Genomic DNA, 108,996 nt, shown 5'->3' with positions numbered 1-108,996 from the left:
AAAATATAAAACAGATGATCCTACCTATAAACAACAAAGAGGAGTTCCCACTGTGGCTCAGCAGAAATGAATCTGACTAGGAACCATGAGGTTGCGGTTTTTATCCCTGGCCTTGCGCGGTGGGTCGGGGATCTGGCATTTTGGTGAGCTGTGGTGTAGGTCCTAGACGTGGCTCAGATCCTGCATTGCTGTGGCTCTGGCATAGGCTGGCAGCTATAGCTCCAATTCGACCCCTAGCCTGGGAACCTCCAGATCCATGGGTTTGGCCCTTAAAAAAAATCAAAAAATAAAGTAAAATAAAATAAAAAATAAAAACAACAAACAAAGCAACAAACAAAAAAAGCTAGAAAGAGAGCATGGCCAAGAAGAGCAGATTTGAGGTTCCAGGGTGGGGGGAAAGGGGAGGGAGTGAGAGGGATGGGCATTTTGGGGGTTTATGAGGATGCAAACTGTTTCATCTGGAGTGGATGGGCAATGGGATCCGACTGTACAGCGTAGGGAAATGTTTGTGATTGGGTCACTTTGTTGTACAACAGAACTTGATGATACATTGTAAATCAACTATACTTTAACAATAATAATAACAATGAAAATTTAAAAAATAATAAAGATAAATAAACACACAAAATAATTTTTTTAAAGGTGCACATAATAGCAAAGAGCTGAGAATAACCAAGACTTTCTTGAAGAAAGTAAAAAACATAGATGAAGGTACAGAACTACAGGAGTTGAGGACTATTTTTTTATGTGGAAGTCCCTGGGCCGGGGATCCAACCTGCACCAGGGTAGCAACCCAGAGACCTTAGTCACCAGGCCACCAGAGAACCGTGAGCTGAGTACTACCGCTGGAAAACGGTTTAGCATAAGATTAAATGTATTTACTTGATTCCATTCCTTTTTTTTTATTTACTCAATACATAGCTTGGAAAAATTTCTCAAAGGTGTATCAGGTAGCACATAAGGAGTGTTCATAGCAGCAGTATCTGAAGTAGCAGAAGGCAAACTGGGTGCGTTCTCCAATGTTAATTTCCTGGTTTTACCAATGTACTATGGCTATGTAAAATATTATCACTGTGAATCTAAAAGTATTTCACATTTTTAAACTGGACACATTATACTGATTTTAAAATTGGAGTGTACAATGGAATACGAAATCACAGCGGAAAGAACTGCACTATACGCATCAACAGATGAATCTCAGGAACATGATGTTAAGAAAAATGCAAGTCATTGAAGAACACACATCATTCCATACCATATATAAAGTTCAAAAGATGATGGAGTTCCCTTGTGGCACAGCGGGTTAAGGATCCGGCATTGGCACTGCAGCGGCTGGGGTCGCCATTGTGGCTCAGGTTCAATCCCTAGCCTGGGAACTTCCATATGCTGCAGGTGCAGCCAAATAAACAAACAAAATAGATGCAAACGAAGCAAAGTATTGTTTTATTGTTTTATCTAAATGTGATAAAACTCAAAGAAAAGCCAGCTAGGGTTCTAGATTTCTGTGTTGGGGAGAGAGGAAGGGAAGCGGGTGCAGAGAAGGGAAATAACTGAGGCCTGAAAATATTGCAATGCTTGCTCCAGCTGGGTGGAGGATAAATGGGCAGTCCTAATGGTAAGTGCTGTTTATAATTTACATGTACATTCCTCAATAGGAAGCTTTACACAACTAAAAAAAAAAGGAACACCAAGATGTCACGTGGAAGAAACTTGTTTCAGTGGGGTTGCCACACTGAGGACCACATATTTTTTTCTTCTTTCTTTCTTTCTTTTTTGGCCACCTGGAGAAAGCCTATCTTCAGGGCAGGTTCAGGACAAGACCTCAAATGAGGAGAGAGAGACAATGATAAAAAGTGAGGAAGGAGAGGGAGCAGATAGCATGATGAGCACATTCTGTGAGCAATGTCTGCTCCGGCTACCTGAGCCAGCCCATGTCCTGTTGATTAAAGTAGTTGGAGTCGGGATTCTGTCACTTGAACTGGAAGAATCTTAACAGAGTTCCACAAGGCATCCTGGCCCACAGTCGACTGGAGCTGGTAAGCACATAGGCTGGCACAGAAGCTTAGAGATGCCCAGAGGGGCCCCAGTCCCATCCTTCCCTCCCCTACTAACATGCCTTCTGGACCCGGCGGTCAGGGAAGGCACAGCACCTGCCCAGGCTTACCTAAAAGATGGGACTTTTCCTGTTGTGCTTTGCCTTGCTGCAGATGATTTCCTCAGGACAAATGAGAGGGTGTGGGAAGACAGCACCAGATGTTGGGAGAAGGTGAGGGCTGGGGGAATTGGGTGCCTGATTGGGTGCCTCCCCTGCCCCTCCCATGGGGCGACCACTCGCAGAGGCAAGAAGGGCTGTGGCTTGGGAGTCTCCTCCTTCTAGAGCTTCCTTCAGCCCCATGCTGGGTGCCATCTCCTGAGAGAGCAAAACCCCAGAGCAGAAGTGGGGTGGGAATTTGGAAGGTGACTCTGAGTCTGATGTTAGCATCACAGGGGAGATAACCCAGAGTGACGCCCTCCAACCTCTGCGGCTTCAAATCGAAGGCCACTATGAGGAGAGGAACAGTTGTGCTTTTTTCCCCAGTGGGGAAAAGATGGATTTTTAAAATTTTTTTATTAAAATTTTTTTTATAGAATGAAAGATTTTTAAAAATTCTATAGTGCTTTACAAGTTTCAAAAGTTTCATAAGATGATTTCATATAATTCCATAATAACCCTTTTTATCCTCCTACCTCTATATTGCCCCACCCCCTCCCATTTCCTCATTGGTAGCCTCTAGTTTGTTCTCTACATCTGTGAATTGCTTCTTTTTTGTTTTATTCACGTTTGCTGTATTTTTTAGATTTCACATATAAGTGATATTACACAGCATTTGTCTTTGTCTGACTTCTTTCACTTAGCATAATGCCCTCCAAGTCCATCTATATTGTTGCAAATGGAAAAATTTCATTCTTTTTTTAAGGCTGAATAGTATTGCATTGTGTATATAAACACCATGTCTTTTTTTATCCATTCATTTGTTGATGGACACTTAGGTTGCCTCCATGTCTTGGCAATTGTAAATAATGTCCCTATGAATATTAGGATGCACTGTCTTTTTTGAACTTTTTTGGGGGGAGAGAGGGGTATATACCCAGGAGTGGAATTGTTAGGTTATGTGGCAGTTCTATTTTTAGTTTTTTGAGGAAACTCCATACCATTTTCCACAGTGGCTCCACCAGTATACATTCTCAGCAATAGTGTATGAGGGTTCACTTTTCTCCACATCCTCGGCAACATTCATTATTTCTATTCTTTTTGGTGACAGCCATTCTGACAGGTATAAGATAATATCTCATTGTGATTTTGATTTGCATTTTCCTGATGATTAGTGAAGTTGAGCATCTTTTCATGTGCCTGTTTGCCATCTGCATTTCTTCTTAAAAATGTCTGTTCAATTCTTCAGCCCATTTTTAAATTGGGTTGTTCGTTTTTTGATGTTGACTTGTATGTATATGAGCTGTTTATACATGTTGAATATTAACCTCTTATTGGTTATATCATTTGCAAATATCTTCTCCCATTCAGTAGGTTGTCTTTTCATTTTATCAGTGGTTTCCTTTGTTACGCAAAAGCTTTTAATTTAATTAGGTCCCATTTGTTTTTTTTTTTTCTTTTGTTTGCTTTAGGAGATGGATTCATAAAAATATTGCTGTGATTTATGTCAAAAAGTGATCTGCCTATGTTTTTCTCTTGGAGTTTCATAGTATTCAATCTTACACTTAGGTCTTTAATCTATTTTGAGTTTTTTTGGATATGGTGTTTGAGAAGGTTCTAATTCATTCTTTTACAGCTAGCTGTCCAGCTTTCCCAGCACCACTTATTGACGAGAAGAAGACAAGGATATCCACTCTTGCCATTTCAACATATTTTGGAAGTTCAGCCACAGCAATCAGACACAAAGAAGTAAAACTGTTATGTTTGCAGATGATATGATAACATTCATAGAAAATCCTAAAGACACCACCAGAAAAGTACTAGAGCTCATCAATGAATTTGGTAAAGTTGCAGGATATGAAATTAATATATGGAAATCTGTTGCATTTCTATACACTACCATGAACTATCAGAAAAAGAAATTAAGGAAACAATTCTATTTACCATCACATCAAAAAGAATAAAATGCCTAGAAATAAACCTACCTAATGAGGTTAAAGGCTTGTACTCAGAATACTACAAGACACAGATGCTAGAAACTGAAGACAACAAATGGAAAGATATACCTTATTCTTGGATTGGAAGAATTAATATTGTTAAAATGACCATACTATCCAAAGCAATCTACAAGTTCAATGCAATCTCTATCAAAATACCAATGGCACTTTTCACAGAACTATAATAAATTATTTCAAAATTTGTATGGAAACACAAAAAACCCTAAATAGCCAAAACAGTCTTGAGAAAGAAGAACAGAGCTGTAGAAATCATACTCCTTGACTTCAGACTATATCTCAAAGTTAGAGTAATCAGAGCAGTATGGTCCTGCCACAGAAACAAACACATAGATCAATGGAACAGAATAGAGAGCCTAGAAATAAACCCATACACTTATGATCAATTAATCTATGACAAAGTAGGCAAAATTACACAATGGAGAAAAGACAATATCTTCTTAAGTGAAACAGTTGTTCTGATTTGGATTCTTGACATTCATTCAAACATTCAACATGCTAGGTCCTTGGGATTCAGTAGTCGAGCCACAACTGCTACTATCATGGAACTCAATATTGTTAATTAAGTTCTTAATAACCATGAAACTCATGGTTTTTAATAAACAGTGAAAGAGAGACTCTGGGTAAACAAACCAGGGATCCAGACAGGGAGACATCCCAGGCAAGCCATGTAAGTCAAAAAAAGGGCAACAAATATCCCCTGGAAATCTCTAGAGATGAAGACTGCTTCTCAATTTTCTCTATGTGTAAAACACACACACACGCACCTTGTTCCCAAATATTTGGATTATAATTCCAAATAAATGTTCATTGAACAGACCTAAAAGAATAGACCACGTGGTGGCAGGGCAGTAAGAGGCAGCTTTGTAAAATCTCAACTAACCAGAATACTAGGACGGGGCTGGGGGTGCTTCTAACTCCTGGCATCCACTCCTAGTTGTCACCCACTCATCAGAAACAAATGATCTGGACAGGTCTTCCTCCTGTCCTCCTGGAAATCATTGTCCTGATACACTTCGTTGCCAGAGCAAGGAGTGGCATTGACAGCCCGGTGACTCCAAGGTCCAAGGGAACCAGGGCATCGTCCTGGAGATGGCCGTCCTGACATTCAGAGCCTCGCTGCTCTTTCTCTACTACGTGGCAGCAGGTTTAGGAAAAAATGATCTTTAGGAGCGGTAGGTTTGAGGTAGGTGCGCTCTTTACTGGCGTCTACTCTTTCGCGGGCCACGTCTGCCCGAACACCCGTGACCCCACAGAGGCCCCCAAGAGGAGGGATCTGGCCCTAGGGAGGGGAGGGAGGGCCGGAGATGCACAAGATGACAGTAAAGCCCGTCTGCGCCCACATGGCCCACCACACCCTGGCTCACCCCCTACTCCCTTTCTTTCGCCCTCTCGATGGCTGCGCTGAGTGCATCGGTGTCGCAGGAGGTGGAAGAAGGGACTAGCATCTAGGTTTAAAAGACCAGAAACAAATGTCCCTTGACAATTTCACGTCATTTTCTGGATTCAAAGGAGCGGTAGAGTAGGGAAGACAAACGTAGTGGGGCAACCAGAGAGGGCCCATTTCGGGGGCCTCACGGACTCACTGCGAGGCGGTTCTCTCACGCCCGGGTGACGGTTCCGGGTAGGTGGGTGGGCGGAGGCCCCCCAGCCCCGCAGCGCCGCGAGCCCCGCATGACATCAGAGGCTGGGGAGCGCGCAGAGCGCAGGCGCGGACAGAGGAGAGAGGCGGGAGGGGGAGCCGACTGGTGCGGCTCGGGAGAGCGCTCCTCCGCCCCGCGCGCCTTCCCTGCGCCCCGGCTCCGCCTGCGCCTCGCTGTCCGCGCAGCGCCTCGGGCGTCCAGAGCGCGCCCCTCGCACCGCATCAAGCGCCGCCCGCGGCAGCCCAGCCCCAGCCTTCTTCCTCCTCCTCCTTTTTCTCCTCCTCCTCCTCCTCCGCCGCCGGACACGCAGCCGCAGGCCGGGGCCGGGACGCAGCTGGGGAGACAGGGACGCGCGCAGCCAGCCCTTCCCCCTCCGGCTCCCGCACCGCCGGCCGCCTCCCCTCGCCCTCCTCCTCTCCCCTCCCTGCTCCTTCGCTTCTCCTCCTCTTCCTCTCCTAGCCCAGACTGCCAGCACCATGTCCGCAGGGGGAGATTTTGGGAACCCACTGAGAAAATTCAAGTTGGTGTTCCTAGGGGAGCAGAGCGGTAAGTGCCCTGCTTATTCTCTTGGCTTGGCGCCCAGTCGACCCCCGCCGCCAAATCATCCACCCTACTGGGACCCCGGCCCCGGCTGGGAAAGGGCCCTCCATGCCGGGGTGGAGGCAAGGGATGGGGATGGGGAAGTCCTGGCCGGCTCGGGTGGGGCCGGGCAGAGGAGGGAACTAGGGTAAGGACCGAGGAGGCGCTGGGCCAGAGATGGGGGCGAGGATGGGATCTGAGGTGGGGGCTTGGGGTGCGGGTGCAGGTGCGGCGCGGCGGGGAGGCGGGAGGGCGGCGGCTCGCTCGGCGGCGCCGGCCGAGGCGTGAAGGCTCCGGGCTCGCTGGCTCGCTCGCACTGCGGCACCGGCTGCGGGCGACGGCGCAGGTGGCGGGGCGCCGGCGAGGGGCGCGGGGAGGACGGGCGCCCCTCTTTGGAGAACGAGACTGGGCTGGCGTCTGCCCTCTCCCCACCCCGCGGCACCAGAGGGGTTCCCTGAGGCCTTTGCCCTGCAACGGTAATTACGGGCACGTCCAGGCCCGGGGGCAGACCGCTGCAGGGGAAAGACGGATACTGTCTCTTCTGGAAAGAGCGGATGCAGGTGGTGGGGGAACAGGGCGCCTACCTCCCCTGGCTTACGTCCGACTGGGCACAGAAGGTTCTAGACCCGCTGCCCTTCGCCAGTGTGTGTTAGACCCTTTGGGGCTCAGGGATTTGGGCGATGACAGCAAGGGTCCCCAGTGCGAGGCAGATTTGCCGGATGGTAAGGGGGGCGCCTCTCACCTAGAGCTGTGAAGCCCAGTGCCGGGCAAAGAAAGGACCAGACGACACGCCCTGCCTGGCTTCCCAGCACCCCTCCCCAGAGCGTTGGCGGCGGCTCCTTCCCACCCCCACCTCCCAGCTCACCGCCCTTCTTGGGGGAGGGGAGGTCACCGTGGCAGCGGGCCAGGGGCTGGGGGAGGGGGAGACAAACAGCTTCCGTGCTGCCCAGTAGCCTCCCAGGGGAGAGCATCTCTGAAACCCAGGTTAGTCCCAAGGTGGGAAGATCTGATTGAGGAGCCTGGAGCCTCTGACACTTGTAGAAGGAGTGGTTCTTAGAGCATCCCTGCAAAGGCCTTTCACCTGGAGCTGCAGGGAAACAAACTGGGCCCTGACCAGCTCTGCTCTGGGAGAAGCTGTCCTGGGGGCAGAACCCCCAGCTCTACCAGTCGCGTTCACCTGGTTTGATGCCTGTCAGCACAATGGGCCAAGACACACACAACCTTGGGAGGACCTGGTGGGCTCTGGGAACAGCGCTACTGTGATGGGTGAACATGAGGGTTGTTGAGGTCACATGGCAGTCTCCTGCCTGGTGCTGCTCATTACTCGGAATGGAGGGATGATCAGAGAAGGGTGTATGAAAGTGGTCAAGCTCTGACATGGATTTGGGGGCCAGGCTGGGCATTTCAGAACAATCTCAACTCAACCAGCCAGCTCTGTGTCCTGGACTCTGTGTTTCTGATCTTTACAGTAGATTCCAGTTTTTAACTTTTCTTTGTGTCTAAAGGGATTTGCGGGGAAGGGTGGTCTTCGCATCCAATTTAGTTTTACTGGGCCTGGAGCCCTGGGAGTTGAATTCTTAGCTGTGTTCCCATGAGCGAATTTCCAGGTCTCTCTGAATCTTAGATATGTCTCTGTAAGATGGTTGCCTGAGGGTAGTTCTCTTACCCGTTCATGTTTCCCTAATGCCTCTGGACTGTGGGAGATTCTCAACAAACACTCGTTTATTCCAAGAACATGCTTCAGTTGATGAGAACAATGTCTCTGGTGTGTTTGAAGGAAGAATCCCTGATGGGCTGAGACCCCTTCTGAGCACTACAAACCCCCTTTGCACCTAAAAATCACAGAAATGAGAGCTGAAGGCTTCAGAGCATGAGCCACACCTCCCAGCATGTTTATATGGGATGTTTGACCCCAGGAATGGGCTGTGGACCCAGGATCCTATGGTGAGTTGTGAAAACTTCAGGGACTGAAACCCCTGTCTCCTGTTCCCAGTCACTAAAATGTCATTGGGAAATAAGGTGACCTTGAATTGAGGAAGCCAAGCTTTGGGGAGCTTTCTGAAGAGGGGTGAGGGTTGTCGTTATTGGGCCAGGCTTGTGGCTGGGCTGGGTGACCTGGTGGGGATGCCAGGCTTGTTGGTTGAGAGCATGGTTTCTGGGCCCTTGAACATGGTCATTAGGGAAAAGGCACTGCTATCAGTGAGACTGGCTATTAGCCACTCTGGTTCCTTCTGGCAGGGAACCCTAGGGTCCTGAAAAGTCTCCTCCCACTTTGTTGTGTCATTAGTGGGTTGGGTCCCTGAGTTAGGTAGGGGACCTGTGCATCCCTGAGTCTGGTGGAACCGGGGCATTGCCATGCCTTCCATCTTGCCTGCTTGCGCTTTTACATGGGTTGGTCCTTTGTCTCACATCCTCTGCAGCCTCTGTGGTAGAGGGAGCTGCTGAAGTCTGGCCCTCCCCCCCACCCTGGCTCTCCCTCCCTGTGTGACCTCAGAGGTCTCTTCCCTTCTGTACATGGGCAGCTTGGGTCTGCTGAGCACAACAGAGACTTCTAGAACAACATGGGCTGAGTCCCCTGGAAAGGGGCCAGGGGAAAAGGGCTGGAGGACTATGGCCTTCTCTCGTTCACCCACTGTGCCTGGCAGTGGGTGGGGACAGCTGGACCCAGAGAGGAGTGCCTGGCCTGGAGCCCAGTGATGAAGAGGTGCCTTCGGAGATATTGGAGACCAGGTTTGGGTGGGAAGCCTCAAGGAGCCACTCAGGAGAGAACACATCTATCCAGGAGAGAGTGCCTCTTCCCAGCTGCAGAAGGAATGCTGGGCCCTGGAGCGTGGCATACAGGCTGGCTGACAGTGTCAGCCTGGCAGGGCGAGGGTGTGTGGGAGAGAGCTGGGGCCTCAGGATGAAGGGTTTCCTTGCAGAAGGGAGGCTCTACAATCCTCTCTAGGCCTGCTGGCTGTCCCCTGTGCTGATGGCAGTGGTAGAGGACAGAGGGAGAGGGTGATGCACACCAGTCCTGACTTGGGCACTTGGTGGCATCCAGAGAAGGCAGGCATGAGCAGGTATGAGCTGATGAGTGTCTGAGGAGGGATGCAGCCTGCGGGACACACTCTCCTCCTGAGTTCTGATGGCATCTGTGGGGCTCTGGCTTCGCTCTGGGCTGTGTGTGTGTGTGTGTGTGTTTGTGTGTGGTGGGGAGGAAAGAGTGAGCTGTATCTGCCGTGCTCTGGCCTCTGCCCCGTTCCCTTCCCGAGACTCCTCCAGCCGAAGCAGGCAGATTTTTGGACGCAAGTTCAATTGACTTCCCCAGGCTGAGGCCAACAGGCCAGCTTCTCCTTCTGACTGGCCACCTCCCTGTCCCCCCCCCCCGCCCCCACACCCCGGCAGCTGTGCTGCTGGAAGTGCCTTCATGTTGAGCACAGCATCAGCGGCATCCCTGGACTTGTGCAGCACAGTGACCCTGCAGGCAGCGTTGGTCGTTTAGTCATTTGTTTAACCATCCCACTCTCTTTCTCCCATCCCCCTCCCTCCCTTTCTCCTCCCAGCATCCATTTATTCATTCAATCAGATCTCTGAGTGTATCCCTGCCTCATGGAACTTATGGTCCACTGGGGAGCACAGACATCTGCGGCTATAATTACAGTAAAGGTCTGTAAGAGCTGAGACAGGGAGGAGCAGCTGCTGTAAGTGCATAGAAGGGCATCCTACCACCTTGGGGGCAGGTGTCAGAGGTGCCCTCTAAAGTCTTCAGAGGAGGAGACGCTTCCATAGGCAGCACGCTGGTACGGCCTCTTTAGTCCGAGTGCAGGAGGCAGGTCTTGCAAGGGGCCTACCCTCTCCAGGGAGCTTTGTGGTTCTTCTCCCCGCTTTGTAGAAAAAGCATATGGGGTGGGGAGCAGGAGGAAGACGGTGACCTGCAGGCATCTGGTTTGCTGCTGACAAGGAAGGGGCTGGCCCTCCGCTTTCACTGCCTTGCTTTCCTGACCCTCCCCACCCATAGCGGGGCCCAGCCTGAGCCCTGCCTTCCCACCATGCACACTGCCACGGCCACACAGGGAGCCCACCGCTGGCTTGGTGGTTACGCCTGAGGCCCAGGCCAGAAGTTTGCTCCTCTCACCGCCTCCCAGGCCTGCTGGCCCCGCTGTGCCCGGCCCACCTGAGCACTCCCCATGGGCTGAGCTGTTTTCTCCCGAGCATTTTTAAAAATAATCACGGGGGAGTTCCCGTTGCTGCTCAGTGGGTTAAGAACCTGACCAGTGTACAAAAGGATGCAGGTTCGATCCCTGGCCTCGCTCAGTGGGTTAAGGATCTGGCACTGCTATGAGCTGTGGTGTAGGTCCCAGATGTGGCTGGGATCCCGCATTGCTGTGGCTGTGGCATAGGTGGTGGCTATAGCTCTGATGCGACCCCTAGCCTGGGAACCTCCATATGCCGTGGGTGTGGCCCTAAAAAGACAAAAATAAAATAATAAAATAAATCACGGGCCACCCCAAGACCTCTGTTGTCTAGGTTACTCAGGATTTTTAAACACTTTTAAACTTTTTTTAGGTACAAAAATCCTAACTGAATTTTAAGCTTCCTAAGGGCAGATTTCAGCACCTTAAGGTGACTAGATCTTAGTCATCTTCCCCACCCCCTGCCTGCAGGAGGTTCATGCTCACTAAACATCTCGAAAATGGCAAATGACGAGAGATCTTTGCTGTGTGGGATTTGCTGATGGCCCATCAGTAAATGGAAAGCGAAGGGCGTCAAAGCGGCTTTGAAACAGGATTCTTTATCCTGACACCGGCCACTTTCTCAAGCTAGAGGATTTTTATCTGCCACACTTAAAAGTCTTTCACAGAGGGATTGGATCATTTAGCGTTGGTCATGCCCAACTCACCGTTCCTCTCACGGAAGCTGAATTTCTCAGGGCACCCTGATCCCCCCCACCACCTGTGAGAAAAGCAGCAAGGCCACCAGTGCTGTGGCAGAAGGGACGGCTCCAGGCCCCACAGAGTGCCCGTGGCGATCTGGAGGAAATCACAAGCCGCTCTGTGCCTCAGTCTCTCTCTTCCCAGTTTTTCTCCCTGCCTCCGTGGCTAGAATGAGAGGGAACCTTGGATCTGGGGTGCAGACCCAGAACCTTTGCTTTATCTGTTTAAAGAGCGATGTGTGAGGTGAGATAGACAGTCAGACACCAGGATGAGAATTAACTTGTACTTGGCATCAGAGGAAAGTGGCACCCTCAGGGCTGATGATAGATGCTCGGGAACTAGCAGAAGAGAAGAAAGTCTGAGGGCGTGTTCCGGCAGTGCAGATGTAATAGCAATTACCATTGGTTGCGTGGTCTGATTATCATGATTGTTTGCAGCCTCCAAATTATAATGAATGCCATTAAAATATAACAAAATAACCTCATTGTCCTTTTGATACTTATTACATCCCTAAAATCAGCCCATGAATATTTATCCTTGTAGGTGTTGCCTTGACATTGCAGACTCGCCCAGGGCAGGCCCGAGGGGGTACCATCTGTGTCCCATCCAGGCTGCAGAGCGTCCCTGTCCTCCCCAGCCCATGTCTTCCACTGTTGCGGAATGAATGAGCCATTGAATGTGCAAGGGCTGTCAGGTCTCAGTGTAAATAATTTAGAGAACTGGATGGACAGAGCCATTGGGGAAGGTGAGGAAAGGGTGGGTAGGATGGCAAAATTCATTAACATCGGGGGGTGGCATATCGGAAAAGCTGTGCTAGGCCTTTCCACCGCTGTCTGTGTGTGTGTCTGTCTGTCGTCCTTTTCTGTTTCTCCCCAGGGAAGATGGGGGAGGTTGCCAGGGAGAAGTGCCCGACACGCCCTGAGATGGGCATCTTTTGTTAGAGCCCAAAAGACAGGCTGCTGGGAAAGGGGGCCCCAGGCAGCGCTGGGCACTTAAGCCCTGAGGGGACTATGATGGTGAGGAAGCCAGTCTTGGCTTCCAGGAGCAGGGCAGGAAAGGACGGAGATGCCCAAGGACTCCTGAGAGGTCCTTTCCTGAACTTGAACTTTCCAATTCCCTTTATTGTTTTGGCAACTTTGGCCCTGAACGAAGTGGGCTCTTTTTTAAAAAGTAAAATTTCACTGCCATGGATATGTTATCGTTTTAGTAAAGTGATTTATTTTTAGTAGAAAAGCACATTTATCCCAGTCTCTTGGTAACAAGGCCAGTGGGAGTGTGGGTGACTCAACCACGTGTCTTGTGCCAGGTACCACCAGTTCCCAGGGGGTGACATAACCCGGGGGACAGACCTGGGTTCAGGAGAAAGTAGATGATTCCTCACCCCTGACAGAAAAGAGCCTTTAAAGGTTACTTCCAGAAGATGCATTAGAAGAATGGCAGCCTGGAGCCCCTGCAGGTGCTGTGGGCGGTGGACAGGCAAGGGAGGAAGACATCATTTGGGTGCCTTCTTGCCTGGAGACCACAGCTTTCTTCCGGGGCTGGGGCAGTTGGCAGGGGGGCTTGTTGCCTTAGTGGGATTTCCCTAGAGAAAGAGATTTCTAGCATTGGGGTAACTGGCTCACCCAGTTGCCCTCTGTGGCTGGAGATGAGGTGAGAGCAGGTCACAGACACTGGCTGGCTCGGCCATGAGCTGGGACTTTAGCCCTCCTCCTAGGGCCTTGGGGAGGAGGGTCGATGGGGAAGGGTCCAGACTGTGCCCAGGCTGCCTGACAAGAGGGACCCCTCCTGGGTTCCTGTGTCCTTCCCCCAGTTAACCTGGGTGGCATTTAAGAAAACCCACCATGCCTGAGGCTCCACGCAGGCATGGTCATCTTCCCAGCACCCTGTGGTAGGCATGGGGTTCACCTTGTTTTGCAGACCAGGAGGCAGAGACTCAGTGGGAGAGGTGCTCAGGCCCAAGGACTCCCTGCCCATGTAGCAAGATTCGAATCCAAGCCCAGGTCACCAAGAGAAACAGTGAACTCTTGGGCCTCATGCCTCAAGACAGGCTCAGGCCCAGCAGTGGGGAACAGGGGAGAGAAGAACACTAAGGCTTTATGGACATGAGGTCCGCTGTAGATGCTTCCTAGAGAGTTAGGTACCAAAGCCTTTGCTGAAGAGGAGCCCGTGAGCACCGCGTGGGGTGGGCGGGAAGAGGCCTTTGAGTTCCCTGGGCTGGCAAGGGGCATGGGGCCCTGAGAGGGAGGAGGGCATTCAGTGGGCTCCAGGAAGGAAGCAGGGTCTCCGCGTGGAGCTGAAGGGGCTGAGAGTGCATAGCTCCTCTGTTCTCACACAGAATGAGCTGCTTGTCTGAGACGGTTTGAAGGGAGCTGATAGAAGCCGGGGCAGCGAGAGCCCCTCTAGTGAGCAGCGCCCCCTGCCGCGGAGAAAGGCTGCTCCTCAGGTTCCAGCTGAGAACTAACTACTAAGCAGGGAAGAACCTGTCACACTGAGCACCTGGTTCCCACCTGCTCTGGGGTAACCCATCCTCATCCTCCCTCCAGGCCTGGAGATATCGGGGCCCTGGAGACCCCGATTCTGTCTGGAGTCTGCCCCTCCACCCCCCACCCACCACAGCTGGCTGTGTGGCTGGAAAAGCCCCAGCCCATCTTTGGCTTTTTGGCAGTGTCCCTGGAGGCTGTCGCATTCAGTGATCACTTGGGCCAGCGAAGCTCTAGCTGGTTGTATAATTCAGTGCCAGCTTAGGGTGTGATACAGAGCCAGTCACACACCCAGCCTGGACATGGCACTGGTGAGAGTTGCTGCAGGGATGAAGGCGTGGGATCAGGGCCTCTGCCCCCTGTTTCCCCCTGAACTGCCCTGAACACCGGCGATCTCCAGTCTGCCCCCTCTTCTCCCCACCAGCATTCCAGGCCCACCTGCCTGGGTCCAGCCCTCCCTTCTGTGCCCCCAGAGTGCTCTGGCTCATCCCTTCTGATGATGTTGTTTGGCTCAGGTTGCCAGGCAACAGGGATGGGGCTGTACTGCCCTTCTTGCCTGCAGGGGCAGGCATTTATTCCATACAGAGAGGACCCATGATGAGGACGGCAGAAGGGGAGACAGCTCCCAGGAACTCCTACGCCAGGACACTTCCTTCTGCAGCCAGGTGGGTGGGCGGTAAGCAGGAAGGGCTGGGAAAGGGCCAGAGCCAAGAGGGATATGCAGTGTCCCCAGCAGACTCAGCAGGCCTGTTGACCCAGTCCCCGCTCCTACTCCAACTCCATCACCTGCACTGTCCTCCTGAGCCCCAGCCTTCCACCCCAGGCCGGCCCTCACTTTCTGTGTGTTGAGATGTAACAGGACCCCCTGTGCCTATTTTCCTCCTCCAGACAATAGGGTATTCATGACCTAGTTGGACTTTCATGAAGATTGAATACATCAATACATGGCATATGTTAAATGCGCCAGTGAGAGGTAATATTGTTAATGAAATACTGACTGTGATCCCCACCCCTTTGTAGAGGTAGGAACGGAAGAGAAGCGGTGGAACAAGGTTTGGAGAATCACTGATGGAATGGACTCTTTTTGTGTAGTGAGCTGCAGGGCACGTGTCCTTGTGATCTGACAGGCAAAGCTGCTTGTCCCACTTTATAGATGAAGGAAGTGAGGTTCTGAGAGGCAAGGGCATTTGCACAGAGGGCAGAAGCCACTCCTGCTGAGCTGGGAAGGAGCCCTGGGTCTTTGACCCCCTGGCTGGCGTTTTCCCCACTGCCCAGCCTGGCAGAGGGGGGCAGACTCACCCTGACCCCCAGGACCCCACAGCTGCTCACAGGCAGAGCACCTCAACTTCACTGAGCAGTGAAGCACTTCCCCAAGGACATGGCTTGGGGATTGCAAGAGGCTCTACAATGTCTTGACTAGAGCAGTGCTTGGCCCAAGGTGAGTGGGTAGTGAGGCTCAGGCAGTGTTGATGAGAATATTAAATACACAAGCAAGACTGTGGGCGTGGTCTGCTGGGGAGTCAGGGAGGGCTTCCTGGAGGAGGTCATGCACAGTGAGCAGGAATTCACCAACAGGCAAGGAGAGAGGCATCATGAGCAGAGGGCCCAGCTGTGCCAAGGCTGAGGGCTCTTATGGGTGTGGGCCACGTGGCTGGGCTCTGGCGTGGGGTGGGCAGAACATGGTGGAAGAAGGAATTGCACCTGGGGAAGCAGGGTCAGGCCCCACACAGGAGTCTAGGACCTCCTGACATTGGGGGGATGTTAACCAAGGAGAGACATGCCCATGGGTTAGAAGACGAGGATGCAACCCGATAGCAGGCAGGATATCCGGGTAGCCTGAACCAGGCCGGCTGGGAAAGTTGAGAGGATGGAATTTAGAGGAGGGCTTTGGAAGAGGTGTCAGCTTGAGTTTCTTTCTGGCCCTGAATTAAAATATATATTTTAATTTTATGACCACACACTCAGCACATGGAAGTTCCCAGGCCCAGGACTGAATCTAAGCCGCAGCTGCGACTTGAGCCACAGCTGTGGCAATGTTGGATCCTTAACCCGCTGCACCACAGCAGGAACTCCTATCTTTTCTTGATTTTTTCTGTCAGGTGAGGACTGAGGAATGGTTGTAGAAGAGGGGCTTTTGTCCCTAGATGTACCCACCTGGCTGCCTTAAGCCTGTCCATCCTCTGGCCTCCACAATGCCCTGGGGGCTCCTGGACTGCTGGCAGCCCTTCTAGGCTCTTCCCCTCTGCCCCCTGCTCAGGGCAGGATGTACCATCTGGGGAGAAGCTGGCCATTGGGTGTGTGAGCCCCAACGCTCTTGTGCAGCCTCCTATCACTCCCTCCCTTGTTGGCCTCCTCTTCCCACAGACATCTGACTCACCTCCTTCGCTTTCTTCCACGGATTCTCTCACTCTTCTCTGCCGGTTTCTGGCTCCCCAACAGGCTCAGGGGTCCTTGAGGACTTGAGGGAGGGCTGTGTGGGGAAGAGCCTCCCTCCCCACCTTGGGAACAGAAACCTGATCTTAAGCTGGTTACACAAAATGCAAAGGGTGAGAGCCAGGGGGTCGGAAGGGAGGCAGGGGGCTGCCATTCTGAACCCAAACCCCACCCAGAAGCGAGCTCCTGGTCCAGTGGTCTGTTTTCAGGGCCTGAAACCCCACCCCTCCCAAAGCCCTGCCCCTGCTGTGCTCCGCCCAGGCAATGCCTGTGGAGCTTAGTGAGCCCCACCTGGGTCTTCCTTTGCTAGTGTGGCTGGTGGGGAGAGTATCCTAATTATGCCTCGTCAGTGGTCCCAACACGTTTTAGTGGCTCCTGTGAGCAAGGCCACATTAACTCTCTGCAAGGTCATAGGGGTAAGGAGACTTGTGCCCTCAGCTGGTGCTCAGCAGAGGTGTCCCCCCTGCCCCAAGTTGCTGAGTTGCTGACGGCCCCCAGAAGCTAGCCACAAGGGGCTCAGCCCAGCTTTGACCTGTTCAAACCACCGCCAGGCCCCCCTATCCCCCCATTGCTCCCACCCTGGGACAGAGCCAGGACCAAGAGACGGACCCCTGATTCAGGACCACAGAGCTGCAAGTGTGGCCTCCACACAGGGGACAGGTCCCTGTGGAGGTGAGAGAGGTAGAGAAAATGCCCTCTTCTGACCCTATTGATGAGTGGGAGTAAACATTGCACAGACTGAAGAGAATGAAGTGAAGCATTCAGAACAGATGTATCTTGTGTAATTCCCCATCCAAGGAAGAAAGGGGCCCGGGGAGGAGAATGGAGGGAGTCAGGAGGCTGGGGAAGAGAGGGGAGGCACCCCTACCAGACACAGACAGATGCAGCTGCACCATGGTCACAGGGCTGCTGGCCACGTGTAGCTGGCCTGGAGAAAGCGCAGGTGGAGCCGGGCTCTAGGCAGTGGTGCTGTCCATCCTGGGGTCCTGACCAAATAGAATCAAAGGCTGGAGAGGCCTGTGGAAACATTGGTTCATATTGGGGCACAGGAGTGATGGGACTAATTGGGGTGGGGGCTGGTGCTGTGAGGAGGCCGACAGCCCCCAGCAAGGCAGAGAAAGAGTTGGAGAGAAGGGCTCTCGCCTGCCCTGGGGAATGAGGGGGGAAGTTCATCAGCCCCACTGCCCAGTGCTGCCAGTGCCAGGCTACCAGATCTGAGTGAGCCTTGTTTCTCCCTCCCCAAAGCTGGTTCGCTCTGCCCCATGGGGACCCTGCAGTTCCCAGATGAGGCTGCTGCAAGTAGGGTCAAGCCTTGGGGCCAGGACATCTTTGCTTCTCTCTGTGAAGAGAGCACCTCTGAGAAGGGTTTCTTTTTAGGGAGAAAAAAGCCACTCCCAAATTAGCCATTTATTTTGGGATATTAACAGATCTTACTTGTAGCACCAGGATCCGGAAATTCTTCCCTGATTCTAATTCATCACTCCCCCACATCCAGCCAAAGTGCTGCAGGCTGCTGCCCACATTAGAATGAGAAATGCAGACCTGAAAGGTGCCCAGCTAGCCCACCCCCTCATTCTCTCCCACCTACATCAGAAGAGGCAGAACCCCAGATGTTAGGCCAGAAGAACTCAGTTCCCCTTCTGCCTCCATTATGCAGCTAAAGGGCCGTCTAAGCCAGAGTTCTGGTCTGGACAGCAGCATCCTCTCAACCATACACCTCGGCTCTGGGGAGGGCTGGAAGTGCTGTGGGAAATGCATGGTGAGGTGGTCACAGTCCCTGCCCACCCACAGGCCAGATGGTAACTTCAGTCCTAAGCACAGAGTCCTAAGCATGGAGGTCCTGTTGCAGGTAACCAGCCACTTCACCAACTCAGGAGAGGAGGCAGAGGCTGAGTGAAGGTTAGAGGGGACATCTTTTAGGAATGTGACCTGGTTTGACAGATATGACCTAAGGTGACCCTGAATGAGTCACCCCCTTGCCTGGTCCCCTCCCATGGAATGCCGATGGAATGCTGACCCATGCTTCTAGCCAATATAATAGTGCAAAGATGATGCGCTGTCACTCCCATGATTGTTTCGTTAAAGGTCTCCTCTTGCTGGCCTTGGAATAGTGAGCTGCCATGTGGTAAGAGGGCAGTGAGGGGGCCATGTGGCCAGGAACTGTGGGGTGGCTTCTAGGGACAAAGCAGGCCCTGGCTAGCAGCCTCCAAAAAAAATGGGGATTCAGTCCTCCAGCCACAAGGAACTGAGTTTTGTTAAACCACCACAGCCGGGAGTTTGGAAGGGGCTGATGCAGGGGGCAGGGGCGGGGGGGGGGGGCTCCAGAAGGAAATGTAGCCCAGCCAATACCACAATTGTAGCCTTGTGAGACTCTGAGCAGAGGTCCAGGAAAGCTGTGCCCAGACTCCTGTCCCAGGAGAATGTGATACAATAAATGAATGTTGTTTTGACCCACTAGCTTTGTGGTATTTGTTACACAGCAACAGATAACTAGTACAGATGGGGGTGAAGATTTTCCAGGGAGGACACACCTTAGAGAGGCCCTCCTTTTGCAGAAAAAGAGTTGGAGCTTCCAAGAAGAACTGTGACCTGCCCCTGGTTAAGCAGCTGGCTGGGGCCGCCCAAAGCATGCACGAGGGAGGCCCTCTGGGAGTCAGGCCCTGATTTTTTTCTCTGCTACTCCTCTCCTTTTGTGCACCTCATGCAAACCCTTCTGACTCTGATTTTTCCTCTGTTGCATGCAGGACTGGATCAGATGATCTCTAGGTGCCATCTTGCCATGACTTGGTATTCTGAGGCCAGTCTGATCTGTGATCTTCTGGGAGCCTGGCTTCCTGGCCTTAGTGCAGTTTAATCTCTGCTGCTCTTCCCATGTTGTGTTTCCACTGGGGCTTCAGGAAGCAGGATGGGCTCAGAGAAACCTCTTAAGTGTAGTTCTTGGCTATGCACCAGGAGAGTTACTATCTGGCTCTGACTCTGGTGCTCTGTGATCCTGGACAAGTGTCTGCTCTTCTCTGCCTTCACATCTTCTGAGCTCAGTGAGAGGCTTGAACAAGAGTAGTTCTAGAGTCCTCAATGGCTCACATCCTCTGTGGTGCTGCTTTGGAGAAGGGCTCCTCAAGGACCCGGAGTTTGTGGGATGGGAAGAGGTGAGCCTGGCTATAGCTCCTTGTTCTGGTACCTAGGCACCCAAGTCTAGGGACAGACGTGGATATGGACCCAGTTCATTATGCCCCCAGCCTGACCACCCCAGTGCCTGGCCAGCAGCATCTCTGGTCCACAAGGTCTGGAGACATAGGGTCCTCCTTGCCTGCTGGGTGGTCCTGTGCCCACTGTCAGAGCCAGGGGCCCAGTGATCTAGAGTGCATTTTCTACCCTGAGACCGTGGTCCTCATCTCTAAACTTCACCTGGAAGGCTGTCCCTACTCCCTGGTGAATCCTGAGCAGGTGCTCTTGAGTCTGTGGACAGGAGGGGTCTTCATTCTGTTACTGAATGGGGAGGTCTCCACGTACATGCTTCCCTCAGCAGCTGGCTCTGGATGTGCAGGGGCTTTGGGATTGCACCCATGTCCTCCTTGGCAAAATAGCAAGATGAGCAAAGTGGGCATGCTGTGTGAGGTGTGTGCGGGGTCAGGAAGGGGAGCTGGGCCCGTACAGGTACCTGGAGCTGCTTACTGTCCACACTCACGGCTGGCCAGCCCAGGTTTCCTCTGAAGGGCGCCCTGCTCCAGCCTGTGACCTAGAGGTTACCTTCCACCTGCCCAGGTGAGCTCAGTCTCATGGTCAGGCCACAGCTGGCCCCCCCTGGGTGGCAGCTGTGGGTCCATTGTCACAAGGCCCCTCTGACTGGACCTCAGCTGACCATCTGGGAAACATAAGCCGTGCCTCTCAGTGCACTGTCCACCCATTGTCACTGTCCCACTTCTCTCCCTGTGAGTGAGGCTTTTAACGTTGACACCATCAGCAGTTTGCCTTGGGGAGAAAAGTATAAATGCAAGTATGTATTACTTGGCCAACTTCCATGCTGTGGCTGGGCCAAGAGTTCCTCTCAGTGAAATAAACGATCAAATTGCATTAACACCAGCCTTGTCCAAAGATCAGCTGGTGGGGGGCATTTAGCATGTGCTTCTTACTTCTCTCAAACATACACATCCTATCTATGAATGAGTTCTTCACAGCACCATGAAACTACCCAGACATGTGATGTGATTGGCCAATGTAGGATCTGGCTGGAGTTGGACTTAGCCTCAAGCCAATTGGAATGGAGCACATTCTGCTCCTCTGCCACCCCCAGGGAATGGAGGACAGAGGGTAACTGTGCCCTGCAAGGGTGGGAAGTGGCTAGCATGCAAAGCTAGTGGGACCTGGAGGGGAGACCCTTCTGACAAGAGTATTCAAGAGAGAGAGTCTGGACCATGGGCAGGCTGACCTTGGAAGGGAGGAACTCTGCAGCCCACATGAGCTGTGTGATCAGATCTCAGGTGGTTTTCAGGAAATTCCAAAGGCATCATCCTTGATGAGGTTCTCAGTTTCACAGCTGAGACAACAGGAGAACTAGAGGGCTTCACGGGATTCTGGTACCTGCTGAGGTGTGTGTGTGTGTGCGCGCGCGTGCATCTCAGTGAGCATGCACATGTAGTGGTTTTGCCACCATGCTAGTCAGTCCAGGCTTGCTCCATCTCCTGACCTGTGGTTAGAAGGGCTCACAGCAGTTCCCCAGTGCCCAGATAAGTTTGTGAAGACTGTTGATACCAAATATAAGTTATATTCTAGCTCCTTAGGAAAATTTCATGTTTAATCAGAACAAGCCATTTCTTGACTGTGTTCAGAATCCAAGAGACGTGGATGTAATACACATGTGTATGTGTGTGCATAATTTTAAAAATCATCATATTTCTTTTTTTCCTTTAGCTTTTAATTTTGACGTTATGTTAGGCTTAAGAAAGTTGCAAGCATAGTACAAAGACTTCCCTTATGTCTTTCACCCAGAATATTAACTTTGTACTGCTCTTGTGGGATTCATAGCACTTCTTTGAGGTAGGCAGTTCTGCCCCCATGTACAAATGAGGACAGTGAGCCTCAGAGAGGATAATAAATAAGCAGAGATCACACAGTGAATAAGTGACTAAGCCTGGATTAACATCCAGGTCTGTCAGACTGTATGGGGTGTGTACTGACTGTGTGTAATTGAGTGTGTAGGTATCCTGCTCCTTCTGTCCAGACAACTTCCTCTCTTGTGTTGTAAGAAATTATCTTGGCACCTAGTTCTTTATTTCACCTCCATTTTTGAAAGAGTTTTGCTGGGTATAGAATTCTGCGATGACAGCATTTTTCTTTTAGTATTTCAGAGATGTCACTTCATTTTCTTCTGGTTTGCATAGTTGCTGACGAGGTGACAAAGATTTTTTTGTCTATGTTTTCTTAGGTCTGTAATTCAATATATTGTGTTATTTTTGTTTAAACAGTCAGTTATCTTTTAAAGAGATTTAAATGATATGAGAGAAATCTTCCAGTTTATCCATGTAGTGACCATCCCCTTTGTTCACCATTCCTTTAGGAAGATGCACATTTCCATATGATGTCATTTCACTTTTCCTAGAGAACTACCTATAACATTCTTTGATGTGAGGATCTTCTGGTGATGAATCCTGTCAGCTTTTTAATATTTGAAAAAGCTTTTATTTCATCTTTGTTATTGAAAGACCTTAGATAGTATATATCTGAGAGTTATAGGACTCTAGGTTGCTAGTTTGTCTTTCAATACTTCAATAATTTTGCTCCATTGTATTCTTGCTTGCATTGTTTTTGAAGAGAAAGTGCTGTCTTCTTTATCTTTGTTTCTCTGTGTATGTGTCTTTTTTCCCTGACTACTTTTATGATTTTTTTCTCTTTATCACGAATTCTCCCATTTAATTATGATGTGCCTCAGTGTGGTGTCCTTTATGTTTCCTTTACTTAGACTTTGTTGAACTTTTTGATCTGTGAATTTATATTTTCCCTCAAATTTGAAATATTTTCAGTAATTATTTCTACAAAATATTTGTGACCCCATCCCCCACAATCCTTCAAGGATTCCAAATACACCTGTGTTAGTCCACTTGATAGCATCCCACAGCTCACTGATACTCTAATCACTTATTTCTAGTCTTTTTTCCTCTGTGCTTTATTTTAGATATTACTATGTCTTCAAGTTCATTAGTATTTTTTTTCTGCAATTAATCTGGAATTAATCTGTTGCTAATCCCAAGTAATATATATATATTTTTATCTCCCACATGGTAGTTTTTCTCTCTAAAAGGGTGATTTGTATCTTTCTTAATATCTTCCACATCGCTCTTTTTCATTATAGTTGATTTTTTAATTAAAGTATAATTGAGTCACATCTCTTTTTTTAACTTTTTGAACATTTAAAGTGCAGTCATAATAACTTTTTTAATGTCTTTGGTAATTGTAACATCTGTGGTAGTTTGGGGTTGGTTTCAATTGATTTTTTTTCTCCTCATTCGGGATCGTTTATTTTCATACCTAGTAATTAATTATTTATTTATGGTCATGCCCACGGCCCTTGGAAGTTCCCAAGATAGGAATCAAACCCACGCTGCAGCAGTGACCTGGGCCACTGCAGTGACAATGCTGAATCTTTAACCCACTGCAGCATGAGGGAACTAATGCCTGGTAAATTTTTATTGGATGCCAGACATTGTGAATTTTGCCTTGTTATGTATTGGATAGTTTTTGTATGCCTGTTAATCTTCTTAGGATTTGTTAGCTGAGACTGGCATGGTGCTCGATCTAGAGCTAATTATTTCTCACTATGGAGGCATAGCCCTTCTTAGCTCTCTCGCCAGTGTCCGTAAATGAGGAAGCTTTTCATTCTGGCTTGTAGGAGCAGGCACTATCCCCAGGCCTGTGTAGATACCAGGCACCGTTTCCTTTTTAATCCATTTGGGTAGTTCTTTCCCAAGTCTTGAGCTGTTTCTTTACACACATTTGCTGATCACTCCTCAGCTGAAGACGTAAGGAAGCCTCTTTGCAGACCTCTAGCTTTCTCTCTCTGTGCCTCCCTCCTCTTTTGTGCTCTGTCTTGTGAACTCTAGCTGCCTTGCTTTCTCTGGACTCCCAACTCTATCTCCTCAACTTGGGGAATATTCCAGGTTCCACATGCTCCCCACTCCCTGTGCTGTAGCCCTGAGATTTTTCTCAAGGCAACAATTTGGGGGCAGCTGGGGGCTCATCGCATTTGTTTCATATCTCTTAGTGTTTCCTGTCCTTCATTGCTTGATATACTGTCTTGAAAATCATTGCTTTTATATTTTGTCTGTCTTTTGGTTCTTTCAAATGAGAAGATAAATCTGATCCCTGTTACTCCATGTTGGCCAGAAGCTAATGTCTTGGGGCCTTGGTTTTTCATTTAATTGCTTATTTGTAGAGGACACACATATGGGCTCATGACTGCAAACATTAGCTTGGGAAATGGGTGTTATCTGGTCTTCTGGTCTGGTTAGCATCCTTGATTTTCATCCATGATATTCATCCAATAAATTGTATAACATATAGTACATTTACCGTTTAACTGGCTGCATGATTTCTGTACTTCAAACTCTTTGCAAGAACTTCCTGCTGTCCAACTCTTATAAAAAGTTCATTATTAGCAACTCTTTTGCTTTTATGACCACTGTGAATCTTTTTTCCTTTGACTACCGGGGAGGTCAGGTCATTTCTTTGCCTGACTATAATGACTGGGTAAGATGTTATGAGGTGGATATTATGAGATGAAACAAACTTTTTGCTCCAGCCTTCTTTTTAGCTTATTTATCCTTTGTCAGAATTCTTAGTTGCAAATAAGAGAAATTTACTCTTGCTATCCAGCTGATTCGAGCAAATAATGTATCAGAGCAATGACTTGGGAGTTCAGAGTCTCTGGGAGGGGCAGAGAACCAGGCTTGGAACAGCAGCCTGAGTCACAGCAGAACTGATTCAGGGGGAGACACAGTCCCTGTGCTGGGTACTGGCGGAGGCTGGCGTTGAAACCCACATCATGGCTGCCCCTTTGTGCAGAATCCAGGGGCCATCCCACACCTTACTAGAGTCATGTCAGTCATTTCTGGTGAGTCTCACGTGTGCATCTGATGGGAGAAGCTAGGTCGGATGCCTACAGCAGAGCTGCCAGAGAGGCTTCTGCACTGGGAGGATGACTTTGGACCTGCCCAGACACAGTAGGAACAGGGTGACTATCGCTATTGTTATTGATACGTAGCTGATATCCTGATATTATTTTAAACAGTTATATTTTCAAAAGTCACCAGTGATCCTTTTGGGGGGAAATAAAGGAGAAGGCTAACCCGCACTGTCATTTGTGAGCGAGGGAGCACTCTTTGTCCACAGCAGTCATGCCGGCACCCCCATATTGTGCACCCTCCCAGTGTCCATGCCCCCCTGCCCCTCCCACCAGAGCAGACAGTGAAGGAGCACAGCCCCTTCTTGGGCTCTCAGGGCTCCAGGCCGGGTAGGGATGGGAGCAGGGATGGAATGAAATGTTTGAAGGTTGGTGAGGCCCAGGGGTCAGAGAGACTCTGTCCACAGCCTTGGTCCTTTCATCCAGCTGCCTTTCAGGCTTGGTAAGCATTGTCACTAGCCTCAAAGTGGAAGCAGGCTTTAAAGACCTCTAGCCTAGGGAGTGCCCTGGTGGCAAATTGGGTTAAGGATCCGGTGTTGTCACCGCAGGTTTGATCCCTGGGCCAGAAACTTGTGCATGCTGTGGGCGAAGCCTGACAAAACCAAATCAAAACAAAACAAAGACCTCTAGCCTGACCTCACTGGAATGGCTTCCTGGCATCGTGATTTATTTTCGGGTGGTGGGGAGTGGATGACACCCCACAGCCCCCGACCCAAGGCAGGCTTTCCTGGCATCACTGGGCTTAGACAGAGGAAATGAGGGCAGGTGGAGGACAATGGGGAAGTGAGAGGGTCAGGAATGGGCCAGGCTCCCAACTGGAGCAGGAGAAAGGGCCTGGGCCAGACCAGCCCCCACCACTTGCCCGAGACCCCTCCTCCCGGTCCTTCCTCCCCTCCTCCCTCCCCTGGTCTATCTTCCTTAAGTCCCCCGGTGAGGCCCAGGTGGCTGAGCATCCTCTGGCAGAGGGAATTAACACACTTAATTAAAGTGTCCAATGAAGAGCTTTGCATATTTCTTAATTACCGTCTGAGTCTTTGGGGGGATGGTTTGAAATGGGATTTTCACGTGTTTCCTCATTTAGCCTACAGTGAGCCAGCTGGCCCCTCGGGGCTCAGGTAGGAGCTGGCAGAGCCCTAGTCTGGAGCTGCTTTTCTAAGCATGGGATGGCAGGGCGGGGTGTGGCAGCGGGAGCCTGCCCCTCCCTCCCCCCCCGACCCCAGCCCTCATGCTTGTCCACCTTGCAGGACGGACAGGGCTGGGGTTTCTGGTTTGGGAAAACAGAACAAAAGGCAACAAGGATCAGACAGCTGTAGCTGCTGTCTTTAGCTGTTCCTCTTGTCACCCCAGGGGCTGGTTGTTTTGTACTCCATGATTGGGCCAGTAATGGGGGCTTTGTGGGTGAGGGGTGTGGGGTGCAGGGGAATGGTGGTGTCCTCTCCCCAGGCCTCTGTGGAGCAGGGACCCTGGACCCCGGAACCCAATGGCCTGGCCTCCTTCACAGCATCAGGATGAGGACAAGGCCCCTTGGCAGGGCCCTTCCCATTGCTGCCCAGCATTTCCTTTCTGTGTCCTGGAAGCTGAGCTGATGGCATATCTGAGTCAGCTGGGCCCATCCTAGGACTGGGTTGCTGGCCTGAGCCTTGAGGAAGTGTATTTGCCTTTTCAGCCCTAAAGGCCACCTTGTGGCAGCTGCAGATGGTCTCTGACCTGGGCTGGATGTTGGGATCTATGGGCCAAGGATGCAGAGCCCCTTTTCCTGGCATGGGGACCACACTCATAAACACACAGGTGACCCAGAGGTGGGCAGCCGCCAGGGCCTGGAGATGGCAGTGAATTCCACAATATCTTCCCTGCCTCCCAGTCTGGACCCAGCTCTGTGACCCACAGGAGGACCAGGCAGTACCCCACCAACCACCCAGGAGCACCCCCAAGCTGGTGTGGGCAGTAAGCTTGAGTGTGTGGCCAAGAACAGATTGTGGGACAAGGGTCAGGTTCAGTTCAGTGAGGGGAGACCCCGTGGGTGGGGCACACACGGCCAGGTCTTGGCAGACCCTTTCCCAAGTCTCCAGCTAATCTCTTATCCTCTGCCTCATGTTTTACCCCATTTCTGGCCCTCATGGAGGTCTTTCCACCTCCACAGGCTGGTGAAGTGAGTGGTCCCCATGGGTGAGGTCCTGGTGGGTGCTGGCAGCTGACTGTGAAGGGCTAGCATTCAGTGCCCCCTGCATGGGTGGAATTTTCAGGGCAGGTGGTACTGAGCTCATCACATAGCCCGCAAGTTTGCAAGACTCCTCTGCCTGTAGCTTAATACGTAGATAAGAAATGACTTCCACAGTGAGGTCAATAATGGAAAATAAGCTTAGACCCTCAGCTCATGAGATGGAATGATTATTATTGTTATTATTTTTGTCTTTTGACTTTTTAGGGCCACACCCGTGGCATATGGAGGTTCCCAGGCTAGGGGTCTAATCGGAGCTATAGCTGCCAGCCTACACCACAGTCACAGCAATGCCAGATCTGAGCTGTGTCTGTGACCTACACCACAGCTCACGGCAACGCCGGATCGTTAACCCACTGAGCAAGGGCAGGGACCGAACCCGCAACCTCATGGTTCCTAGTCGGATTCGTTAACCACTGTGCCACGACAGGAACTCCCCTGGTCTGACAGTTTTAAAGAAAGCTTTTAAGGGTGACTCGAATCCGGGGTGATGACTTGGTCCTTGCTTCTTGTCCAGCTTGCTTGGACTCAAGGAGTGGCTCCATTACATGCTAGTGCTGAAGCCAGGTGTCAGGGAGGCATCCTAGGCTCTCTTCTGAATCCAGCCCATCACTGGGTCCTGTCACCCCTCTCTGTTTTTCATTTTTCTACAACTCCATGGCCTCTGCTTTAACTGAGGTCCACCATCACTCTCTGCTCTCCTGCCCCTATCTGGGCCCTATAAGTCCTTCCCCCCTTAGAAGTGTATGTCTTCTTCCTAAAGCACAGATCTGTAGCTCTGATTACCTAATGCTGTGTATCAAAGCACCCCAAACTCAGTGGCTCAAGACAATGAGAACATTTACTTTGCTTAGGAATCTATAGTTTGAGCAGGTCCTGGAAAGGAAAGGGTGTCTCTCTTCCACCTCGACAGCTCCAAAGCTGGAGCTCGAGTCATCTGAAATCTCGGCCATCCCCAGGGCTGCTGGCTGGGGCCTCTGTTTCTTGCTACCTGGGTAGCCTTCTACCTGTAGAGGAGGGCTTCTGTTCTGAGAAACGAGAAAAACCGGCCTAGAAGAATGGGAGGAAATTCTTTGCTTTTGCATCTAATCAGTAATGAGGCTGTCATACAGTCCATGGCAGCTGGGTTGAAGGGAAGCTTCTGGAGTGTCAGGGAGTCAGAACACTCCAGACAGAAGCCATGCTGCCTTTGCCAGCCTCGCCTCTGGAGGTGCACACAGTGGCATTTCTGCCACAGTCACAGGCTGGCCCAGATGTACCCCCCCCCACAGTGTCAGTGGCGTGTTGTAAGAAGAGCACGTGGATGGGCCAGGTTTTGTGAGCCATCATGGACATTGTGAATGACCGCACCTGTTCCCACCGCCTCTCTGCTTAAGACCCTTCTGAAGCTCCTGGGAGGGAATCCATGCTCCTTGATGTGGCCGCATGGCCTGGCCATCTAGCCCCTCCCCCACCGGGCTTGCCTTTGTCCCTTCCTTCCCACCACAGTTGGCCTCAGAGATGGATTTTGGTTTAAATCAACCCTCCGGCCACCCAGAGCTTCTTTGCACAGTGTTTGTCCCTTACCCCTCTCCTGATACACCTGGTCTGGTCCCATTTCCTGAGACAATTTCAGATGTGGATGAAGAGGCCTCTAAGTGTGTCCCCTGGGGCTCCTGGTGGCTGCGTTGCTGCCCCCTCATCCCCCATAACCTGGCTTGTTTGCTTCCTATCTCTTCCTACAAGCTTTTTATCTCCCTGCCTCTATGCGGTGGCTCCCTCTTCCCTCAGCCTGAAATCCCTGTTTCTCCTCCACCCCTCCCCCACCTCAGCAGCTGCCCTGCCTCCTCCTCCTTGCAGCCTTCCTGACTGCCCAGCCACCCTGCCCCTGCCCTTCGTGATCTGCTTTGCTGCTGGTCAGACCTTTCCCTGATAAACCAGCGCGATATCCTGCACAAGGCAGAGACTTTAGCGTCATTTTTGGGTTTATACGTCAGCCCCAGGGCTTCCCGGCTCTGTGACCTTGGGGCTAAGACCTACGCCACTGGATCGTGATGAGGATTAATGAGACAACCTAGGAATTTCTTGTCCGGCACTGAATAGAAGCCCAGTAACATTTTAGCATTTCCACCACTCCTTTCTAGAGGCCCCTAATAAGCGCTCAGGAATGAATTTTCTCACCCTCATTTGCTTGAAAGAGGAAAAAAACACATCTCTCTGCTTAATCATGTGGGACTAAACTACCAGAAGATTACAAGAATATTGCTGAGCCATGAGCAGAGAGAAAAAAAGCTCAGTAATGATTTGCCTGCTTGTTTTTAATAAAATCCTTCCAGGAGAGCTGAGTCTTTGCCCTGGGAAAGCGCTTCGGTTTGCTGCAGTGGTGTTAGAACAGAAGTGGGGCAGTGTGACCTTGAGGACAGAACCAGGCGAGGGAGGACAGCCCTCCCACAGGCTGCAGGGGCCCCTGGAAGGCCAGGGCCTCAGTGGGGAGGGTCTCCTGCCATGCAGTCCTGTCTGAGCTGCTTGAACACGCAGCGCTCTGGGGCCCCCCCTTGGCCCAGCCCAGGGGTCATGCCTCATGTGCTGGCTGTGAGATAGGGAGTGGCCAGGTCGATGGGCCATGCAGGCTCTCCATTTCCAGGTTCCAGCACCTTCCACCCAGGGCAGTGGTGGGGTGAGAAAGTGGCCTCTGCCCTTCGGTGGGAGAGGAACATGGCACAGGGTGGCCCTTTACCCACCCAGTTCTTTTTTGTGATGCCACAGCTGCAGCGGGCAAGGGGCTCCTTTATAAAGCTCTTCCTCAGAGCTCTAAAGACAAAGCATGGAGGCATCTTTCTGGCCGTTGGTGCCTGAGCTCTGCTTTGAGGGCAGCTTGGTCCTCTGTAGGCTGATAAGCCCTGCCCTGGAGCCCCAGGGCCATGAGTTGGGGTGCAGGCGCCACGGTCAGTCCTGCTCACGTCAGGGCTGGGACAGGACACACCGGCCGCAGTGCTGATGTGCACTAACCTGCCATGGGGAAGGATGAGCAGCTGGAGGGCCCTAAGCAAGGAGACCAAGCTGATAGGTTGACACAGGGTCTAAGCCATGCTGTCCTGGCAGCTGTGGAAAGAGTACAGATGGTCTTGGGGAAGCGCCGAGGCAGAGAAGAGGAGGGCTTCAGCTCTGAGAAATGAGAAAAACTGGCCTAGAAGAATGGGAAGAAATCCTTTCCTTTTGCATCTGCTCAATAATGAGGCTGTCATGCAGTCCAGGCCTCAGTTGGCGTGCTGGGCCCGCAGTGTTCAAACTGCCCCTCCTTGCTTTCTGAGCCATCCTTGGGCCCTACAGCCTCCTTAATTCCAAGTTTCTGACCTTCCAGGTTGGGTTCAAGCACTGCCTGAATGAAAGGCCCCCGCCTCCAACCCATCCCAAGAAAAAGCCTCCTTGGCCTGGCAAAGCTATTCCCAGAGCTCCATGACAGCCAGAGTGGTGGCAATAATGACCTGGCAGAATCCTGAAACCCAGTATGACCCAAAGATATGGAGGAATGTCAGGGACAGGAGCTCGGTCCCTGGTCTGGCCACCTCATCCTGGCCCAGCTCAGCTCTTTTCCCCCTTGTATAAAATGCAGATATCGTGATACCTGCTTCGGAGTTGAGAACTTGCCAGGGTGGTCTTAAGGGCTTGGTACAGTGTTGCAACAAGCACAGAGTTCCTGCGACCTTCAGGCAGGGAGGTGTCCCGTCCCTTTTGTTTACTGCAACGGTGTAGATCTGTGCCTGGCACAGCGCTAGGGGTGTGCCTGACACGTGCTCTGTAAATACAGGTTTCAAGTGTTGCCTCTTACGGTGACTGTGGGAAGGCTCAGAAAATATTGGCACCGGCCAGTTCCCCACACCTGAAAGTTCCTCTTGCAGAGTTGCAAGACGTGACTTGTTGCCTTGGGATTTTCTTCTTCCGCCTAGTGGTCACCCTGCTGGCCAGTGCAAAGCTGCTGGCTGTGGCTTGTGCCTTGAGAAGGGGAACTTGGCAGAGAAGCCTTGCAGAGATTTCTTTTCTTCCCTCCCTCCCTTCCTTTCTTCTTTCTCTTTTTCTTTTTTCTGTTTTGGGGTTCTGGGTTTTTTTAATTAATATATAGTTTGATTTTCAGTGTGCCATTTTCTACTGTGCAGGATAGTGACCCAGTCTCATATATATATATATATATTCTTTTTCTCACACTGTCTGCCATCATGTTCTATCCCAAGACACTGCATATAGTTCCCTGTGCTATATAGCAGACCGCATTGCTTATCCATTCTAAATATGATAGTTTGCATCTACCAATCCCAAACTCCCCATCCATCCCACTCCCTCTCCTCTCCTCCTTGGCAACTACAACCTCCTTGTTCTCCATGTCTGTGAGTCTGTTTCTGTTTTGAAAATGGGTTCATTTGTGCCATAATTTAAATTCCACATAGAAGTGATATCATATGGTATTTGTCTTTCTCTTTCTGACTTCACTTAGTATGAGAATCTCTAGTTGCATCCATGTTGCTGCAAATGGCATTATTTTGTTCATTTTTTGTCTGAGTAGTTTTCCATTGAATGTGTGTGCCACATCTTCTTAATCCATTCATTTGTCAATGGACATTTAGGTTGTGTCCTTGTCTTGGCTACTGTGAACAGTGCTGCAATGAACATAGGGGTGCATATCTTTTTTGAATTATAGTTTTGTCCAGATATATCCCTAGGGGTGGGTTTGCTGGATCATGTGATAGTTCTACATTTCGTTTTCTGAGGTATCTCTGTACTGTTTTCCATAGTGGTTGTACCAGTTTATATTCCCACCAATGCTGCAGGAGGGTTCCCTTTTCTCCACACCCTCTCCAGCATTTGTTATTCGTAGGCTTGTTAATGATGGCCATTCTGATGGGGTGAGGTGGTACATCATTGTAGTTTTGATTCTTTCAGGAATTTTTAATCTCTCAGCTCCTCCATGAGCCCCCTGTTCCTTTAGTGGCTTTGGGTACTTCTGCTCCCTCTCCTCCCTGCCTGCTGCCCCAGGGAAGAGCCTGTTGCAGAAGTCTTTCTACCTTCTCCCCAACCCTTTCCCCAAGGTATAGGATGCTGTATGTCACCACAGAGGGAGCTCCCTGTGGGCCCTGCAGAGCCTTGCTTCCCGAGGAGGCAGGAACTTTCCATGTCTCTTGGAAAAGGAGGATGCCATGCACTCCCTGATTTCATCATCTGCCTACTAGCTCCAGGTTGCTCCACTTTTCACTCTGTGGTCCCCTAAGCAGTTCCCAGCCAGTCCTTTTTGTGGCCTCAGAGCCTCAGAGCAGATCCTCCAGGTGTAGAAGCCCCCGCTTCTCACCTTCATGTGAATTTAAGGGGAGATTTAAAGCAATTGGAAAGCACTTTAAGATTTAATTTCTTACTAGCCTTGTGCTTCTGTAGCCCCAGGGAGATTAGTAAAATGGCTGGTGGAAACCAAAAAAAAAAGATTTAATTTCTATCAGAAGCATAAAGGGCAGTTTCCAGGTAAATTTATAGGAGATCTTGGGAGTGTTACTGCTTATCCCAGAGAGATTCAGAAGAGCAGTGGTGCTGTTCTGACACCAGCAAGTGTACTGAAATTCAGTCCTGGTGCCACCTACCCTGAGCTGGTGTCAGATTGCTCAGGTTTAAGGGCACAGTCCCCAGTGAGACTGCCGCCCACTTCAGGCATCAGCTGTGAGTGGGGTCCCCAGGGATACCTGCATTTCTGGGGGTTCTGTTGGCTAAAAAAATATCTGCACAACTTAAAAGTTGAGAATTAAGTTTCTTTTCTTTTTTTCCTTTTTTTTTTTTTGCTTTTTAGGGCTGCACCTGTGGCATATGGAGGTTCCCAGGCTAGGGGTCCAATCCGAGCTACAGCCACCGGCCTACACCACAGCCACAGCAACATGGGACCTGAGCCACAGATCACTGAAGGGCTGAGAGCAACTCAGGCAGCCCTTCAGCAATGCCAGATCTGAGCTGCATCTGGGACCTACACCACAGCTCACGGAAATGCCAGATCCTTAACCCACTGAGCAAGGTCAGGGATCGAACCCAAAACCTCATGGTTCCTAGTCAGATTCATTTCTGCTGTGCCTTGATGAGAACTCCCTAGAGTTAAGTTTCATTTGGGGCAAAATGAGGACTTATACCAAAGAGGTGCAGCATCTCATGTAACCCTGGGAAAACTGCTCCAAGGAAGCAAGGAGGGATATATAGGAATTTTGACACAAAGGGCAGTTAGTAGGAACAAAAGATGACTGTTAATAAAAGAAAATCAGATACCTTAAGTTAAGGAATTTAGTTCTTTTCTATGGGAAGGTGGGAAGGTCTGGACTCACCCAAATCATTCCTTTGATATGCATCTCTGCTGTCTGGGGCCAGTATCCTGTGTTTTCACAGCCTGAGTTGCCTCAGGGCTCACCTTCGGGAGTGGCTGCCTTCTGATGGAGGCTAGATGGCAGGTATTCTTTCTTTCTTGAGTTTCCGCAGGGCTCACCCGCTCACCCTTGCCAGTGGCTGCAGTCACTGATGACTCTGACATCCTTTGTTAACTGATAAGGCAGGTTATAGTTTATTTCTCAGTTCCCCAGAACCTCCTCAGTTTATTCAGGTTCCATAGTTCACCAGAATAACTCACAGAACTCAGGCAAGCACCCTGCTTACAATTACAGCTTTACTATGAAAGGTACAGATCAGGAGCAGCCCAAGGAAGAGACATGAAGGGCGAGGCCTGGGAGGGCCTGGAGCCGAGCTGCCTTCTCCCTGTGGAGTCAGGGTACCTCGCCCTCCTGGTACATGGATGTGACCGCCAGCCAGCAAGCTCCATAACCTTTGGTCTGGTTGGGGTTTCATGGCTTAGGCACTATTGCCTGAACACCAGCAACTGATTGAACTCGATGTCCACCCTCCCTTCCTTCCGGGCAGCGGTGCTGGCTCAGAGCCCCTGCCTCTCATCACAGGGTTGGTCTTGGGGGCACAGCTCCACCCTGAGGAGGCCAACCAGGAGCCCCCTCATTCGCATAAGCTCTGGAGTGATCAAGGCGCTTAGGAATAACAAAGGCACTACTTTCATGCTCACCCAGGAACCAAGGAGGAGTCAAATTATTATACAACAGTGATGATGGTTTTTTTTTTTTTTTCAATCTGGTATTCTGAAAATTGCCTCAGCTATCACAGCTACCTGCTACCTCTTTCCACTTTTAAGCATTTCCTATGTGCCTGGCACTTTTATCATCTTATTTAACTCTTACTACTGCCCTTTAAAATCTTTGATGTTGTTATACCTGTTTTAAAATGCCGAGGCCCAGGGAGTTCCCGTCGTGGCTCAGTGGTTAATGAATCCAACTAGGAACCATGAGGTTGTGGGTTCGATCCCTGGCCTTGCTCAATGGGTTAGGGATCTTGCGTTGCCGTGAGCTGTAGTGTAGGTTGCAGACGCGGCTCAGATCCCACGTTGCTGTGGCTCTGGTGTATGCCGGCAGCTCCAGCTCTGATTAGATCCCTAGCCTGGGAACCTTCATATGCCGCGAGAAGCAGCCCTAGAAAAGGCAAAAAGACAAAAAAAAAAGTAAAAAGAAAAAAATGCTGAGGTCCAGAGGAGGGGAGACCACCTCAAAATGACACAGCTTAACAGTACCCCCTCTGAGATTAAAATCCAGTTCACCAATTCTGGGTTAAAAATGGAGCATCTAGGAGTTCCCGTAGTGGTGCAGTGATTAACAAATCCGACTAGGAACCATGAGGTTGCAGGTTCAATCCCTGGCCTTGCTCAGTGGGTTAAGGATCCGGCGTTACTGTGAGCTGTGGTGTAGGTCGCAGACGCGGCTCGGATCCCGCATTGCTGTGGCTCTGGTGTAGGCTGGTGGCTATAGTTCGAATTGGACCCCTAGTCTGGGACCCTCCATATGCCGCGGGAGCAGCCTTAGAAAAGGCAAAAAGACAAAAAAAAAAAAAAAAAAAGAAAGAAAAAAAATGGAGCATCTAAATTTGCCCCAAACACGCTGTGTCAGATGTTCCTTCTAGCTAGAAGACGATTGCCCTCTCCTTAAAAAGGCTGGGGCATTACTGAGGCTTCCAGACTGGAAAAGGACCTTTCCCAGAAGAGCCCTGTTGGCAGCGCCCAGGCAGTGACCAGCTACCCTACCATGTCCAGCCTCCAGTTCCTTTCGTCTGAGAATTGGGCAGAGACAGAACGGAGAACTCTCAGGCTCTGGTGTTTTGCTTTCTCTGCCGGGGTTATGTGTCTCCAGCAGCCTGGAGCAGAAGGGATTCTAAGCCAAGCCCAGCTGGCCTAGTACCCCTCTGAGCCTCCCAGGGCTGTGGCAGAGACATGGTGGGACAGTGTAGCACACTCCCTGCTGGGCTTGTGCTAACAAATGTTCCTTTATCCCCCTTCCTCCCCTCCCAGATGCTCTGAGATGCTGTAGTAGGCATTTCTGCCACTGTCAGGCCCCAAGGGACTTGCACAGGGTTAGGTCAGAAGCCAAACTCTGCAGTTTGGGAAATTAGCAGCATTTATGGGATTCCCAAGAGACTTCCTGGCTCTCTTAGACATCCCAGTGGTTTTCAGATGGGGGTATTCCTGCCCCTTAGAGGACATTTGCACATGTGTACGGGAGTCCAGGCTTGTCACAATGACTGGGGATCCTGCTGGCATGTACCCAGCGAGGTCCAGGAATGCTAAACATCCCATGAGGAGCTGGACAGTGAGGCACAGGTTATGAAGAATAGTCCCGCCTGTGAGAGACATGAGGAATGAACCATTTACTTCCCCTGCCCCCTGGTTCCTTGGAAAGCCACCTCCCTCACCAGTCCTCAGGCCAGACATAAAGGAGCATGCCTCCATCCCGACCTGTGACCAATGGCAAGGGAGTATTTCCAGGCAAATGTGGGCCATGTGACAGGAGCATCTTGTAATGTACACACTTGTTCTGATTGTTCATCTGTGGCTCTTGCAGCACTTGGGCTCCTGTGGGTCAAAGAAGACCTGGATGGGGGTGGTAAGAGGTCATGGGGCAGGGGGAGGCCTCCTCCTTGGTGCCTGGTGGGAGCTCCTGTGCAGCCCCCACCCACTTGTGTAGACTCGGCCACCCTGACTCAGGGTCCCTCTCTGGAGGTTCCGCCTCCCGCTTCTGTTACTATAGCTCATCTTTTTCTCTGAGCTTGTTTTGTTTCATTATCTGTTTTGTCATATGAGATACGTTAAAGGAGCCCAGCTCGGTTTACAGCTGAACTGCTCTCTTCTTCTTTCACAGTCGGGAAGACGTCTCTGATCACACGGTTCATGTATGACAGCTTCGACAACACGTACCAGGTGAGCTCCAGGGTCCCTGCCCCCTAACCAAGCCCCATGGTGTCTGTAGCCTTGCCAGCTGCCAGGAGACCATGCCAGCCACCCTCCTGGGCTTGCTGGTGCTGAGATGAGGGTGGGACTTTCCCGGGGCCCAGGGCATCTGTCTTGCCTCAGAGGAGCTTCCCCTCTGTGCACTGGTCCCAACTCAGTAAGGACCTTGGGCCCTTCTGAAGATCCAGACCTTGGCAAGGAAATGTTTCCAGTAGAGAAAGGCCACCTTCAGTCTGTTCTCTTGTCCTTTGTGGGCAGGTCTAAACCATTATGGTGTTTGCTTACTTGGGGATAATGATATGGAGAAGGATGGGTAAGACGCAAAACGAAGGACATGAAAGAGCAGAAGAGCATGGCTGTTTACTGGCCCTTCATGTGTGCATACACACACACACACACAAATACAGTATATACACATACACACACACACAAATACACACACATACACACTACACACAATACACACATATGCACACAATATACGTGTGAGCATACGCATGCATGCACACATACACAGATACCCATAAACACACATCCACACACACACACACACACACACACAAATAGACACAGTATACATGCATACACACAATACATACACATACGTACAACATTCACTTACATATACACACTTATGCACATACACACAGTACACATATGCACACAGTGCACGCATGTGTCAACACAATGCATACACACACACACACACACACACACGGTTGCTGGGCATTTCCTTCCCTGGAGGGGCTGGTGTGACAGGCCTGCACTGCTCAATGTGGGCAGGAGGCTGAATGGGGTGGCCTGTGTGGCTTCTGGCTCTTGAGGGGGGTCTGGAGTCAAACGGAGGTGGGGTCAGTAACATTTCACTTTCCTGGCACCACTGTTGTGGGGAGGCTTGTGCAAATAAAGTGAATTTCCCCTGCAACTACAGCTGTTAACGCAGCTATAGAGTTGTTAATATTAAGTTTTGTTAACACCAAACTTTAATCATTTCAACTATTTTTTAAGAAAAAATATATTGTTTTCTTCCTTAAGGCAGAGACAAAGAATAATGCATATTTCTGAGCCAGTGGGTTCTGTAAGATACTAGTGCAAGGAGATGTTAATATGTATTATGTGAGAAAAAAATAGATTGAGAGAACATGGTGAGCAAAAACAAATCGACTTTTCTCCTGCAGGACTTCTCAGGGCCTTTACTATATCAATGTATGGTTTTGATTTTCTGAAAAAGAGGTGTGGCATGCAGGATCTCCTAGATGTATTTGGTCATGGAATCCTTTTGTCATCGAGTCCACAAAGGACAACTATTTATAGAACACACTGGGGACAGCTGTGCCAAGAGGTCCTCCACCTTCCTGAACTTGTGGAGCATGCAGAGCACGACTCACTGCACACTGCAGTTCTGTGTCCACCCTTCAGTCTGTCTGTCTCCCTCTGGACCAGTTAGCATCTTTGTCCCAAATACAGCCCCCTTCTCTGCCTCCTTCTAAATCCCTGTTTTTCCTCTGCTGTTGTCTGAAATGCCAGATAGCTTGGTGGACTTGGTAAGGACTGACTGAAGGGTAAGAACATGGGACCGCCAGTGATGTGCAGAGACCTGGGCGTCGGCTTTGGGATGCTTCTCTCAGCCGACTTTGTCTTGGTTGAGTTTCTCCAGGCCAGGGCTTTGTACCATGGTGGGTTTGCCAGACGCCTCTCTTCCCCAAAAGGCGAATCCTACTGCTTTGCTTTGCATTTGGGTCACGGCTCTAACAGATTGCGGTTTTCAAGTCTGACTTGGTGTTCGCTTGTGTGTGTGTTTGTGTGTGTGTGTGTGTGTGTGTGTGTGAGATACTGTTTTGATTATTTGATTTTTTTTCGTATTAAGTTATTTATAATACTTCCTGTTGATATCCCATTGATAATAGTGTCACTCTTGGCTGGTTGGTGCTCTTGACAGGTGGCCTTAGGGCCTTTGCAGTGATCCTCAGTGATGTGGATCAATGCCTCAATTCCTCCCCATATTGTTTGAGTTCCTCAAAAATCTCAGCCCACCTCCATCTCCAGTGTCACCTCCCAGGCTTTGGCTCATGGTGTCTCCTCTGCTGAAATGTCCTTCCTGCTGTTCTGCTCTGCTGCAAAATGTTCCTCTGACTCATCAAGGCTAAGAGCACATGATCGTGTGTGGCTGGGGCCCTCCCTCTGTTCTGCACCCCTCCACACCCCCTCTCCCCCGTGTTGTCCTCTGGGCTCCTTTGGCCTTCCAGCTCATAGGAACTCCTCCTGCCCTGGCTCCTGGATGGACTCTGGGCTTGGCTGAGGCCAGAACCCCTCGGATTTGTGGGCCCAGCTCAGGACCTGCCCACAGCTGGTGTCAGGGCCTGATGGCACCAGAGTGGCTTCGAGAAACACTATCTGCCTTGGTTTTCAGACCCCATCAGACTAAGTGGCCACAGTAGCCCAATGTCAGTGTCATGGCAGGAAGTGGGGAAAGCCCAGAAGGAAGCAAGTACCCTCCCCACTGCAGGCTTTTTCTGACTTTTTTTTTGGCTACAGGTAGAGTTTCTTTCTCAGTACCTTCTAAAATGGTAATTGGACTGGGAGGCTGGGGCTCCAATTCTGTGCACACACAGGCTCATCTTAATGAATTCTCTGGAGATGGAGAGGGGGAGTATTTTTTTTTCTTGACATGGTGGCAGAGATATTTGGAAAGTAGACAAGATCCCCGAGTGCTCTGGGGGATATTCCCAGCTGTCCCCTTGCACAGTGACCACTCCCCCACCCCGCCCCCTGCTCGCAGTGCCTGCTTATCAGCCAGTATAGCCCAACAAGGCTGCCCCACCTGTTTGAAACCTTGCAGTAGAGCCAGAATGAGAGGTTACTAAGCCTGCAGGTGGTGGCTGGGGGTAAGGGGAGGATTTGGGAACAGCAGTCTTCTGGAAGTTTCTCACCAGGTTCCCCCCCCCCATCTTGGCTGCACGTTAGCATTACCTATTTGGGGGGTGGCTCAGGCGTTAGCATGTTTTAAATCTCAGAGATGATTGAGATGAACTCAGCCAACGCTGGAGCCTCCAGCCAGTCCCTGGACCGCTCACCACAGCACAAATTAGGAAAGCAGCCTAGTGGGTCCCTTCCTGCTGGGGCTCACCCAGCTGCACCTGCCAATGCCCTGGGCTCTCCATGGGACATATGGCACCTCCGGAAAGGGGACAGCATGACTATGTCCACTGTGTCCCACAGGCTGAGGGGCTGCCTGAGTTGCTCTCAGCCCTTCAGTGATCTGGCAGCTGCCCTGAGGTGTTCCTCACTCACCCATGAGTCGTTATTAGCTTCCTGGGGCTGCTGTAGCTAATTGCCACAAACCAAGTAGATTAAGACAACAGAAATTTATTCTCTCACAATTCCAGAAGCCAGGAGTCTGGAGTCAGCAGAGTCCTGTGCCCTCTGAAGGCCCAGGAGAGAATCCTTCCTGCCACTTCCAGCTTTTGGCGGTCCCCGCCAATCTTGCCTCCCTCTGTGCATGTCCTTCTCTCTGCGCCTGTGTGCCCCCTCCTCTTCTGATAAAGACACCAGTCACTGGATTTAGGGGCCCCCCTCAATACTGGATGATTTTCTATCTTGAGACCCTTAACTAATTACATCTGCAAACACCTTCTTTCCAAACCAGGTCACATCCTGAGGTTCCAGCTCAAACAATTTGGGGTCAGAGGAGGACACTTTTCCACCCACTGCAGTGTCCCAGCACCTCCCAGTGTGATCCCATTGGGTCTGAGCCTCAGTATGGTCTGCCCCACATGCCCCTAGCATGGACCCTCCAAGCTCTAGACCCTTCAGGCCTATCACATGCTGCTGGGCCAGCATCCCATCTGGGGAAGATGTTTCCCCAGGAGCCTATCTGGGCAGCAGTCCTTTTTGTTCTTACAGAGTTTTTCAAAATGATCAGTAAATAGATCCTGGGGTCTGGTCATTGACTCTACGGAGCTGCCCATCTTACTGCTCAGCCCACCACCCCCGCCCCCAAACCAGCACCTGTCACCCCATTGATTCAAACCTGCAGTAGGATTAGCCTTTCACGGGCACCGAGCTTCAACTGGGCCACACACCACTGCATCCCAGGTGCTCAGGGAGGGGGCCTTTGTGATGGATCATGGTGTGTGAGGGCTGTGCTCAGTCTATGTGTGGTTGAATGCCTTGAAGTCTCTTTTTCTGCTCATGTTTGTCCAGCCAGACTTAGACAGGAGGTCTGGAGGTTGCCAGGCTTGGGGCCCCACACCTAAAGTGCCCCCTTCTCACCTTTGCTCATGGGCCTGAAGTGGGGTGCAGTGAGGGAAAATGACCTGGGGACGGGTCAAGCCAGAATGTCTTCCTTTAACACCCACCCTCACACTCATGAATACTGCTCTCTGGTCGCCTCCCTTGCTAGGGCCAGGGAACAGGAAAGGAGTGGGACTTCAGGGGTAGGATGATGATGGTCCTGAGCATCCTTCTGTCAGTGGGTCACTGTAAGGAGAGGACTGAGCCTGCACAGATCCCACAGCATCAGGGAGACACCAGGAAAGAGGCTTCCATCTGGTGGGTGGGGTGGTGCCCAGGGTACAGCCAGTTAGATGAGAGTGGACGGGTCAATGCACAGGGTCCAATGAAGATGACTTTTATTTATTTTATTATTACTATTTTTTGTCTTTTTTTGCCTTTTCTAGGGCCGCTCCCATGGCATATGGAGGTTCCCAGGCTAGGGGTCTAATCAGAGCTAGCCACCAGCCCACACCACAGCCATAGCAATGCGGGATCCGAGCCGCATCTGCAAACTACACCACAGGTCACGGCAATGCCAGATCCTTAACCCACTGAGCAAGGCCAGGGATCAAACCAGCAACCTCATGGTTCCTAGTCAGATTTGTTAACCACTGAGCCACGACGGAAACTCCTGAGCCACGACAGGAACTCCAACAAAAATGGCTTTTGTGGCCACAGTATGGAGCATTGTTCAGCAAGAGGCAGGAGACTCAGAGGAGCCAAACTGCTTTCTGCAAGAGCACTAGGCAAGGCAGCTGGGCCCTTGGCCCTGGGGCACAAGGCATGATATCCATCCCGATGCACATCGTGTTCTGCTGGCACTCAACCCAGCTCAATGTCCCCATGGTGGGGTGGCCAAGCTGAGCTCTGCAACTGGTAGAAGTGAGGGGATGGGCCTCACATGGCTGCCGCCGGGGAGCATGGGCTGCCTCTGGAGAGCTAACATGGAGCCCACAAGGTAACCCACATGGCTGTTGTCACCCAGGTACCTCCTTGCTCCTCCTTCCACCCTCCCATCCTCCCTTAACAAGTGAAGCTCCTGAAGAGTGTTGTGGTCCCTTGAGGGCATGGAGCTTCAGACACGGCAGGAATCAGTGGCTGTTCTAGTGTGTGTAGAAGACTTTCTGGAGGAGAGGGTGGGAACTGAGTAGGAAAGGACAGGGAAGATTTGAGGCAACTGCATTAGAGGGAGGCCCAACTGCCCGCTGATGGAAAAGCCATTGTGGAAGCCCCAGGTGCAGTGACCCAGTGCTGCGCATGTGTGGGGGCAGGGCAGGGGGCGGGCTCTGCCTGTATGAGTGGAGGGTAGCAGTAGCGCCGTGGAGAGACTGGTGGCCCGGCTATATTTTGACTTTCATGGGCCTTGGGCACTTTTGCCTTCATGGGTACTTTGCCCTTTCCTTCATTAAAAAACATTATATATATACAACGATATATAATCTGTATAAATTCTATTTTATAACTGTATTGTTTTAAAGATGACTACAGTGCAGGCTGGATTCATTATTATACATTATCATTATATTCATTTTTTCTTCTGATTTTAAAAGAAATTAAAATTTAAAAACTTAAAAAACATTTTCCTAGACTCCTAAATGTACTGCGGGCACCAGGCTCTGTGCCTGCTGTTCCAGTGGTTATGCGGGCCCAGTTGATGGGGCTGTGGAGGCCCTAGAAGCTTAGAGGGGCTCAGACTCATGTCACAGGAAATGGAGAGCTACTGGGGGGTTCTTAAGGTGGACACCGACGGGATCAAAGACCCCAGAGTTTGCAGGAGACAGGTCTGGAGGCCTGGACTGGGACAGGGACAGCAGTTGCAGGGAGGGCCTGCAGACTTGGATGCAGCCACTTGTGTGGAAGGGCAGGGCTGGGGAGGGAGGAATGTCACCGAGCAGTCCCGCATGGTTGTGTGGGACGTGAGTGAGGGGCCTGGGCCAAGCCTGGGCCTGGGCCTGGGCTCACAGGACAGTGGGAGGGGCGAGTGGATAGAGGAGGTCTGTGAGGTGCAGAAGAGGGAGAGAGGCCTGAGTGGACCCTGGGTTTCCAGATGCCCCAGGAGCGTATCGGTGGCATCAGTATAAAGAAACTGGAAAGTCGAGTGAGAAGCAATGGTGGAACAGCCAAGTGACAGTGTTTTGAAAATGGCTGTCATGTGGGGTGAGCCTGGGAGAGGCTGGCAGAATCTGGCTTCCTGAAGCCCTGTAAGTTTTCCGGGTCAGTCTAGAGAGTAGGTAGAGAGTCAGGAGGAGGGGCCTTTCTCTGTAGAATTCAAGATGCCCTGCATCCCTGTTCTCAGGTGGCTATGGGGTAAGAGCACTGAACCCTAATCCCTAGACCACAGGGTTAGTCTTGATGTAGGTCCCCAATCCTTGTCCCTTTGGAGAAAATCTTCGGCAAAGAGACTGAGAAGTTAGGCAAATGAAGTCTTTATTAAGAGAGAGGAGTTCCCATTGTGGCTCAGTGGTTAACGAACCCGACTAGGATCCATGAGGACTTGGGTTTGATCCCTGGCCTCGCTTAGTGGGTTAAGGATCTGGCATTGCTGTGAGCTGTAGTATAGGTTGCAGATGTGGCTCGGATCCCGAATTGCTGTGACTGTGGTGTAGGCTGGCACCTATAGCTTCAATTCGACCCCTAGCCTGAGAACCTCCATATGTCGCAGGTACGGCCCTAAAGAGACCTAAATAAATAAATAAATAATAAATAAAATAAAAAAAAACAGAGAGGAGAGAGAAGACAGGTGCAAAGAAAACACGGTGGCTCTGGGGTGGGGATAGAGAGAGAGAGAGGCAGAGATAGACAGAGAAAGAGAGTGGCACATGCTTTGGAGGTGGTTTATGTCACTTGTTCGGGGGCAGTCCTTTCTGCCTTCCTCTGGCCAATCATCTTGCTCCGTCTGGTGTTGAGTCCACATTCAGCTGACTCAAGACCCTCCCCTATGTGCATGTACATCTTTTAGCCAAGGAAGGGTTCTAGCGCAAGGCTCTCTGGGAAGTTGACAGGATGTACCGTGGTCTGGTGTCCCTCCCTCCTCTGATCCCTGAGGACTCTTCCTGCGCATGTGTAGTTTGGGAGGTCTCCTTGACCTCAAGAATGAGAAATAGGTGGTTTCTTTATCTTTTATCCAAGCAGCACCTCCTTGCTCCCTGCTGTCATCTTTATCTTGAAATTATCCGTCCACAGGGGACAGATTCTGGTTGCTCAGCCTAAGACCCATCTATCTCCTGCCTCATCCCCAGGTGGTGTTTAGGTAACCACCCAACGCCTGGGGAGACGGGCAGGATCTTCTGCCCCTGTCCAGGTGATCAGAGTGACATTACACACCAAAAAGAAAGAGTTGGCGCACTCTCTTATCTATCAGCTCTTTTTTTCTCCTTGAAAACAGTGTTGCCTGCAGAAGCCCGAGTTCAAATACCTAGTCGGTCACTGACCTGAGAGACTCTGGGCCAGCATCCCAGTTTCTTAGTAGTGCATTTTTTTTTTTTTTATTAAGCTGGAAATTATTGGGATGGGATTTAACCCCTACATTACCTAGATCAATGGCCTTAAACTTTAGCAGTAGGAATGTGGTTCATTTGCATTTAAACATAGCCCATGGAGGTCTTAATGTCTTGATGATGGAAAATTATAGGCCAAAAACACTTGATACAAATGTGTGTACACTTAATAGAGAGCAAAACAAAATAACAGCAACCCCACAACAAACCAAGTTGCTAATGATGAAGTGAAGCTAACAATTGTGAATATTAACAACTGTTGATGAGGTGTTTTTGTGGGAAATTGTGGGCCTCTCAACACGCGCCTGTCTGCAGAGGTCTGGCATTCTGCCAGATAATGCCAGTGCCCCATACTTCTGGCCAAACCTTAGATTCCATCCTTGGTTAACACTGGCAACATGAGGATTTTATCCCATCAGTATGCTAGAGTCCCACCTTCTGCAAAACATTTGGTTCCGAGATAAAAATGTGAGGTGACAGTCTTCTATAGTGAAATGCCCCTGAATGCCAGGCAGCTTGGCAAGATGACCTTGCCCTCAGAGACCCACTGGAGCACCAGTCATCCGGGTGCTCCTTTTGGACATTGACCTGAGACTGGTCTGAGGGCAGACTTGCTCTAACATCTTTTCTTTCTCTTCCTCCTCTCCCTGTCCTTTTCGCCCTCTCTTTTGTCAAGCATATACAAGTTAGGAATGCATTCAGCCTCTAGTAGAGCAAGCTGACTAACCGCATCTTAAACAAGGAAAGGTTTTGGTTTTGCAGATGCAAGAAGTCATGGTGGGACTCGAGGTGGCCCCGTTATGCGGTGATGCCATCAGGCAGGGCTCAGGGCCCTGCTGTCATTCTGTTCTGTCTTCTTGTTCTATGGGTTCTTATCTTCATGCAGCATGGCTGTTGCTGCTCCAGGCATCACTTCTGCAGAAAAAGATAGCAAGAGCTTCCCCAGAATCCCCTTCTCCTCCAGAAGACTGCAGCCTGTGTCTATTGGCCAGAACTGAGTCACATGATCGCTGATCTCTGCTATCCTCTAGAGAGTCTGGGAAAGCAGAATTTCACTTTTACAGTTTCTGGGCTGGCAAAAGAATGGGAGGTTGCCAATCAGTATTGGGTGTGTCTGATAGCGCCTTCTAGTGTTCATAAGTGAGATGGACCCATCATGCAACTGCTCCAGGTTTAGTAAGCCTTCCTGATTCATTTCTTAGGTTACTCGTAGGATAGCTCTTAGATGCCCTCAAAAGTCCACCCCCCAGAACATCTTTCTCCCTAAGAGCCAAGGAGAGGAACTGTTCATGGATCCATTTGTGACCCTGTGGGAGACCCCTCAGGGAGCTGCAGGCCATACATCCCATAGGTGGGCATCTGTGTGACTTTTGAAAGGATTAACTAATTTTGATGAAACAACCCACTTTTTAAGGTTGGAAGGTACATGTTGTTTGGTTGATGTTTCAGAGAACAGTCAGGAAATAAAAGAGCAATCAATGAATATTTGTATTGGGTGGTGACTAGCACAGGCCACTCCTCATTGGGAGGAAAGTCTCACAGGTCCGTGTAGACTTTGAGGCTGAGGTGTCTGAAAGAATTCAGGTACCTGCGCTGTGGCTTCCAGAGCCAGCGGCCCCTCCCCCACAGCACTTGGTTGAGCTGCTGTTGAGGACAGACCTGCTCTGCATGTTTTCCAGAGGCTGCTGTCTCTTTCCCCCAGCCACCCGACAGCACCCACTGGCTGGTCTGAATCCCTAAGTTTTGCCAGCCTCATTTGCATGCTAATTTGCATGACTTTACCCCGATACTCTCATCTGTTGGTTGGTGGTACAGAGCTTCATTGTCAAGGGCTTGTCATGCCCAGCTGCTTTCTGCCACTTACGGATGCTTCCCCAGCCACAGGCCAAGGCTAAAAGAAGACATGCATACACTCCTTTTCATGATTTCCTGAGAAGAGAATCTTGAGTCAATATATGCAAATTACCATGCAAATTTCCACCGCAGACTTTATTACTGTGCCTTGTCAGAATGTGGATGCCAAATTACATTTCATAATAAATGCACATAGCAGAGATGATTTCAACAAGTGCCTGAGGAAACATCTCTTTCCTGAGGGATCTGCTGGGCCAATGGCGCCTCCCAAAATGCTGAGGGAGGCCTGTCATGTGCCATCATTCTGCACTGTGTGTCTGAGCCCCTATTAACACTGCTGAACACCACCGTCAGAAGAAGATAAATGTGGGTGCAGCCGTGAAATCTGTCCTTGTTAAGGTTCCTCTTGTTTTGTATAAAATGAAGTACCTGCCATTTGTCATAAGCACTTGGCAATATGGCAATGTTAAGGGAATAAACAAGCATTGCCAGCTTTGAGGTGACCTAATCAGAGCAGGAAGCAGCCCAGCCTCCTCAGAGTGCCATCGGGCAGTATAGGAGGCTCACCCAGCACAGCCCAGGAGGGGAAGGGAGGATTGTGGTGGCTGTGGCTGGCGGGAGAGTCCCCAGAGTTAAGCCTGCTGCTCCTGTTGTCTTGATATCCTCTTTACATCCCTGTGGAATAATTTCCAGTGAGAATAACTTACTGCAGACCTCATAAGAGGAAATAGAGTACAGAGGATGAAGACTGTGGCCAAAACTCCATAGTTCCCTGGGAGTCCACCTCCAGTGGTGGAGCAGCCATTCCTGAAGGCTGGGAGCACATTTATTGGGATGTTTGAATAGGGGTTACAAGTACAAAAGTTCCCAGGACCAAGAAGCTTGGGAAACATTGAGTTACATGAAATTGTTCATGATTCTTCAGTGCAGGACTTCTCAGAGCCTTTACTGTGGTGGTGGACTTTATGGCCCCCCACTATGGGCTTGAATAGGCCGCCTTTCCCAGAAACATTTGATCACAGTTTACTTTCATCCTGTAGCAGGGCTTCCTCATGGGGCTGTGTTCCACGTAACCAGCCTGAGAAACACTGCTTGAGGCTCTCTCTGTGGGGTAGGTGGGTTTCTACAGCTTCTCTTGGAAATCCCTCAATCAGTTGGTCAGTGCTCATTTTGTTTATATAGAATACTCTCATGCAATCTAACTCATTTGATCTAGGAATGCTTGAAGGAAGCTGTGATTATCCCCCTTTTATGTATGTATGTATGTATTGGCCATGGTGTGCAGCAGCTTGAGGTGGAATCTCAGTTCCCAGACCAGAGATTGAACTCAGGCAGCAGCAGTGAAAGCCCTCAGTCCTAATCATCGACCACCAGGGAACTCCCCTGATGATTATCCTTATTTTAGAGATGAGAAGATACGGGCCAGAGAGGCTGTCATTTTCTCAGGACACTCCCAACAGAGTGCTCTTCCAGCTGCTTTCTGCCACTTACGGATGCTTCCCCAGCCACAGGCCAAGGCTAAAAGAAGACACACATACACTCCTTTTCATGATTTCCTGAGAAGAGAATCTTGAGTCAATATATGCAAATTACCATGCAAATTTCCACCACAGACTTTCAGCATTCAGGCTCTGCCAAGGCCCTGGGCACATGACTTCCAGCCAGGTCTATTTGGGTGGGCAGTCTACTTGCTGCACATCACATCCTCTGGGCTGGCCATAGTCTGTCCTTGGAGGCATTGACAGGGAGCCTTGATTTGCTGGCAGAAATATGTCCCCCCCCCGCCCCCCATGGAGGCTCCTGGTCACTTCAGCGTCTCAGCCTCCTGGCATCCCCAGGGCTGTGGGCGCATCATGGATCTGGGCTTTACCTTCATAGCAGAAATGACTCCCTCCCCACCCCATACCCATACCCATACCCACACCCACACAAACATCTTACACCCAGTCCTACCCACATATGCAAACTTCCACATGCAAATATATAGGTAGTTGCATGCACGAGTGTGTCTCTGCACTTATCATGTGTCTCCTGACATCCACTCACACCCACATTCCTCCCATCAATACACTCACACACTGTGTGACCTGTGCTGACCTTGGAAATGGAGATCAGCACGATTTCTTGGGCCTTTTGTAGGTGAGTGTGGCCTATCTGGGTAGCTCGTTGTTCTTTTTGTCTGGTGTCCCCATATTATCCTTTTGGATAATTTTTTTTTTTTGCTTTTGGTTTTTAGGGCCTCACCTGCGGCACATGGAAGTTCCCAGTTCCTAGGCTAGGGGTCCAATTGGAGCTGCAGCTACTGGCCTACACCACAGCCACAACAACACAGGATCCGAGCCGCATCTGTGACCTACACCACAGCTCACCACAATGCCGGATCCTTAACCCATGGAGCAAGGTCAGAGATCGAACCTGCATCCTCATGGATGCTAGTCAGATTCGTTAACTGCTGAGCCACAACGGGCACTCCCTTTTGGATAAATTCTATTGCTCTGTTTTCAAGTTCATTGTCTGTTTCATCTGTCATCTGCTGCCTGTGGTTAAGCACAGCATTCATTTAAAAATTTCACATATTGTATCATTATGAGCATGTATTTCGTTGTATATTTGAGCATAATTATATGAGCTACTTTAAAAGCTTGACTACTTTCTCTTTTTTTGTAAGTTTTTTTCTTTAAAAAAATTTTTTTATTACTTAATGAATTTATTACATATATAGTTGTACAATGATCATCACAATCCAATTTTATAGGCTTTCCATCTCACAAGCCCACCACATCCCCCCACCCCCAAACTGTCTCCTTTGGAAACCATAAGTTTTTCAAAGTCTGTTGGATCAGTATCTGCTCTGCAAAGAAGTTCTATCTGTCCTTTTTTCAGATTTGACATGTCAGTGAAAGCATTTGATGTTGGTATCTCATTGTATGGCTGACTTCACTTAGCATGATAATTTCTAGGTTCATCCATGTTGCTAAAAATGCCCGTGTTTCAGTCCTTTTAATGGCTGAGTAATATTCCATTGTGTATAAGTACCACATCTTCTTGATCCACTCCTCTGTCGATGGACATTTAGGTTGTTTCCATGTCTTGGCTATTGCCAATAGTGCTGCAATGAACATCGAAGTACATGTGTCTTTGTGAGTCATGGTTTTCTCTGGATAGATGCCCAGGAGTGGGATTGCTGGGTCAGATGTTTAGTTTTCTGAGGCATCTCCATACTGTTTTCCACAGTGGTTGCACCAATTTACAATACTACCAACAGTGTAATAGGGTTCCTTTTTCTCCACATCCTCTCCAGCATTTATTGTTTGTAGACTTAAGATTTTTATTTTTTTCTATTAGAGTTTATTTATTTATTTATTCATTTATTTATTTATTTTGCCTTTTCTAGGGCTGCACCCATGGCATATGAAGGTTCCCAGGCTAGGGGTCTAATTGGAGCTGTAGCCGCCAGCCTACGCCAGAGCCACAGCAACGCCAGATCCAAGCCGCGTCTTTGACCTATACCACAGCTCACGGCAATGCCAAATCCTTAACCCACTGAGCAAAGCCAGGGATCAAACCCACAACCTCATGGTTCCTAGTAGGATTCATTAACCACTGAGCCACAACGGGAACTCCGAGAGATGATTTATAATGTGCTGTCAATTTCTGCTGTACAGCAAAGTGACCTAGTCACACATATATATGTACATTCTTTTTCTCACATTCTCCTCCATCATGTTCCATCACAAGTGACTAACTAGATATAATTCCTGTGCTGTACAGCAGAATCTCATTGCTTATCCACTCCAAATGCAATAGTTTGCATCTAGTAACCCCAAACTTCCAGTCCATCCCACTCTCTCTCCTTCCCCCTTGGCAACCACAAGTCTGTTCTGCTTGGCTACTTTCAACATCTAGGCCACCTCAGGGTTGGTCTCCATTTACTCCCTTTTTTCTCATATATGACCTTTTACTTCATATGTCTAGTCATTTTGAGTTATATCCTGCACATTGTGATTAAGACTGTGGATTCTGTTTGTTCCTTTGGAAGAATAGTCACTGGACCCTAGTTCTCTTCCCTGTTCTAGACAGCAACTTCAAGTTTTGTTCAGATTTGTTTGTATGTTCTCAACCTTAGGTAGGCTGCTTGTGGTCTGTTTGGGCCAGAGATTGGGGCAGCATTTACATGTAGAATTTGAGGTGCCCTGTCTGGCTTTCTCATCTTCAGGATGTTCCATACTTTCTGACTGCTAAATAGCCTTACCTAAGCTGCCCTCTCATTTTTCAACCACTAAGACTGTGGGTTTCTTGCTGAATTTTAGCCACCTCTCAGCTCCAGTCAGGGCTGCTCTCGGGTGCGTAAACAGTCATAAAACAGGAGCCTCACCCAGGGCTATTCTCTTCTTCTTCTGCTTCTGCTTCTTCTGTGTGTTCGTCTTCGTCATCTTCTTCTTCTCCCTCGCCTTCTTTTTTCTGTTTCTTGACAGCCCTGTGGCACATGGGGTTCCCAGGCCAAGAATCAGATCCAAGCTGCAGTTACAACCTACCTACGCCATAGCTGTGGCAACGCAAGATCCTTAACCCACTGTGCCAGGGCAGGGATCAAACCTGTGTCCTGGCACTCCAGCGATGCCGCTGATCCTGCTGCTCCATAGTGGGAGCTCCTATTCTCTTCTTTTAAGTATTGACTCCCCTTCAGATTCTGCCCTCTCATGGCCACGTGCCAGTGTCTTCAGATAATTGTTTGTTACATTTTCCTCAGAATTTATAGTTGTAACCCGCAAGTGGGTTGGTCTGATAGGAGCTCTGCCATCACTGAAATCAGAACCTGGGATTTACTCCCCATGCTTCTCCACCACATCCCCATCTTCCTGCTGGAAACTTAGTGTTCACTCAAGGACTGGCCTAGTTGCCCTGCCTTTCCTTAAGAAATCAATCAGAAGCAAGCTCCTCCTCCTCCTAAAGCCCCTCAAACTACACTCATCCTGTCCGTCTGTCAGGGACAATAGTTCTGTGTGCTAATCTTAGCTCCTCCATATGGTTGGAAGTTCAAGGCTGAATCCTGAACTCTGAATAGGTATTAGCCATGTGGAAGAGCATATTCCAGGGGAGGGAAGAGCTCTGTGTAAGGCAGGGGCCAGGGCTTGTCTGGGTCTGTGCCTAACACATCATAGGCACTCAAGAGTAAAGACAAGAATGGGTATTTATTACTTACATCATTTGCCAGAAAGGAGCTGCCCAGGGAAGGCTGTGGCCACCTTCTCCCTGCATTTCTGGCCTGTCTGGGAGAGATGGGCTCCAGCTGGTGGTGGGGTAGAGCCAACTGCTTGTGATCTGTGCCTGGAAAAGTAAATAATCCCAGGGAGCTAGAAAATTTCTGGTAACCAAGGCCATCTTAAAAGTTCTTCTTTCTCTTGTGCCCTTAGAGAGCTGCTGTTGTTAAAATGCAAATGAACTTCCTTTGATGTGCACTCTGCCAAGCTATCATGGCTAATGACCATAGATTCTGACAATAGGGATCCAGACAGGATGTGATCCTCCCTGCACTCAGTGACAGCTTGAGGGCACAGTGACAGCTTCTGAAACGAAGGGCTTTCAGGAAGCAGAGGGAGTACAGCTCAACAGTCAGGGAGACCTGGGTTCCAGTTCTGCTCTGCCACTCCCACCTGTATGACCTCAGCTCTGAGTGAGCCTTGGTTCCTTCATCCCTGATCAGCCCCTTCTGCCCCTTGGGCATCTCCCTGTCCCTCGTCCAGGCAAGGAATCTGCCCCTCTTCCTGGGTACCACAACCTCCTCAGACTGATTACTGCATGAGCTCAGTGTCCAGGCAGTTGTTTGCAAACTTGACTGTATATATGAGTTACATGAGGGCTTGTCTGGGTGATTCCCAGATTGATACCCCAGAACTTGTGGTTCTCTCTGTCTGGGCTGAGCTCAGGAAGCTGCAGGTTTAACAGTTCCCTCTATGACTCTGAAGCAAGTGGTCCATGGGTTACATATTAAGAATTATCCAACTACTGGCCAGTGGGAGAGACTGACAAGAATAAGGATCTTTCCAGTTTAGTAGAGAAACCATTAAATGAGGGGCCCCTAGGCCAACCTGAGAACTCAGAAAATGACTTGCAGAGAAGCTAGATCTTCATCCCTGAATAGGTTTTAACCTTGTGGAAGAGTACTAGAAAAGCAGGGAACAGCACTAGAAAAGACACAGAGGACTTCCCATTGTGGCTCAGTGGTAATGAACCCAACTAGCATCCATGAGGACACAGGTTCGATCCCTGGCCTCGCTCAGTGGGTTGATCCAGCATTGCGGTGAGCTGTGGTGGAGGTTGAAGGTGCAGCTCGGATCTGGTGTTGCGGTGGCTGTGGCGTAGGCTGGCAGCTGCAGCTCTAGTTCGACCCCTTGCTTGGGAACCTCCATATGCTGCAGGTGCAGCCCTAAAACAAACCAAAATAAACCAAAACAAAGAAATCCCAAAAAACAAAAACAGAAAAGGCACAGAAGCACAGTGACTTGTGTACATGGAATTCTCACCACAGTATTATTACTAAAGTGTAAAGGCAAGCTGGGCAAGAGAGGAGTGAAGTCAGGGGAAGCGGGGGCAGGCCCCTTGCAAGGCTGAAGTGTTTGGACTGTTTCTTAGGGGAGATATGGTCAGACTAATGTTTAGAAAGAGAACGCTAATGCTGTATGAAAGATTAATTATAAAGGGGAGAACCTGAGGGCAGAGAGACCAGTCAGGAAACTGTTAAGGTTATTCAGGTCAAAGAAGTTGGAGGACTGAGCTGGGGAAGTGCTGGCAGGATAGAGAGAAGCCGACAGATGGCAGAGTTTTATCAACTCAGTGATTCCTTTGCTGTGAGGGAGTGGATGAGAGAGCAGAGGAAGAGGGGGACCTCCAGAGGGCTTCCAGAGGCTTGGGCACCCAGGGATGTGGGGAAAATTGAAGTAAGCCTGGGGGGAGACAGTGGGCCCAGTGTGGGACATGCTATGTCTGGTGTGTCCAGTGTGTCCGTGTCCAGAAGACATGTCTAGTAAGCAGTTGAATACCTGGATCTGGATCCAGTTAAGATCTGTAAGATCTAGTAAGATCTGGATCTGGGTCTAGTAAGAGGACAAGGTCAAGATGGACATGTCTAGTAAGTGGTTGGTAACCTGGATCTGGGGCTTAGGACAGAGGCGACACCTGAGATGTAGGCTTGCCAGCAGTACATCCTTTTTGAAGCTGTGGCAGTAAATGAGGTAGCCTGACACAAAGCAGTAGGAAATGCCAACATTTTCGAGACAGAGAAGGGAAAAGAGGATCCCATAGGAGACAAGTAAGGAACAACAGCTAGGGAGGCAGGGAGAGCCAGGAATAAGTGGTATAACAAAAAGCAAAGGAAAGAAGAGTGTCAAGGAAAAGGATTACTCCACTGGGTCAAGTACATCCAGTTGAATCTGACCACTTGGAGATGAATGGCCATGGCGACCACAGCCAGAGCAGCCTCAGTGGGCAGAGGGCCAGGAGCCAGACTACCTTCACTGAGCAATGGGTGGGAGGAGAGGCAGTGGGGACAGTGGTTTGGGGCCCTTTTCCAAGAAGCATACTGAGTGAAGAGAGGTGAGAGATTGACAGAGAGCTGGAGAGCCACTTGGTAATAGGGAAGAGTTTTTTTTTTAAGGGAGCAAGGATTTTGAGAATGTTTTTTGGATGAAAAGAAAGAGTGAGCAGAGAATGAAGGGTTGAAGACAGAAAAAAGATCCTTGATGGCTGATGGCCAGAGCCAAGAGAACCTCAAGGAGAAGCTTGCTTTGACAGGGGAAAGCTCAGATGCTCAGAGCCCAGAGGGATGTGGAATTGTGGCTGGACATATGTAGACAACTTTGCAAATATCTTTGAATCCTGGCTCTGCCATTTCCAGCTATTGATGCTAGGCAAGTAATTTATCATCTCTTATACAGTTGATCCTTCAACACCATGGACTTGAACTGTACCACTTAGATTTGGATTGTTTTCAGTAGGAAATACTCCAGTGATACACCATTTGAAGTTGGTTGAATGGAGGAACCAAAGTGCATACAGAGGACTGACTATAAGTTATGCACAGATTTTCCACTGGGCAGAGGATCAGCGCTCCTAACCTTCATGTTGTTCAGGCATCAACTTTCCTCAGTTTTCTTAGCAGAAACACATGAAAACTAAAGAATGTAACTCACGGCATAACTTATCAGGGTTAAATTAATGCATATAAAGCACGTAGCATAATGTCTGGCAGCTGATAAGTACTCAGATGTTTAGTCATTGATACTGTGGTTATCACCTTTGTTATATTAGAGGGTAAAAGCAAGGGATTGAAGTGGTTTATACCTAATGTAAAGTAAGATTTGAGGCCATCTTCAGAGAGAGAGTTGCATTGAGGATGGAATGGGGGCAAAATAGAGGGGAGAGAGTTCCTTTCGTGGCTCAGAGGTAACAAACCCAACTAGTATCCATGAGGACATGGGTTCAATCCCTGCTCAGTGGATCAGGGATCTGGTGTTGCTCAGTGGATCAGGGATCTGGTGTTTCTGTGAGCTGTGGTGTAGGTTGCAGATGCCCAGCTTGGATCCTGCATTGCAGTGGCTGCAGTGTAGGCTGGCAGCTGTGGCTCCAAATCGACCCCTAGCCTGGGAACTTACATGTGCTGCAGGCGCAGCCCTAAAAAGACAGAAAAAAAAAAATAGAGAGGAGGATGTTATGAATTGTTGCTGATATGGATGGAGGCATGTGATCAAGGACAAGTCACATTTCTTTTCTTTTTTTTTTTACCCATAGACTTACAATTTCTGGTGCTCCTAAATTCCTTCTTTAAAGATCCAAACTTCCATCTGTAAAATTTCCCTTCAACCTAAAGCTTTTCTTGTAATGAGGGCTCACTGATGACAAATTTATCACAGCTTTTCCTTAACTGAAAGTGTTTTTAGTTTGCCTTCAGTGTTGAAGGAAACTTTCACTGGCTATAGAAATCTAGGCTGACATGACAGGTGATGGCAGTCATTGTTTCTTTTAGAACTTGAAAGATGTTGTTCCATTGTCTTCTGTCCTCAATTGTTTCTGAAGGGAAATTGACCATCATTCTTGTCATTGTTTCCTCGTATAAATTGTGTCTTGCTGTTTTTCTAGCTGCTGTTAAGGTTTTATCTTTATCTTTAGTTTTTGGCAGTTTGACTATGACTTGCATAGTAGGTATGGTTTTCTCTGTATCCTGTTTTAGGTTCACTTAACTGTGGGTTGATGTTTTTAATCAAATTGGGAAAAATATGTGGCTGTTTTTGTTTAATTTTTTGTTGATTCTGTTTTTAGTCTCTTTCTAAAACCCCACCTACACATATATCTGGTCACTTTCTGTTGTCCTAGAAGTTCTTGAGGGTCTGTGTATTTTTATTGCACCCTTTTTAAATCTGTGCTTCAGTCTGAGCATTTGTTTAGGTCTGTCTTTCAGTTTCTGCCCTTTCCTCTGAAGTGTCCTCGTTGTTCAAATCCAATGCATTCTTATTTCAGATGTTGTGTTTTTTCATGTGAAGATTTCTGGGTTTTGTTTTAGTCTCCATATACCTCTTGAAATGCACCCATCATACTCATCTTTTTCGTTATGTTTTTAATATACTTATAACAAAGTCCTTGTCTGCTAATCCAGCATCTGAATCATCTGGAGAATCTGTTTCTTTTGAGTTTTTTCCTTGATTATGGCTGGAATATCCTACATATTCATGTCTAATATTTTTTATTGTGTGGCAGACATTGTGAATAATAAGTTGTAGATATTCTTGGGTTCTGTTAGCCTTCCTCTGAAGAGATTTGAGTTATTTCAACAGGAAATTAAATTATGGGCAGCTTATCTTTTTTGTGTGTGGGGGTGACGGTTTACCTTCCATGCTTAAACTTTAAGATAGGTCTCTTTTGATTTCTCCCCTAGAACTCTTATGTAACCCTTAGTCCTGAGCTGATGTCCTTTCTTCTAGAGCTGGTCCTTCTAGGGTTCAGTGAAAAGCCTGAGGTGTTTACCAAGTTCATCTAACTTGGTAGGACTAGAAGGTTACTTCAGGGGAGAAATTGGTTAAATGTAAGATCTCACCTAGATCTCTTCCCTTTCTTTAGAGATTGTAAACTCACTGTTTTCTGCCCACTTTTGGTTCCTCTTCAGTGCTTACAATTGTTATTTCTTGTATTTGTCCAGAGTTTATAATAGTTATCCATAGGAGGGCTGGTTTGATACTGGCCTCTTAGCCATTATTGGAAGCAGAACTTAGATGTTTTCTGAGCAGAGATGGTGGCTCAGCCATATCCAAGGACAATGCCTGTGCTTTGACACCAGTCTCTACAGCTGTGGGAAGGTCTGTAGTGGTTCAGGAGCCTGGTTGGGTGGGGAGTGTGACTAGAACAGGACAGTGAAGGAACCAGGTGCTTCTCTGATAGAGAAGAAGTGTGAACGTGGGACTAAAGGTGTGAGAGAACTGGAGAGATAAGAAGTTGGCCTTAATTTCCTCATTACCACGGATTCAGTCAGGCTGTTGTGAAGGATAATGAGGTATATGTGTGTCCAGGAAATGGTGTTTATGATTATGGAAGCCACTGGGTCGAGCTTTACCAGGGCTTGATCCAAATGGCACAGTCCTTGGTCATGTCACCTGTGACTTCTCTGACCTCCTTGGAAGCACAGGTGAAGGGAAATGGGGTTATCATTGTTACGTTATCAATGAGAACATCAGTGCCCACGCTGCCTACCTTTGAGGAATCGTTTCTCTGTGATTCTTTGCTCTATTCATTAGGATGGAGTTAGGCTGTGTTAAAAGAAGCCCCAAATAAGAGTGGCTTAAGCGAAATAGAAGTTCAGTTCTCTGTCACGCAGCAGGCTGGGCGTAAGCAGTCTCAGGTCACTGAGGAGGCTCTACAGGGCCGGAACTCAGGTTTCCTCTGTCACTTAGCTTTTGCCCCTTTGCCTGAGACCTTTCAGTTTTGACCTTTCTGGGCTTTTCTCTAACAGGCAACCATTGGGATTGACTTCTTGTCAAAAACCATGTACTTGGAGGATCGTACGGTGAGTGCCTGACTGGAGACCCGGGAGGACTGGGAGGGCTCCTTGGGACCTATTGCCTGGGCCCGTCCTGGGTGCCACTGAGAGCCCTGCCTGTCCAGAGCTGCAGTGCTGGCATCACAGAGCCGGGACCTCCCCCAACCCCCACCCCCACCATGAGAACCTCACTGCCCCTGAGCCTCCTGCCCTCCCTGCAACAGGTGCGACTGCAGCTCTGGGACACAGCTGGCCAGGAGAGGTTCCGCAGCCTGATCCCCAGCTACATCCGGGACTCCACGGTGGCCGTGGTGGTGTACGACATCACAAGTGAGTGTGGGGCTGGGTGCCAGGACGGGGGCAGCTCACGAGGGCTCCGGGGCTCAGGTGCAGCACCAGGCAGGCTGCAGTGTGTGTGTGTGTGTGTGTGTGTGTGTGTGTCAAGGTCCCTGGGCCAACCTTGACCTTGCAGCCACAGTTTTGTCAGCGGCACCCCAGCTCCTCACGGGGCTCCCTGGGAGGGGAGGCCCAGTGGGTCCGGGAGGGCCGTGAGTGGGCTGTGCTTCTCACACACTGTGGCGCTGTTGGCCCAAGCTGCTCTTCTCAAGAGCAATGAACAGCCCTGAGGGGGATGGGGGTAAGGGGTGGGGCCCGGGGCTGAGCACCCCCGCCCAGGTAGGTGTAATGCACACCTGGCCAGCCCTTGGGCTGCAGCCACATCTGTGGTGGGAGGAGGCCAAGGCCTACCATCTCTGGCTGTGCTCGCCCCATCTCTCCACCCCTCTCCCTGACCGCAGGCTCCCTGCACACCTGAGAGCAGGTGGGCCCTGGGCCCTGGGAGGGCCTGCATTCCTGTGGCCTGGCTCAGGCTGCAAGGAGCCCAGGGTCCCGCAGCCTCCCCTTGGGTCTCCAGGCTCCTGAGGTTTGGGCATTGCCCTGTGCTCCTCCGTGAGGCCTGTCCCAGCTTCTGACTGAGGAGGGAGCTACCCTGAGACGCCTGGCCTCTCCTGGCTTTCGCCTGGCCCTGGGGCTGCCTTACTGCTTATTCGAAGGGCTCTTCAGAAACCCCTCTGAGCTCCTGTGGGTGGAGGCTGCTCTGAAGGGCATGCCTGCCCTCAGAGCTGCTGTGGTCACATACACACAGTGTCACATTGTTTCCAAACTCAGCTGAGTTCATGCACCCATTTCTCACTCTGCTCTGAGCCTCCAAAATCATGTCTGACCTTAGGTGGGCCCTAAAACCACTAGTCTATGTAGCAAATCATGACACAGTAGCCTTCCAAGCACTATGACCTCCTGTCCCCAGAGGGCAGCTCAGCAACGTGAAGGGCTTTCAGGGGCCCAGGGGCACAGCTCCACAAGCACTTAGGCATCTTCAGAAAGGCCCAGGCCTTGGTCTGGTCTCCTGCCCACCCCTCAGGCATCTGTGGGTACATGTGCCCCCCCGCCCCCTGCTTCCTCCTGCTCCTGGCACCTCACTGCCTTCCCCCCTCCCCCCTCCCTCCTGGCTGTCTCTTTTTGTTTGTTTTTTAGGGCCGCACCCACAGCATATGGAAGCTCCCAGGCTAGGGGTCAAATCGGGAGCTATAGGTGCTGGCCTACACCACAGCCACAGCCACGGCAACGGGGGATCCGAGCCACATCTTTGACCTACACCACCACTCACGGCAATGCTGGATCCTCAACCCACTGAACAAGGCCAGGGGTCGAACCCGTGTCCTCATGGATGCTAGTTGGGTTCGTAAACCACTGAGCCATGACGGGAACTCCTCTCATGCAGTTTTATCCCCGCTTTCCACCTCCAGATCTCAACTCCTTCCAACAGACCTCTAAGTGGATCGATGACGTCAGGACAGAGAGGGGCAGTGACGTCATCATCATGCTGGTGGGCAACAAGACGGACCTGGCCGACAAGAGGTAGGTGCAGGGGACTGGAGGCTGGGCTGCCCTCCATGCCTCTGCAACTCCTCCTGGAGGGGGAGTGCTGGGATGTGAGGGGGTGAACACCCTTTTTCTGTCCCATCCCTTTGCATCTGGGAAGGGACCCCTTGGGGCTTTGAAAGCACCCAGTAGAGGCTTGCCCACAGGTGTGTCATCCCTAAAGCCCCACTTTCCAGCCTGGCAGGGGCAGGGCTGGGTGGAGCCCTGTGTGCCTGGCTGGCCAGGCGGTGCATGGTCTGGGCCCAGCCACAGTGCGGCTGCAGACACGGCAGCCCTTGGCCTCCACCGGCCCTGCCCCTGGGAATGCCTGTGAAGGCCCTAGTCCCCAGGCATGAACACCCAGAGCTTCCTGGTGCATTGCTGTGTCTGGGTGTGCCACTCTCCCCGAAGAGGCTGCTGCACACTGCCCTCCAGGCCCAGGGCTGACCCCAGTGCCCTGTCCTGCACCTGTCCACTCATCTCACGGGTCAGATAAAGCAGGTCATGGATTGAGGGCTTCCTGAAATGTACAGTGACTGCGTAGGGAATCATCTGCATTAGAGGCTGCTTCCTTAGAATGCTGTCCTTGGAGTGAAGAAAGCGGAGCTCAAAGCCCAGCCACTTCGCGCTAGGTGACCTTGGGACCATCATCTCAATGTCAGTGCCCTTGTTTGGGCAGTGGGGCTGATGGTACCACCCAGAGAGGTATCCTGTGGCTGGCAGCACTTTATAAATGCAGTCTGACAGTGGTGACATAGGGAAAGGCAGGTAGGGGACGGCAGGCCACCTGCTTCAGGGCCTGCTCCTGAGCTGGACAGAACTAGTGGAGGAGAGGGGAGCTCGTGTCCTGCTGTGCCCTGTGCCCCTGCTTCTGAGGGAGCCCTGGGGTCCAGCCCTGGCCTCAGGCCTGACTAAAGTGTCCTCCTCATCTGAGGCTGCTTCCTCCACCCCCACCAGGGGCTACATCTCTACTGAGCTGGTTTCCCCCTTGTCTCCCCTGCAGGCAGATAACCATTGAGGAGGGGGAGCAGCGCGCCAAAGAACTGAGCGTCATGTTCATTGAGACCAGCGCCAAGACCGGCTACAACGTGAAGCAGGTGGGATGTGCTGCCTTGTCTGGGGGCCCGCGGGTGGCTTCCGGCACCGGTGGCCACGGCCCCGGTCCTGCCTTAACTGAGGGCTAGTGACTAGGTGGGGCAGCATCTTGCCTCCCAAGCTCTACCGCTTGGGAGGGGGAAGGAATGCACGCCCTCAGGGTGTCCAGGGATGTGGCATCAGCCGCACGTGGTAATCAGCCCTGCGGCCCCTGAGCTGCTGTGGGGGTTTTGGCCACCAACTCCAGGCGGCTGAGAGAAGCAGCATTTCCCTACCTCTAATCTCACTTGGGATGGGTGTGTAGGAAAGTCAGTCTGATCAGCGTTTTGGGGTCCGTGCATTGTGCTCAGCAAGTACTCAGGGCTGTGGTGGGCCAGGCAGGCTTGGAGAAAAGAGCCCACCCATGATGCATTTGGAGCTTGTGCAGGGGGAGGCCTGGGGAATCAGAATCAGAGGAGCCATAGAGGGGGTGGGCTTAGGGTTGTGCCTCAGAGCAGGAGCTTTGCCCAGGGTCCACGGACTCCCAAGGAGTCCAGGGATAGAATCACAAGTCAGTGGACTTGGACAGGAAAAAAACTGCACCTGTCTCTGCATTAATCTCCAACAGACCTCCAGCATCCCCTGCAGCCATGAGGGTGGGCAACACGACGCCACATTAGCAGCACCTATGGCTGCATCATGACAGAGGTTCCAGCTGATTTCTTGTCACCTTACAGGGTTGTGGGGCTCTTACAGGCATCCCACCTCAGTCAGTATCTCAGGGGCTGTCAGACCCCCTGCCTGTTCTTATTCCTTTGCATGTTCGTGAGGAAGCACAGGCACTGGTACATCACAAGTCTCTCTTCAAATATTTTTTCAACATTTATTTCAATATCAAATGGGTTCCTTTACATAAAACTTGGATCTAATTTATTTCACACACTTAAAGGGAGCCCATAGGCCCACCAGACTGCCCAGGGAGTCTTTGGTTCAGAAAAGGTGTGGAGCTGTTGTCTTCCAGGAAAAGAGGACTTGGGGAGGTGACAGGGAGAGAGGGCAGCCTGGGCCGGGGGACCGGCATGGGCACAGATGCAGCTGGAGAGGTGTCAAAGCCTGGCTGGGGGCCACTTCTGCCCTGCCACCCCCAGCAGTATCCAGGAACACTAGGCAGGCTGCCACTGCAGCGCTGGCTGGATGCAGTGAGGGCTTATCCCCTCTGGGCAGTGCCAGTGGGAGGTGGCAGAGGAGTGGGAAGGAACAGAATGGGAGCTTCCAGGACTCAGTGCCCCCCACCCCCACCCATACTGCAATGGGATGGCTCTTGAAGTAGTTCTGTTAACTCCCATCTCCTTCCCAACCTTCTTCAGTGTAAGGCTGGGGTGGCCGTGGTGTCCTTTCGAGGAGGAAGCTGTCTGTCCGTGAAGGCCTGCAGGAGACTCTGGGCTGCTGCCCTGAGCGGCCCTGATGGAAAGGCCTAGGGGTAGGGAATCAGAAGCCAGCAGTCTATAGCGCAGGTGGCTTTGCCCCAGGGGTCGGGGTCAGGGAGATGCTGATGCCCCCTTTCCAGAATGCTTTGGAAGCCAGGCGATGGTCTGAGCCGGAGTTGAATGTGGTCAGTTTAAACCCGGTGTGGATCAGAGGAGTCTCCGTGTGGTGCAGACTCCCGGACTGTGATCGTGATCCTATCTGCTCTCAGAGGCCCCAGGAGCTTTCTTCTAACTGGCAGCTTGGCCACTGTCCGAGGCTGTGCCCACTCTGACAGCCAGACCCGCAGAGTGGGGCCACGTGGGGGTGAGGCCAGGAAGGAAGGCTGGGGGAGTGACTGGGTCCTCTGCATGCCCTTCCATGTCTGCTGCTGAGCTCTGGAGCCCCGTCTGCAGCCCACCACAGGGTCCCAACACCACGCCGTGCCCACCATCAGCTTCCCCACTCGTGCCTACCCAGCTTTGGTCCTGTCACTCGTGAGGCTCTGGGGTGAGAGATCATGAACAAGACTCAGCCTGCCTTCAGAGGACTCACGCAGTGGAGGAGCCCAGAGCTCACCTTGTTCCTGCAGTTGGTGTCAGTGGGGAGATGGGAGAGCGTTCAGAATCTTCTGGAGCCTTGGCCTTCTGCCTTGTCCTTGCTGTCAGCCCCTAGGTTTCATGTCTGCCAGCATCCCACCTGACTCCCTGCCCACCTGCCCCAGCGTGCGTGCACACACACACACACACAAGGTTCTCCACTACACACCTACAGACTTAAACCCACAGAAACCCCACATGTGCACATACACACCACATATTCACCTCCCCCCCCACACGTACACAGATTCACACACACACAGCTGCCAGACATTCACATCCATAGCACACACATACTCCTCTTCACACATTGTACACATCACACACGCACACCTAAACAAGCCCACAATGTTACATTCACACTGCTGCGTCATTCCCTCTGAAGTCTCTCTCCACTGTGACTGTGTGGCCCTGGGTCCCAGCACTCAGCTGCCTCGATGCTGTGGACTCGCAGGATCCCCTGAGGAGATGGTCACTGTCTCAAGAGCAAGTCCTTTCTCCACACCTGGTCCCCAGGTGGGCAGTGGGACAGAAGCCCACCCAAGGGCTTGTCTCCCAGGGCCGAGATCATTTTCGGCACCGAAGTAGTTCCCTTGCGGTTGCTGTGACCCACGTGCAGCCCCTTGTGACCCCATGGCCCACCCACCTGGTGTGAAGAGCGCTGGGGGCGCAGAAGAGAGAAGGTAGGTGCAGCCCCTGCTGTCCAGGGTGCAGTGGGTGGCCCAGGAGAATAGAGCCCACGGCCAGGGTGAGAAGAGGCAGAGGCAGAGGGGGAGACCCCGGGAGCAGGAGCGGCAGGCTGGCGCTCACGCTGCCTCTCCCCCCCTCCAGCTCTTCCGACGTGTGGCCTCGGCTCTGCCCGGAATGGAGAATGTCCAGGAGAAAAGCAAAGAAGGGAGTATCCTTTTCCTTCGACAAGCGAGTGAAAGATGGGCTGGAGCAGCCCTTTTTCCACTGATTTTTCCACCTGGTAATAGAACAGTGGATGGACCTTCGCCTGGTCTCCAGCCTAGCCTTCCTGGCGGATGGCTGTGCTGTGGGCCCCCGTTGTACAGGGACAAGGCTGAACTCCGAGGTCTTTAAGGCCCTGCCCATCTGGAACCACCTAAGCTTCTAAAACAGTGTAGCGATGCCAGAGGGCTGTGTGTGGTGTGATGGGAGCAGGGGGTACTGAGAGGTAGTGACTGCCCTTCTTTCCAGTGAACACAGATTTATGGGGACAAGTACAATCTCCATGTCGACACTCAGACACGATTTCAGCACGGTCCAACCTCCTGTACCACTCCCCCAGCAGATCTCTTCCCAAGTCCTGCCTGCTTCCCCGCCAGCCCTGCACAGCACCCTACCCCCTACCCCCGGCTCTGGGGGCAGGGTCTGCACATCACTCATAGTGCACCCCAAACCTCAGGCCACACACAGAGCTGAGACTGAAGCTCAGAGAGGTGGTCTGATTTGCCCCGTGGCAGCCTTTTATTGTCTGTTTACTAGCTTATTTACACTCTGCCATGTTATAAAAAAGGTATTTATGTGTATACACATACATGCACACAAAACAAGATTAAATGTACATAAGAAAATTGGGGTGTAGGAAAAATAAGGAAAGTTAGGGACAAAGTCATACTCAGAATATATATGCCATGGCTGAGTGGCCAAAAACTGACAAGGAAGGAAAGTGGTAAGTGGTCTTTAGGAGAAGCATGGCTTTTCAAGAGGACTTAATGCAGAAGGAACCTCTCCCACCATCCTTACAAAGGGGCCACATAACCTCCCTAGGACGCAGGCAACAGGTCCCACAGCAGGGCTGCTTCTACCACCACCCCCTCCCAGCCCCATCACAGCCCCACTGGCAGGCCCCCAACCCCAACCTCCATTCCCCCCACCTCCACCCCCTGGAAAGGTGATTCTGACATGCCGAGAGCCTGGTCCTCAGTCATGGCCAGGCAGGGCCTGATGAGGATTCCAGCCTGGTGAGGGCAGAGGGAGCAGCCTGAGTGTGCGTTTTGCACCTGCTCTTCTGGTAGTTCTGCTGGGTGCTCCTCCAGCCGCCAGGCCCCAAGGTGCCCATGGAGAGGGCAGGGGGCTGGGCAGAGGCTCTCCCCCAGGGTTTTGGCTTCTCATCAGCAGCCTCAGGATGTAAGTGACACTCGGACTGGAGCTTGAGGAGTCAAGATTGCTGTGCCCACCCAGGCAAGGCTCACTTCGCCCTGTGATTGCCAGGTGGGATCCATGTCAGGCCCCTGGAGATGGTGGGGGGCAAAGAGGGGGGCTTTCCACCACCTCCTGTGCACTTTGGGGTGGAGATGATAGGTAACAAGGCCCGGCTGGGAGCCAGCGATGCATCACCAGTGGTCACCAGGCAGGTCTCTAAGAAAGGATGGATCTCATGTGTTTACAGGATGGTCCCACAGCACAGGACAAGCTTTGCTTTGGGTGGGTCAAGTGAGGGTGTGTTGGGAGGGTTGGGGAAGAGGAGGAAGGGTAGGGGCTCTTGACCCTGAATTTTTCCCACCCAGGCCAAGCAGAGCGAGCCCTTGCATGTTTGCGGAGGGACACAGGGGCTACGAAGGGAAACCGAGGGGTCACCAGTGCGGGAGCAAGGGCCCACCGTGGTGGGCGTGTCTCTGGGAGAGTCATCTTCCTTAGCCCCGCCCCCTGCAGTGATCGACATCAAGCTGGACAAACCCCAGGAGCCCCCGGCCAGCGAGGGCGGCTGCTCTTGCTAATGCAGCCTGACCACCGGCTTCCCTTGACACTATTCGCTTGTTGTGTTGCTTCCTATTGGTTAGCTTCCTAAGGGGGGTGGGAAACGAGCTTATCCAGATGGGAGGATTTTTCTTTTCTCTCTGTCTCTAGGAGTCGGGGAGGGGTGGGGAGGGAGGCTGGGCATCAGGGATCACGTCACTCTTAACAGCTGTTACTTAAACAACTATTTTTTGGTTTGGTTGTAATATATTGTACTTTATTAAGATTGCCAAAAACTGTTAAAATTTAAAAAAAATTTAAATCATGTGTATACAACTTTTTGCCAGATAAAAATGTTGTCATTTTTATTTGAAAGATGTGCTTTTTTGTTTTTGTATATTTGTAAACTTATAGAGAACCTTTTCCACACACCTCCTCCTTCCTGTCCTCTTTTAATGGTTCATCACCTCTGCCCTGCTCCCGCCCCCTGCCCAATAAATTAGAACAATTACCTGGGCAACTTAATTAGGCTCCAACTCCAGGCCTTCTGGCCCAGACCAAACAGGCTCCATCAACAGGCCCTACCTGATTAAACCAAACACCAATGGAATGGAACAGCCTCTGAAGAGGCAGCTCTGACTCTGTTCTTCTCTGGCCAGAGTGGGGCATCAGCCACAGCCCTGAGCTGACATTAAGGCCTTGTGGAAATCAGAGGGGCCGGCCCCGGGCCCACTGGAATTACTTCTGCCTCTTTGCCCTCCCTGAAAAGCCTTGGAGCAGGTGGAGGGCACTTGCCACAGACAACCTTCTGTTCTCTGTGGTCCGCTCAGTGGTCGGCAGAGCAAGAGGTCACTGGAAGGGAGGAAGGACGGGGTGCTGCTGGCAACTGTGGGCTGGAGCGATGTGCAGTTTTGAATATGTTTTAACCAACCAGTCTAGCGATCAGCACACATGTCTGGGTTGGAGCCAAAGGCAGGGTGAGAGCAAGCTCAGCGTGTGTAACCCTGAGGCCCTCCTCCTTGGATGCCAGGAAGCTGGGGCCTGTGTCCCACAGCATTGGTCCTTCTGTGACTGGGGAAGGGAGGGTTGTCTGCAGAACTGCCACCTGGAAGGTGCCTGTTCTCCGATGCTTCGTTGCTCACACTGTCGAGTGCTGTTCTGGAAAGGCTGACTTCTTGATGTGTGTTCGCCATTCTGGCGCATTGCAGTTGAAATCTTTGTGCACAGACCTTAGCAGATACGGTAGCAGCATTCTGGCTGCCTGAGGTAGGGCTGAGGTGGGGTGTCCAGAAGGCTGCCCAGAGAAAGCTGTCCTTGCCATTTTTGACTCATTTCTGAGAAGGGCTTCATCCTGAGGACCTACCTGTAAAATCTCTGAAGAAGATGCTCACTTTCACTAAGTGATGCAACCCACTTGGCCAGCCTTCCAAAGAGTCCCAGACTCACCAGCACAAAGGCTGTGGGTGGTGACTCTGGCCAAAACTGATAAATACCCTCCAAGCTGGCAATGACTCTTCCTCCAGGTTGCTGTTGGGCTTGTCGTCAATGAACTCAATGACCATCTCGGTGTGGTAGGAGGTAAATTCCTCCATAAAGCAGGGCTCCAACAAGGTTTTGCAGTGAATTTGAAACTTCTCAGAATCTAATCCAAAATGGCAGGCAGTAGGTGCAGCAGAACCTGGCAGAACTCATGGATATTTGTTCAGTGGGCCTGTCACACACTCAGCTAAGGAGACTCCCCGTCAGAGCTGATCTCAAGGGAGGAATTTATCTCCAGGTGAAGGAAAGAGGAAGCAGGATTTCCACTGAGCTGCTTTTCCCGAAGGCAAAGATCAATGTGCGAAGGTAATCCAGTGTCACGTGTTGAGTTTTTATATGTGTGTACATAACTATATATAGAGATAGACTTGTGTATACACCTTACACACACACATTCTCACGGAGATACATGTGCTCAATGTATATTCTTGTTTTTCCTGCTCTCAAGTTGGAACTTGCATTGTGATAAGTTTTGGAAATTCAAAAGTACTGCAATGTGTTGAAATAAGAAATACTTAATATTGTCCTGAAACTTGTGATTGTCTTGCCATCAATAAAATAATGCATAGATGTGTTAACTACAGGCAAAAGTAGCCCCTGGGAATACGCGCACCGTTTCTCTCTGTACTTATATGCATAGGTGTGCAGCCCAGGTGGGCCAGCACCCCCACCATGGCACACCCCCAAGTGGTGCTTGTTGGAAGAGTGCTTACTTACCTCGTGAGAATTCACAGGAGACCAGGTGACAGCACCCGGGCTGGCTGGCAGGGACAGCCATTGCTTGTGGCCTCTAGGACAGCCCCATTTGCAGGGTCTCAGTGAATGAATGGATGGCGGCTTTTTATTTCCTTGGTACTAAAGAGTACTTTCTTAAAACCTTCTTGTAAAAAAAGTAGAGATTCAGTCCCCTCCCGTGTACACACATATCCAAGGCACCATGAACTTGTTTTTCTAGCACATCCCTGAGGAACAGTAAGAGACACAGTAGATACAATAGCCCAGGCTCTCCCTGCCCCGTGGGCCCCTGAAGGTGAGGGCATTTGGCTCCCCTCAGTCTCCCATCCTCCCCCCCACTGTCCCCTGGGGCCCCTTTCCTCGGGCCTCATCTCCACCCCTCGTTCCTGGGTCTATCAGGGCAGCCAGACCTCGGCACAGAAGGGCATTGGTTCCTTGGCTCCTGTTTCAGGCTGGTGCCATCACTGTCCTCTTGCTTCTAGGCAGGATCTTGATGCAGAGTTAAGGTTCAATAACGAAATGATCAGGTTCCCTTGGAGAAAGTGTCAAGAAGTTCCTAAGCATCCCCGAGTGAGAGTATTCCACTGTCTTGAATCCAGGTGGGCTAGCATGAGGCAAAGGGGAGGAATCCTTTTGGGAAATGATCTCAGTTTAGCCAGTGGTTCAGACCCTCAGAGCAGCCCTGACCTGGGATTAGGGCAGGGTCATCTTCTGTAGTCCTCTTTTTTTCTTTGAGGAATCTCAAAGAAAAGCTGTCAGCGCAAAGCATCTGTTTTTTGGGCGTCTGAGAAGTGGGGCATACGATGGGAAAGCAGGAAGCGTATCCATCATTGCACGCACGAGTGAGAGTGAAAGTAGCCTCTTGAGTGCTAGAACTCCAGCTGTGTAGTCCAAGGTTAGCAAGCCTGTGTCAGAGGCTTCCCTGCCATCACTGTTACCACTCTCTTCCTGTCAGCATCCTCAAGTGATCTGGAATATCCCAGGCCCGAGGAGCAATGGCCAGGTCAGGTCCATTGTCTCAGGCAACAAAAACTAGGACTGAAGTGATGGTAACTAAGACACATCTTGGGTGCAATGTCTCTGACCTCGTGGTGGCCAGCCAGTGCTGGGAGCCCCTGCCCTCAAGGACTAGGTGTGACAATCGTGGCACCGCTGGCTTCGGTGTCCTGCAGGCAAAGCAGCCTCACTCCTTCACATGGTGGAGGGTGGCTGAGGATGTCAGGATGTGAGAACAGGCAGCAGAGGGCTGTGAGGCATCTGAGCTACACGAGGGGCGACTGAGCAGAAGTGTCTCTGCACCAACCAAGCAGGGTTGTGTGTGCATGAGTTTCCGAACTACCTCTCCCCCAAGAATGTGAGGCATCGTCCCCTGGGCTGCAGCAGAGTGGGGCGGAGGGCTCGTAAACCTTCCTAGGCCAAGGCAGGAAAACCAGGACCGAGAAGGGTGCCTTGCTGATTGTCACCCGCAGCCAGAAGCAGTCAGAACTAAGGTGTTTCCACTCTTCATCCCTCAACCGTGTGCAACAAACGTGACTGCACACTGGTACACAGGGGCTGTGGGCACGTGTGCTCCTCAGACCACCTCTAGTCTAGGTTGGACCTAAAAGTCTGTCCCATGCCTCTGAGTGAGGCAGGAAAGAACCCATGTGCATTTCAGGCTCCAGTGCAACAAACGGCCAGTTCCCAAGTCCACTCTGATTGGCAGATTGGGGTACCCTTTGGATTTTTGGTTTGAAATGAACTAGTCCAGTGTTTGAAAACCTTGGGCTCTCAAATGTGTAAACTCCCTGGACACCAGACCCCCGAGTGGTTGACACTCCCAGCAGGGTGTGGTTTCTCCTTGCAGTGGGGCTTGGATGTTTCCCTCTGGTGCAAGGCCTCCAGACACTGACGGCCAGCCTGTATCACGTGGTGTGTGTCACCTTCCCCCTCACCCATCCCCATTAAAGTGACTGGCCATGAGGAGCCCAGAGGGTGGCATTTTCATCTGTGCCTGGCTCAGCAGGCTTACATGGCCACATTGACTTGACATAAAACTGTGTAAAATGTGGAAGACTCAGCATGTTGATCAAACAATAAACTGTCCTAATTCTCAACACAAAGCCTCTTGTCTAATATTTTTAAGTGGTGCCATCATCTGGGGTGGGGTGTGAAAAAACAGACTTCTTCAAGTGCATGCTCACGAAGACCCTCCTCTCACATCTGGGTGGTGGGTTCCACACCCAAGGCCCTTTGCTTCTTCCTCCTGCTCAACCAGCTTAGGAGGGAGAAAGGCAGGACACACCAATAAGATGAAGTCTGGGCTCATGTGCATCCTCTCCAACCTGCCTCAAGGCTGATGGAAAGGGAATCCCCAGACAGAACTGACTCAGGGCCGTGGGACATCGCCTATCTTCCCTGCTCTCCACTCACCATGGCTGAGGATTAGGAAGGGTGGGTGCAGGACTGGCCCTCTCTCTCTCCCTTCTGGTCATTTCTAGAAAGCTGTTTAAAGGCAAGAATTTAAGGTGAACCACAGTCACCTCTCAGATGACGCCAAGCTGCTAGGTACGCCCTCCAGCCTCACCCCATACCAGGCAGAGCCCAGCCCTGAGGTGGCCCTTTAGGTCTCAGTCACCTGTACAAGATGCCCCAAAGGCTACTAAACTGGTGGGACCAATCTAAAGAGGACACGCAGGCCAAGATCAGGCCCGGAACTGCCCTGGTCTGAAAAGGCCAGGAATCCTGGGGCTTCAGGGTAAGCCAAGTTCACCAGATTTTATTCTTCAAGTTTGGCTTCACTAATTATCCTTCCCCTTTAAACGTTCTGAAGTTTCTGGAACATCCTTCACTCTGCCTCCTCCAGGAAGCTATCTTTGATTCCCCTGCCCACTACACCAAACTTTTCTGGCTGCCAGATGTAAAATGTGATGTGGAGGAGGTATGGGACACGTCACGCCACAGAGGCCTGAGAGCCAAAGGCACATGCTTGTTCGGACCTCTTCGAAGCCAGAGGTCATTCCCCACCACTATGGTGTTCCATGACTAGAGACGAGAAAAGGGTTGTATCGCCTCCCTGAACGTGGTGTTCATGGGCACGACATCCAGTGCTCCCTCCCAAGAGATCAAGGAAGCACTGTTGTGATTCCCTCAATGTGAAGGAGGTGAAGATGTGGAGTGTCCCATATGGCATCAAAGGTGCTGCTCCAGGTGGCTTTGTCTATCACAATTGTGTCTTACTGTCCAGTGACCAAGCGTGTAGAAAGGACCTTTGATAATCCTATGCTAACCTCAACTTTTTTTTTTTTTAAAAAAAGGTATATTTTAGGAGTTCCTCTTGTGGTTCAATGGTTAAGAATCCTACATAGTGTTCATGAGGATGTGGGTTCGATCCCTGGCCTCGCTTAGTGGGTTAAGGATCCCGTGTTGCTGCAAGCTGCAGTGTAGGTGACAGATGCAGCTTGGATTTGGCATTGCTGTGGCTGTGGAGTAGGCTGGTAGCTGCAGCTCTGATTTGACCCTTGGCCTGGGAACTTCCATATGCCATATGTGTAGCCCTAAAAAGACACCCCCCCCCCATATTTCACTTGAAACCAAAAGATCTTAAGTTCAAAAAGCCTCCAGTGCCTCACACATGACAGAACCACGGGTGGGAGGGGGGGGGGGAAGCTGGAATCTCAGAAGGCACTGAGACACAGCTCATCGGGAGAAGTGGCAGCCCTGTTGGGGCAACAGGGGTGGTGCAGTGTCACAACAAAGGGCAAAGGTGAGCACAGCACTGAAGCAGCTGACTTGGGGCCCACACAGTGCTGAGCACACATGCTACTCTGAGAGGCCAGATCACCCGTGAAGGTTCTCAGGAGACCCGTGTGCTTGGTAGAGGTCACATTAAACACCCGGATGCCCGAGAGCACAGATCTACTGCTGGAACTGAATGCTGAGAAGCAGGGTCCCCAGATGAGCCGCTTAACAAGCATCACAGGGAATTTTGATGCTCACTAACATCTGAGAATTACTGTTTGAGATATAACTTTCCATTTTAAAAAGATCATCTTTAGGTCTGGAATAACATTCAACTTCGCTCCCCTTCTTCAGTCACTTGTTTGATGTTTTGCTTCCTCCAATAAAGTAAAAAAACAAAAATAACAAAAAAAGCTTAGAGAACACACACATGCCTCTTAACTGAAGCATCAGATGTTTATTCGGGTGAACACTTCCTACGATTATGTGAACAAGCCACATTCACCACATTCCTCTTGGGTTTCTGGTTCAGCGTTCTTACCTCCTTCCCTAAATTACTACTGGCTAATAAGGGAGGAGCAAGGAGGAGTCCAAAGGGCAGCAAGAACGACGCAGTGATGAGTCCCAATACGAACCCTACCAGGGTCAGGGTCTAAGCTTCTCCGTTCAGCTCATGTTTATCTCACACTCCAGAGCAGGGTGAGGGGTGGGGGGCTGGAATCCCCTCACTCAGAGCCAGAGTGACACACAGGGAGGGGTGACAGCAGGCAGAGGTCTGGGCCATACTCACTGGCACGTCCTAGGCGCCATGCTCTTCTCCTTGGCCTCTCCCCACCCCTCAAGGCCAGGTTAGGCATCCGCCACACCCTGGGATCGCCCTGTGCCTCTCCTGCTACAGCTCTTCCCATGCTCTTCTGCAATCAGCGTCTCACTTATCCATAGCCACCCCTGTCTCCGTTTAAGCTTTAGTTGGCTTGTCCCTGAGTGTGTGAAGTAGGGATTGAAGAGTTTGCCTCTCTGTACACTGCAATCTTCAGGCCATGGAAACTTGGGAGTTAGGCCACAATCCTCACAATAGCTCCCATTTGTACTCGCTATACCATTCTACGTAAATGCTTTGAGCTAGACAGGTTGTTTTATTTACCAAGAAACGTATTAATCACTTATAAAATCCATTAAAAAAAAGTTATACATTTAAGCAGATAGCAAAGAACATCACTTTGAAAAGGCTTTTTTTTTTTAAGCCATAGATGAATATGCACTTTGAAAACCTACAGGGAACTTTCTTTTGTATTTGCTCCATAGCATTCAAGCTAAGAGTACACAGCATGTGAAGACAGCCCAGGAGGCCTTTCTGTATCCAGAAAAACAGCTTCTAAATCTCCATATATTCCCCAGGGAAGGGAAACCACTAGCATGTACCAGACCCTTGGCATAGCAAGATCTAGCACTTAGAGTTCTATCATCTGGGAATCACTCCCAGGGTTCACAACATGTTTTTGAACTGAAGTGCTATGAAACTGGAGTGTGGACAAGTTACTGAGCTGATGAAGAACAGACTTCCAACACAACCTCACTGTTTTCAACCTGTTTTCATGTGTCAGGGGACCATACTGTAACTGTACAGTACAAATCAGTACAAATTTCAGATTACAAATCTGAAATTCACAGAGGACTAGATGATGTGCTACCCATGAATGTCAAGCGCAAATGGAAATCACCCAGTTCCATACAGAGACAGGTTTGTTTCCAGGAAAAGGGGACCAGAGCACAGAAGCAGAGGACAAGAAAACTTTCCAGATGATGCCACATTCTCATGATAATATCCTCTCTATGCACGAGGTCTGCTTGTTAGACCTTGACCTTATATCAAGCATATGCTAAAGGGATCTCACATACACTTTCGAAAGGGAAGACATGAATCAAATAAAAGCGACTAGCTTGAAAGCAAAAAGGGAGGACTGGCCTTAAAAAAAAAAAAAAAAAAAAAAAAAAATTCCACACTGGTTTCAACAGTAATTTGTTCCCAAAACAAGGAAACATTCCTAACTACATTTGCACCCCTTCTTTATCAACTCTAAACCTCCACATCCTTTTCCAAACCTGTCAGACACACATACAGATTCACATCTTGCATTTGGCTCTGTCCCTCAGGCGATTTTAGCCAGCCACTTCTCCAGGTCCTGGATGTCAGCAGAGCCAGTGTCCCCTCTTCCACCTTTAGCGCTGCACTCCAGGAACTCCACTTTGAGGGGCAACTGTGAGAACTCAAATTCTTTGCCTTTCCTTCCCAGCAGAACAGGGGTAGTGCTAGAACTGTCCAGTGTGCTGGGGGCAGCAGAACGGGTGACTCGCAAAGTATTGCTGTGAGGCAAAAGGAAAATAAGTCAGGGAGAAAAAAAGCTTAATTTTTATATAATAATTAAAGGCCTTTAGGAATTCATATTAATTCTTAAATATTTCAGGACCCATTTAAATACTTAATCATAAACTGTCAATTATGCTATTAGGATTGTTGAATAATCCTTTGCATGTATAGATTACTCTTGGACAGACAGGATAGGGGTCCAACATAACATGGCCAGATGACAGGAAGTCAGTAATGAACCAGTCACACCAACCTTCTTTCTACTGGGATTTCCTGCATGATGCCACTTTCAGATATATTTTTAAATTACCTGTTGCATTATAAAACCTTAAGTTTGTGAAATTTAAGTGTGGGTAGATAGAGTATTTATCTTGAGTCTATTTGGATAAAGAGCTTAGAAATCCACAAACTGCAAATTACCATATCCAATTTGGGCAAAATTACTATTCTCCGGTCTCTTTAACCACTAGCACTTTCCCAATTTAAGTCACCTAACTGCCACCTGCTGGCCCTAATAAGAAGTGCAGGAGCAGGGCTAATTTGTCGCCTTCAACCCCTTTCTGCTGTCCCTGCTGACAATCTGCCTTCTTACAAAATAAAGTATTTTTTGGTGCTGTAAGATTTCATGAAAATTAGTTAAGAATCCACAGGAAAAACTAAAACTTGTTTAGAAAGACACACACGTGGAGTTCCCATCATGGCTGAGTGGGTTATGAACTCAACTAGCATCCATGAGGATGCAGGTTCTATCCCTGGCCTCTTTCAGTGGGTTAAGGATCCAGTATTGCTGTGAGCTGTGGTGTAGGTTGCAGATGTGGCTCAGATCCTGTGTTGCTCTGGCTGTGGTGGAGGCTGGCAGCTGCAGCTGGGAACTTCCATATATGCCTCAGGCACAGCCCTTTAAAAAAAAGAAAAAGAAAAAAGGAAAGAAGGAAAAGACACACAGAAAAAAGTATTTTAAAAAACAGCTGATTATTACAACATTTAACAATATTTAAGCAAATGATTAATACTTCTTGAGAGAAAGAGGGAAAAGCATTTGGGGAAGAGCATGTAAGTCCTTCTATGCAAGGCAGTGGGATCCACGAGTATTCATTTTAGTATTTTTTAAACTCAATATATATGTCCATATATATAGCCTTTTATATGTAAGATATTTTAAAATGAAAAACTCAAAATGAAATAAAGCCAAATAATATATGTCTGCAGCTTTTGCCATAAGGCCATGTCAAATCTTGTGATTCAGAAGACTATGAAGTGCTTCAAAGCTGATAGGACCTAATTCTCACAAACACAGGATTAAACTAAAACTAGATCCCTACTTTAACTGATATTAACCTTTATATCTTTTTAACATTTTAATTCATTGCCTTATAATACAGCATTTCTTTCTATATTGTTTTTCTACGGCTCTTTAGAGTGAAAAGCAAATGAAATATGGAAAATGTGTTCTTTTATTTATTTATTTATTTATTTATTTAGTCTTTTCTAGGGCCACACCTGCGGCATATGGAGGTTCCCAGGCTAGGGGTCTAATCGGAGCTGTAGCCACCAGCCTACACCAGAGCTACAGCAACACCAGATCCGAGCTGCGTCTGTGACCTACACCACAGCTCATAGCAACGCCGGATCCTTAACCCACTGAGCGAGGCCAGGGGTCGAACCCACAACCTCATGGTTCCTAGTCGGATTCGCCAACCACTGAGCCACAACAGGAACTCGTAGAAAATGTGTTCTAAAGACGGGAAGACTTGGACTATGCTGTTTAAAAAATGGATACGCAAATAATATTATAATTGTTTTTTGTCCCAAAGAAAATTCTCAACAATTGCAACAGAAAAATAAATCATATATAATTCCAATATTTTTGATAAATGACAAGCAATAATATGTAGTCTCAAAAGAGTGAACATGAGAGTATGAGAAGAGATGGTGAACATGCAGTTTCAGAAGGGATAAAACCATTGACAGAGGGACACCAGTAAGATGGCAGAATGGGAGTTTTCAGCACAAGCCCTCTCACAGAAACATCAACTGTAATAACCATCCACACACAAGAATACCTTTAGGAGAGCTAAAGAATCCAGGTCAGAGATTACAGCACCCGGGTATGGCAAAGATATAAGATGCACTGAAGAGGGTAGAAGGGACAGTTTTGCATTACTCAAGTTACTGCTCCTGCAAGCCTGCACAGCACAGCATGAAGATACGATTCACATGGGGAAAGGAGAGTGAAGTGAGCATTCACTGTGTCATGGAACCCAGCACCAAGTCAGTCCCAGTAAACTCAGGTACCTGGCCAGCCATGACAGATTCAGGTTTCAGACCAGCTATCATGGACCCAGTTAGTAGGTTCACCCACCTACCAACCTACAGACCCAGTAGCAACCTACCCAAGGATTCCATCCAGAATCTTTGGCTGGACTAACTAGAGAAGGTTCTTTCTTTCTCTGACAAAGTGAGTCTATAAAGACTAGAAGGGGTGATTTACTTTTTCAAATGTTCAGTCATCAGTGTAACACAAAGATCATGAATAATCAGGGACATGACCACCAAAGGAACATGATAAAGCAACAATAACTTACTCTAAAGAAATGGAGATCTAAAAACTGCCGGCAAAGAGTTAAAAAAAAATCATCTGTAAGTCTAGTAAGCTACAAAAGAACAAAGACAGACAATTCAACAAAATGAGTGAAAGAATAAATGCACATAGAAGTTCAACAAAGATATAGAAACACAAAAAACAAAAATTCTAGAACTGAAGAACACAATGACTGAACATGAAAAATTCAGAGCTTCAACAGCAGACTGAATCAAGCAGAATAAAGAATCAAAAAGCTTGAACGCAGGTAATCTGAAATTACCCCATGAGAAATACAGAAAGTAATGAACATCCAGGTTACTAAGCCCCAGTACCCCAAATGGATTAAATATAAAGAGAGCTTTAACAAGACACAAAAGTCAAAGGCAGAAAGAATGTTGAGAGCATTAAGAGGAAAGCTAACTGTCACAAACAAAGGAAATTCTTTAAGACTAAAAGTGGATTGGATTTCATAGCAGAAACTTTGCAGGCCAGGAGAGAGTGGGATGATATATTCAAAATGCTGAAAGAAAAAAAAGTCATCCGAGAATACTATGCCCAGCAAAGCTGTCCTTCAGATATAAAGGACAGATAAAAGCTTTTCCAAACACACAAAAGGAGTTCACCACTAGTCAGTCCTGCCTGACAAGAAATGCTAAAAGGAATTCTTCAAAGTGAAGTGAAACTAATCAAGAACATGAAAATATAAAACTCACTGAAACAGTAAGAATATACTAAAATTTTAGAATACTCTAGTACTGTAATGATACATAAATCATTTTAACTCTAGCATAAAAGCTAAAGACAGAAGTATTAAATAAACCATGACTATAATAATCAAAGGATGCATAACATAAAAAGATGTAAATTATGTCCTCAACAATAAAAAGTGGAAGAAGAAGAAGTTAATGTATTGAATTTTTTGTATACAAAGTTGTTACCAGCTTAAAACAGACTGTCAATATTAAAAGACGTTTTATATAAGCCAAGTTACAATCATGAAGAAAAGACCTATAGTAGACACACAAAATAAAGTGAAAAAAAAAATCAAAGCATAACAAAACAAACAAAAATCATTAAAGGAAGAGAGGAAGAGACAAAAGAACTACAAAACAGCAAATAATCAACAAAATAGAGTAAGTTCTTACCTATTAATAATTAGTTTAAATGTAAACACAGTGTGGATGAATGGATTAAAAACAAGAACAAACTATATGGTATTTCCAAGGGATGTGCTGTAGATTTAAGGTTCAAAGTAGAGGGACAGAAAAAATATATTCTATGCAAATGATAAACAAAAGAGAATAGGGCTTGACTTAGTCTATTTTGTTGATATATCAATAAAACAAAATAGACTAAGTCAAAAATTGTCACCAGAGACAAATGTTACATAATAAAGGGGTCGATTCATCAAGAGGATATAATAATTGTGTGTGTGTGTCTGTATGTCCAACATCAGAGAACCCAAATATAAAAATCATAAATCAAATATAAGAAGTTCCTGCTGTGGTGCAACTGGATCGGCAGCATCTCAGGAGCATTGGGACACAGGTTCAATCCCTGGCCCAGCACTGTTGTTTAAGGATCTGGTATTGCTGCAGCTGCGACTTGGGTCACAACTGCATCTCAGATCTGATCCCTGGACTGATCCCACAGGGCGGACGAAAAAGGAAAAAAACAAAAACAAATATTAACAGAACTAAAGAGAAAAATAAACAGCAGAAGCAATACAGTAACAGAAGCAGAGACTTCAATACTTTCAACAGTGGATATGTCATCCAGACAGAAAATGAATACATAAACAACATATCTGAGCAATACCACAGACCAAATATACCTTAGAGACATAAGGAGCACGTTTTATCCAACAACTGCAGAATAAATATTTAAAAGTATACACAGAACTTTCTCCAGGATAGAGCATATGTTAAGCCACAAAACAAGTCTTTTTTTTTTTTTTTTTTTTTTTTTGCTATTTCTTGGGCCGCTCCCGCGGCATATGGAGGTTCCCAGGCTAGGGGTCGAATCGGAACTGTAGTCACCGGCCTACGCCAGAGCCACAGCAACGTTGGATCCGAGCCGCGTCTGCAACCTACACCGCAGCTCGCAGCAACACCAGATCGTTTAAACCACTGAGCAAGGGCAGGGATCGAACCTGCAACCTCATGGCTCCTAGTCGGATTCGTTAACCACTGCGCCACGACGGGAACGCCTAAGCCACAAAACAAGTCTTAAGAAATTTTAAAAGATTGAAATTGTATCAAGTATCTTTTTTTGACCACAATGGCATCAAACTAGAAACCAACAACTGAAGGAAAACTGGAAAATTCACAAATATGTACAGATTGAACAACATATTCCTGAACAACTAGTAGGTCAAAAAGGAATCAAAAGACAAATCTTTAAAATCTTGACTCAAACAAAAATGGAAACCCAGCATACAAAAAGTCACAGGATGCAGCAAAGGCAGTTTTAAGAGGGAATTTTATAGTGGTAAACATCTACACTAAGAAAAAAGAAAGATCATGATAAACAACCAAACTTGCCAATTCAAGGAACTAGAAAAAGAACAAACTAATCTCAAAATTAGCAGAAAGAAAAAAAAATAAATAAATAAACGTCTGAGCAGAAATAAATGAAATACAGATTAGAAAAACCTTTAGCTAGAATAATGAAGAGAAGACTAAAATAAATAAAATCAGAAATGAAACATTAAAATTGATACCCCAGAAATACAAAGGATCAAAAGCACTACCATGAAAAAAACTGAATAATCAAGAAGAAATGGATAAGTTCCTAGAAACACATACATACCAAGATTAAGTCATGAATAAATAGAAAATTCAAAGAGACCAATAGGCAAGAAGATTGAATCATCAATCAAAAACCTTGCAACAAAGAAAAGCCCAGGACCACATGGCTTCACTGTTGAATTCTACAAAATATTTAAGGAAAAAATTAACACCAATTTTTCTCAAACTATTCCTAACAATTAAAGAGGTGTTAAGCTTCTAGACTCATTTTACAAGAACAGCATTACACTAATATCAAAGCCAGACGAGGACACTAACTACAAGTAAAGAAAATACAGGTGAGTATCTTTAATGAACACAGATGCAAAAATCCTCAACAAAATACTAGTAAACTAAACTCAACAGAATATTAAACAGATAGTACACCATGATCAAATGGGATATGCCCAAGATGGTTCAACTTATGCAAACAAATAAATGGGATATATCACATTAACAGGATGAAGGATAAACATCATATAATAATCTCAATAGATGGAGAAAAAGCATATCACAAAATTCACCATTCTTTCATGATAAAAACTCAACAAAATAGTTATAGGAGGTATGTATCTCAAAACAACACGTGCCATATATGACAAACCCACACATATCATACTCAATGGTGAAAAACTAAAAACTTGTCCTCTAAGATCAGGAATAAGCTAAGGATGCCTACTCTCACCACTTCTATTCAACATAGTACTGGAAGTCCTAAACAGAGCAATTAGGCAAAAAAAAAAAAAAAGAAAAGAAAAGAAATATGACACCAAAATCAGAAAGCAAGAAGTAAAATTATCTCTGATTTCAGATAACTTGATCTTAGCATTAAAAACCCCAAAAGACTCCACCAAAAACCAGAATAAACTCAGTAAAACTGCAGGATATAAAATCAACATAGAAAAGCCAGTTCTGTTTCTATGCACTGCTAATGAACTATCAGAAAAAGAAATTAAGAAAACAATTACATTCACAACAGCATCAAAACAATTAAATACCTGGGCATAAATTTAACAAAGTATGTGAAAGATCTGTATACAGAAAACTATAAAACAGTGGTGAAAGAAACTGAAGACACAAATAAATAGAAAGATATCCCTTATTTATTGACACTGTGAAAATGTCCATCTATAGATACAATGGAATTTCAATTAATACTCAAATGGAATTTTTCACAGAAATAGAAGAAGCAATGCTAGAATTCATAAGGAACCATAAAAGAACTATAATCCCTGAAGTAATCTTGAGTAAAAAGGGTATCACACTTATAGATCACAAATTATATTACCTACAGTTATCAAAACAATACAGTACTAACATAAGAAGACATATAGATCAATGGAATAGAGAGCCCAGCATTTATCCAGAGAAAAACCATGACTCAAAAAGACACATGTACTCCAATGTTCATTGCGGCACTACATATGATAGCCAAGACATGGAAACAACCTAAATGTCCACTGACAGAAGACTGGATAAAGAAGATGTGGTACCTATACACAATGGAATATTACTCAGCCATTAAAAGGAAAGAAAGAACAGCATTTGCAGCAACATGGATGGACACAGAAATTATCATGCTAAGTGAAGTCAGTCAGAAAATGAGACACCAACATCGAATCCTATCATTTACATGTGGAATCTGAAAAAAGGACAGAATGAACTTCTTTGCAGAACAGATACTGACTCAGACTTTGAAAAACTTATGATCTCCAAATGAGACAGGCTGCAGGGTGGGGGGATGCACTGAGGGTTTGGGAAGAAAATGCTGTAAAATTTAGTTGTACACCTATAAATGTAATAAAATTCATTAATAATTAAAAAATAAAGGAATGTAGATCATAAAAAAAAAAAAAGAGAGAGAGAGCCCAGGATAAACCTGCACACATACAGTCAACTGATCTTCAATGAGGATGACGAGAGTATACAATGGTAAAGGACAGTCTTCAATAAATGGTGCTGGGTAAACTGGATATCCACATGTAAACTAACCCAAAATGTATTAAGGACTTAAATATAAGACCTGAAACCATAAAAATCCAAGAAGAAAATGCTCACTGTCATTGGGGTTGTGGCGATTAGTTTTAAGGTATGAGACCTAAAGCTGACAACAAAAACAAACATAAATGTGATTACATCAAACTAAAAGCCTTCTAACAATCATCAAAATAAAAAGATAACTTATGGAATGGGGGAAAATGTTCGTAAACCATTTATCTGGTAAGAGTTAATATCCAAAATATACGAGGAACGCATACAACTTAGTAACAAAAAAACTAAATAATCCAATTTTAAAAATGGGGAAAGGACCTAAACAGACAAAGAAGTCATATGAATAGCTAACAAGTACATGAAAAGATGTAAAACATCACTAATCATCAGGGAAATGCAAATCAAAACCACAATGAGATATAACTTCACACCTGAGAGAATTACTAACTTTAGAGGAAAAAAAGATAAGCGTTGGCAAAGATATGAAGAAAAGGGAACTGTGGCATATTATTAGTGGAATGTAAATTGGTAGCGCTATTGCAGGAAAAAACATTGAGATCCCTCAAAAATTACAGATAGAACTACCACCATATGATCTAGTAATTCCACTTCTGGGTATTTATCCAAAGGAACTGAAATCAGGATCTCAGAGAAGTACATGCACTCCCATGTTCATTCCAGCATTATTAACAAAAGCCAATATAGGGAAGCAACCTAAATGTTCATCAAAGAGTGAACAAATAAAGAAAATATGGAACATATATGCCACAGAATATTATTTAGCCCTGCAAAAGAAATTCCTGCCATTTTCAACAACGTGGACACCTAGAGGACATTATGCTAAGTGAAATAACATAAACAGACACAGGAAGACAAATACTTTATAATCACACTTATTTGTGGAATCTAAACATCAAACATATAGACACAGAAAGTAGACTGGTGGTCACTAAGGTGGGGGAAGGAAGAAATGTGGAGATTATGGTCAAAGGGTATAAAGTTTCAGTTATGCAAATAAATAAGTGCTGGAGATCTACTATATATAGCATAGTATTCACAATACACTTAAAATTTGCTATTAGGGTAGACCTTATGTTAAGTATTCTCATGAAATAACATACATCAATAATAAAGTGGGCAGTAAGAAACTCTGGGAATTAATATTTTTATAGCCTTGATGGTGCTGACGGTTTCACAAGTACATGCTCACCCCCAAATTGAGCTATAAAAATTAAATATACACAGCTTTTTAACCTATCAATTATACCTCAATAAAAGGGTTAAAATTTTCTTACGATATTCAATTTGAAGGCATATCTTTGATAAATCTGACTGAATGGCTAACTTTACTCTTCTATTTATATATTAAAAAGTTTAAAGCATATGGAATTAAATATATCATTCTCAATTTTTAAAAAAAGGAACCACAGGAAATAACAGACCAGGGCTGGTAAAATTTTTCTGTAAAGAGCCATAAGTTAAATATTTTGGGCTTATGGGTGGTATTTAGCCTGTCATATAATTTTCTATTTTTCTTCTTAGCTGTCCTATAAAAATGTAAATGCACTCTTTGTTAGCAGACCCTCAGCAGGAGTCTGCCAACCTCTGAAGCAAGGCATATTCTGCTAGACTCTAAGCTCCCAAGTACAGGAACTACATCACACTTCTTCCTATAGCCACATCCCGAGCGCAGGCCTTGGCATATATTAGATAAATTATAGTACTTATTAAATGAATAAAGGAGAATGTAAACGATAATGGGAAAAAGTGTACTACGAGTTGAATTTATACATTTTCCTCATTGGATTTTTATTAAAAATGTCCTTACACAAGAGCAATAAGAAAAAAATAACTTGCTTTATTATAATGATGGTATTTCCTATGTAAGCTACCTGTTAGCTAGCTCCTACAAAGGGCAGAACATGAAAACATGCTAGATTCCTTAAAATTCAAAAGCTTATTGGAGTTCCCGTCGTGGCTCAGTGGTTAACGAATCCGACTAGGAACCATGAGGTTGCGGGTTTGATCCCTGGCCTTGCTCAGTGGGTTAAGGATCTGGTGTTGCCCTGAGCTGTGGTGCAGGTTGCAGACGTGGCTCGGATCCCACGTTGCTGTGGCTCTGGCGTAGGCCGGTGGCTACAGCTCCGATTCGACCCCTAGCCTGGGAACCTCCATATGCTGCAGGAGCGGCCCAAGAAATTGCAAAAAGACAAAAAAAAAGCTTACAACTCAATTCACAAAGTTTTAAACACTGAAGTCAAGCTAAACAATGTGGCCACATGGCTTGAAAACAAAAAATGTTACAAAATAGTATCACAGATTTTTATATTTTTCCAAAGTGTTCCTTTCTTATTCTGTCAACAGAAATTTCCATGGCTTTCAAATTTTTTTAGTTTTTAAAACCTTTTATAGCCACTATAAATGAGCTAGAAACAGTGGGAAAAAAAAATTAAGCTTACAGTCTCATTAAACCTGAGATCTTTCTGCAAAAATTTTAAATATCTGTAAGTATCCCATTAATAGTTTTAATAATTTCATTAATTGTCATCAATTATTTAATGAGTATATTTCATACTAACCTTCAGGCTAATTGTGATAATCATAGAGAACCAAAGACCTTAAGCAATATAGTCATATTTCCTAAATGTTAAGATACTTAATTATACCGTAAATCAACTATAATGGAAAAAAATTAAAATTAAAAAAAGATACATAATTAACCAAGGACTTATTCTTACTTACATTTCTTTTTCAAGCTGCTGCTGAATTAACTTTGCTGACTTTGCCATTGTAATGTCTGTAAAGAAATAAAGATGTTGTTTAAAGCAGAAAGGGTCTTTCCCCAAGACTTCTTGTACATATGGAAAATCCCTATTTATTCCAGTTTCTTTGCCTCATCATTTTTTTAAACAGCTTTTTATCACTAGTAGTTCCACTGTCCAAGTAAGCTTTACTTTTGCATGAATATTTATATTACAGTAGTGCTTATAAATATAAGCTTATGACCCTAAACTGACCAGTTCTTTCACAAAAGCTTTCCACATTTTACAGACCTTTTAAATCAACACACACATATAAGTTTGGCTAATGTAGAAAAAGAAAAACTACCAGCTTTGTGATTTTAACAAAAAACCTTCATTCCAACAGAAATACCCTACCTGTTATATAAAGGTAAACTAGAACATTTCCAGCTGACACTAAGATGGTTATGTTACGGCATCTAGGGCACATTGGTAATAAAAAACACTGGTTTGACACCAGAAGCAGCCAAATAAATATTACTTCCTCTTCTTATACCGAATAGAAGAAATAAAGAGTTTAGGTAATGACTCTAAGACTGATTCCTGATTAGTCATCATTAGGGTTATTACTAGCTCACCTCTGAGAAATGCACTGGGCTCTTCACAGAATAAGAATATTAGATCCAAGAGGCCTACAGAGATCAACTAGTCGATCTTCTTTTTATTTATTTATTTATTTATTTATTTGTCTTTTTGCCTTTTCTAGGGCCACTCCTGCGGCATATGGAGGTTCCCAGGCCAGGGGTCCAATGGGAGCTGTAGCCACCGGCCTAAGCCAGAGCCACAGCAACTCGGGATCCGAGCCTCGTCTGCAACCTACACCACAGCTCACGGCAACACCAGATCCTTAACCCACTGAGCAAGGCCAGGGATTAACCCGCAACCTCATGGTTCCTAGTCGGATTCGTTAACCACTGTGCCACAATGGGAACTCCTTTTTATTTTTTAGAAGAGATTATTTTATTATTGAGGTAACACTCGTCTATAACACTGTATGTTCACGTGTACATTATGATACACTTTCTCTATACACTACAGCTTGCTCCCCACCAAAAGCTCAGTTTCCACCTGTCACCATATAGTAGAGGGTGCAGATCCTTTCAGGAGAGTGTTTTCATTATCTTTGGATAAATACCCAGAAGTGGAATAGCTAGATCATATGGTAGTTCTATTCTTAACTTTTTGAGGAAGACCCATACTGTTTTTCACAGAGGCTGCACCGATTTACATTCCCATCAGCAGGGCACAAGCATTTCCTTTTCTCTACTACCTTGCCACCACTTGTTATTGATCGTTTTGCCATTCTAATGGGTGTGAGGTAGTGTCTCACTATAGTCTTGATTTGTATTTGCCTAATAATTAGTGATGTTCATCTTCACTAGTAATGAACATCTTCATATGTACTGTTGACCATCTGTACATCTTTTTTGGAAAAACATCATTCAGTTCCACCGCCCATTTTAAAATAAGGTTGTTGGGTTTTCTGCTATTGAGTTGTGTAAGTTTTTTTTTTTTTTTTTTGCCATTTCTTGGGCCGCTCCCACGGCATATGGAGGTTCCCAGGCCAGGGGTCGAATCAGAGCTGTAGCCACCGGCCTATGCCAGAGCCACAGCAACGTGGGATCCGAGCCGCGTCTGCAACCTACACCGCAGCTCAGGGCAACACCGGATCCTTAACCCACTGAGCAAGGCCAGGGATCGAACCTGCAACCTCATGGTTCCTAGTCGGATTCGCTAACCACTGAGCCACAATGGGAACTCCTGTATAAGTTCTTTATATATTTTAGATATTAACCCCTTATCAGATATATGTATTGACAATATCTTCTCCCATTCAGTAGGCTGTCTTTTCATTTTGTTGATGGTTTCCTTTTAGTTTGATATAGCTGCACCTGTTTATTTTTGCTTTTGTTTGCCTTGCTTGAGGAGACAGATCCAAAAAGACACTGCTAAAACCAACATCAAACTCTGAACTTATGGGTTCCTGTTGTGGCTCAGTGATAACGAACCCAACTAGCATCCATGAGGATGCATGTTCACTCCCTTGCAGCAGTGGGTTAAGGATCCTGGGGTTGCTGTGGCTGTGGCGTAGGCCAGCAGCGGTAGCTCTCATTGGACCCCTAGCCTAGAAACCTCCATATGCCATGGGTATATGGTCCTAAAAAGAAAAAAAAAAAGTCTCAACTTATTTTCTTCTAGGAATTTTATGGTTTCATGTCTTCTATTCAAGTCTTTAAACCCATTTTGAGTTCATTTTTGTGGATGATGTAAAAAAATGGTCTAGTTTTCCCAACACCATTTATTGAAGTAACTGTCCTTTCTCCTAGCCGGATTCGTTAAGCACTGAGCCACGACAGGAACTCCATACTTCACCTTTCTGAACCTCAGTTTCTTTATCTGTAAAATGGGAACAATACCTCCTCTTTGTTGTAAAGAAAGTTGTTTGTCCATATATGTATGTGTTTATTTCTGGGCTCTCAGTTCTGTTCTACTGAATAAATAGCTTATTCCCTTACTGAAAGTTGCGTGTATTTTTGCCTCTTCATATCAGAGAGCTCCTTCCAACATGGCTTATAAGGCAGGTCTAGTGGTAATGAACTCCTTCAGCTTTTGTTTGTCTTGGAAAGCCTTTATTTCTCCTTTGTGTGAAGGATAACTTTACTGGATGGATTTTTGACATACAGTTTTTATCTTTTAATATTCTGAGTAGGTCATTCCATCTTTTCCCAGCCTATAGAAATCTGCCGAGGAATCTGATAGCCTAATAGGGGTTCCTTTGTTAAGTTACTATCTTTCTTCCCCTGGATGCCTTTAAAATGATTCACCATTGAATTCTGAAAGTTTTCTCTTTTTTTTTTTTTCTTTTTAGGGTCCCACCAGAGGCATATGGAAGTTCCCAGGCTAAGAGTCAAATCGGAGCTGTAGCTACTGGCCTATACCACAGCCACAGCAGGCCAGATCCAAGCCACAGCTGTGACTTGTGCCACAACTCACAGCAACACTGGATGCTTAATCCACTGAGCGAGGCCAGGGATCGACCTGTGTCCTCATGGATACTAGTTGGGTTTGTTACCGCTGAGCCACTACGGGAAGTCCCAGCAATTTTGACAGTTTTAACATAATGTGTCCTGGAGAAGGTCTTTTAAAATTCAGATAGTTAAGCATTCCCTTAGCTTTACAGACTTTTATATCCAGTTCTTTCCCTGGGTGTGTGAAACTCTCAGCTATTATTTCTTTAAATGAACTCTATGTTCCCTTTTCTATCTCTTCCTCTGGGATAACTATTATCTTCATGTTGCCTTTCCTAATGGAATCAGATACTTCTTGTAAAATTGTATTTAAAAAAAAATCTTAGTCTCTCTCCACTTCTACTTGAATCATTTCTAGATTTCTGTCTTCAAGCTAATTCTCACTTCTATATGGTCTGCTCTATTTTCAGTGCTTCTAACGCATTCCTGATTTCATTTATTGACATCTTCAGCTCCAGAACTTCTGTTTTGTTCTTTTTTAGAGTTTTAATATCTGTGGTAAAGTATTTCTTCTGTTTATTAATTTTATTCCTAAGCTCACTGAACTGCCTTCCTGAGTTTTCTTGTAACTTACTAAGTTTCTTCACAACAGCAATTTTGAATTCTCTACCAGTTAGACTGCAATCTTCCATGACTTAAGTTTGATTTCTGGAGAACTGTCATTTTCTTTTTGTGACACGTATATACTGTGCTTTTACATGGTACTTGACCATGTAAAACTAGGAAACTGTTTCTCTGCCAGTGCATTTGAAGTAACAAATGCCTTTCTTGTGTAGGTAAAAGCTGTTTTTTTCTTTGTTTATAACAATTCAGCAAGTTGGAAATTAGAATTTTCTTTTGTTTTTCTTGCTATCACACAAATATTTGGCTTTTTTTACTTGAGCTGCCTCTGGCTATATTTCAGAATTGGCACTTTCTACCCTCAACTACCTCTGCCAGATAAGTCACTGGTATCCTCATTGTCACTGCTTGTGCTCCAGGGCGACCTGGGTGGCCACTGCTGCTGGGGTGCGGGGAGGTGGGGAGGCAGGTCATAGGCACTTTCACCACATCTGGGGTTGTTTGGTGTGCCTGTACCACCGCTATGAGCCAGGGGACTGGGGTCCCAGGCCCCACTACCACTGCTGCTGCTGGTTCCCTGTGGTGTCAGATACCACTGTGGCTGGGGGAGGCTGGAGTCATGTGTGCTGTCTTCCCTGCTACTGCAGGGTCCCCTAGGCCTTTGGGTTCAGCTGCCATGGCCAGGAGCCAAGACTGCAGGCATTTCTTCTACTGTTCCCCCAGTTCTACCTATATATGTTCCAGTCCACCCACCTTTGGAAGCAGACTTGTGGATCTCTCCAGGGTCCTAATGTGTTGGGCAGATGGACCTTTATTGAGTTATGGATGTTTTACTAGTTATAGAATGAAGAGGAGAGACAAAGGGGGTGTCTCACACTTCATGATGCTGACATCACTCCTAATCTGATTTTAAAGGTAATAAAACTAAAGCCTAATTTTATTGGTTGAGACTAAAAAGTTTTTCATGCTTATGAGGTTAAAGAAAAACAATTTCAAACTCTGTTGATGAAATGTCTGAAAGGAGAGACTCCCTCCTGTTCTTCCTCAGCTATGTATCTGATGTGATATATTGTCAATTTGGTGAAAATGATTTATGATTAAGAAACAAAATAAAACAAAACAGTGTGTAAAGAATAAATAATAATAATCACCCCTTGTCACTCTTTAGAACAGACTGATAAGGGAGACAAATGAAAATGCAGGAGTAGGAGTTCCCATCATAGCGCGGCGGAAATGAATCCGACTAGGAACCATGAGATTGTGGGTTGTGATCCCTGGCCTTGCTCAGTGCGTTAAGGATCCGGCATTGCTGTGAGCTGTGGTGTAGGTCACAGACACGGCTTGAATCTGGCGTTGCTATGGCTGTGGTGTAGGCTGGCAGCTGTAGCTTCAATTGGACCCCTAGCCTGGAAACCTCCATATGCCCCAACTGCGGCCCAAGGAAAAAAAAAAGAAAGCAAAAGAAAATGCGGGAGTATAAGTAAATTTTAGGACTTAAAATCCTTAATTTACAGTTCATTAGCAACTGTCTCTCATTCTCAGTAATAACAATTTTAGGGAATTCCTGTCATGGTTCAGCAGTAACAAACCCAACTAGGATCCATGAGGACGCAGGTTCGATCCCTGGTCTCACTCAGTGGGTTAAGGATCGGTGTTGCCATGAGCTGTGGTGTAGGTCATAGATGCAGCTTGGATTCCAAATTGCTGTGGCGTAGGCCAGTGGCTACAACTCTGATTCAACCCCTAGCCTGGGAACCTCCATATACCATGGGTGCAGTCCTAAAAATACAAAAAAAAAAAAAAAAAAAAAAAAAAAAAAAAATGTAGATAGCTGCGTTAATTCTTAGTAGCAATCCCAGAAAAATCTCAACTATTATTGTCAGAAAACATGATAGTACCTTGCTTATTGCAAGCAATTAAGAATGATGGTGTGTTCTTCAGACCTATACTGTCAAGGAGGACTTGATACAGAAACTCTGCCACATCTTTCACCTCTCTCTGGAAGGCTGCACTATCCACTACAAACACGATAGCCCTGGAGGGGAAGAAAAGAAAAATTAGAATGTGAGCATGAAACAGTGCACCATTATATTGAAAAACAGTATCTTAATTTTGTCCAGGTTCAATCCTAATGAATAACACAAAAAAACCCCTCATACAACACAAATACTTAACAAAGAATATTGAGTGCTACTAGGTTATCAATGACTATATCTAAAAGACAGTAGGAAATAATGTCTCCCCTCAAGGCCAGGAAATTGTCATATGCAAAACCATGTGATAAAACACTAGCACAGATCTTGCACCTGTTGTAATAGAATCAAAGAGGAAGATCATTTACATGAAGCCAGGTCAAGAAGATGTAAAGAAGGATGTAACAGTTGAGTGAATTTTAACCAGACAACAATACTACTGTGGTACAGACTGTCTGGAAAGTAGTACGTGCAGGACACAAAGTAGTGGAACAAGTAAGCTAATGCTGATAGGTGGGGAAATGAAGGAAAACCAAGCCAGCCAGCAAAGGGATGTGACACACTGACCTACAAAGTTTATGCTTTTCTGTCTTACAAAGAATATTGATGCCTAAATGGAAGAGATAAATCTAGAGTATAGTCAAACTAGAATCAGAGTGACCAGGTAAGACTCAACCTAAGGCAGCAATAGTGAGAATCCTCATGGGCCAGAAATAAAGAGGTATCAAAGCTAAAGCAAAGCAGTCCAGGAAAACAGCAGATTATAGGCCTCAGGGACGAGGGTTTGAACACCCAGGAGATAATGCAATGGCCAACATGCAGTTGGAGAGCCGGAACTGAACCCTCTGTGCAAAGCCTTGGACTTAAAAGCAGCCTAATGGAGGGTGGTATGTAAAAATTCTCCAAGAGGAAGTGAAACACCAAGCTCCCAGTGCCACACACAGAAACAGACTATGAAAATACAATTTTTCATGGTGTAAAGATCCCTAAGCAGGAAGATGTATAAAAACTGGGCCAGACTCAATAAACCCCTACGGCCCTCAATAGAAGGAAAGATGAAATCTTTCTAGAAAGAGGCTTTTATATCCTAAGGCAATTAAAAAAAAAAAAAACAACCCAGCAACTACAATGTAAAAAAACAAAATCTAATCCCCTTGAATTAGGATCAAAATTACAAAGCACAGAAAATAAACCAGTATGAAGAATTGCAAACACAGATTAATGAGCATCCAAAAATAAAAATGATAAAGCAATCAACGAAATATTTTAAATTATTTAAAAGAATACTAGACAACATAATAAAAGAATAAAGATAGTCCAAAAAAAAAAAAAAAAAAGCTGATTTTACAAGATAGGTTTCAAGAAGTCAAGAACAGATTTAATAATGACTCAGCGTTCCCATGGTGGCACAGCAAAAATGAACCAGACTAGTATCCATGAGTAAGAGGGTTCGATCCTTGGCCTGGGTTAAGTAAGGATCCAGAGTTGCAATGAGCTGTGGTGTAGGTTGCAGATGCAGCTTGGATCCTGAGTTGCTAAGGCTGTGGCATAAGCCAGCAGGTGAAGCTCTGCTTCGACCCCTAGCCTGGGAACTTCCATATACCATGAGTGCCACCCTAAAGAGAAAAAAAGAAAAAAAATTAATAATGACTCAATGGAAAAGTTACACAGAGAATACTCACAGCTGAAAAGGATACAGTAAACTACAAAACAAAGATGAAAATATCACGCTATATGCAAGTTAAAAACACTTGGACGATAGGACAGAGAAGAGATAAGAAGAGCAGAAATGATAAAGTTCAATGATATTAATGAGAGTTCCAAGAGGTGAAACTGAGAATTTGGAAACAGAACTACCCGAAAGATATTGTTGAGAATTTTCCAGAACTGAAGATACAAATCTTTCAATTAAATTAGTGAACTTGAATTCCAAGTATGATATATATGGCTGTATCACCCCCTGAATAGAAGGATAATCTACATGAACACAAGTTTAAAAAAAGGTAGATTCTGTATCATGAAATGACATAGAACACTGCTTTCTCCTCTACAACAATAGATATCTGACGTCAGGAGAAATGTCTTCAATGTGATAATGGAAATAACTACCGCCCAGGATTTTATACTCAGCTAAAATAGTTATTCAAAAATGAAGGTCAATGAAAAACAGTTTCAAATGAACAAAAAATGAGAAACTTATTTCTTGTTCATTTCTGGAAACACATCTAAAAGATGTACATGAAAGAAAACTGAACCAAAAGAACAGAGTAAGAGGCAAGAAGCAATGAAGAAAAAAGAAATCCATGTGATAAATTCATTTGAGTAATAAAAAAAAATAATAGAAAAAGAAAAAAAAAAAAGAAATCCATAAACATCTTGGTAATGCTAAGTAATCACTGAGTGGAGGACAAAAAAAAAATCACTAACTGTTGGTGGTTAGTGGAAAGGAGGAAAGAAGGAGTTCTCTTGTGATGCAGATGAATATTCCCTAAATCATCCCTTGAACAACAGGGGATTAGAGGCCTGACCCTCCAGTCAAAAATCTGTATGTAACTTCAGAGTTGGCCCTCCATATCCAAGGTGTGGCACTGGGGGATTCAACCAACTCAGATCACGTAGTATATTAAGTGAAAAAATTCCTCCTATGAGTGGACCCCCATAGTTCAAACACATGCTGTTCACAAGTCCACTGTAGCAAATGTCTTTTGAATTTGAATTTATTGTGATTATGATTTGAGTTCACTTGTATCTTCATACTTTAAATATTTCAGTTACCCAAAATACTGGGATCAAAGAGTAATTATACTATGGATTGCAGAAATTAGAAAATTAAAACCTAATTATGGCAGAATTTACCAGTTCTGGATTTGTATCAGTTGTTTGAGGAATAAAAAAAAAAAAAAAAAAAAAAAAAAAAGCATAATTTCCAGCTCGGCATGAAAAAAACTGGAAGTCATCAATGTATTCTAACAAGTAAAAAGCCAACCAGACTGAAAAACCAAAAGTACTCAGATTCATTAGACAAGTAAAATTACAGAGCAAATTACTGCCCCCAAATTGGAGACAATGACCCACATACACAGAAAAATATAATTCAACTGGAGCATAAACTCATGACCTCAAACTTCTGTGCTGAGGTAGGAAAACCTGAACTATAAATTGATGAATTGCTAGAAGCTCAGTGTGAACAAGTCTGAGCTATATAAAACCCACACTTTTGTAAATTTTACCTCCGGAGCTTGACCAGGTTCTTGTGGTATAGAGAAAAAAACCCTCATGCTTCCAGCAGAAGGAAGGGAAAAGGAACCATTCTGAAATATGCCAGACCTTAATGAGCTTTACGCTCATGACAAACTATTTCACCAGAGCCTAGTTTGCTGGGGTTCTGTAGTGCCTACCTTACCTGGGAAAAGGGAAATATCCAACTCCAGCCCACTCTAGCTATCCTATCCCGCCTAGGGGGTTAGGTGGTAATCAGCTGAGAATCAAATGAGAAGCTCACAGTCCAGAGAGAGAGGCTCACTAAGACTGAGAGCTAATCAATCATAGGACACTTCCCTTCCCCTTATACTTCACCACGTTACTAAAGGCATTTTCTTACACAGTATATTGTTTCTGGCTATCAAGAAAAATTACAAGACATACTAAAAAGTAAAAAAGAGCTTGAAGAGAAGGAGCAAGCAACAGAACAAGACACAGGTATGGAAGAGATGTTGGAATTATCAGATCAAGAATTTAAAATAACTGTGATTATGATGTTGAGGGCTTTATGATGTTGAGGACTGTCTACTGAGATAAAGTAGACAGCATGTAAAAATAGATGGGCAATGTATGGAGAGAGACAGAAATTCTAAGAAATAACTAAAAAGAAATGCTACAGATCAAAAATAACCTGGAGTTCCCTAGCAGCCTAGTGGTTAAGGACTCAGTGTTATAACTGCTGGGGCTCAGGTTCAGTTCCTGGCCTGAAAACTTCAGCATCTGCAGGTGTGACCAAAAAAGAAAAAAAAAAAAAACCCTAACAGATGAAGAATGCCTTTGATGGAATTATTAGTAGACTGGACATGACTGAAGAAAAGAATCTCTGTGCTTGAGATATCTCAACAGAAACCTCCAAAACTACAAAGCAAAAAGAACAAAGATTTTAAAAAAAGAATAGAATATCTGAGAACTGCAAGACAACTACAAAAGGTATAACATATATGTATTGGGAATTCCAGAAGGATTGGAGAGAGAGAAAAGAATATTTAAAACAATAATGACTGAAAAATTCCCCAAATTAACGTCAGACAGAAACCATGAGAAGCTCAGAGAACACCACTCAGGATTAATGCTAAAAGTACTACACCTAGCCATATCATTTTTAAACTATGGAAAATCAAAGATAAAGAAAAAAATCCCAAAAAAAAGCCAGAAGAGGAAAAAGGCCTTATAGAGAGACAGTATAAAAATTATATCCAACTTTTCAGACACCATGCAAGCAAGAAGAGAATGAAGTGAGATCTTGAAAGTGCTGAAAGATAAATCCCAACAAAGCAGAATTTATACCCTGTTAAGTTTTTTAGCATTGAATGCATGTATTAGAAAAGAAGACCTAAAATCATTAATTTAAGCTTCCACCTTAGGAAGCCAGAAAAATTAGAGCAGTTTAAATCTAAAGCAAGCAGACAAAAAGAAATAATTTAAAAAGCAGAAATCAATGAAATTGAAAACAGGAAATCAATGGAGAACATCAACAAGACCAAAAGCTGGTTCTTTGAAAAGATCAATAAAATTTATAAACTTCTAGCCATCCTAAATAAGAAAAAGAGAGGACACAAATTGTAAATATCAAAAATGAAAGGGGAGAAATTCCTGTTGTGGTTCAACTGGTTAAGAACCCAACATAGTGTCTGTGAGGATGCGGGTTCGATCTCTTGGCCTCACTCAGTAAGGGTTAAGGGAGCTGAGGCATTGGTCACAGATGCGGCTAGGATCCCTCGTTGCTATGGCTATGGTACAGGCCAGCAGCTTTAGCTCTGATTCAACCCCTAGCCTGCGCACTTCCATATACCACAGACAAGGCCATAAAAAGAAAAAAAAAAAAAGAAAGAAAGAAAAGAAAGGGGCTATTACCACAGACCCACGGACGTTAAAAGGATAATCAAGGGATATTACAAATAACTCTATGCCCACAAATCTGATGACCTAGGTGAAATGGTCCAATTCCTTGAAAGACACAATGTGCCAAAACTCACATAAGAAATAGATAATCAGAATAGCCCTATGGCTATTTAAAAAAAGGAATCAATACTTAAAAGCCTTCCCAAACAGAAAACACTAGGCACAGGTCGGGGAGAGGGAGGTCACTGGTGAATTCTAACACCAGTGACCATTTAAGGACATTTATGTAATGTTACATGTCAAATATACTGAATTTTAAAAAATTTAAGGGGAGTTCCCGTCGTGGCGCAGTGGTTAACGAATCCGACTAGGAACCATGAGGTTGTGGGTTCGGTCCCTGCCCTTGCTCAGTAGGTTAAGGGTCCGGCGTTGCCGTGAGCTGTGGTGTAGGTCGCAGACGCGGCTCGGATCCCGTGTTGCTGTGTCTCTGGCGTAGGCTGGTGGCTACAGCTCCGATTCAACCCCTAGCCTGGGAACCTCCATATGCCGCGGGAGCGGCCCAAGAAATAGCAACAACAACAAAAAAAAAGACAAAAAAAGACAAAAGACCAAAAAAAAAAAAAAAAAAAATTTAAGGAAGAATATACTCCAATTCTCTACAATCAAAAAACAGAAACAGAGGGAGTATTTCCATACTCATTCTATGAGGCCAGCATTATTTAAAGCAAAAACCAAGACATTACAAGAAATTTATAGACAAATATCTCCCATGAACATAGATATAAAAGTCCTCAACAAAATACTGGTAAATTGAATCCAATAATGTATAAAAGAATTATATACCAAAACTAACGAGCTCTTAACCCAATTCCAATGTGGGGGATGGAGGTTTCCTTCACCACCAAGCTGGGTATCCTACAAGTCAACTCAATGCTGACACTATCTACTTGGAGACAGCATCAGATTCAACAGGTTAAGGGCTCAGTTCCACAAGTCTGCCCTCCACTTCAGATGCCAATTACAAGCCCAGATTGTTACCCATGCTTCTGACTGACAGATTGGAAGGTCTCACAACTGCCTCCTTCAGTTTGACTTATTTGGCAGAGGGAACCTCAGACACCAGTCAAAAGTCCAGGTTGTTACCTGTATTTCTGACTCACTGGCTATAAATTAGAGGTCCAATGATCCCTCTTCTTGGATTCAATTAATCTGCTGGAGCAGCTCACAGAACTTAGGGGACTCGTTTAACTCACTCCATTACCAGTTTATTGCAAAAGATATTAAAGGATATGAATCATCAGCCAGATTAAGAGATACATATAGCAGGGAGCTTCTGTCCCCATGGAGTTTGGGCCTTGCAGAGTGGCATGTGGAAACATTCTGGTTCCAACCTGGAAGGCCTATGTACCTCATCCTTTGGGGGGTTTATGAAGGCCTGATTACAGAGGTGTGATTGATTAAAGAATTGACCACTGGTGACTGATTCAATCTCTAGCATCTCTCCTCTTCCCTCCCTCAATGGGAATGAAAAGTTCCAACCATCTAATCACACGGTTAGTTCTCCTGGCATCCAGCCCCCATCCTTAGGTGCTTTCCGAAAGTCACTTCAATAACATAAGGAAAGACACTTTCATTTTATCACTCTCATCACTTAGGATATTCCAAAGGTTGGGAGCTCTGTGCCAGAAACGGATGAAAATCAAATACACATTTCTCATTATAAATTACAATATCACAACCACCAAGTGAAATCAATTAACATAATCACATCAATAAACTAAAAAAAAAAAATCACATGATCATATCAATAGATCCAAAAAAAGTATTTGACAAAAATCCAACAACTATTCATGATAAAAACTCCTAGGAAACTGAGAGGGGAAACTTCCTCAATTTGATAAAGAATATCTACAAAAACCATATAGCTAACATCATACTTAATGGTGAAAAAAAAAATCAAAGTTTTCTTGCTAAGATCAGGAACAAAGCAAAGATGTTCCATCTCACCACTGCTTTTGCAACATTGTACTGAAATTCCAAGCTAATGCATTAGGACAAGAAAAGGAAATAAAAGATATATAAATTAGGATGGAAGAAATAAAAATGTCTGTGTTTGCGCATGAAATGACTACAGAGAAAATTCGAAAGAATTAACAAAAAAGCTCAGGAACTGATGATAGGCAATTACTGTAGAATTTCAGGATAAACGTTGATACACAAAGTGAGCTGCTTACCCAAATATCAGGAATGAACAAATGGAATTTTATACTAAAAACACAATACCGTTGATATTAGTACCCCCACAAAATGAAACTTAGCTACAAATACATACAAGATCTATATAAGGAGGGAGTTCCCGTCGTGGCGCAGTGGTTAACGAATCCGACTAGGAACCATGAGGTTGCGGGTTCTGTCCCTGCTCTTGCTCCGTGGGTTAACGATCCAGCGTTGCCATGAGCTGTGGTGTAGGTTGCAAACGCGGCTCGGATCCCACGTTGCTGTGGCTCTGGCAGAGGCCGGAGGCTACAGCTCCGATTTGACCCCTAGCCTGGGAACCTCCATATGCCGAGGGAGCGGCCCAAGAAACAGCAAAAAAAGACAAAAAAAAAAAAAGATCTATATAAGGAAAACTATGAAACTGATCAACAAAATCAAAGTAGAACTAGAAAAATGGAGATTTTGAACATTCATTGATAAGAAGACTAAATAATTTCAAGATATACTTGATCTATAGATTCAATGCAATCCCAATCAAAATCTCAGCAACTTACTTTGTGGATATTGACAAACTGATTCTAAAGTTTATGTAGCAAGGCAAAAGACCCAGAAGAACCAACACAATACTAAAGAACAAAGTTGGAGAACTGGCATTACCAACTTACTATAAAACTATATTAATTGCAACAGCATGATATTGGTGAAGTAACAGATCAACAGAACAGAACAGAGTTCAGAAAGAGACCCTCATATATACAGTCAAGTGATCTCTGACAGAGGAGCAAAGGCAATAAATGAAGCAAAGGTAGTCTTTTCAACAAGTAGTGCTGGAACATCTACATGCCAAAAAAATGAATCTAGATGCAGAACTTACAGCTTTCACAAAAATTAACTTAAGAGTGGATCACATCCTAAATGTAAACCAAAACTATAAAATTCCTAGGCGACAATGCTGGAGAAAGCATAGATAATCTTGATTTTGAGTTTGACAATTACTTTTTAAGGCACAACACAATCCATGAAAAGAACTGATAAACTGGACTTCATTAAAGATAAAAATTTTTACTCTACAAAATCCAACATCCAGAGAATAAGAAAACAAGCTACAGACTGGGAAAAAAATATTTGCAAAAGATATACCTAACAAAGACTGTTATCCAAAATAATATAAAAGGACTCCTAAAGCTCAATAGTAAGAAAACAATCCAATTTAAAAAATGAGTCAAAGATCTTTACAGACACCTCAGCAAACAAGATTTAAATAACTTATAAATAGCAAATAAGTATATGAAAAGATGCTCTACATCATATGTCATCAGGGAAATGTAAATTAAAACAATTAGATACTACTACGTACCCATCAGAATAGCCAAAATCCAGAACACTGACAACATTAAATGCTGGTGAGGATGCAGACCAACTGGAACTCTCATTCATTGTTGGTGGGAATGCAAAATGGTGTAGCCACTTTGGAAGACAATTTGGAAATTCTTCACAAAACTAAACATACTCTTATTATATGATTCTGCAATTGTGCTCCTTTAATTTACCCAAAAACTTATGCTCACACAAAAACCACCTTTATTCAGAACTGCCAAAACTTAGAAGCAACGAAGATGTCCCTTCAATAGGTGAATGGATAAACTGGCACATTATTTGGCACTCCAAAGAAATAAGCTATCTAACAATGAAAAGACATGGAAGAAACTTGAATGCATATTACTAAAAGCCAACACAAAAAGCCTACATACTCTATGTTTCCAACCATGTAACATTTTGAAAAGTGCAAAACTAAAGGGGTGGTAAAAAGATGAATGGCTATCAGGGGTTAGAGGAGAGAGGGATGAAATGGCAGAACACAGAGGATTTTTAGGGCAGTGAAACTACTCTGTATGATATTATAATGGTGAATACACATCATTGTAAATTTGTTCAAATTCTTAAAAGTACACCACCAAGAGTGAATCCTAATGTAAAATACAGACTCTGAGTGATTATAATGTATCAATTCAGGTATATCAACTGTGACAAATGAACCACTATGGTGGCAGATGTTGACAACAGATGAGGTTGGCATGTGTAGGGGTGGGGTTATGTGGGAAATAAATCTCTGTACCTTCTCCTCAGTTTTGCTGTGAACCTAAAACTCTAAAAAAAAAGTCTTTTTTTAAACAAATAACAGCCTCATCTATGACAGATTGCTCATCACCACCATCCTGTGGACAAGAAAGCAAGAACAAAATATAAGCCAAAATATCTTCAAAAATAAGGAAAGAAACGGCTACCTCATTCCATCAAATCAAAGATTCCATCAATTAAAAGACAGTATTATTTCAGGTACAGCTAAGAAAGAAAATACTGCCAATTAAACTATGACACCATCAATTGTAAATAGCATTCCAATTTCAGATATTAAAATGTTTTAAAATCAATGAAATATATGCTAAGTGAAGTCAGTCAGACAATGAGACACCAACATCAAATGCTATCACTTACATGTGGAATCTAAAAAAAGGACACAAGGAACTTCTTTGCAGAACAGATACTGACTCACAGACTTTGAAAAACTTCTGGTTTCCAAATGAGACAGGTTGGGGAGCAGGGGGATGCACTGAGGGTTTGGGATGGAAATGCTATAAAATTTGCTTGTGATGATTGTTGTATAACTATAAATGTAGTAAAATTCATTGAGTAATTAAAAATAAATAAAATAAAATAACATCAATGAAATATAGTATTTTGATTTTCCTCAAATCCTGTGAGTGTTAAGAGACTAAACAAAATAAAGCATCTTAAACTGAAGCTCAAGAAATTTAGGAAATAAATATGAAAGTACTATTCTGTACTTTCCAGCCATCAGTTTTATGTTATTTAAGGTTAGAAATATATAACGTTGGCTTTTTTCTTTTTTCTTTTGCCTTTTAGGGCCACACCTGTGGAATATGAAAGTTCCCAGGCTAGAGGTGGAATCAGAACTGCAGCTACCAGCCTACACCACAGCCACAGCAACACAGGATCCTTAACCCACTGAGTCAGGGCCAGGAATTGAACCTGCATCCTCATGGATACCAATCAGGTTTGTAACCCACTGAGCCACAGTGAGAACTCCCCATAATGTTGGATTCTAATAACTTCTAGGATTCTACCTAGCTTTAACATTCTTTTCAGATTTCAATAGTTCTATACATTATTAAATTTTTGTCCTCAGAGTAATGAAAAATTTACCGACATGATAATAAGGGTAAACACCTTCTGAACACTCCGAGCAACACTTTCAAACATTATTTCACATAATTTGAGTGAAGGTGGCCTTGCAACCCAGAAATGTTGACCCCAGGGTCCATGCTCCTTTCTCTCCAGGACATGAGGCTGCCTCCAGAATACTACAAGAGCAAACAACATGGCTGGCTTCAATATGCAGATTTCAGACAAGCCCATCCCACTTCCTACTCACCTGGCTGAAGCCTTAAACCGCTCTAGGAACTGAAGTCTCAAGCTCTCATGGCCAGGGAGGTCAATCAAGGTCAGGCTAGCACCCTAGGGATGGCAGCAATAATATTAATCTTTCAGTCCTGATTCACATTTACAACATAAATCTTTCTTTTTTTTTTAAGGGCTGCACCCGTTTTTTTTTTTCTTAGCAGCCTATGGAAGTTCCCAGGCTAGGGTTCGAATCGAAGCTATAGCTGTCCGCCTACACCACAGCCACAACAAAACAGGATCCAAGCCACATCTGTGACCTACACCACAGCTCATGGCAATGTCAGATCCTTAACCCACTGGGCAAAGCCAGGGATCGAATCCGCGTCTTCATGGATACTAGTCAGATCGGTTACTGCTGAGCCACGATGGAACTCCCAACAACATAAATCTTTCATATCAAAGCTCATATATCAGAATGGTACCCAATCAATTAACGAATCAAAAAATATCACTGTAACGGATTAGTGAATCAAACAAATGTTCATGGAGCATCTACTATTTATAAATCATCAGTGGAGGTTCTGAGATATAACAGTGGGCAAAGGCATGATCCCTGCCCCAGCAGGGCTTATACTATAATCAGAAAGGTCAACACAATGTAAAATTACATATACATGTAAAATTCCAACTTTGATAAATGTTCTGAGGGTATGTGAGAAACCTGACCCTGCCTGGGGAAGTCAGGGAAATCCATCTGAAGCTAGGGAAATATACTAGTATGAATAAAAGCAAAAACGTAAAAAACAGTAATAAATAGTCAAAAATTAAATAATGTAATATAAGAACCTATACTTTATCACACAGCATGTTACCACTACAGGGATCCCCAACCTCTACAAAAAAACAAGATGTTCTATTTCTACCGCAACTTAATTTTAAAATATACATCCATTAGACACACTATGCATTTGTTCCTACTCTGTGAATATTTTGTGTCAATTCTTGATCCAGGTGACAATCACTGAATGGGGGCAGAGATTGTGCCCCTACCGAGCAACCTGATTAAATGCCCACTTATATGCTGTTCATTCCAGGCCTTCATTCTTGAGCTCAGGTTCAATGCAGATGTGGCTGTGCTCAAAGCTAAGACTCTCAGGTATAGTCCTGGTACATGTATCAGACCCACGGATCATTTCTCAGGCATTCTACCTTCTCCACAGCCAGCCTCAACCACTATTCAGCAAGTCAGTCAGCATTATACACAGATCTGACATAATTACAGTTGGATACACTATGACCTCTCAGTCTGTGCAATCTTTTTTAGGTAAATATACAAAGTGTACTAGCCATTTAAAAAAAAAAAAAATACTGGTAAGAGTCTAAGGACCTTGGATTGGGACTCACTATCACATTTCATAATCAGCACCGCACCACATACTATAAACAATCCATAAGATACTTTACTGTCTTGAGAGACTAGATCTAAAACATAAAAGGATGAGGAGTTCCCATCGTGGAGCAGTGGTTAACAAATCCGACTAGGAACCATGAGGTTGCAGGTTTGATTCCTGGCCTTGCTTAGTGGGTTAAGGATCCAGCATTGCTGTGAGATGTGATGTAGGCTGCAGACGTGGCTCGGATCCTGCACTGCTGTGGCTCTGGCTTAGGCTGGCAGCTACAGCTCCAATTCGACCCCTAGCCTGGGAACCTCCATATGCCACAGGAAGCGGCCCTAGAAAAGACAAATAAATAAATGGTTGGGAAAAGTAAAAAAGAATATTTTACATATTCAATAGAAAGATGCAAGTCTTTTATGTAATATTGTTTTCTGATAACCATACTAAAAAAGTAAAAAAAAATAGGTAAAATTTTAATAATATATATTACATAATCCAACAAATCTAAATTATCTTTTTAATATAATAAAAAAATCAAGAAATTGATATTTTACATTCTTTTTTTCATCTTAAGTCTTCAAGATCTGGTGTATATTTTATACTTACAATACCCTCAATTTGGACTAGTCACCATTTCAGGTGCTCAATGGTCACACAAGACCAGTGGCTACTCTACTGGAATGTATAGGTCTAAAGCATACTATGGAATACCCCCATTTAAAAAAATCTAGTACAACTGCCCTAAGAATTAAAGCTCTTCCAAACGAGAAATTTCAAAATCTGAATCCTTGGGAGTTTAGAAAGGTCTGAACCAGAAAGATGGCCATTACTGAAAAAAGAAAAAATATCTCTAAGACATTTTAAAGGATGTCTCTTTATCTTTGCTTACAATGTCTAATTCTGGAGGTACCAGAAAAGGGCAGGGGTGGGGTGGGTGTGGAACCAAGGAGAAGGGGAAAAGGTCTCTAAAATCACCATTCTAATTCATCCATCTATACATCTAACTCCTCCAACCAGCCAGCCAGCTACCTTCCTTCCACTCACTCACTAAATACTTAAAAACATTATAACTGGCTTAGAAGTCACCCTCTACATTCCAAGCCATACCGGTACATAAAAAGTCTTTCTCATTATTCCTTAATGGTATTTTTAAAATATATATTCATGTATACTCTGAGATACCCAATGCAATACTGTTTGTAAAAATATGATTGTAACAACAAAAAAACTTAATGTCTTTTAATAGGACTCATTAAAAAAAAAACTTAATTGTATGATACAGCCACATAACGTAATACTATGCAGCTCATAAACCAATGAGGTGATACTATGTATGCAAATGAGGAAGAGAAAATGAAAGCAAACCCAAGCTGTATATCAGTCATATTGTAAATTAAAAACAATCTCCTCCCCCCCCAAAAAAGAGGGCAGAACAGTGTGTTAAAAAAAAATAAAATAAAATATAAAGATATGTTTGTATAGTAGAGACCATCTGGAAGGCCATTCAGGAACGTGGCAGGTTATTACCTCCAAGGAGAAGACTTGTAAGGAAGGATAGGAAAGCGAAAATTACTTTTCACAAAATATCCTTTTTAGCCTTTTGAATTTTGGTCCCATATGTACTACCTATTCAAAACATAAATGAAAAGAAAAAGGCTTAATGCTCACCCTTGTAAAGTTGGAAAGAAGACACAGAAACAAAAACTAACAAAATGTGATGTAACATCAGTGTGCATAAGGTACACAAAGCCAGGGAGGACATAATTAAGGCCACCACTTGGATGGTTGAGAGCAGAACTGTCACCTAGGCAACATTTAGCCACAAAAATAAGCTCTGAATGGTACCGATGCCCTCAGACTAATCCATCCTAGAAAAGTCTTTTCCTGATACACCAAAGTAAAATTGTCAGCTTCCCAACAGTCTAGGAACCCCTTACCCTGTTATTGTTGACTCTATACACAGCAGAGCTGTCAGTGATGGAAGTCTGAGTGTCCCTGTAAAGGCCTGTTAACAACTGTTTAAAAGAAAAAAATATATGAGGGAGATCAGAATAAACATATAAATAGCAAACCTAAAGAAGGTAATTTTGATATACCTCTCCCAGGTGTCAGGTCACACAAATGAATGTTGCTTGCTGAAAAGCAATAGCTGAAAAGGATCATATTGATTTTTCCCTCTTCTTATAGAAAAACTAATTAACTGCAAAATTCATTCCCCTCGCTCCAGTGAGAGAGGAAGGAAAACCATTGTTTTTAAACCATTATGTTCAAATAATAGTTTCAAATAGTCAGTGGTCAAGTTTACTGACCTTCCACCCAACATTTTTAATCACCAAAGATGATCAGAGAGTATATGTCTTTAGCAGAACAAAAAGAAGAGTAAGTAATAAGGAGAAAACCTCTGCTACTCTCTGTAGCAAAAAACCAAATATTTAAAAATACTAAGTAGATTAAAATAAGTATTAATGAAAAGAAGCCTAAGTGGCCCAATATGTGGAAGGAGAATCACGCTTTTAAAAAGTTCCTTTGACAAATTCTCAAAAGAGTTTGTTACACAATGAATTATACACTGTAATCTCTTCAGCTGTCCTGGCATCCTTAGCCATGGCATGAAAGTAGTTAGTATATAAAACCCTTAAATGGGATAAGGGCTAAATGTCAGTATCTGGCAAGTGCAAGAGAAAAGAAATGGTAGAGAAATCCCAGGTTATTTTGAGTTTTTCAAGAGTCTTTTCATTTTCCCAAAGGAGTCAAGAATTAACTCCCCAGCTGTCAGTATCAGCTCAGTAAACCTCACAGGAATAATGGGATGCCCTAAGTTTTCCTATCAAGTTTAAGAAAGGTGAAAATCAAAGCATTTACTCTGACAAAGAGCAATGTTTTCCCGGAGTCACAAAGGCCAACAAGAAGAACCGCCCTTTGACTGCTCCTTCTGCTCCGGATGAACTTCCAGAACACTGTGGAATAGAAAAAAAGAACCAAAATTACGCCTTGATTACGCGTGTGTGATTGGGTTGGGGAAAATTAAGAGAAGTCTACCACAGAACACCTCATTCACCTGGAGTTTACTTTGTTATTACCACCATTATAATCATTATTTTAGTAACTCTGCTGAGCGCCTGCGACTATTAACTGTCAACTTTTCTGTATCTGCACCCCCTACCTCGACTGCATACTCTTCAAATGCAATCCGGCTTTATTAACCCTGTATCGCTGGCTTCTAGCTCAAACACAGGATGCTCAAACTTGGAGAGAAGACCCTTTGAGTCTTGGCAACAAGAGCAATGGAAGTGGGGAGAACCGCGTGCCTAGGCAAAACAGGGTCTAGTAACCCATGCCCGAGGACTGAAACTTGACTCCTGGGGTCGCGGGAAATCCTCTTTAACGTAGCGCTACTCACGCTGCTTCAGGCAGAAAAGCAGGGAGTTGTATCGAGTGAGTCTCCCTCTCTAGACGCCCCCCAGGTGGCACCGCCACACCGCGTCCGCGGTCGGCACAGCCCAGTCCAAGATCGGATCCCCGCCTGCCCTGCACCCACCTAATCCACCAGCCCCCTCTTTACCTAGCGTCAGCAGCACCGCGACGAGCGCCACCACGACTGACAGCAGCGTCGGGTCCCTCTGCTGTAGCTCCTGCCGCAAGGAGTCCAGGTAGGGATGGAAGGCGCCCCCCATACTGCCGCCATTCCCCATCCGCCGGGAGTCTGCAGAAGCCATGTCTGAGTACTTACCACCCGGCACTGCAAAAGCGACGTGGCCCTAGGCTCTGCGCAGGCGTGCGAAGCGGAGCATCACGGGAGTGGTAGTTCCTATGTTGTATTTCCTCTTTCCGAGTCCGGGATCCTGAAGGTCCTGATGGGAGTTGTAGTTCTCTGGGACAGTGTGTTCCCACGGAGAGATGGGCAGTCAGCCGAGGTTTGTGTGACATGTTCATCCTTTAAGATGAGTCAGATGTCTCTGCTGTCTCCATGACCGTGGACAAAATGATGGGAGAATAAAATAAATGCTCAAGAAATCTCCCTTCGTGAAACTTGTGAGGAACTCAAGCGTTTCACAAACATTTCATCGGAAAGTAATGTGGCATGAAGTGTGACAGAGGATGTAAGGCGTGGAATGGGAAGGCAGAAAGGGTCGCTTAGTCCACCTGGGTTCAGGGGAAAGCTCCTGGAGGAAAATGATAGGAACTGAGTTAGGCTCTTCAGGCATAACAGAAGAAAGGTTGCTCTGTGCAGAAGAAAATGAGCAATTCATTGTCCGTACATTGTAAATTGAAAGCTACAACTGAGATAAATACATCAAGGGAAGCAGCCAGGAAAGTCAATGGGAGGGGCAAGGGCCATTAAAAACTTATTCCTGGAGTTCCTGTCGTGGTTCAGCGGTAACAAACCCGACTGGGTACCATGAGGACTCGGGTTCGATTCCTGGCCTCTTTTATTGGGTTAAAGGATCCGGCGTTGCCGTGACCTGTGGTGTAGGTCGCTGATGCCGCTCGGATCTGGTGTGCCTGTGGCTGTGGCTAGGCCAGCAGCTACAGCTCCGATTAGATCCCTAGCCTGGGAACTTCATATGCTGCAGGTGTGGCCCTAAAAAGACAACAGCAACAAATACTGTCACTCCTACCTTAAAGTGGCAGCCACCACTCTGCAGGCAAGAATGTGGGACCAGTGTGGCCAACTCTTGAGTTTTTCAAGAGATGCCAGAAAGACAAGTTCTTAAGGTAAATTTCCCACTTTTCAAATTATAGTAAGTAATAAAAACTTGTGATACCTCATTGCATCAGATGTGGCTGGCTTAGGGACTGCTAGCTTGCAGTCTCTGTCATCAAGCAGGTGTCGTTTCAGCAGAAGTGAGAGGAGATGAAGCAGGAAATGCTGGCAAAAACCAGACCTGAAGGGACTGTGTGCTATGCTGAGGAACCTAGACTTTAGCCAGAATGCAAAAGGAAGTGTCACTGAGAATGAAATAGATGATTGGCATATCAATGGTGAGCTACGGTTTGAGACAGAAAAGTCTGGAGGCAGGGAGACCAGCTAGTAGCTATTGTAGTGTTTTAGCAAACAATGCACAGGGTCTGAACCAAAGGCAGAGGAAAGGAGGGCACAGATATTTAGAAGGCAAATGTATAGGATTTGGTGATTAATTGGATATGCTGAGTTAAGGAAAAGGAGAGTTATCAAGACTGCATCTGAAGCAGTTGCTGTGTGTTATTGGGAAGGTCAAAGGGCTTAACATAAATTGGAGGGAGAACTCAGTTGGAGGGTCTTTGGAGCTGGGGATATAGCCAGATTGAAAACTGCCTCTCTTTTGCTATAGATGGAGTTTCTAGTGCCTCTGAGAATTCGAAAATCCTATGTGGAGCAGGTGATGCAGTAAACGTATGTGAAATTTCAGCAATAAGTGCCATATTTTCATATGTAAATAAATGGTCATTAAACGTGGAGGGCCTGAAGAGTGAGGAGGAGAGGGGATCCCTATGAAGAAGCCTAAGAAGGAAGAGTCAGCAACACAGGAATAAAACGTGTCCTGGAAGTGGTCAGTGGCATCTCTGTAACAGATATGAGGGCTCGAAGGAAAAGTGAGCTCAGAGGGAACAGTGGGGGTTGGGGGAGGTGGGAATGGACCAGAGATTGTAGTAGGTGGAGAAGCAGGTGGGTAATGAGGATAATTGCTAACATTGATGAGTGTTTGTTAGGCATTGTTCTAAGTACTTTAAATTTATTAATTTGTTTAATGTTCACAATGATCCATTATCCCACTTTTACAGAGAGCAAACTGAGATGGGATTGCTCTCTGATCCCAGGCAGTTGTGTTCCTTTATGCTTTACTATATACTCCAACAGAGTACAATTCATTTTCCAGGCATTTCATTGATAAAGTAGGCAATAGAGGCTCCAGATTAAGGAAGGATGTTTAGGACATGCTGTTAAAGTAAGTAAGCCACCTGCTCTATTTTAAATTAGCATTATCATCTCAAACTGTCAGAACCCACAGTAATCTTTCCGCATTCTATTTCTTTTCTTTCTTGTGGGCCTGATCCCTAGTCTGTATCCACCATCCGACATGCGCGCGCGCACACACACCACACACACACACACACACACACACACACACACACACACACACACACACACCCCTCCTTTATAAAAATCTGTTAGGGACTAAAAATGCAAGGAAATAGGAAGGGCCAGACATGGAGAACACCTACCATAACTGTCCTCACTGTGTAAGGATTTTTAGTCCGAGAGCTGTGTAAGTAAACAAGTGCCATGTTGGCAGTGAAATTTGGGAATGAGGAAAAAAGGGTTTGATAAGACATGGCATTTTTTTTTCAATTTGTTTCCTGAGTGTTATGAAGGCAGAAGAAATGTGCACACCATCCACACTTGAATAAGAGAGTGGTGCTGCCATCCTCAGGAATGAGAGCAGGAGAGGACAGCATTGGTGGCTTCCTGACCTCTCCTGTCTCCACCCTGGGGACCCTCAGGCTTCCGGGAGCTCTGTGAGGGTGGATGTAGAGGAAGGGTGTGCAGACATTGACTGCAGCTAGCTGAAAGGGTTCTTCTCCGTGATTCTAACAGCCTAGGGAGAGTTACAACAAAACCAACATAGACAATTTTTCCTTCTCTTCCACTAATTAAAATGTCTCATTTCACTGGGTACATGTTTCCCTCTCCTGTTTCCAGTAGCTCCAAATCCTACCTCAGATTCGGGGATACCAATCATGTGATTCCCCTCCTCTGACTTATCTCTTTAGTTCTGTTACTTTGGGAAAAAATAGAGGATGTTTTTAAAAAGAGTTAAAATGAGGAGTTCCTATTATGACCCAGCATTTTCTTCTGTGAGGATGCAGTTTCGATCCTTGGCTTCACTTGGTGGGTTAAGGATCTGGTGTTGCAGCAAGCTCCAGCATAGGTCACAGATGCGGCTTACATCCAGCATTACCATGACTGTGACATAGGCCTCAGCTGCAGCTCTAATTCAACTCCTAGCCTAGGAACTTCTATATGCCACAGGTGCAGCCATTTTAAAAGGAAAAAAAAGAAAAAAAGAGCTAAAATGAGACACATTTATTATATTAAAAACAATACAGTAATGAAGTAATGAAAGATCAAAGAAAAAAGCCACAAATCACCTTAATTTTTTACCTATAATATCTGATGAACATGATTTTGGACATTTCTCTGTACATATATACTGACAAGAAGATAGTCTAGAGGGAGGAATAAATAAAAATGAACCGAAATTATTTTTAGAGACTATAATAGGCATTGGTGGGTTCACAGCCCTTAGAACAGTGCCTGGATTATGGTAGGCACTTGGGGCTTTGGTGATAAAATTAGAATGGTTGACTCATTGCAATAAGACACACCACACACCAAAGGAATGTGGGATATCTCACCAAACAAAGGAAAAGAAAGAATTATCATAAGATTTGGGGTGGGTGTGGCATTTAGGTGGATATGACTTAAGGCAGAGTGTTGCTAGGCTCAAAGCAAAGCAGGCCTGAGCATGGAGAAAGGTGAACATCAGGTCTGGACTGCAACGTGGAGCCGGCGTATGTTTCCTTGGGTAACAGAAAGTCGAGAGGTGTAGACCATTGTGTCCAGAAACCCCCTACCTGCAGCTCTGCCCCTGAGTGTAAACCAAGGCTACAGTAGAAGTTAGGAAACAAAGGGGCAAACTGGAAAGTTGCTTAGAGGGCAAAATCAACACAGCTTGCTGCTGACATTGGATGTGGGATGAGGGAAAATTGTGAATTGAAATCTGACTCCTCTGTTTAAGACTACCGTGAGTGGGTAGCAGACCGTGTCTTTAACGATATGAAATATGTGGAAACAATGATTGGATTAGGACAGCGCGGGGGGCGGGGTGTCTGGGGGCTCAAGATGATCACCTCACTTTTTTACTGTTGGGCCTCTGATTGTGGTGTTATAGTCGCATAGATGCACAGGCAGGAGGAGCTGTGAGTGTGGGACACTAGAGACCCGGGTCAGAACTGTAGCTGTAGATGCCCAGGAGTTGTTCTTATTGCTTAGGGAGGGCCTGAAAAGTGGGGAGAGCCCTGGGTCAAGAGAAGAACCCCATGAGTTCCCACTGTGGTACAACAGGATCTGCTGCTTCTCTGCAGCACCAAGACACAGGTTCAATCCCTGGCCTGGCACAGGAGGTTAAAGGATCCAGCATTGCTGCAGTTGCAGCGTAGGTTGCAAGTGTGGCTTGGATCTGATCCCTGGGCTGGGAACTCCATATTCTTTGGGGTGGCCAAAAAGGAAAAAGAGAGAGAGAGAGAAAACCCATAGGAAGATTACCCTACATTTCAGAGCTGGTAGGATGAGCCCACAGTAAGACCACAGAAAGGAAAGACAACCAGAGCAGAGAGCTGCCGTGTCAGAGAAGCT

The 108,996-nt window shown here is 46.5% G+C and overlaps 2 protein-coding genes across 2 annotated transcripts; one reads left to right on the top strand and one right to left on the bottom strand.

Moving 5' to 3' along the window:
* Positions 1 to 5,929: 5,929 nt before the first annotated feature.
* RAB6B (RAB6B, member RAS oncogene family) lies at positions 5,930 to 68,743 on the top strand. Its single transcript, XM_003132428.6, has 8 exons — positions 5,930 to 6,395; positions 35,891 to 35,949; positions 56,602 to 56,655; positions 56,853 to 56,958; positions 58,434 to 58,545; positions 59,552 to 59,645; positions 62,517 to 62,583; positions 64,344 to 68,743. Exons 1-8 carry the CDS (start codon positions 6,326 to 6,328, stop codon positions 64,406 to 64,408), a joined length of 627 nt encoding a protein of 208 aa, XP_003132476.1. The 5' UTR covers positions 5,930 to 6,325; the 3' UTR covers positions 64,409 to 68,743.
* Positions 68,744 to 70,792: 2,049 nt separating this feature from the next.
* Positions 70,793 to 104,347, bottom strand: SRPRB (SRP receptor subunit beta). Its single transcript, XM_021069470.2, has 7 exons — positions 104,161 to 104,347; positions 103,461 to 103,555; positions 102,536 to 102,613; positions 99,233 to 99,315; positions 88,384 to 88,520; positions 82,837 to 82,891; positions 70,793 to 72,725 (listed from the first exon to the last, which is right to left on the bottom strand). The coding sequence occupies exons 1-7, from the start codon at positions 104,312 to 104,314 to the stop codon at positions 72,512 to 72,514; spliced, it is 816 nt and encodes a 271-aa protein (XP_020925129.1). The 5' UTR covers positions 104,315 to 104,347; the 3' UTR covers positions 70,793 to 72,511.
* Between the last annotated feature and the right edge of the window lie 4,649 nt (positions 104,348 to 108,996).

The sequence above is a fragment of the Sus scrofa genome, chromosome 13, assembly GCF_054392235.1.
Source record: "Sus scrofa isolate SSC_HxYL_T2T_F1_AM1 chromosome 13, Sscrofa_HxYL_maternal_Yorkshire_Landrace_v2.0, whole genome shotgun sequence".
In the NCBI taxonomy this organism is placed as follows: domain Eukaryota; kingdom Metazoa; phylum Chordata; class Mammalia; order Artiodactyla; family Suidae; genus Sus; species Sus scrofa.
Note: the sequence above shows the minus strand (reverse complement) of the source record. Positions and strands in the feature narration are given on the sequence as shown.

Excerpts from the sequence above, each read along its gene's own strand:
- SRPRB (XM_021069470.2), bottom strand. The coding sequence starts at position 104,314 with ATGGCTTCTGCAGACTCCCGGCGGATGGGGAATGGCGGCAGTATGGGG. Across the intron at positions 103,556-104,160 it reads CGCGGTGCTGCTGACGCTAG|TGTTCTGGAAGTTCATCCGG; the intron begins GTAAAGAGGGGG and ends TCTATTCCACAG. Across the intron at positions 88,521-99,232 it reads CGGTTTAAGGCTTCAGCCAG|GGCTATCGTGTTTGTAGTGG; the intron begins GTGAGTAGGAAG and ends CTTCCCCTCCAG.
- RAB6B (XM_003132428.6), top strand. The coding sequence starts at position 6,326 with ATGTCCGCAGGGGGAGATTTTGGGAACCCACTGAGAAAATTCAAGTTG. Across the intron at positions 59,646-62,516 it reads CCGGCTACAACGTGAAGCAG|CTCTTCCGACGTGTGGCCTC; the intron begins GTGGGATGTGCT and ends CCCCCCCTCCAG. Across the intron at positions 62,584-64,343 it reads GGAGAAAAGCAAAGAAGGGA|TGATCGACATCAAGCTGGAC; the intron begins GTATCCTTTTCC and ends CGCCCCCTGCAG.